At 39.1% G+C, this 118201-nt stretch overlaps 9 protein-coding genes and 1 long non-coding RNA gene across 18 annotated transcripts; 4 read left to right on the top strand and 6 right to left on the bottom strand.

Moving 5' to 3' along the window:
- Positions 1-1257: 1257 nt before the first annotated feature.
- Positions 1258-62301, bottom strand: LOC110997429 (ETS-like protein pointed). Of its 3 annotated transcripts, none has more exons than XM_022265580.2 (11): positions 62121-62301; positions 53396-53528; positions 49763-49883; positions 20460-20576; positions 17709-17912; positions 17508-17636; positions 3115-3360; positions 2862-3008; positions 2597-2709; positions 2361-2518; positions 1258-2252 (listed from the first exon to the last, which is right to left on the bottom strand). In XM_022265580.2, exons 2-11 carry the CDS (start codon positions 53516-53518, stop codon positions 2189-2191), a joined length of 1422 nt encoding a protein of 473 aa, XP_022121272.1. In that variant the 5' UTR covers positions 53519-53528; positions 62121-62301; the 3' UTR covers positions 1258-2188. The 3 variants fall into 3 exon arrangements, with proteins under 3 accessions (XP_022121272.1, XP_022121271.1, XP_022121273.1); XM_022265579.2 differs by having other exon boundaries at positions 2597-2715; positions 62121-62300; XM_022265581.2 differs by lacking the exons at positions 49763-49883; positions 53396-53528; positions 62121-62301 and adding an exon at positions 23639-23937 and having other exon boundaries at positions 2597-2715.
- LOC110997430 (ATP synthase subunit d, mitochondrial-like) lies at positions 55355-57311 on the top strand. Of its 2 annotated transcripts, XM_022265582.2 has the most exons (3): positions 55355-55523; positions 56094-56312; positions 56393-57311. In XM_022265582.2, the coding sequence occupies exons 1-3, from the start codon at positions 55405-55407 to the stop codon at positions 56571-56573; spliced, it is 519 nt and encodes a 172-aa protein (XP_022121274.1). In that variant the 5' UTR covers positions 55355-55404; the 3' UTR covers positions 56574-57311. The 2 variants fall into 2 exon arrangements, with proteins under 2 accessions (XP_022121274.1, XP_045486418.1); XM_045630462.1 differs by lacking the exon at positions 55355-55523 and having other exon boundaries at positions 55992-56312.
- Positions 62302-62612: 311 nt separating the features above from the next.
- Positions 62613-70157, bottom strand: LOC110997449 (exocyst complex component 5). 3 transcript variants are annotated; one of them, XM_045629602.1, is made up of 14 exons: positions 69953-70156; positions 69733-69864; positions 69334-69441; positions 69042-69239; positions 68471-68719; positions 68172-68389; positions 67855-68095; positions 67622-67781; positions 67408-67551; positions 65147-65235; positions 64878-65067; positions 64643-64799; positions 62974-63146; positions 62613-62767 (listed from the first exon to the last, which is right to left on the bottom strand). In XM_045629602.1, exons 1-14 carry the CDS (start codon positions 69983-69985, stop codon positions 62634-62636), a joined length of 2226 nt encoding a protein of 741 aa, XP_045485558.1. In that variant the 5' UTR covers positions 69986-70156; the 3' UTR covers positions 62613-62633. The 3 variants fall into 3 exon arrangements, with proteins under 3 accessions (XP_045485558.1, XP_045485564.1, XP_045485567.1); XM_045629608.1 differs by having other exon boundaries at positions 67855-68082; positions 69953-70155; XM_045629611.1 differs by lacking the exons at positions 64643-64799; positions 64878-65067; positions 65147-65235 and having other exon boundaries at positions 69953-70157.
- A 1976-nt stretch (positions 70158-72133) lies between these two features.
- Positions 72134-73594, top strand: LOC110997470 (testis-specific serine/threonine-protein kinase 2). Its single transcript, XM_022265637.2, has one exon. It carries the CDS (start codon positions 72378-72380, stop codon positions 73407-73409), a length of 1032 nt encoding a protein of 343 aa, XP_022121329.1. The 5' UTR covers positions 72134-72377; the 3' UTR covers positions 73410-73594.
- Positions 73595-76005: 2411 nt separating this feature from the next.
- LOC110997501 lies at positions 76006-76766 on the bottom strand. Its single transcript, XM_022265686.2, has 3 exons — positions 76550-76766; positions 76393-76472; positions 76006-76327 (listed from the first exon to the last, which is right to left on the bottom strand). The coding sequence occupies exons 1-3, from the start codon at positions 76647-76649 to the stop codon at positions 76091-76093; spliced, it is 417 nt and encodes a 138-aa protein (XP_022121378.2). The 5' UTR covers positions 76650-76766; the 3' UTR covers positions 76006-76090.
- A 463-nt stretch (positions 76767-77229) lies between these two features.
- Positions 77230-77870, bottom strand: LOC123689467. The gene is made up of 2 exons (XR_006750440.1): positions 77533-77870; positions 77230-77380 (listed from the first exon to the last, which is right to left on the bottom strand). It is a non-coding gene; the product is annotated as an uncharacterized LOC123689467 (long non-coding RNA).
- Positions 77871-78617: 747 nt separating this feature from the next.
- On the top strand, positions 78618-80618 carry LOC110997446 (protein max). Its single transcript, XM_022265601.2, has 5 exons — positions 78618-78816; positions 78892-78954; positions 79279-79389; positions 79476-79599; positions 79954-80618. The coding sequence occupies exons 1-5, from the start codon at positions 78775-78777 to the stop codon at positions 80115-80117; spliced, it is 504 nt and encodes a 167-aa protein (XP_022121293.1). The 5' UTR covers positions 78618-78774; the 3' UTR covers positions 80118-80618.
- Positions 80619-82744: 2126 nt separating this feature from the next.
- Positions 82745-85322, bottom strand: LOC110997498. 4 transcript variants are annotated; one of them, XR_006750441.1, is made up of 8 exons: positions 85179-85322; positions 84340-84408; positions 84149-84250; positions 83938-84058; positions 83677-83862; positions 83458-83546; positions 83245-83289; positions 82745-83022 (listed from the first exon to the last, which is right to left on the bottom strand). XR_006750441.1 is itself a non-coding variant. In XM_022265681.2 (8 exons), the coding sequence occupies exons 1-7, from the start codon at positions 84904-84906 to the stop codon at positions 83245-83247; spliced, it is 624 nt and encodes a 207-aa protein (XP_022121373.2). In that variant the 5' UTR covers positions 84907-84999; the 3' UTR covers positions 82745-83022. The 4 variants fall into 4 exon arrangements, 2 of the variants coding, with proteins under 2 accessions (XP_022121373.2, XP_022121374.2); XR_006750443.1 differs by lacking the exon at positions 85179-85322 and adding an exon at positions 84564-84705; XM_022265681.2 differs by lacking the exon at positions 85179-85322 and adding an exon at positions 84895-84999.
- Positions 85323-88727: 3405 nt separating this feature from the next.
- LOC110997495 (protein NDRG3) lies at positions 88728-90334 on the top strand. The gene has a single exon (XM_022265674.2). The coding sequence runs from the start codon at positions 89175-89177 to the stop codon at positions 90150-90152; it is 978 nt and encodes a 325-aa protein (XP_022121366.1). The 5' UTR covers positions 88728-89174; the 3' UTR covers positions 90153-90334.
- A 3945-nt stretch (positions 90335-94279) lies between these two features.
- LOC110997504 (Down syndrome cell adhesion molecule-like protein Dscam2) lies at positions 94280-115773 on the bottom strand. The gene is made up of 30 exons (XM_045629638.1): positions 115751-115773; positions 114288-114369; positions 112268-112353; positions 105883-105957; positions 105522-105666; positions 104526-104701; positions 104350-104440; positions 104115-104265; positions 103877-104038; positions 103645-103780; positions 103073-103192; positions 102623-102787; positions 102166-102310; positions 101822-101970; positions 101519-101735; positions 101177-101372; positions 100898-101064; positions 100746-100828; positions 100498-100635; positions 100168-100374; positions 99834-99963; positions 99582-99766; positions 99322-99501; positions 98749-98937; positions 97835-98056; positions 97521-97732; positions 96352-96466; positions 95704-95869; positions 95360-95511; positions 94280-94372 (listed from the first exon to the last, which is right to left on the bottom strand). Exons 3-29 carry the CDS (start codon positions 112341-112343, stop codon positions 95496-95498), a joined length of 4014 nt encoding a protein of 1337 aa, XP_045485594.1. The 5' UTR covers positions 112344-112353; positions 114288-114369; positions 115751-115773; the 3' UTR covers positions 94280-94372; positions 95360-95495.
- Between the last annotated feature and the right edge of the window lie 2428 nt (positions 115774-118201).

Raw genomic sequence — 118201 nt, forward strand, 5'->3', positions numbered from 1 at the left:
TCTGGTCCATGCGTTTTGTGCCTTACTACGTTACTCACGCTGTTTTTGTCACAAATGGCCTCATTTCGTAAGCGATCAATAAGTGAGATGCCAATGCTTCATCGACTGCTGCGCGACCCGCAGGCTTCGGTCGAGCGTTGTGAGATACAAGACGCACTAATCGAAGGTCTTTTTTTGAGTGCTACAAATGCTGCCCATCTGCGAAATACGACTCTCGACTACTTCTTGACCCACATCCCAGTGACATGTTTTGCCCAACATAAATATAGCGGTCTACAAAGTCTTCCGGTAGTGGTTGTTTTCTGGTTCTTTCGTTGTTTGAATTAGATTTGGAACGAGTGTGTCAGCCTTTGGCCGTACATGTTGATAATCGTTATCGAGTCCCACGACGTTTTTAAGAACCGCACTGAAAAGTTTCGGGTCTTTCTGTATTTTGTCATGTAACATAACACATGTTGGTACTGGCATAGAAGTTACAAGTGACCTAGCCGAAGGGCCCGTTCTTGTCTTACCTGATACAAACCTAGCAAGTCCCGCATAATGTTGCTCAATTTATGCTCCACACACGCAGGGCAGCAGTTAATTAACTGCGGTACTTATCCGCCATGTCGTAACTGAGCCACCAGATACTCCACCGTATTACAGGACGTTTCACCTGTGACTCGGCAGGTAGTTTATGCTCGCCCCTACCGTATTCACTGTTATTTATAACTAGGATGACCCGGCGAACTTGTCTAATAATATCGTGTTAAATTCAGTTACCTAAACTTAATTTAGAATTTTACTAAGGTAATAATATTAATACAATTTTTTTTTTGCAAATACAGAAATGTTTTATTGCTTGCCATTACGAAAGAAGAATACACATTAGGCCACTTTTCTCTTTTTTTTCTATTTTTAGATGCGGTAACACATGTCTTCGATCAAGATCAAAGCCTGGTAATGCATATGCTCATTCACCTCACGATAGGAATTTCTTCAACCGATACGAATTATATGTAATATGGTGCGTAGTTTTGTCAGCAGATGACACGGCATTTGCATTCGTGAAATTAATAAATTTATTGTTATTCGATATTTTCGCAGCGGAAAAGTATCCACCAAAAAAGAGATATAATAACATAAGAGATATGTAACGTAAATTTGTTTTATACATTAAGATATAATGCTAATAATGTAACTACATATATGAAATCGCAAAGGGAAAATATCTATTAGATATAACTTGATTTGATCGTTTGAAAAGAAACAACAACCTTTTCGTAAATATATATATTTTTAAATTCAAATCTTCCATCAATACTTACATTAACTGATCGGTAGTTAGAACATCTCATGGGGGTTTTAACGCACAATTTACAATAAAAGGGAAGACATCGCCGGAAAAAACAGCCACCTCACACACTCAGCACCTTTGTATAAAAGTAATAACTTGGAGAATTACGACTAAAAGCAATCACCTCGGTATAATATTGATGGAGGAATAATACTTTACAAAATAATCTTATCGAAATATCTTCGGTTTACGCTAGGAGCTATAAAAATTGAAAATAATAAAACTAATTAATTTCATAACTAGTAAGACATTACAATCCCTTACCACGAGATCAGGACAAGTGACGTCATCCGGCGATCGATCGGACGCCTCTCGGCGGACGAAAGCTTCGCGCGGTCTTTGGACTCTTCGATAAGTAATAAAATTTAGTTATGTCCATCACATATCTTATCAGCTTAACCGCACATTGCAACAATTTGCGAACCAAACGTACAACACTTATCGTCTACTATAATATAATATAATAGCTAATTAATTTTTATAAAGTAACAAATTTAACTTATATTTACAGTATTGTTAATCGATAGCTGAATTTCACTATTTTATCTATTTATGTATAAATTTCACATTCGATAGAGATACCGGAATCGGCTTTCGGCAGAGTTGACGACGATCGCGGGTTAAGGCACGGCGGTGAACGGGTTTCGCGACGCGAATCTCCACGCGACATTCACGAATGAGATCAAATCCGACTTCGTCTGCGAAGAGTAACGTTTCATTAAACGACCGATCGCCTCGATCGAGTCCGAGGAATAAATAAGAAGCGATGCTGGCTATCGATGCGGGTCGGTTGTCGAATGTTGTGTGTCAGCGTGTCAGGTGTCAGGCGTCAGGCGTGCGACGGAGATGGGCTCAGTCGTCGTCCTTCTTCTCCATCTTGGGCTCGTACATCGCGTGCAGCTGCTCCGGCGAAATCCTGCAAAACCAACGCGTCACGTTAGGTCTCTGTACTACTCTCAGTAGTACAGCCGACAGCGGCGTAACGAAAGAGGAACGTCGCCGTCACGATGAACCGAAGACTCACCCGAGCAGACTCTGCAAATCGCACACGAAGCGGTAGACGTATCGCTTTCCCGCCGTCTTGTGGATGATGTTCTTGTCGTAGTAGTAGCGAAGGCCGCGGGACAACTTCTCGTAGTTCATCTTGGGCTTGTTCTTGCGGATGCCCCATCGCCGCGCCACCTGCCACGCGTCGCCACATTACTCTCGGCTTTCGGCTCGGTCAAGGAATAAGAAAATGAAAATGTCGAGCGTACGCACCTCATCGGGATCGGTGAGCTTGAACTCCCAGCCGTCTCCGGTCCACGAGATGAATCCTTGACAGCTTTTGTCCGTGAGCAGCTCGAGCAGGAACTGCCACAACTGGATGGGACCTGACCCTGCACACGTGAACCGAACTTGCTTTACGATGTACCGCATGATTGTATCCGGACGGGCTGAGCGAGCCCCGAACTTTTATTATTAAGAGACCGGCGATGCGATATAAATATTTACGGTTAGGTGGGTATTTATTAGGATTCTTTACCGGTGAAACAAGGTCCGGTCGCGGGATAGGGCAGCTTATCTTGGGGCAGCGGATGCTGCTCGTTCGCCCATTCGCCCCACTCTGCGCACGCGCCGCCGTACTCCGGATACGCCTCGCCGTACACCTCGCCGTAACGCGCGCCCGTCGCTGTAACCCCAATTGTAAGGTTAAAAATGTACACCATCTTAGTGATCGTCGGTTCTCTGCAATAGTCTCGCGGTGGGTCGTGCAGCATTGCCCAACTCTTACTCACTTCTAGGATAGGGCTTGGTGTAGGAGTGTGGCTGGTATTTGTGTTCGTGCGCTATGAGGGGCTGCGTGTGCGCATGAGCGTGGTGATAGTAGTCGTCGAGGTAGGGCTGCGCGGGGGCCGCGGGGGGCGGGTACTCCGGGGGGTAGAACTCCTCGAGGGGTGACGACGCCGTGGGCGCCGGGGGTGGGCCGCCGCTCTCGCCGTAGTAGCCGCCGCCGTCGCGGGGGCCGCCCGTAGTGTAGCCTCCTGAAACCGATTAGGTTTTATCAGATACGTCTGCGGAATGTATTCGCATACGGCCGGTTCAAGGGCACGTGGTGAGCGATGCGGGTGTGGATGTGTCTGTGCGTGATGGTGTGCGTGAGTTAACTGGTGACGGTGTGCGCGGGCAGCGAGCCGTGACGGTCGCGGTTCACGGCGCGCCCTTTGTTCTGCGGACTGCGGCCGCGCGCTCAACAGAGCCTGCGCTGCTGCCACGGGTCGCTTTACCGACACACACTGCGCAATAGCGATGCATAAGGAATATGGTCTACTGAATAATAAAAATATTATTCCCTTTAACAGTTATATAGAAATCAACGATATTACCTTCTTCTCTGCGCTCTCTATTTTTTTTCTTTCATAGAATAACCTTAAGTGGGATGTGTCTTTGGTATGTGTCGTATTAAGGACCGATGTCGTATGCAATGCCAGTTACTTAAAGAACTGAAATCCCAAAGAGCTGGTCGTAAAGACGAAATCCTTTCGTAATTCAATTCGAATCATTGCGGCGTCGCGTGAACTGCCAGTGATTGGATAATTGCATCAGCTCGGTCATATATTATTATACGGGGCCGGCCGGTCACAGCTCACTACTCACACGATTACCGTTCATACATAATCTATTTATCATCTGTCGACTGTCACTTGCAATCTAAAGTACGCGATGAACACGAACGCTACGAAGACACAACGTTAATGATTATTTCATTTTGGGACAATCGCACACCTAGGTGTGATCGCTTCGATGTTCGAGTCATCGCGGTCACTACATTGCCTGCCTTTTGGTTAATATTTTTTAAATCATCGTACCTACCTACCTACTTAATCATTATAATGACTTTGGTGTTATTCCCACGGTCTCTATGCGTGCTTTTGTTGTTGCCCATCGCAAGATTCGGTCTTTGGTACACCACTCAACTGACACGCAAACGCTCTGTAATCTATTGTTACAACAGTTTGCGATACACATAGCTATAGATTATAGAACATAAACGCGAAATAGTTTCATCAAACTACATATTGGCAGATAAATCTTTATGTGCTTAGACCATAAGTTTTGACTACAACTAAGTATATAAAAAACACATTATGATAATGTGTTAATGTTACATTGTGATAAATGTGTTCTTATTACATATTATGATAATTAATATGACATTTGCATGACTATAAAATCAACGGATTAATATTATTAAAAAGCAGGATCCGATAAAAGTTTTACAATAGTATTTTAAAAATTTTCAATAAAGTAAAAAGTTGGAAATGTGATATAAAATAAAGTTAAAAGAAATAGGTACGAGGTAGTCAGCTGTTAAAGCAGTGTGTTGCTCCTATCGTGAAAAACCGTCCAAATATTTCACGCTCCAAGTAACATTCCTAACAAACTTAAAAACACCCAAGTTCTTTCAACGTCACGAAAGTGATTTAACGATGCAAAGAACAAAGACACGTAAACAAATCACTTTGCGGCGTCAAATCGACGAACGCGAGTATTTTAATGAAGCAGCGGCGGCTCATTACAATTCCCTGCAGTCGTCGCAGCGGCGAACATAAATCTGCTCCAAAACATTAAGAATAGGCAAAGCACTCTCGCGGGACTCCTCACTGACCTCTGACCTGTCGTACGTCACCACGAGACAAGAATAATTATATTATGTTAAGGGACGATCCGACGCATGTATATCTATTATATTGAGCGATATCTTACATCGCAATCTTCGTGGACGAGAGGAATTAGGCGGAATAAAATAATTATGACATAAATGAGCGTTTTATCTAATATAACAAAGATCGTGCAGTGGCGGTGGGGCGTGGCGGCGGGTGGCGCGGGGCGGGGCGGCCAATGAGGCGCGGCCACGCCCCGCGCGCCAGGTCGAAAGGTCGCGAGCTCGTCGGCTATTGGCGCGGAACGAGCTGTCCGTCCTTTGCGGCCCTAAAAGCTCTCAATACTCGGACCAGATTAGTCATGACCCTATCTCTAATGAGCTCTTCATCAGCTTCGGCTTGACATTATCTGTTAGATATCACTATCATCATCATCTCAACCATTTTCACGAGACTTAATTTACCTCCTGCGAACGTGTCCTGTTCCATAGGGTAAAACCGGGATAGATGCCCCGCTGGGATAGATGCCTCGTTTCTAAAAAATCAACTTCCAGAGAACGAAACAGCAAATTCGTTGTTTACATACACGCCACATGCACTGACCATCTCGGTGATGCAAGAGTTATTGTGCTAGAGTGACGTTTCTCCCTTGTGTGTCGAATTACATTTGCAGCGGACGCGACGAACGCTTCAAAATTTCAAACGTAAGTATTCACTATTCCATATCTTTATAAACAGTTAAATGATTACATTTTATTTGAATAGTTTTAATACATTGGTTCTTTGAGAACACATTTAAGAGTCAATCACTGATGTTTGCATTTATTTTATTTATAAAATATTGAAAGGCATCTATCCCTAGTGAAAAGTATAGTTGCCCCGAGTTTACAAGGGATAGTTGACTTTAGGGGCATCTATCCCTCTATACTGCAAAAGCCTTATCAAAGTATTTAAAAGTCATAGTCGTGAATATTTTGGTATTTCCTAATAGTAGAATATTAGAAAACACAAAAAAAATGTATCCATCTTTAATTTCATACTTCGAATGTAATGAAATGAGTGTAGATACAGTGTTTTATTTATACTTACTTTGCTTATTGTAGGTGAGCCATGCCAAGGAAATACAAAAGAAAGGAGGCCGTATGAGCTCGAGTAGTTTCTTGGACAACAGAGCAGCTACAGTCAGCTTTTCATGAATTGGATAAAAAAGAATTGGGGATCAATGAAATATCCAGGCAATTTGGGATTCCATCCAGAATATTGCAAAGGCGTTACGCTATTAAAAACCAAACTAAGTTGACTTTGGGAAAACATCCTGTCCTGGGTTTTAAACACGAAAAAAGGTTGGTAGCGCACATTTTGAAGCTTAGCGACGCGGTATTTCCCCCAGATAGACGTTCTATGCGTACGTTAGCATACCAATTTGCCGAAAAGCAGCAGATTCAACACAATTTTGATAATGAAAACCAGATAGCTGGGAATTAATGGTTCGAAAGCTTTATTGAGCGAAATCCAGAATTGTCTATTAGGCAAGCAGAAGGTTTATCTGTCGCTAGGGCGAAAGGTCTTAGCAGAGAAGAAGTGACTCTAGATAACGAAAAAAAAGAAACATCTACATTTTTAGTCGAAGCATCACCAATATCACAAATTCCTCTGACTTTAGCAAGGAGAGCTAAACAATCGGCAGATATTCTCAATTCTAGAGAAAAAATAAAAGAAAAAAGGGATATTGCTGGCAAGAAAAAGAAACAAATAGAATCTAAGATAAACAAGACTGAATGTTAATAATAAGAATATGTTAAGATATAAATAATATGTAATAAGAATATGTTGATTTTTATAATTGTTAAATAATTATTTCTACGTTAAAACGGGAATGTTTCGTTTGAGATGATTCTATATGATAATTTTAATATGTTATCGCTTAAACAGTTTTTTTGCGTTTTTTGTTAAAGACATGCATAAATATAATTATGGTTAAGCATTTTATATTACCTACACATGAAGATAATAAATAAATATTACATTTTGATTATGTATTCTTGTCGATTATTTAAAAAGGCATCTATCCCGCATCACAGGCATCTATCCTCCTAAGTGATTTTATAGTGGGGCATCTATCCATATAGGTAGGCATCTATCCCCAAAAAATGTGTTTCGCAAGAATTACATTTTTACAAAACCAGTAATGGTTAGGTAATTAAATACAGTTTCTAAAGCTTTATGAATGATTAAACTAACTATATTACAGGGTCAATCTAAGCAAATATGTTTGGTATTCAAATAATGAAACAGTTTCGAAAAGTGGGGCATCTATCCCGGTTTTACCCTATAGGAAGGTGAATCGGTGTTAACACAAACATCTTAAAATCATCTGCTTTTTAATTAATGAGGTTTCCGTACTTTGCTCAGAAGGAATGAGTTCACTGCGCCAATTCCTAATCTGAAACGGAAGTCGAATATGATTTTTAATTTAGACCGCCGGCGCAGGTGAGCTCCCGACGATGGCTGGATGTCATCTGTGTGCCGCTATTTTGACAGACGCAGCTCATTAACGATGAAATTTTTAATTAAGCATACATAACTTAATTGGAAATTGTGTAATTCCATCCCAAAATAAGTTTGGAATTTTGAAAACGTGCGTTGCATGTAATAGGCACAATTTGAAAGAGAGACGTGGGAAAACGTCGAAATAAGAGGAAATTGCTGTCGTCGCGAGAGTTTAAATCAAACTTAAAAATTGGAGCATCATTCGACAGGAAATGTTAAATATACAAATGTCCAGCCGGATGCCATTCTTCGCCATTTCTATCAAACATAATTATTGTTTTTTTTACTCGAAATATGTCCGAAGAGTTGGTACGTGCTGAATTTTCATTGAGTTCTAAATAATTTATTAGCACGAACTGTTCGCATAATTTTCAATCAAAAACTCGAGCCGTGACCTCAACTTGTTTTATAAATAAAGAACTTCGTCTGATTTTCCTGGACGAGATCCATCGCAATCATAACGGCAGATCTCCGATATTTATTGCTAATAAAATGTGTCTTACGCTGCTAATCATTAAATGAACGCGTCGCTGTTTCTGTCTAAAAATAACGTGCAAAGAGTAATGATCAATTTCCACTAGGAATGCAAGTTACATTGTTAAGTTAAAGTTTAGCAGCAAAAAACAAACGCACACGGTGATGGTTACTTGGCATGTATTGGGATATTTTATAATAAATTATTTGTATATTTAAATGTTGCATTACTTTTGATATAGGTATTCCAGTTAATGGTCTTAGGTACGAATTGAGACTGACCCCTATGTAAATTCTGCGATAGTGCTATATGCTATGTAGCCTCAAATCGTTAGTTTGGCAGGTGTGTTGACACCTGCGCACGAGTCGGTCGTTACAAAAACAGCGCGGGACCTGCCGTACGGGGTTCGCGGCGCATGACATGGGGAACCCATAAAACTTTGCCCTCCTCGAAACATATGCTGACAACATTTAAAGCTGGCGCTATTATATTCTGTTTACATTAATAATACGTACTTATATAACGTCGCCAGCTTTTTACGGCTATATGTTAAAAGAAGGAACTATAATTCTTGTGTCGAGGCAGGATGTCGTGGCGCTACGACAGCGGAAGTAGCGCGGACGCATCAATGGCCAGACGTGACACGGAATTGTGACGTCAATAGCATTTATCGCCATAAAAAGCCACGCGGCAGATAGGCACAAATGTAATTGTGGTAAATTATGAGTTACCTAACTGATGCCGCAACGCTTCTTAGTCAAGTGCAATGACAAAAAGCCAGCCAGCTTAGCCGTCCGTCGCTACTTATTGCAAGTTTCTATTAAAAGACGTGTGCAATTTCTAGGAAAGAATAGTTACTACAACGAAGTGCACAGGAAGGCGATTCCAGAGTTAATCTAGTCGGCTGGCGGAAGTGTATGCGAATGAGCGGCACGACGTCATTTCCAGAACTGTGACGGTAGATGCTACAACGTATCCTTTTTATGGGGTGCAAGTTATTGTACGTAAATTGAGGCTATCTAAGTAGAGGTCAAAGTCATTCCGCAGCATAGTCGTCCGCACCAGCTGCGTTAGACAGGTGGCTAACTAAATAATTTGCGCTAACTAACATCTTTTCATTATTCCACGGCGTAAAGTATTTTTTTATAGAAGTCGGTTATTTTAATGCGATAACTATTTTCGCGACAAAATATTAATGCATTCAATTCTCACCGATATTACCCTATCATGTTAAGTGAATAGGTAAACTTGTTAAAAGCAAAAGATGATATTAATTACCATATTTCATTGATATTTATTCTGACCGGATTTCGTCGGCAATTAATTGATAGATTCGTGAGAATCGGTGAAACCAGAATTAACTATCAACTACTGAACCGTTATTATCACCGTGGGACACAAACTATATATGTTTGTTTTAATATTAGAAAAGATTTTTACTTAATACGCAATCTCTGATTGCTGAATAATGCAATAATGCATCATCGATCTACCATAAATTATATATGAATGTCTCTTTATTTGCAAAAACCTAACGGATTCGAAAAAGTAATTCGCGATTTCACGCACGTAAACTGATCGATTGAGATTTGCTTCCGTAAAAGGACGGAAGTGATTACGTTCAGGTGGTCGACCTGCACCGTTAAACACCTATGTGCTAACCGATTTAAGCGATTTGGCACTGGCGACGCAGCACTCCTCTGCTTTTACACTCATAGGTGTAATACATCAAATCGGTCGCCTTGAGGAAACGCTAATAATAATTAATTTATCGAAGGACAAGAGAAGGAAACATAACTCTGTTATGATTCAACTCATTGTAATATCGATAATGGTATGTAGATGAAGTGTTCACATTATTTTCACGTATTTTGTGTATGCAAATGTAAGCTATGGCTACGAGACAATACTCTACGAGCTTTTTATGCGTCTCACGCGGCGGAAGTTCGGCGAGGTGCGCCCGCGCCGGATCCAACATGGCCGTCTGAGTGCTTCCGGCCACGGCTCTCAATGAAGCTCGACTCTTACCTCGACGATATCATAACAAGTTGGCTTCTATGCCTTCGCACGAATGGACTCGTCAACTTTAATAATCGAATGGGCAATACCGACTAAAGTAGTGATCATAACCAATGAAAAGAAACATTGGACTCATTTTAGGATTATGAAAACTTCTTTGTGAATATTCTGTATATAACTAACTAGTCTATAAGTATTGTAATTATAAATTATCTACTTAAGCGCTTTGACGAGCGAATAGAAGTGCAGTCTCGCAGAATGAATTCCGCAGTCCGCATAGTCTTAATAACAAATATTAAGCGGAGAAGCAAACCTGTAGGTAATATGTAGGACGGGTCAGTGCAAACGCTCTCGACGGCGGGATCAAAGGAAAGTCTGCCATGCTCGTACTGCAACTTGTTGCAATTATTCCCTTGGAGTTCGTAACCTAATCTGGCCGCGTTTGGCGTTTGGTCGTAGTGCAACCTGCTGTCCGTATCACTGTTTTCGTAAGGTTTCACTTTAGCACTGTAGTCTGAGAAGTGGAGTTTTGCGGCAGCGGACATGGAGAGATGGATCGGTGCCGCGCAGGGAGGCCCGGCGGCTTCTCGCGGCTCTACTAGCAGCATGGCGGATGCGCACCGCCGTAACACTACGATTGCCTCATTTAATCGCACTTGTTGAATTAAAACGGAAATAACAATATATTGAAAATAATTAAAAGGAAACTGAATGGAAACGTTCAACGCACGAGAAAAAGTTGTCACCGTTCTAAATAGTAATTACGTTGAGCAATACACGCGCTCCGTCACCAGTCGAGCGAACCGTACCACTTTGCGCTTAATCGTCGACTGAGCTTTCCGCCTCGGGCGGATCTAGAGAGGGCGGCCGCGTATTGTGCCACCCGAAGACGGCCGAGTTCGCCCGACCGGCTGCAAGTGTGCGTCCCGAGTGGCGACCTGTCACGCCACCTGCTACGGAGACCAACTGTTGCACGACCGTTGATTTTTTGCTAATCGAGACTCGTGAAAATTAGCATACGCTCTAATGTTGATTATAACAATCGTGACTTAATTGTTTACGATACAATTTAATGAATGTTTCGCGAGAGAAGTGTTTTTCCTGTGCGTTATCATTCAAGGAAAATAACTCTTAATTAATAAACGTACCTATTATTGTCACAATTAAAAGAATTCCTAAGGGAAAAAAATAATGTTTAAATACTTATTACTTTGTATTTACACCGGCTCAGTAGAAATTATAGAAAAAAATCGTCAATAACTTAACTTGGTTTCCACAATGTTTTAAAATATGACGTGGCTCCATAGAAGTGAATGGCTGTTCTCCAAAAACTTAGTTAAATATAAACTGGATGGTTAATTTAAAATGTATAAATAAATGTTGTGAATGACAAAGTAAGCTGCAATCACAGTAATGATTATGACTTTGGACGCGAATGACCTTGACTCGCCTATTGTTTTGTTTGAGTGACGACCGACGACCGACGACCGAGGACCGACACTTGGGAACGAGTCGCGGCTGAACATCGTCATAATGTTTGCAGTGCGGAGAATTATGTCATATATATTCCACGAATGTCCTACTTTTTCGAAAATTTCGTTTCTACAAATACTAGCTTATAAATGAAAACCTTAATTCCTATCTCCTAAAAAGAAACACTTTAAATCGACGGCAGGTAAAATTCGAGGAGACAGATGTATGCTCGCAAATATCAATTTCTAATATTGTCATAGAATTAACGAATCGGATGGGACTGGGAGGGTTTGAAGAGGCGGTGCTGAAACCGGGTCAAGTTACCAGGGGTGGGTCTCTAAGGTCACAAAAGCGGGGACAAGGGAGCTCGGGATAATGCCCACCTGAGCACGTGTGCTGCCGACTGCTACCGGATATGGACCGCCATTGTCTAGCGGACGAAGACGGCTACGCGACGGAAGATAGCTTTTTGCACACTTCGTTTCAACACGATTTATAATGGGAACTCAATAAGTATTTAAATATTTTTGGTGAATTGTTTCAAACATTTTTGCGATTTAAAGGTTTTATAATAAAATTAACATAACAGCATTAAGTTGTGAGTGCAAGTTTTACAGAGCGACGATGGAACCAGGCCGAGATTGAATTATTGAGGGAGGCTTTTGCGGGAAATGACGAGGGAAATGAGGTTTCTATACCTCAACAAATGTACGGCGGAAACAAACATATACGGGATATTGTCTTTTGAAGGAAATTGCCTCATTTGAAACACTTTATGTACCTATAGTAAGCTTAGTCAAATGTATGTCGAGTCAAAATTCACTCATTTACCTTCCCAGGTATTTCGATTATCTATTTGTCAGATATTTCCATACGAATGCAAATGTCGGCAACAAAGAAGGGTGAATTACGTATGGCAAATGCGTAATATGGATCGCAAAAGGCGTAGTAATATTAGCGGCGGGCGATCGCACAAAGTCCACTCGTATTCATTCCTTTGGCGTCGAAATTTAAAAATACTATTCAATCACATATCTAGCCCTGCTTCGAATATGAAGCAGCTCCCTCGCTAGGCGACGCATTGCACAGCTTTAACCTTTATAGGTAATTTATAGATTTTTATAGCTATTATCACTGTAAAATCATTTAAAACATTGCCCTTACTTTAAGTTAATTTTTGTTATTAAATAAAAAAGAAAAAAAATGTTACTAATAGTTATAGTGATATTATGTAAATGTCATATTATGCTAATCGTCGAGTGCCTTAATAAATGGCCAAAGTTTTTTCATGACCTTTGTTTTAATTATACGAACGCATCCGGTCTTAAAGAACAGACTTACAAAAGTGATTGAGTCCATTTAAAATGTCCCTTAGCTTGGTTTCGACAACTTTGAGACGAACACTAAACCTTACCCACTAAACAGTACGGCAGTGGCCTGTATTTTAAATTGGATCATGCTCGGGCCCGCGACGTCATTTCCCCTACCAATTATTATTTATTCCTCTTGGCTCTGGACGAGACGCTTCTAATAATTATTTAATATGTATATTCAATGTAGAGAACGACCGAGGACTCATTTTACTAGTGATCATTAAATGTGAACAATTTTTTTAGTAGAAATCCTTTATCAGGGTTTAGCCGTATGACAATGTAGATAAGAGCAGAAACAGTAGTCGCATGTCCCAACAGAGCGATGTTGTGACAGCGATATCTCAGCCCCCATGAAGGACAACGCCCACGCCGTCCGTCCCCGGCCGATAAGATATTGGCATTTATTTAGTTTTACAAAAACTGGGACTTTGGCACGGAGCCGTTCAATACTTTATGAAATGGATTAATATCACATTAATAAAAAAAACAGCAGTCATACGTAAATAGCTTTACGAATAAAGGATTTGTGTTTTAAAAAGGCATGTTCATAACAATGTATCGTTACTGATATCTCGGTAATTAGTTAATTGTTTCTTAGAATTCAAACGTACGTTTAGTATTGTTAAGTCCCCACTTCTCGGGAACATTCTACAATAGAGATTGAACAAAATTCGACTTTACATTAAAACGAAATGTTCCTTATAAGTGTAACGTGCGCAACTCAATATCGGATATGAAGTCTCCGGCAATTATTTGTTTTTGCGAGGGATTCCTTCAATGGGCAGAGCTCTGCAAATAGCGCAATTAATTGAATTCGGCACTTCAATCGGCCCGCCGTGGGCTTTGTGGCTCTGAAGCCGCCCTGTAACCCGACACCGATATGGAACATCGCCTACTCTAAACTCCTTCGCTCGACGTAATTCCCACACTTGCCGTGTGCGAACGTATTTAGGTGCGAGCTGAAACACCTGCGTAATTCGCGAACAATGAACGTTTCTTAAATTTCAACGAAAGCCAGATTTGCGAGGATCAAGGACTTTATTCACATATTAAGCCGGCAACGTAAAGTTTAAGTAGTGATTAGCATTCAGAGCGACGGCCTATTACAACTGAAAACGACTGCGTTAACTGTGGCCGCGATAACGTCTTATCTGACTGACTGTATTTATTTGCAGACTTCCATGAACCATACTGACGTTCTATTGTTGTAGCTATTGTTGTGTATTGTATATATTGCAGTACATAGGCGGGGGCTTCACGCTAAATAATGGTCCACGTAACGATTATTGATAACTCGTAGATAACTTTTCGATTAGTTAACTTTTACGGTTCGACGGTTGTTATTAAAAGGGAATAAAATTTTATTGAACCATCAAATGTTATCGCGACTGAACGTTTAATTTCGACGAAAATAATAATATACGAACGATAGGGATCTTTTTTGAATATTCAAACCCTTTGTGACTCGGCTGACCCCGCGCAGCGCTTTATTTGAATACTTGCATTATCCACAATCACTTTACAAATCGAATCAAGGCCACCTGAAAAAGGAATCTCGCTTCGAGAGGGCTCTCGTTAAGAGCTCATTGAAGGGCTCCTGCCGGTGAGCACTATAAATATACTCGGCACCCTTGCTCTTTTCGTCTGCCAACCCTCGAGTTGCCCTTCTTGCCTTCGTGCCTGCCTTGTTAACACTGTATTATGTTTTTGGACCCTTTTTTAACAATGGATCAACATGTTCCATTTACTTCATTATTAGATCGAGATGTCTCCTTTTATATTAAAGTAGATCCTCAAAGGCTGTCAGGTTAGAGTAGTAGATAAGAAAGCAAGGAGAAATTCATTAACTTTGATTTTCTGTTCTAATTCATGCATTGTGCCGATTTACGTAATTTGAAAAGGTCCGCACGTGCGCAGGAGTGTATCGGGTTGCACCGGAAGCCAGTTGAAGCACAATGGTTCCCGGATGTGGCCGCTTCGAGTGACACGTATCTTTTTATTGATATCGAAGAAAGCTCAATATTTTCCTATCGACGGCTCCCGTTGACGCCCGAGTGACGCGTAACTTATATTAGATCATTGATATCAAGTTACGGGCGCACGCGCTTCGCCATTGTGCCATTCACGAGAAACGGTTTACATAGATCGATAAATACATTTATTTACCGACTGAAATGAGATATATATTTAAATGCAGCCTAATCTTTATGTCTTTTATAAAACAAATATTCGTAGTTCGACAGGTGGATTGAAAATCCTTTCGGTTATAGCCTTATACGCGGTTTTAGTTGCTAGTTTGTGCTAATTGAATTAATGAAGTAAGATTTTTTGTGCGTATAAATGAGAACCTTGCTAGCTTTTTCTTTAATTGTATGAAAAAGTAAAAAAGTCTCTTAAGGTGCATTATAATTGAACGGGACGGTGTCTGGGCGGAGCCGAGTGATAAATCGTCGGCTAAAAGGGCACAAGGCGTTTCGCGGGTTGCCCAACTTCTGTCTTACTCCCGGCGCTGTCGCGTATGCTAATACAATTTATCTCGATTGGTCAACGAGTATCTGACTCACGATCTCTGAATTAAATATGGAGATCGCTCGGCTCGCGAATACTTCAAATGGAGATTCCAATAAATTTGTAAATGTTGCAAATATTTGTAGGTATGGCATTTCCTCGGAATCTTTTATTCAGTTCAGACAGCATTTCGCTCAGCAGCGGTTGGGCAATCGGCGGCGGCGGCGCACGTCCGGCGATTAGCGCTGCTTGTGCGCAAGCCGAGGATGCGCGGCTTGCGACAGCGCGGATGGACGTTGCACGAATCCTCGTACCGTGTTGCCTAATTTGGAGATTTTTTATATTGACCTTCGTGCCGTCGAACCGATTGCATTATTTTTTTACGCTCGAGTCGCCGCACGATATGCACCAAAGCCGTAGCGCACCCCGATAGGCATCTACGAGGTATCGATCGCCCGTTGTCACTCACCCCGCCAAATTAACAGTGGATCCAGATCGTCGGAGTCCCTCTGGCGGGAGCTCGGATGCAAGAACATAATATCTCAGCCGGAATCCAACTTTGCCATATTTAGCACTGATCACTGTCGTAGGCACGCACTGAGTCGATTCCTCGACTTCCGTTCTCTATGAAACTAATTATAAGAAAGTTTGTTTTCAAAGCGTAGGGAGCTACGGCAAATGGTAAGTAACAACGCGTCCGAACAATTGCTGAAGACTGGCCCGTGCCGCTGTGAGCGGGCGGTGAAGGTGCGTGGAAGGGGAGCATCGCCTTGAGCGTCTTTATCATTCACGCAGACTTCAATGCCGCCGCGAAAAGTGGTCAAGCGAACGTGGCCTCACTTTGGAAATAAATAAAGCAATTTGCCAAAGATTATTACATGAAACTAACAAATTTTTAGACAAATTAATCAGAATATAATTAACACGTGATCCGGACCATACATCTGAGAATTTGTCACAAACATGATCCTAATGTTTCAAAATAAATAATAAAGATCAAAGGAACTTCAGATCTCACATCACCGGAGCAATAACGAGACAATTTTTCAAAATATGATGCCATTAACATATTCTTTAATCTTATCTCTTTTAATTAAGACTTTTATATTTCAAAAACTACTTGTTCACTTAATAAGATAGATATTAGTGATTAGTGCAGAGAAGGTAACACAGCACGTCATGATCACCGAGCTTAGCTGATGATGCCTTTTCAGACTTTCAAATTATAATGGAAATCTCGAAATATACTAAAATAATAAAAATCGTATAAGTACAGAATCAGCCATGTACAAGCAAGAATCAGTCACGCACGTGTGCTTAAGCCAGTTATGAAATATGAAGATGACACACACATAAAGAGTACGCCGACTGAAAGAGAGCGGAAAAACCGCGCCAAGGTCGCGTTGCGCTTCTCGGGGGTTGGAGAAGGTGGCGCAACACCAAACCCCATGGAAGCGGTGTGTGAATAGAAATTATAACATGAGTTTTAATTTCCTTGTATGGGTTCGGGTAGGTATATTAACCCCTGTCCATATATTGTGTGGTGAGTCTTGGAAAGGTCACGTCAGACTGATACACGTCTAGATGCAGCGATAGACCACCCGTGGTAGCGACGTCAAGAAATCCCGTCTCTTAGTTAATTTATTATTTCAGTAGCTGTTCGTTCGCGGCCGCAGTCAAAACATCCCGCAGCGATGATTTACAACGTACTAAACTCCGCTTTATATCTCGTGGAAATGATCTTTTATACGTGACACAGCGCAGCCACCGAACGATGTGAATTTTTATTATGTATGTAATTTTTCTAGATGGACGAGACCGGCCGAGTCGTTGAATAAATCTGACGATTACAATGAAGTATGTTGTTCAGAGTTAATTGCTTACAGTTGTATATGGTTTTATCGGGTCGTAACTATTAAATAATTGTCGGGTTATCGTCAATGGAAGTTTAATGAGAGTAACTTTACCACCGTAGATAAGAAGCGCATATCTTTATGAGCAGACAGTACTACCGATTACAATTATGGCATGTTAAAGCAATTTGAGAATGCTAATGAACGAGCAACGATTGCCCTATGCCACACTGATCGATCAATTGGGGCAAAGCAAGTTAGGAGTTAAATACGTACCGGTGTTGTTATTGTTGTTGTAGTGATGGGCAGGAGGCGGCACGTAGTCGGGCAGCTCGGGCAGACACACGTTGCTCTCGTACATGTTGGGCGGCACGTTGGCAAGCAGCGACCGATCCTTCTCCACGTCTGACATATAAAGTATTTTTTAAACGCCCCAGACATTCGATGCGATGTAATATAGTTGTAAAAAAGTATTACCTTTTTGTAGTATTTCTAAGTGTTCCCACAGGATGTCTCCCATGAAGGCCGGCGCCCGGGCCACGAACTCCTCTCTCCCCATGGCGCAGATGTCTTTGCCCTGCGCGCGCGCAAACTGTTGCAACGCGACGCCCTCCAAGGAGAACTCCCGCGCCGCCCAACGCAGCCACGCCGCCACCGCCGCCTCACTCCATTGGCGAGGATCTGGTGGCAGTAGCAGGCAAAATAAGTATAGGAATTTTATCAAAACCGAAAACATTAATTTGCATCGCAGAACAAAGGAACAAAACAATTGAAGGGCAAATGGAAAAATAATGTGTATCCAATATGAGGCAAGAGGAACGATTAGTGAGGCGTTCCGTTACCCAACTCCGGAACTTGCCTCACGGCGCGCAGGAAGTCCGCGACCTTCGCGGCTCCACCGCTTAAGTGTTTTCTATTATTGCTGAAGATGATCAAACTGTTTACCCAATCCTGAGGCTTTCCGAGCACAACCGATTACTTAAAGATCACTCGATTATTTCGCGAGAAAAATCCGAGCTAAGGTGGAAAGCTGGCCGACACAAATGCAGTTAAGTGGCAGTGGTATTTTCAGATTGCGGTGTGGGTCGCAGCTTCACTTTTTCCGAGCGAAAAGCGGGACGAGAGCGGACTAATAACAAATAATTACTTTAATTACGACTCTCAACCGCCGGCAGCCGTTTATTGCTGCTTCTGCACTGCTGATGAGGTGACTAGGCGTTTTCAAACTTTTACTAATCATTCGACAAGTATTTGCTATTTACTAGAAATTGACAAATAACTATATATACCTACTTATATGTAGGGATGGAATAATTTATTTGTGGTTATACGGACATTTTTTATCGTCACCAAATCAGGGTTAGTTCTAAGAGCTTTTAGTTCTAAAATTTTATAATATGAATATAAAGATCTTATACATATCGCTAATGCTTTGTTTGTTTGACACGTGCGTCACAAAGAGTTCCAACTATAAAAGCATACAAAACTGCGACTTGATTCTGCTAAAAAAATATTTATTTTATTGTAACTTGGCTGTTCCCACTTATTGGGAATAATGAAATGCGATGGAAGAGTTGCTCTAAGTCCTTTTTATAGAAGCAATCAGAAGCCTCCTTCTTCGTTAATGACAACTTAGGCTTCGGTCTCTCGGAAACCTTGGCCTGGTGGAGTGCTTATCTAACATGTTACTAGATAAAAAAAATCGCGTTTAAGCTAAGGAAGGTCGATTGCTTATTAAAGTATGCAAATTATTTTCAGTTTAAAAACAAGTGATACGTAACAATACAGCAATGAAATAATTAACTTTTATCATTCCGTTTTAATTGTTTACAAAGCCGTAATAAGTCTAAGCGAGTTTTAAATTCCTTTTATGTTCATAAATTAGTTTTAGAGTTCTTGAGATGGGCGGAAGTGCAAATAAACACGGAGCAGACTAGACATGCATTTCCGCCGATCCCGAACGACAACCCTCTGACCCACCCGATCTGTGCTCTATGATCCACCACGGCTGGTGGTTAACGATAACGTGATTTAGTTGAAATCGACTCAATTGAGGGAGAATTCGAATCTATACTCAATCCGTTAAAATAATAAAGCCCATTAATTATTTCCAACAACCTTAATTAACATTTTTATCTTATAACTATTCATCTAAAACCATGTCATTGGAACCTCATGTAGGGTAAAGGCCTCCTCTAGTTTACTCCGTGCTTTTCTATTTGTTGCTTTTCCGCTCCAGTCTTTACCAGCTACTTGAATTATCTCGTCGATCCATCTGTCCCTTGGGTGACCTCTATTTCTTTTTCCCGCAGGCCCTTCCCATGTTGTAGTTTCTATGTCCATCTGTTGTTCTTGTACCTCTGTAGGTGTTCTGTCCATCGCCATTTTTGTGTACGAGCGTGATAAAGTACGTCTATTAAGTTGGTTTTGGCTCTTATATCTTTACTTCTAATTTTTTGCATTCTTCTTATTTTCAGTATGCTTCTCTCCATCGATTTCTGACAGTTAGCTAGTTTTTTGTTTATTTTTGCTTTGTATGTCCATGTTTGGCAGCAGTAGGTCAAAATCGGTGGATACATGTATCCATTACCATCTTCTTGAGACGCAGGGGGAAGGTGTCTTTTAGGATTTCCTTTAGACTCCAGTATCTTTTCCATCCAACGTTCACTCGCCGTTCTATTTCTTCTTCTTCGTTAGTGATACTGAATGATATTTGTTTTCCGAGGTATACAAAGTTGTTTACGTATTCTAATGGCTTGCGCTATAAATTGATGTTGGTAGTTCTACTGTTTGTCATTATTTTGGTTTTATCTTGGTTCTCAATATGAATCCCACGTTGACGCTTCAGTGTGATTATTATTTCCTCTAGTTTGCCACTGGTCGGCAAAAATGACGATGTCATCAACAAATCTTAGGTGAGTTAGCCTCCTCCCATTTGTTCTGATTCCATTTGCTGGCCAATGTATGTCATCAAAAGTAAGCTGTAGTACCGCTTAAAAAGGTTTAGCGACAGAGGATCGCCTTGTCTTACTCCAAGATAAGTATGTACCATTAAACGGAAGTCCGCTGTAGATATTTTTTTTGGCTTTCTATATGGAGTTATGAGATATTGTATCAAAGCGTTGTCTATGAAAGCTACGTATGAAATCAAAGATGAAATCAATAGAATTGGCACGCTCCCGTATAGTCCTCCCTAAATTATGTTCAAATAGAAGAGTAATAACACACCTTTAGGTACCCCGAGGCGCAGCTGCTCCTTCTCCCAGGAGGCGAAGGTAGCCTTCAGCGCCTCGGCCATCTTCTTGTTGGTGCCCGGCGTCAGGGGTGGCACCTGCGACGGGATGTCTGCAACAGAAACGAGTGTTTAGCAATTACCTTACTTGCAATTTTCTGTATTCGTAGAAAATTGTTTATTATTACATACTTCGCTTAATAAAAAACCTAATACTCGCAGCTATCAAAGAGAAACGAAAACGATTAGTGAAAATAATGAACTCGGTATTTCAAAGTAGACAAACACTTAACACACAAATTTGAGTCGTCGCGGCGTGTGTCGTTTAATCAGACGACAAACTCATCAACAGAGATGATTATCGGACATTTAATTACTTCATCCACGGTATTTCTCTACAACAAATAATTATTTGATTTTTAATATAAATCAATGATAAAGCGGCGTTCTTGTGCCGGTTGGTACTTTGGTTCATTCATAAGAGCGTCTGGTTTGCGCGCGTGTGTGCGTGGGTGTGCGGCCGTGTGCGCTTGCACACCTGCCGACCAGTTCTGAGATGTAGAGATTTGTACTCTTCGAATCCCACGGTCGGTGCCCGCTCTCATCTAGGAGGATCGTTCTGATCAATTTAAATATGTTTCAAAGTATATTTTATAATCATCCCCGTAGTAATGAGGACGGTTCCAGACTACCAACTCACCGACTATCGGTTAAAAGGTTGGACGATTGTAAAACACGAGAAAGAGATTTCAGGTTCCTGGATAAAAGTTCCTCTGGTTAATTTATCAAAGGTTAAAGGCGTCATTATTATTTATGGAGTTGCCAGACTGGTTGTTTCAGTCGCACGTTTGTTTTATAGCATTCAAATGTGTATTATAAAAAAAATGTCAAAACAAGATTCACGATTCTTCCATTTCTTAAAGCGCATTACTTATAACAATTTAAATTTTCATTGAATGATACTATAATCTACAATTAGTCTATAAACGGAACTTAAGGGGAAGAGAAACATTCTAATTCCTATAAAAGATGACGTATTCGCACCGTGCAGCGCACACCTGGCAAATTAATTATGTAATTAATTAGATGTAGAGGAATTATCGCATGTAAACCATATAGTACATATATGCTATTGTTTGGTCACGTGCAAGCAACAATTTAGTTTCACTAACTGTCTGTGTTTTGTTTTTGATTTCAAAAGCTTCTTTCTAAAGAAAATTTGTATGTGAATGTTTGGACGTATAGAGACGCACATATTTTTTAACACAAATTTAAGTTGTAATTTCATCGTGAATATACAGCACTATTAATTTTAAAATGCAATGTTCTCGCATATAAAGCGTGTCAACATTTCCGTTTCCCTAATTATAGTAATGTGAACGGAGAGATTTGGGTTTAATTGTCGTATTTGTGATCGGACTCATTTCTGGTGGCATAAATGTAAAACTTCATGAAATATATGTGTATTTTGTAGAAGTTATTTTGCGAACACGCATCGCAGAAAATGACTTCTAAAGGAATCTTGGTCGTAATTTTTTTTCCCACTTTTCTGTAGCATTCAAATTCGAAGCTTTTTCTCTTTTGTACTGTACAATAACTTAGATTTTAAAGTAAATCAAATCAAGTTTAAAATTTAAATTATAATGGAAGCCAAAATTAGCAATTTTTTGTCAATGCACTATAATTGCTGAACGTTCATTGTTTTAGTATTGAATCGAATGCTAAATTGTGGTGCCACATCTGTGGTGTGGGCCGAATTGTGAATAGCGTAGATAACGGCACAATGGGCAGGAGATGCGGCCCGCTGCCCACCAAAATAATGCCCGCAACATTTAGCCTTCAAATGTGGATTGTACCTTCCAGTAGTTAACCGATTGAAACGTCTTGTTGATTGTAACGTCTCAGGTTACAACCCATGTCAAGCCCTACTGGAGGATCAGTCTGTTGAAGTGCGGCCCCATGCGGCTGCAACAGGTGTTGACGGAGGGTGGAACACTTCTTCAGTTGGTCACTTTGTCACGAGACACCTAAAACTTTAAATTTTCTCTTTTTTTTAATTTTGTCGAATGAATACCGCACGCCGCTTTTATTTTTATACATACAGTTTAATAAAGTAACCTCTTGAATGATTAATTTTAAATTGAGGAAAACATGAGTTTAAACCGAAGAAGAAACAACAGCTCTCGCCATTTTTGCCGAGCATTGTTTTCTGTTTGATCGTTGCATGACGCAAACGGCGCGTGCTCTGTTTTCAATTCTGAACGCGATTTTGTAGTAATTAACTATCGGTAGATATAGCCAAGTTTAGAACGATCATAAATGTAGGCGAGAGACCTCAGCTCAATGACAGAGGCGGCTCAGGCGCATCATCTCATTGAGCGCGCACCGGATGGGCCAATCAGCGGCGTGAATGGCCGCCCCCGCACTCCTCGACTCGCGGCAGCTAAACAATACATGGCGGAGCAAATCACATCTTCTCTAAATCGAAATACGATTCAACGACATTTCACCACAATTTACTACCGCACTCAACTGCACTTTTAAAACCTCATATTAGGGAAGCTTTGTAATAATAATAATCGTTCGTTAATACTGCGTCGGACATAGGTTTAAAATAAATTGCAAAGAATAAGGCGAATGTAATTAAGCATCAGAAAATAGCCCGTTTTACGCTATCCTGCAGTGTAAGTAAACAAACTCATATAATCACGGTCGTTGGCGAGGTGTTCGCTTTCAAGATCATCAGAGCAATACATCATAATTAGAGTAATGAGAGCGGCTTGCATAAACGAGCCCATTTGATAAGGAACTAACTTTACTTGGAGGTACATATATTTAAAAATGCTACTATTTATTAGCCTTTATCGTTAATGCGAGATAAATAAAACAAAACTCATATCATAAAGTGATGCGCGCCGCTGTATACAAAAACAATACGTTTTCTGTTTTCATATATTGCTCGGTCACGGCGGGTTAGCATCTGGGACAAGTGCAGGCGAAACCAAGAGCGTTGCGTCTGCTTGCGTCACCGGGTATAGTAAAGTATCATCACTTTGGATTTTCACAACCGGCACTGGTGTGTAGCTTTGTGCAATACCTATACTTACCTTCGGGCTCTATTATTTTAAGTACTCAATGTGCTCTATATAATGCTAACTCCGCTTGTTTCACTCACCTTTCGGCTTATTGAAAGCTTTCATCATGACTTTGATTCCCATGCCTGCGATGGTCGCCGTCGCCTCGAATGGGTCTGCCGCGGGTTCTTCTGTTTCGTTTGAGCACTATTCACAACGTTCTTTCAGAGTTTTATAACTAAATAAGATCCATAAATATCACACTGTTTCTACTAGAGCGACTCAAAGTCGGGGTAAACACTCCTCACTGTTTTTCATTTTGGCGAACGATCGCTTAGGTCACGGTTGAAAAGTTGTTGCTCCGCCGACTACTGTTCATTTCGCTGAGCGCCCGAATGACAACTAAAAGTACACGTTTCGTGAATTTTGCATTCGACTCCGCTCATGACACAGTTAACGTTCTATCTTTTTCGATTAGGTTCGTGAATGGTTGCTATTAAATAAAACCGGTTCGCGTCTAATAAAATAATTAAAAGATAAGCGATGCGTTAAGTCACAAGGCGACGCTCTGTACGGTATCGAGTGAGTGTATTCAAATTGCGAGCAGAATTCCCACAGGTGCGTGGTGCGATCCAGCACAGGCGCTTCCGGCCCCCATTTCCCCACCGTCATCCCCAACCCTCGCCGACCCCCGCCGCACTCGCGTTCTCACACGGCCCGCCGGCCCGGAACCGATTCTTTTGCTATGTTTTGTGGTTACGCTTAAAGTGTTCATACTTTCACTGACCGTTGCCTACTCGATGCAGAGTTTGGTGTGGATGCATGAGAGGTGGCATAGAAACCCAATAACTTAACTCTAATCAAAATCAATTTGTAGGCGATGCTTATTTTTAATCAAGCCATTGACAGCCACCATTCATCGCTGGATGATGAAAACACTTTGCATATTAAAAGGGCTTAATTCGAATCGGTTAAGTGGCTCTAAACGTATTAAACACCAGTTTAAATACTAATCATGGATGTGTAATGTAACAAATTGATAGTAATGATGCAGAAGACCATAATATAAGGGGTTCAAGGGTTAACGAGTAAACAACTCCATTACATTTTAATAACTGTCGAGGGTTAAATGTGGTGCATTGGAGAGATTTATTGTTTAACGATACTTCAAACCTTGCAGCAGCTTCTCACGACTATATTTATTTATATTTAATTGTTAAGAAATTATTATAGAATAAAATTAATGCGCGTTAAGATTCCAAATCGTCGTATTAATCACAAATTAATGTCGAAAACAACTTGCCTAATTTAAGATAACATGTTTGGTTTTACTATTCTATATGATATATATTAGAATAAATTATACTCAATATATGTTTTTTATTATTTTCACATTATACTTTGATATAATATTTGTTCTGCGGCTGTGCGGGATTTAAATGTCTAGTTCACTTGTCCTATATCGGAAAACAATAGTACAATGTTCGATGCATCACTTCATACTACAGTTGCACATAGAATATTCAATGGAAATGCATGCTAATGTATTTCAATTAAAAACACATACACATCCATACTCATTTCTATAGCAATAAAGACGTATTAAGTCAGCAAACAAAAAACATCGGCTGCCAGTTTCCTACAATATGTAATAGGTCACACGTCGCAGCAGGAGCTGTTTAAATGATTGATACAATTTGTAAGAATGACTTTGATTGAGGCCCTGCGTCGACACAATACCACCGAGATGGTCGTGTCAAGCACTCGGGGTCAGCTAACTCGATTGTCGCGCCCAATTTGTCCCCAGCGACCCCAAATTGGTTCTTCATTGCTTCGTATCGAATTGAGATTTATATAACATCATGAAAATATGATATTTTGGTAAATTCATTTATTCAGCCGGTTCGGAATAGCGACCAGCACATAAGGAGCAAGCCAAGAACCTTGGGCTAGTTTTTTTATCGTTTAAAGTTATTTACAATCCTTTTATTTAGTTATTCAACTAATACAAGAGAAACTTTACAAATTAGTTGACAGACTTTGAATTTGAATATTTAGATACAGTTAAAGTAAGTAGCTGGAGCTAGGTAATCCGATATTGTATAATAAGCTTTCCCAGAGAGCTTCTTTTTAAAATTTTCTTTAATTTGTTATATCACAAGTTTACCACATCACTTGTTAGTTTATTACAGGAGCGCACAGTTTGACCTATGAATGATTTATTATAACTTTATAGAGTCTAGTTGTGGGAACAGCGAGTTTGTTCTTATCTTTTTAGTGTATGATATTTTCATAGATATATTGGCACGGCATCGTTAGCATATTTTTTTGTATATTATCGCATTAAAGGGGCGTTAGATGTTAATTATTGCTTGCGGCCGTTCGTCAAAGCAAATAGCGAGCGCTGGGTGTCAATTGCAGTGCGGGATCAACTGGGGTCACGTCTATCTCATCTCCGACCCTCTTAATAGGAAAGTGGACACCCGCATAGTCACGCACACTAACAATGTTAACTCGGATTTGACGCGCGCTTTTCTCGTCAGAATTCGCTTTTGAAAACAAATCGCGTTCCCGTGGCTTTGTTTTGACGGTGCGTTCGCGAGATTTGCACGGTTTTGCGAGGTTTGCGCGTGCATCAACAAACATTGCGACAATGGATGCTTCGACGAAACGTTTGACGCGGGCGGATCATACAAATGTAGAACAATGCTTGTGTAACATTTTGGTGGCATGTTGACGCTCGAGCACATTGTACTCCATTGTTTGGACGCACCCGCCGCAGCTTTTGCCCAAATTATACATGCTCGTTGCTACATTCCTGGCCCGAGAGCCTCGCTACGTTGGCCGTTGCGAGCGGTCACAGACTAAATAATAATAGTCCTACAAGTGATTTGACCTCAGAGTGCTCAATTAAAACGTTAGAACGGTCGCACGGTGACATATGCCGTACATACAATTATGCAGATACATACATATATTGTTTACTAACGTTATCCTGAAATACGACGTGGTGCTTTGACCAATCTATATTGATTGTTTTTTATCAGAAAACAAAACTATTGTAATAATATTTAAAAGTTTCTTTATGAAATTTTCCAATTTGGTTGTGGCTAGAAACCATTCTTAGAAGCTAAATAAAAATGAGGAGATTCAAATTTGAGTCGAGAATGAACTCTCGGTCGGACATTTTGCTTTCATAAAGTGTAATGGTGTTGGCATTTAGTGATTTACAGTATATTTATTGTATTTGAAGTTGGGTAAACGAGATTAAAAGGCGTGTACAGCGAGGCGGAGTTGCGAGGCTGGCGAACGCCTCCCGCCGCCCACGCGCATGCGCCGCGCTAACCGCGGGAAAATTTACACTAAAGAAAACTTTTCACGACTTTTAATTTTGATAATCGAGGTGGGCGGCGTTTTGGCTCCCACAGCGGTCGTCGGATTCGCAAAATATCCTCGACGAATTTTTGACGAAACGCATTATTTCTTAGTTGGCAGTTAATTTTGTAAATACGCTTTGCCATCGAGGGTCAAACGGAATCTATAGGAACAACGACAATCCCCGACGAGGGCATCGTTGACAAGGTTAATTTGATATTCAAATGGGTATATTTTCAGAACATTTGTATGTTAATCGGAGAAGGAAAGGTGAAGTTCAGTGTCGCAGACGTGGGTCATAAAGGTACGCCGTCCCGTATTTTAAGTCTACAAAACAATACATATGTTAAATGTGTAATTATCGATTTTAGTATGGAGTTCGATTTGCATTTCAGGTGGGTTTTGCCGTCTTTTTGGAAACGCGTATTGCGCCTCAAATGCCAGTAGGTACATATTTCGATCTCGAGTGTCAGATTGCATTGCAAAATAAAAACATCCTTATTAACAAAAATATGACAAACGATAGGTCGTTAAGAGTAGTTTATAGGGCGGAGTCCCTGTGACATCAGCGGCTATTAACTGCGTGTAACGGGCCGCTAAAAATATTTCCTACGCACCTACTGCATCGCAGCAAATTTATTGACGCATTTGTGGAAAGATGGAACATGTGTTTGGCTTAATTATATTTTAATAGAATTACAAACCATTAACATTTAAACCAGCGAAAGCCTTTTGCGTTTGTTTGGATGAAAACAAGGTGAGCTCTAAAACTTAAAACGCCCAGCCACGCGATTTATAGTCTTTGGATACTTTCGTTAGTGTAAGATCTGACACGGCATCTGCACAGACAAGCGGCACCTGTAACTAGCGGCTTGGAGATGAGGATATAATGTATACGGTAGCTCTGCTTCAAGTAAAATTAGGTCACGACAAACAGTAGTAAGTACATACAATAAATATTACGCAATCACATAAAAACAGAAAAAGCGTTGCTAAGTTACGACGGAGTGAAAACATAGCGAAGTCCCCCAAATGGCTCCGACGATACTCTTATCTGTTTGCTATTGTTTAACATGCTTTTTTCATTCCCACGCTCGAACAGCGAGCTCGCCTGATAAGCCATACCTGTCTAGTACCTGACACGTCTTAAGGACCACGCATAATACGAGAGGCATTTCAACTGACGACCCACCGCTTTACATTTGTAATATAGGAATAAGTTTACAAGTTTTTTGTCGGAGGCACAAGTTATTTTTTACGAAACGTCATTTCAACGTTGTATTTATCTCGTGCGCACGCGAGGCGCATTGTTGAATTCAAACGGCATAAAACAAAGACGGTCGGGAGTCAAGTGCAAAATTCACGGGCGCACCGCGCGCACGGGCAGCGATATAATGCAGTGGGTACATGTACCGAATCCATTATCCAATGACGAACTGCAATTACCCATTTAATGTAATTTGGGCCATTACAATGTCCATTGCGGGTTCTCGTACATTCGCCGTGTCACTCACTCGAAAGCACCGATTAGCGAAATCACAACCGGGAGACGGCTCTCTTTTCGCGGCAGGTCGGATTCGGGATAGGTCATTTCACTCGTCCGATGTACGTCCGGATTCACCTTCTCTACGACAGCGATAGGGTGTGGGGGCGCGCGCGCGCGTCTACGGCCGGTGAGCGACTACCGCTCCGGCGCCGGCGGAGGGGCGACGCGAAGCTCACTCCCAGTTCGACTTACGAAAATTACCAATTGCGATTCTTCACTAATTCCACTGTTATTCGTTTTGAGTTAAACACCGGCACACCCCGAACGCGACGCGACCGACTCGCAGAAGGATTTTTGTTCCGGACACCGAGTGACTTTTTTCGAGAGGAGCTTCCGATAATAAGCTCCGGTGCGGTGTCACGCATCCGGCGGCACCTGCTCGCACTCGAGAGGAAACTGCGCGTTAGAAGGAGATGAAGTGATCGACGAGAGCGCAGACCGGATGGCGGACTCGGTTATGAATGAATGCCGCGTCCCTTTCTGGCGCGTAGGCTCGTCCCGCTCTCGCACAGGTTGTCGCCGCGCCCGCGGAGGAAGTGAAAGGGACGAGAGGCGGCGTAGTAAATATTGCGCGTCGTGAGCCCGCCGGGACTATCTCTATGGCTCACTCGTTATCTTCTTTGACGAAAATCATTCATCTCTCATTGATGGGGTCGTCCGCGGATATGTATGGAATTAGCCCAACACTAGTTCCAAAAGGACTCTGACGTTTACCTTATCACTGCCAATAATGAATATACAAAAAACAAAGGATGCTCGTTTAGGTGCGGCATAAGTGCGTGACGTCAGCCGCAGCTCTACGCTGGCGGAGGCGAGGGTCGCATTGTTCACGATAGGCGAGGCGCGCCAGCAGCGAAGCATAGCGTCCTAGAATATGCGCGTGGATCAGCGCTTTGTTGTACTAACACGAGACCTCACTCGGACCCAGAGACTCAATGCGTCCGTTGTGTTTTCCAAAACACTGTTGTGTGGCCCTCAGCTGCGGCAAAGTTGAACCTTGTGCACGTCAAAGTCAGCGCTCGTCACCAATTGAGAACAAACGTAGAAAGTTGTAAGCTCATTACGAGTCCTGTCCGGTCCGATTGGCCAATGAGCTTAGGACTTTGTAACGCAACAATTGACTTTCACTGAGACAAACAGAGGATGTGGCCCGTATTGTCATCAGCGGTCTCGGTACACCATTGGGTCAACGCTGCATTGTCTCACATTTACAAAAATGATTATTCAAAGCATGCATTTATAACAAATAGTTGTACATTGCAGCGACGGAGTTCTCGGGCCCTAACTATTGTAGGCTATTTTTACTGCATAAATTTGGTAAAAGGAATAGCTAAAATCATTAAAATATGTGGAGATTAAAGCATAAAGACAATGAGAGAGAAACAAAGAGCGAATCAGTACAGTGAAAACATATGATCACAAATCAAACGGATCCCGGTGAGGCTTGCTGTGCGCCAGGTGCTCATGTGCGCACGCGGGGAGTCCCTCCTCCCCCTCGCGCCACCCTCACCCAGATGACACAACATATAGAGAACTCCTTGAAATACAAATAATACGATTTGTTGGTAATAGACATCTTGTTAAAACTAGTCGCTCCCCAGTTGCCCACTTAAGGTTGGCTGTCTGTATAATAGTTGCCTGCTGACCAGTACTCAGTATACGATCTAGGTTCTAAGATAGAATATACTAGATATTAATTAATTCAATGAGACTTAACCGACACTTTGGCTCCCCTTTATACATTACACTTTAACTGTAATAAGACGCACAATTCTCGAAAACTGTGCGATCAGAAACCGCAAAGATAGCGGCTGATAAGGATATAGATTGCATATCTGTAGCATACGTCAAAGTATCCAAAGAATGCTTTTAAATGGTGCTCTTTACATCCATAATTGTTCATGTATACAGTCCACAAAGAAAATTATCACCAGGTAGCGAGCCTATACAATGACTCCTTCCGGTTCAATCTACATTTTGTAACGGAGGAAAATAAACTCTGCGCCTTAGAGAATTGGAGCTGATATCGAACAGTGAATAGATGCTCGGGATGTGTAGCATCGATTCTCATATTGTCAAGACATACTGAACTTTATCTACTAGAGATTAAAGTTATAATCTAAAGCGGAAGGTTAGGTTGGGATGCAGGCTTACCTAGCATCCGGTGCACGGCAGTGTAACGCGATGCCGTGGGGAAGTGCAGACAATTTTAGGCCTGACTTACGGCTTGCGAGTGAATTTATGATTTTGTCAAATACCGTATTAAATACACTACGAGTAAGTATATATATATACATATATATCTTGTTAACATTTTAAGACAAGTAATAAAGTGAGATATCATTTTGTATATTTATTTTGCTAATTGTAACTGTGCGGCAAGGCAGTAGGAAAGTGGTCACCACGCGCTTTCTATTTAGGATGAGTATATTTAGAACGAGTAGTGCTTGTAATGTTATGAATAATACTATCTAATAATAGTAATAAACCTTTCATTAGCCGGGACTGTGGTTCGCATTCGGGAGCCGTTGAAATCAATGAAAAGAACTACTCCATTCTGAGCACGGGTACCATTCGCAAAGCATCATTATTCCTGCCGCCGCAGTCTAGACTTGAATTACGGACAGCAAATGTCGAACGGAACTATAAAAAGTTGAGTAAAAGGCGTCGAAAGAAGGCAGCGAATTTAAGCCAAACCAGTTTAATGAGGGTCGTATTTAAATACGAAAATAAAGTTCCCACGGCGCGCGCGGGAACCGAAGGCTCTGCGATGTCGCCGTCGCCGTCGCCCGTGAGACGCCTCCTTGCCGGCCTTTCACCGACGTAACCTGGTCCCCGAGTGTTCACAGATTCCTTGAGAGCTGCGAGAGCTTGAATGCGATGACCGATCCATTTAAATCAGTTTGCGGAGAAGGTGATCAAACAGGTCCGTGAAATAATTCCAATGAATATCATGTTTTGCGATTCGATCGCGGACAAGTTTCGTGGTAGGCCAGTAGCGTGAGAATATTTTTAAGTTTATCGAGCTCGCTTTTATTTCCCAATGCGACACTCGCGTTATCAATATTAATTTGGCAAACAAATTAACGACAAAGAAACAGAACAGGTTTTATACATTCAGGTGATTGCGTGCTTGCTCTTTTTGAAAGTTTGTATTGTGTTTTCATTTTCCTCTACCCTCGTTGGAAAAGTTTTCTTAAGGTTTATGAAATATTTGAGAAGTTTAAGGCGAGCCGGGATCTTTTGTCGCCGCTTTCGATAATGTCAACATGACCTTGCTCAGCGGAACTTGTGACACCTCTATTTGTACACTTTTACGAAGGCATTTTAAGTAAATCACCACGTTCCATATTTGTCTCATCTTTCTAGGATTTTAACGCCTCGTTTTAGCTTTGTTTTTAAATAGTATTTCAAATATTGAATGAGGTTGTAACTGACCTTCAGTGAATACTCCTTATTTAAGATCGTTATCTTTTAATTATTCCGCGACCGGAGATAATACTTATGAAACAGTCACCTGCATCTAATCTAACACATTAATTGAAACCAAACTGATTCACAGACCGTGTAATTTGAATTAATATTATACAAAATCGGTTTCCGGTTACGCAACGGATGGTAAAGAAACGCCATATTTACAAGTGTTTATTTTAACATGTAAGTTGGTTCATTAAGTGCTGGCATCAATGGTGCTGGCCGGCGTGCGGGGGCCGGAGGGGGACTGGTTTGATGAATGAACCTTGTAGGTCTGCTTTCGTCGCTACATCCAAGGAGAAATTACTAGAACTAGTTAAATGTAATTTCATTCATTACCAACTACGATTCTTGTTTAGTCATACGTCATCCTACAACGGAAGACGATTTCCACGTGAAAAATATTTTATGTATATACACACACACACACACACACACACACACACTGTTATAATATTAACACACTTTAACGACATACGTGAAACATTAATAAAGTTTATATAAAAAAAGGCTTTGTGCACTGAGTTATGAGATGAGATGATCACGTGTGCATTGATTCATGTCGGTAAACGAGTAATGCAGCAGCCAAGTATCGCCCAGGTTTACTTACACTGTTTGTTGTGCCAACAAAGAGGCATAAATGGTAAGGTGATTCAGAATCCCATTACGGGCTCGCATCGACTGAGCACTATATTTCATTTAGGTTACAGTTTCCAATGCTGGCTAATGAAATCAAAGTACCAGGTCTCCATGAGCTTTCAGAGGCACTTTTAAATAAAATAAAAGTTAATCGCTTTTTGAACCTGAGGTCAGATCATCGGACCGGTCTCGAAGTGGGCTGTCGTAACAGTCGTAATCTCCGGCGAGTAGTAGCGCCTTCGTGAGAACAAAACAACAATTTTATTAACTCCACAATTTATTCAAGGCATAACGACTCATTAACGCTCTCCTTTCTGCCTTTATTATGTTATCTGTGGGTTTTCATCGCTCTTGACAAATATTGTATAAAAAATGTGTTCGTAATAAATAGCTCTGCGGTTCGGCTCTTGTGAATAAATTAGTAATGGCCTTGTTTATATCAGACGTGAGAACGTTTTTTGTCTAAGAAGGCGATCATTTTATAGAATCGATTTGCATTTTTGGGTAAGTTATTTTTTTTACTTTCTGACATGGATCGAATGAAGATAAGGACAAAGTCGATTTGAACCGAGCTCCATGTGAGCGGTAAAAGGCTGCATTACAATTAATCAGTAACGACATTCGTCAAAAAACAGAAGTTGAAGCCTGCGGCGGCATTGGGAGTTAAATTGTGCAATTTGGCAAAAGTCATACGAGCACTCAAAGCGAATGCGAGGCAAAAAGTCAAGACGTGTGAAAATGCATTGGTTTGGTAATACCCCCGAGCAATGTTGGCCATGCCCATCGATCGGAGCCCCTTTAACGGCTTGCAAAGCTTAATAATACTTTTTTTGTCGCTCGTTCATTAACATAAGTCCGAACCGACAAATACCTTTAAGCAAAAATCAGTTTAATTTGTCGGCTCAATCTTTATGGAATAGTTTCCTTTTTCACCGTGTATCTTTGATCATATATAAAAAGTAGATATGTAACAATATGGGCTTCCGAGTGTATGCGAATGAGAGAAGCCGTAACACAAGATCGAAGCGAGGCCCGTTAAGGCAGGAAATGTCCGGCTAAAAAACCAGATAGTCGACATCTCCATAAGACACAGGAATATCGACTTCCGCTAATTATTTACGATATATTGCGTAACGGTGAAACGACGGGATGGAACTGAGAAAAACACCACACCACGTCTTGTCTCACTCTAGATTTAACTTTACGATGCATTCATAAAGTTGGTTTTAGGCCAGCCGATCCTACATGTTACAGCGAGTTTGAACCATCTCGATATGAACGCTCGATCGATACAATATTTTGATCGGATTTTTCGTTCTATAACTAATCACTTAGAAGCCAAATTACAGTATACGCGACAGGTCCAAGGCAAAAAGGGCCCGTGTACACCGGTGAGTAATTATACCGAAGCAGGAACCAGGAAGAGCGTCGTACTATCTCAACAGTTAGCCGGAAGTCGCTCGATCTGTGAGTTCATTCATAAATGAGTTTGTCAGAGCGACAACGCCACGTATTCCCTTCATCTTTTAAACAAAAATGGACCCTTTTCTCCTACAAATAAAATCCAAATTATTATGATAGCGACGCAGTTATAATTACGCTCGAATTAAACGAAGCATTTAATTGAGTAGAAATGGGAATAAACATCATATCTGCTGTTACCAGCTAGACGACACAAATACATTCAAGTTGATCTGGCCAAGAACAAAACGATCATACACTTTTAATTGTTCAGGTGCGTATAACTTCTGCATGCCGTGTATTTTTTTATGTACTGCATATGTGAAATATGTAGTACATAAAAAAAGGTAAAACTTGAATTGACTAAAATAGGAAATAACGGAAACGACGAGAGCTGGTTGTAATTAGTGCGGTCCTCGCAGACGCCGGGGCGACACGGGTCAAAGAGCGTTTCTGATTGTCCTAATCGAGTTAAGGCGAGGACAACTAAACAAAAAGAGTAGCACAATTAAAGGGTGCGTGGGCGCAGGATGCTCCAACTAGCCCACTAAGCGACCAAATTCAATTATGCACGCTCTCATTTAAGCAAACAGTGTGTGGTAAACGGTTATATTTATCTAGGACCCTTTCCATATGAATGGGGTTTTGTAGGTTTTAGATGTGTTTAATTATTGATTTCATCCAAACATTATTTACGGTGTTTATAACGAACAAATGGTGGAACACTGATCCGCTGAGAATAGAAAACTAATTGTAAATATCATACCGTAAATAGGTAGCCGTTTCACAAACAAGTCTGAAAGGAAACGAATCTATTTCTTTGCCCGTGTTTGTCATTAATTACATATTTTGAATTTATTCGTTCGCATTCACCCGTCAAAATTACATTCATTTATTTCCATGCAGATGAAGAAAAAGTCAGGAGTGAGGCGATTGAACTGGCTTCGACAGCCGATAACATCTCGTCCGCGGAACGGCTCCAGGGACAGGAAGCGGCCGCCGGATGTGCGTATCTAGCCGCAGACTCTATCTCATTCATTTACTGCTTTGTCATATTCCACTCTTTCGTTTAACGGTCCTCCGTCCCTCTTCAACCCGTGCCACGAGATACTGTATCTATCCCGCTCCTCGGTACTATTCCGATAGCGATTGCGTAATGAGGTAGTCGAATTTAATTTAATATTTTCCGACCGTTATAAATTATTACGTCGTCTGAGGTTACCGCTCGCTTATTATAAAAGTTGGCCGTATTTTTTTATTTATTGCTTTCGCGTCGCGCGAGTCGGTGAGTGCGATAAGTTCCTCAATTTCGTACTCGTTCAATTGCCGCGGAAGGGCCCCGCACAGAACGCGAGAACGCGGCTAGAAATCATCTCTGCGGCCGCATCCGGTCACTCTGCTACTAGCGTTTTAATTATTAATGAAACTGCCCGTGCGGGAAAGGCGCACCGCGCCCGGCTTAGCTTCCGCTCACGATGCTGAGCTTCATTCATAAAATCAAACACTCATTCATAAACACGCAACTCCTCACGCCGCCCAAACGAAATTGAGTCTTATCTCATCCCGAGAAGGTGCATTATCAATCATCAGAATGGGCTTTTATTTTTCGTTCCTTTAGTTAGCTCGAGTATGGAGTCGACTCGAAATAGACATTGAAAAAAGATGTAACTAATAGAAGGCCTAGGCGAAAGTGGTCGTTCGGGCCGAAGCGGAAAGCCGCTTTCCGTCTGAGGAAGCTTCACCCGTTGTGTCACATTGCAGCGACTATATTCTCGGTTGATTTACTCGATTCTAGTGAATGGTATGCGTTTTGTGGTTGTTGAGGTGCGAAGAACTCGTAATGAATGAGTGGCCACTATCTCCTCGCTAATCGTCTCAAGCTGGCCACGATCCCACCGGATAAATACTATGCTGTATATACTTACTTTATGCTAAAATAGCAGCACATACAAGAACAATCCGCATCTCAAGTAACTGAATAGGTACACTTTTTAGTGTTATTTCTTTCATCTCAATTGACCACTAAGTTGAACGAAGTTACGAAAGGCCTCACATGGAAAGAAATACGAGCATCGAGCTCTTTGCATTAAAAATTTCGTGAAGATTTTTGGCACAAACAAAAAAGGTTCGGTGCCACACTGTCTGCAGCCACAAAAGGAGCATCTTTTTACAAATCGTACCTTACAAAGCTCCAAAGGTGAACCTGCTCGGGACGAAAACCACCTTTATGATAACGATGTTTCCGTCTAATTTCACCTTTAGTTATTCTGCCATAATGAGCAGTTTTTGTAATTCGTCCGACTTTTGAGTTTTACCGGATATAGTTCGATTGTCCTCGAAGGGTTTTACAAAAAGCACACTTTGCGATTATGCACGAGCGATTTGTTCTGTCATTTGATACCCTGAGCGTACCCTGCCGATTATTGTATCATCTTTCAATTATGAATGTAGTCTATCGACTTTGTATTGTGTTCATTGTTGAGCCTGTTATCATATTCTATTCGGATTACCTTCGTGTAACGTGTAGCTTTCAAATAAACAACGTGTTCGTTCTCTTATGCCCTAAACAACACAGTCATCTCTATATTAGAGCCGTTCTTATGTTGAAAATGAATAAACTATGAAAACCAAATAGAGATTTGACATCTACAACAATTACAACATGTAACTACATATTTAAAAAAGGGCTAAAAAACAATAGTTTGCAACTGTGTATATGTTTTTGGTGAAAGAAGATGAATATGAATGCTATAACGATCCTAATAACAAAGATGACAAGCTTGAGACGTGTCAAATGAAATGATCGCGATATCTCACTCGATGAGACCAACAAATCAACACATCATGTTTTGGAAATATTTTGGCGGGAGAGCGCCCGCTTTCGAGAAATGATCCATCATAAGGCGCGAGGTGATTTTTCACGGGTTTTGTTTTTCCAATACACTAAATAACCGGGTTAATTTTAGCCCGCGATATGACAAAAATAAACGATGTGCTGACAGCCGGCCTCTCTTACCTGTTCTGTTGATTCTATTGCGCCGTGTGCCATTACGAATTCATGTCTGTAATTTGTATCACCTACTTTGCCGTCAAAGGTTAATCTTAGCTTTGATCTTTTTCGACTTTAAAAAGTTTTGTTTTGTCAGAGAAAACAAAACTTTTAGCCATAACTTATATATTCTTTTATCTATAACTTGTACCGCTATTGAAAAATGTGACTTCATTTATTTTGATATTTTTACCTTATACGGATAGGTTATCAAATCGCAATTAATTATTAATACTGTTATCTCAAATTTAGACTGCACTGAACTAAAAACTCAAGTTTTTGTGAGTTGTTTTTTAATTGAAAAGGAAACGTAAATTAAAAAAGCACTTTAATATTAATTTATTAAATGTTGAAATGTATCTGCACTAATAAAACAACTTCACTGAGATTAATCATACACAAAAAATAACCTCTTGGATTTCCGTTTTATTCAAACGTTAAATTCAATAATATTCAATAGCTTTTTATTGTTAAAACGGAATTCGGGCGAATTCAAATTTGAAAAAAAAAATCATTGATTGCAACACTTTCCTTGTTTCGATGTTAATATGTTTAGAAATTATCATAGTAAATTTTGTATGAACTTTGAAATTATTGGGACATAATTATCATATATTTGCGCGACTTCAAATAGTTGAGGCAAAAGTTGAATGTGTGAGGCTTAGATGACTTGTTGGGCGAGTCTGTTATGAATGAATCCGACCGGTTTACCATTACATGAAAAACCAGAACCCTGCTAAAACTAATTTAACCATTGAGCATACCCATTCACAATAAGAAGTCAACAAATCTTGTCCTCGTATTACAAATTAAAGAATATTTTTCATGAGTCTAGAGCAGGAAAAAACAAAAAAGTGTCTCGCAGTGTGCTTAGTTTATTTTACGGCAACTTTAGAAAGTCGAGTGTCTAGTCACGTGCAAGCTGTTAGGTTCAGGTTCTCGTTGATGTCTCAAAGTTGGCACTAAGACCTCATATATGGCGATAAGAATTTTGCTATTCTCAGGCTGCTACGGGAGGATGTAAGTCTGCTGGTACGTAACCGGAAATTACGTACGAACCACAAAACATCCTGCATCAGACATGCATAATTTGGCATTTGACTTCGGATGACGCATTAACTAGACACATTATGAATATCTATATGTCATAATAGATTGTATTAATTCACAAAAATATAATTCAAATACGTACTAGTTTTATTAAATATTTTATTCGTTACATAAAATAAAGGTAACTCAAAAGAAGTAGATTCGTCACCCTTCACCCGTCAATCCGTTATAGATAAGGGGAGAGAGACAAGTAACTGTCTTCTTTTTTTAATTCAGGAAGAGGCGTGGTCATCCGGAGTCTTTCGCTGGTAATTGAAATTTGATACTGATGTCTTTCTATCAAAACTGGTTCTATATACTCACGGAGGACGTGTTCAGACATCAGGGGATGAGTGAAAGGGTGCATAACAGTAAATATCTAACCTCGGCCGAGAGCAATTTACATAATTATCCTCAGATATGTTTTGTTCGTGTTTAAATATTAGCAAAATGTGTGTGTTATTTCACTAGTTAAATTACTAATTATTACGTTTGCAGGCAATAGGCTTTTATTATTTAAGATGCCAAATTACTGCCAAACAGCTGAACGTATTATACATATTATAGTCTAGTCATTCCAGTCTGCTAATTTGTTATCTTTCATCGGCTATTAATTTGGATGCAAGTTTGTAAACACTTCACACGCCTATTTGCCATCGTGACGAGTGTCTGAGCTTCCGACCGTTTGGAAATTAAGCTGTTTCCTAATTAAAAACTATTAAAAATCGAGCGTCACCCGCTTCCGTATTTATTTGTGGTTAACCCTTCAACGGTCGTCAAAGGAGTTTCGCTCGAAGACATTTTTCAAAGCGGAGCCGATCGCCGACGGCTCTAATGAGATGTTGCCACGGGCTATTTTCAGATGTAAATACCCGACACCCCAACGAAAAGATTAATTCCCTTTAAGAGGGGCAAATGACAATTTCACTTGATGAGATCCGACCGAGAGATCAAATTGTAACTGGAAAGGTTGACGCTATGAACGAGTTTTCTTGAGTGATCAGCAAATGGAGCATGCGATATGGACGTTCGCTTAAAACGAGCATTTGACATGCTCCAGTGGTCACAGCATGATCTGTGTAACAGACTGGAACCGTCATATGAACTCAACCTATCCGTGACATATGACACAAACATATTTTTTTAAATTCAATATATAATAAAATAAATTTGTGTAAACTTTTAATAATTGAATAAAATTACATATTTAAGCAAGGTGACAGCGCGTCAAAAATAATTTCCCACGAGTGTCAATCGCTGACAGTCCGAACGAGACCGGTATAATTAATTAAATACAATATTATTAAACTGTCCATTAAGAAACATAACGGAAAGAATGTTTTGAAAGGTTCTCGCGCTTCGAAGATTTATTTTATTTCTTAAGTTTGAATGCTCAGAATTAGCAAAGAAAAAAAATGTTTCGATTCAAGAGTACGCCCAATTACACCACTTTTTGTGCTCCAGCTCATCTCCTATCGCCATCAACGACGAGTCGATAACCGAACACGACTTGAAGTCGAAAACGGAGCATCGAAGTATGGCCACGTATAAATAACGACACTACGAGCAGTTTAGTGACAGCAGGGCTTGCATCGTCGTCGGTATCAAACCCTTTCAAACGCCCGATGCAGTGACGCGGCGTGGCGGTGGTGAGGCGGTGGTGTTGCGGCAGGAAACTGTCACCAAAGCACTAATTTAAGTGGCCGCGAGCCGTGGGCTTATCGCGACCAGTTTCGCACACCGTGGGAATTACACCTACATTTGCAACATTATTTATAGGGTTATGCATCGAGCTCGCGGGCGCCAGTAACGTTTCATACTTTCACCTTTACTGACATAAATCTGTGTTTCCTTTCGGCGGAAGACCTACCTCTTTGTAATCACACAATCGTTTCATAGCTGCCACTTTCGCAATAATTTTTTTTTCATTGTATCATTGCAAATTGAGTCAATTAGAAAAATCGTTAAATGTCGCCGACTATAAAATACTAAATAAATAGTAATAAAGACATTGGCCTACATCCAGGTATAAAACCGAAAAAGATGTTCCTGGTAGCCCTGCGACACGACGGTGGCAGCATCCCATTCATAGTTGAATGAGGTATGTTAAATTAATCGGTCATATGTGTTTGTGGCACACACACGAGCGCATTATAAAAACTACTGACAGTCCGACATCGAAACTACTTACGAATAAATTGCTGGTACCGATTCGAATTACTGATTAAATAATAACTCCTTTGTCTCGACGCTGTAATCGAAAAAGATCTTTAAAATGCCTCTAGTGTTTTGTCTAAGTGTTTCATTCAGGGTTTAAATAAAATAAAAAGCTTCCTTAGCTGCGTCGATTGCCGAATATCAAAAATAGAGTCCTTTATGGTTGTAATAGATCTATTTTTGTATAAATTAATGGAGGAGAGACACAGTCGTAAAACTCTTTCATAAAGAAAAACAGTTTGAAGAATGTGTGTTTTCGAAAGCGACACTGTGTCTTGGTTAAACGCAAATAAATTTTGAGTGCATTACGCACGGCGAGTGATGAATTACGTCCTCCCTCAACCCTTTTAGCCGCTGCTTGCATCGCTTGTGTTTAGATCGAAGGCACGGCGACGTTTATTTGATTGCATTATTTATTTATTTAGCAACTTAATTGTTTCACCGATATTAGGCCAAATGAAATGTGGCGATTATTAGAATACAACTACGAATACCTAACACAGTGGCGTACACTTTAGTCGCGGCACTTAACGAATCGGTTGCTTCGATTTAATTACACTATTAATTGCGGGATCCAAACTTTATTGAAGACGGTAGCCGAGCCAATTACAAGTTTAAAGAAATCTGGCTGTATCGAATCATCAACTAATTGGTCGCAAGTGGTGATACGATAAATAAATTATATTAATAGAAATTGCGTAACAGGAAAAAGGACCAGATAGATACCGTTCTCCAATAGGTGATGATAAGTAGAGTAATGAAAAGTGAAAAGAAAAGGCGACCCTTGGACTTTAGGCTGATAAGCCAAGCGAAGAAGTTCAACGCGCTTTGTCCCTCGGGGTGACCGGTGAGGTTGCACCTTGCGCATCGCCCGCAGTGATCTTGTAAATCTCGACCAGTGCAATGCTCTTTAAATCGTGAGACGGCGCCGGCGCAATGGGAGGAGGCTGCTTCGAAACACCTGCCGCCCAAGTACTGTGAACCAGTATCTAGTATAGACAAAACTACACTTACATACTGCTTTCTTATAGGAATACAAACGCTCTGCCTTTACAACAGAGTCCCTTATAGATATTTGGCGTCAGGGCAAGATAATCTCAAACCTACTTGAACTCTCTGCACCTAAGGTAGGTTCAATATACTTACTGCTACTACACTAATGAGTTGATTAACTAATCTAAATAAATACCTATACAAAATGATAATTACAATTGCTATATATATTCTCTCACATAAAAAAAGAAAGTTAGCCAGCCCAATTAGAAATAATAGCGCTGAAATTTGTTTATCGTTAGATTACGAGGTAACCACAGGTGTAAAGTAATAAAGTTACGTGCTCAACCCAAATACACAGAGAAAGTTCAAGCTCACATCAAATAAGAAAACAAAAAGACTGGTAGCCATCACTCGGGGCAAATAAAAAAACAAAACGAACAAATGATAGGTACGGCTCAATCAGAGGCCAACTAGCCGCGTCGTGTCGATCTCGGCTGCGATCTTAGCGATCTCAGAGATACCACGAAGATTCTGTACGGATTTCGAAGTCTGTCTTACGAGGCGGTAAGCTTACAATAAGACATTTAATATGTAGCCTTATCAGAAAATAATGGCATAGATCTTCTAATAGTGAATGAGTTAGTAAACATAGAATTCGTAGAAAAGCTAAAAGTTATAGAAATGGGCGTTATCAGTTTTGTTCCGATTCTTTTCTCAGAAAAAAGAACACTTCGATTAGGTTGGCGTATCGAACCTCAGACCTCGTGTTCTACGAAGGCAATGAGTCGCGTGCGACGTGTTTGATGTGCGCCGACAAAGAGGCCGCGGCTATCTTTCCAGGGCCGAGGCCGTTTTTGTACCAACGATGTGACAATAATGCTTTTGCACTCGTAAACTCTGCGTCTAATATCCACAAACCTTTAAGAAAACACGAAGAGTAAACTTGTTCAATCAGATAAGCGTTCAAGCAATTAATGCGAGTACTTTTGAAAAAAAATTGGCATTGGTAAGTTATTTATGTTATTGAAACATTATTAGTTCGCACGAAAAATGCGTGTTTACAAGCATAATGGGTGCTCATACATAAATCGGCGTGCAAGGTCACGCTGTGGCAATTCTCCTCGAGTACCTTTCCGCTCCAAAAACTTCGGCGGCGGTTATGCAAGCCTTCGGAGTTCGCTCATCACACGATCCCAGGTTTTCACGTTCGTTTTCATTTATATCAAATGTACCCTTTTCTCGCCGCAGACCCATGACTTGGAGAAATAAGTAGGTACGTAAAAATCATAAAGCATAAAATATGACAAGTTTCCGGAAACGCTGACAGCGCGAGGTAGCCGGACGTGCGGCCGCGCAAGTGGGTCAGTTTATTTCTGTTTTGGCGGGAACCTGGCCGGAAACGGCGCCATTGTGGATGTGCCGGGAACCCCGGAAAAACACTCTGCGGATTTCTAGCTAATGAAATACAAGACTGCAGCGCCGACGGTAGCGAAGCGTGTGACGCCGAAAACCGCTTTTTCTCGGTAAGTAAAACTAGTCAGCTCCAAGCTAAATCCGGGCGTTCCCGAAACTGACTTCGTAATCGCTTTCCTTAATGTGGGCAGGATATCGCAGTAATCGATTAGAGTCTTAACGGAGCTTCGATTTTCGTGTGAAATTAAAAGCGTTGTTTACAACATGTGGGTCGGGTTTGGGGTCCCGTGGTCTCGGTCCGATGCGGGCGTTTGCAATAAAGCGTCTCGCAAACGGCTCGAAAGGACTCTCAATTAGAATTAATTAAAGACAATTCAGCAATCCTACAAAATAAATGGTCACTTGACGATAAACGAGATTTATTAATCGCTTAAGTGATTTAATTTTTATTCATTTTAATCATTTCAACTTTGACGCAACTCGAACTCTGAAAGCTGCAGGTGCTTTTTGTTCCCACATTATCGCCTTCGCGAACCGGTGATAACACGAGTTTGATAGTTTTATGTTAACGACACACATACGTGACTTTGCCAGACGAGCTTAACCGTGAACATTTACATAATTAGGTATACGTCATAAGCAGATATTGCCTCTTTGCTGATTGACTTTGCTTGTATTCATTTATTTGGTACGTTCACGATTAATAATAAATATTTCTACATTGTCAAAATGGATGCAGAACACAGTCAAGGATTGCGCTCGTTCATTTCGCTACTTAGGATTACTAGTTAAGTTTGTCAAATCCGAAAGAAATATACTATTTCCGTACTTAATTGTTAGCAACACCTAACACAGGGCCGGGATTGAGTTTACACCTGCACGGGCCTCTCCGTAAAGATGTTTAAAAGTTTCAAAATATTAAGAAATACGCTTATACCTATCCATAGCCATGACCATCTGGATCTTTAAATGATAACGCTATCTGTGAGCTATTATTCTGATTGTGCAAGCAAGCAAATAGTTGTGAATCAATAGCAATCTCATGCGATTAGCAGATTCAACACTAATCAATTATCACTTTTCAGTGAGATGTTTGCTTCTCTACTTTGTTCGAACATTTATAAGTCGAGGGTGGCAGGACAATTTTTTTTTGGTTTTTAATATGTTGAATTTGTCTCCGAGCCGAATAGCAAAATCACAAAAAAAAACATGAATGCAAAATATTCATGGGTCTCATAACTGTCAAACATTCAATGTTCATCTCGTCGAAAGTGTAACAACTCTTGCCTCAAATTAAAAAAGGTTTCGAAATACAAGATTTATTCGCAATATGCGGATAATAGTGTATTTTAGATTAAGTAATGTAGAATAATGCCAGTGAACACCAGTCAGTTAAAGATTTTGAATTGGTTCACTCCAGTAATAAACAAAATGCTTTTTATTGAAGTCATGGTTCTGAAAATTTTACGAATTGTTCTAATTCAAATTCAAACCCAAATTGCGCACTACATATTTGAATAGTCTAATTACTGTCACCTAGTCCTGTCCTATCAGTCACTTAGTTTACAATATAGATTTAGGAAAAACAATAAATGGTATTTGTTATTTCAATGAGAATTTTTGTAAATTCTGAAACAAAAACTAGTGAAACGAATGTTGAATAATCGATAGTCAATTATAAGACAGTTACTTCCGATCATTGTTAAGTGCGAAACACCTATTTCTGTACATCCAAAAGCCTAGTTTGAGACGAGAGCAAAATGTGCATTCTAGACGAACCATCTCATACTGTTAATAACGGTAATAATGGCGTATATTTTGGCGCAAAAAAACTATCGAAATGAGTACACATGAGTATATCTATGTATATATGTAGACAAGCTATAAGACTCCTATCATTAAGTGTTAATTAATTTGAGTTGCAGTTAACGCCGGGCCGTACCGCCGGAGGCTGTTTACTGCATTTCATTACTTTGAAACTGCTAGATGGGCTATAGATTTCCTTTGACGGGGCTGGAACTTTCTCATGCTAAATGCAGGCGTTCATAATGCGAACATTAAGTATTATTTTCTATGGCTACTCAATCCCTTACCCCTATATATGTATATTTTTTACTAATCAGAGACAACAGTACGTCCTATTAACCACATAATAGTGATTGTCGGAAGGCAAGTAAAGTTTGGGTCTTTTTAATAACACCGCTAATTACATTTCGGGAGGCTTTAAAAGTTAAAAGGCTGTGCGTTGGTCGAGGCGAACTTTATTAATGGACATCAAAGAGAGGTCGGTAGGCAGGACGGAGGAATCTAATTTTTCTATCGACTTTTGTTGAGCCAGTCCTGGCCACTCATAATCAGGTTACTCGTTAAATTGGCGCGTTCGTTTACACACAAGACTTTTGCAAAAGTTAAACTAGTTAGGTTTTAGACTTATTAACTACCCAATAGTAGAAAGTTGAAGGGTTTGTTTATTTGTTTTTATAGAACTTTGGGTTAAGTTGGTAACATATGTTTTCAATTCTATAAATGTAATGAGTAAAGTCCAATTCCAGTTCATGCATAATACATGCGCAGGAAAAGTACAAAGAAACAGTTGGCAACGACGCCGCCGGCTCTGCAGATCATGTGATACTAAAATCGCTATTACAATAATTATAATAAATGAAAGCTGGCTCTTTGGTTATTTTACTTTAAAGATAAAATCATGGCAATAGGGGAAAAGCGGAACTTTCTCAATAACGGATAGTTTCCTTGTGATGTGCGTGTGTGTGCGTTCAGGATCAGTGGCCGGCGCGCGCGCACCTGCCGCACGTTTCCCACGCCTCCCCCTCCCGCGACCACCTACCCCCTGTGACGTCACATCCACACAACCAACGGTCTTCAACAACTTGCTTTTATTACCCCTACGAAATTATAGAGAGGGTGAGGAATCTCTAGGTGAAAAACTAATTGACAAAAAAAATAATGATGCTACGAAGCAACCAGTTAATTGTATTGTAGGATTTGTTTCAAACAAAAGTAATATTTGAATATTCGCTTTATTTAATTGTTAATTTACCTAAATAACTTACAACTATTCGGCATAAGACGACACCTCAAGACTATGTGTTGTTCTTTTTAATCAAAATGTATTAAAAACAAATGTAACTATTGAGTTACATTTGTTTTTAATAATATACATTGATTATTATATTATAAAAAATGTTGCAGTTAACGCCATCTATGTTCAGGAAGTAAAACTTAATCTCAGCGCCACCTAGTGGGCTATAAACGAACGTACTGATTTCCACTTACCTAAAGTCTGTACCGATTATTTACAAACATAACTAGATGGCGCTGGTTAACCGAAAACGGTGTTGCGCAGGACATTGTTTAAAAAACTTATTTTGTTTCTGGTTAATGTTATGTAAAGAAAATCTTAACTACGAAACACATTGTACAAGTATATTTTAGGCATGTAAATTAAATCAACATTTACAGACAGACACACTCACTGCATTTGTTTTGATAAGATTAAATAGTGCTCAGCATAATTAATATATCTATACATAAGAGTTTATATGTTTCCATTAAATCCTTTGTCAAAGAATATTGAATTTTTAACAGGCATTGGAATTGTTCAGTTATAATATTCTCTGTGAGCCCATGATTTTTACTCGCTTAGTATGCATACAATACAGTGGCCAGAAGCGAGAGGTGACGACGAACCCATTTGGATGCGTATACGATTGTGATGGACGCGCTGAGCATTTAAAACACTTGAGCGTACGACAGAATTATAGTCAAATTAATAAAACTGTTCATAAAAAGTTTTCTACCTGCCTATGACTGAGCTATGACCGGAATATGCAATATATCTGGGCCCTAGAATGTAGCTTTAGTCGCGGCTTCAATTCATGCCAACTATACTATATAGTTTTTATAATTATCGTGTTAAATGTTTAAGTGAGAAGACATTATCTGATCTATCAGATTATATGATTCAATTTTGAGAAACAGCTAAGTCATCATTTATTGATAAGTAACACGATGTACTCCTATGAAGGTCATAAAAATAAATAAACATTTAATGCTTCTAATTTTACATTTACTGCAAGTTATCAAATCAAGGGCGTAGAATGACAGAGAAGAACTGGCAATAAACTCTCCGCCACTCTTTTTAATCGCCATTTTTTTTGCGAAAACTCCTAAATTTGATTTAATGTTTGATTTTTGTGCAAGATTATTTTCTACAAAGATAAGACTAAATAACATAGTATATATTATAATTTAGTGAAAAAAAGCAAAAGAGGATTTGTAAATAGTTTCGAGAAGGGATTAATGCCTGCGCCTACGCGGGTTCGTTTATCTACTTAGTAGGTAGGTATGTGCGGTGTGTGGTAGGAGCAATTATTGTTGCGGTCAAGTTGTGGACGTAATGAACGTTTAGATTTAACTTTGAAGTGGTATTAGTGTATCATTCATTCTCCTTACGATTAGATACAATTTTATGATATGCGATAGCAGAGGTGACAATGTTCAACAGAATTCTGTTAAAGTATGTATACTACTCAATTAAGGAAGTTAAGTACGTACACAATAATTGAATTCTTATCGAAACGAGTAAATGAACGAAGAGCGTTGGCGAGTGAGTGGTCAGTGTCGGCTGTCGACAAAATCGGGCGTCGATGCAACATGTCCGTCAACCAGTCCGCCCGCGGTACCAGGCGACCATAACTCGCCGAGAGCTTTCGTGGTTCATTCACGAGCTTCTCGGTCGGGTGAATGAAGTGTGGCTGTGTGCGTTGAACACGTGTGCAATGGTAGGCCGTTCGTGAGAATTCTCTTGTGTCAACATCTGAACTTGTTCAGGAATAACTCGCTTTGTTTTTGCAAAATGTACGCAGCTTCGACTCTTGACTCGAATGTAACGGCGCTGACATCTTTAAAACATTCGAATTACTTTTTTATCTAAACTTGATTTCAATTATGGCAAAGCAATCTTAAATTACACTTTTGTCTCCACGTTTGTATTAAGGAAGAACCAATGTACAAAGCTTATTTCCGGCTATATTTGTCCCCATAAAAAGATTACTGTTCTGTTAAATATTCCATTATGATAGCCTCCAATTACAACGTATAGCGTACTCAAAGAAAGTATAAAAAATGGATGGCAGATAAATGTGTCTGCCGTGGCTTCATAATGTTCCAACCAAACCAGATGATACTCGAAACTTTCCGCTTGATGAAGCATAAAAAAACGAAACACGCCACCGTCATAGGGTTACTTGCCACGATGGGAACGTTCTTTTTAAAACTGATTATTAAGTAAAAGGCTCGCTAAAGTCACCTAGTTTCATTAATTAAACACGAGACCGGAATGTTTATTTGGGTAAAGAAAACAATCAACAATACAAATACAGCGAATTCTGTAACTTAGTAATGGCGAGTGTAAAGTCGGCACGTAGTTTTGGCAACATCCTGTGTATACTTCAACAGCGAGGGGAAGTGGACACCGCAACATCCTTTACGGTGTCGGGTGAAGCCTCATACCCGTAAAAACCTGGTCATTTTATCTTGAGTTTTTCATATTTTTAATTTCTTTTGGACTTGTAACCTTTTCGCGCACTACAAAGAAATATGTATATCTAATATGCTGATGAAAACACGAGAACTTATTAAAATATCTGCGACTTCTCTTTCCAGATGTGTTATGGATATAAATAACATTAACTATGGAGTTTCGCGAGAGCGTCACGCGGAAAGGGACGTTATCTCAAGGTGGTAAACGACAAGATTGTGTGCGTAATAGATATATTGATATAGTTAATTAATCAACATGAGTCACAGCCGAGTGTCTGAGATATTAGAGAGAACTCATTACTGCATTGTTCTCCTTAGTGCGGAGCCTTGATATCTAATTACGAATAGTTTTATAGAAGATTTAAGGTAGATTTGCGAAAGCGAGTAGGTTAGTGAAGATCGCGTGCGTAAAAAAACGGCTGTGATGTTTCAAGTCAATTTCTTATGCTAAGACTTGGTGTTAAAGTAGCAAACACACATCAGTTCCCAGTTCCCACGTACACATATGTAAAACAAAGACAACATCAACAATAGGCCCGTATTCTTGGGCCACCCCGAACGCACTCTGAGTTCAATCACCCGCGATATTCAGCCCTGTAGAGCACGCTTTCAGATCAGTTTCAGTCTGTGTAAAACATTTCACTAAACTATTATTGATTTATTCATCTTATGATTTCAACGATGATGCTGTGGAAGGTAGCTAGTATTGCAATGTCAAGTGTATGACATGTAAACTGGGTTATGAAAACTGCGCACTGAAACTGCATCGCTCCTAACAAGGATGCGGCATATTATTCTATTCGGGGTTCATCTATTCGCTAATCGCACACACGTTGAGACTTACATATATACCCACTGTTAATATATGTAATACATATTTACTATTGATGCCTTTATAATTAAATCCGAACCGAATTAGCCAACCAAAATGCACTAAGTAACAATAGTTTCCATTTGTATTGTTTGGTCTTTAGTAAGAATTTATAAATGATTGTATATTTAACATTCCGTAAACTATTTCTCTGATTACAAAACCCTTTCTATGACCTGTTCGCTGGAACTTGTAATCTTTTGATGAAGACTCATCGAAGTTGAAAGTTTTCGTTCTCTAATGTAGCAAACTAAAGTAACGAAGATCAGAGAGAAGAATCCTTCAGGATTTGAGTAATCGGTGAGCAGGATAGGGCAGATTGGATCTGTGTCGCCGTTTATTGCGTCTTGTGGGCGATTGGGCCTGACAGTTGCCACTTACCTTGCCACGCAAATTAGAATTATACCTGAATACCACGGCACACAGTATATATTTCGTTTTAATCGCGTTATTGTATAATTATTATCTCAAGGTTAAGTATGATGTTAAATTTAAGATTTTCCACCAGAAAATAATCTTCATAAATAACTTACCCAATGATGTCTCAGGGTCGGTGAGGTCCGACAGAGAGGGCACTTTCCGCATCGTGCGAGGCTCCTCCGTTTCTGGCGGTTCCGTCTTGATGGCATCGCCGTTGCCGCCGCCCTCGTCACACTGAAACATTTAAACGACTCATGTGACTCTTTAAAATTGGTGCACAGCAAATTCGTAGATACCTCTCCGGCCTTTGTCGCAATTTGAAAGAGCTAATTCGATATAGGTACCTACATAGTTTCTAATTCGACAGTATTCATAGTAGGTAATACGTAAGTGGATGAGGCCAAAGAGGTTCTATTGATTATTCCATTCAGGGAGTGCTTCTTCCGCTCGCAAGATTTAAAATCGCAAAGACAATGGAAAGCCTCAGTCCTTCAAATTGACTTTGATGTCAATAAAATGTATGTAAATAGATGCTTAGCATGTGTTAGGGAGGTGAATCGGCCACTATTTCAAATCAAAACGTTTATTATAAAGTTACAAATGAGTGAATGCGATTAGTTCGACGAGTGTTCGTATTCCTAAACACGCCCCGTTTCAAATTTAATGTGGCTGTATGATTTTGAAGGCGTTCTTAGGAAGCATCAACGATGGCCGAGCGACGATTAACCCACAAACACCGGCTTTATTTACGGTTGAGGGAGAGGGGTCGCTCGCCCTCCGCACGTGATTTTCAACTCACCTTCGTGATTGATAAATCATTTATATTTATCGTTCCCAGCACTGTGTCTGATTTATTGATGGATGCTCAATACTAATTACCATTTGTCGAGAAAAAATAGAGGAACGCTTTACGAAAACGCCTTAAAAAAATAAAGATAAGCCTTTTATTGTGATTCGTGTCTTATTATATTTACGCAATGCTTTATCACTGCAAGTTAAAACAAGCATATTAAATCAATTTACGAAAAATATACAAAGCTTTAGTGAAAAAGACATATTATAATAAACTAATTGTTTATCGATCACACCATTCTGATTAAGAGATAATTTTAAAACATTTGTCATAGCACGTGTTGATACGAAATTTTCCCAGGAAATAACAATATTATTAAAATTGAAGATGTGTTAGTTAAATACCAATTTTCATATTGTTTTAGTACTGAAGACAGCATTTACAAGAATCCCTTCGCGTAGCAGTAGTCGAATATGTATTATAAATAGAAGGACACCTGGTAGATAATGATCATCGCTATCGTTAACTTATCAGCAGCCCTCTTTTCAGAGAACTTTGAGTAATAGAATTGAACAAATCACCCGCGCTTGTAGTTTTGCCTAATTTTTCCCTAACGACCATGTTATTTACAAAACAACGCTATTATTCAACGCATTTTCCACGTTTGTTTTGCTCAATTCCAAATGAAACTTACCTTCGCGGTGGTACGTGTGTTGTAACAAGTCTACCTTTTTTTTATAGAATATTATATTATATCTAATAATAATCAATATTTCAATTAATAAAAAAAAATAGTCAACTCAGTAATATTTTTATATCTGAGTGTAATTAATGCGCGTCCACCGAAGCTCGCTCAGCGTATAACTAGACAAATCCCTTTAATTAGACACCGGATATCGTATGCCTCGCCCTAATGAGCTATGCTTCAATAAATATTACTCTTACCTCCGCGCGTATGAACGGCCAAATTTATTTATCAATAATTATTGCTATAGATATATTATACATGTTCTGACTTATAATCATTCGTAATTATCTAAAACGTTTAGGTCGCAGTGAGCTAATGTCGAAACTCATTAGTGCAGCTTAGCGTCAGTGTCACGGACAAGTTTTAAAATAAAACAAATAAAAAGCGGGCACTTTGAAATAGAAACTCTTTTTTCGATATACTAATTCTGGTTGATGGATGGTAGGGAGTGAACCGCGTGAGATACAAATAATGGGGATTAATCGTCGTACAATACAATCTTTATTTACGACGAGCCTCACACATTGATTAATATATGTATCGTAAAACAAAGTAGACGGTTTTATTTAGTTTTGGCTTGTAGGCTTAAAGGATGATTCGGCTAAAATAAAAAGTGGTGTGAAGACGTTGAACACGCAGTTCGGCAGTTTCCGGTGGTAGTGGCACCAACACGCCCGATACGTGACCGGAGACACTAAATCGGTTTCCCAAAACAGAAATATCATTCAAGCAGTAATGACACTTCATTTAAAACCACGGCATAATATTAATTCTTAGATACATTCTTAGTAACGCATTTAAAATCTTAAAGCTCTTTATCGGGCCGTATATAATTTTCCTATGCCAAAAACTGACATTCCTCTCATCGACAAGAAGACGGGATATAAAACCGAAGGAAAAACCCTCGTAAAAAAACTCTCGGCACTCTTTTAAAATAGCAAATCATTAAACAACATACATTTTAAAACAAATATCGCTAATTAATTAGAAGTAGCCTGTCTAACACTAGTCTCAGGCCCTTTATCAACTAGATAATCGTTAACTTTATAGCAAGTTTTTTACACAGTTTTTCTTTATTTTTTTATATAAATAGGCAGTCATCGCAACCCATAGACACCCATTTTTCTTGGGTACGTTGCCGGCCTCTGAGGTAGGACTACACTTTTAGTATTATCTATTTAAAAGAGCCTCTGGGATTTTATTAAAGAAACATATCGTTTTCCCAAAAAATAATGACTAACTTTAGAAAGTCTAGTACGGGGAAATTGCAGCCTGCGTTTGTTCTGAGTATTAAGTTATTCTTGTAAACTTATCACTATTTTCGTATACATACTTAATATTTTCATAAATATATTGCGAGGAAAAGGTTTCCTTGGATTTATCTCTCAGAGATTACCTACATTTGAAATTAAAGATCGCACTTGAATAACTCTCTTCTGCAGGTTGAAAATAGTTTTTGACATCAGCAGCCATAAGTCACTAAGATATACATATATATTATGCTCATCTAATCAACCTAACCTGCTGGCAATCAGCACTGTGTAATCCTTGGCTTCGCCAGCAATATTAACAACACAATCTTACAGTTGCTAAATTGCTGGAACAAGTAAAATGCAACTAACCTATGATTTGCTCTATTTAAAGAATAGATAATTGCAATCGGCTTCAAACAAGTAGCAATTGGTATTCCTTACTCGACAAGCAGAACTCATTCTACTTAAGTGGTATGTTAGCAATTACATGTCTTGCGAGTTATTCTAGTATCAACGAACCAGTCCCATTTAGACGGGTTTTTGTCAGGTTCTCTCTTACTTTCTTGAATTGCCATATTAGCGAGTACATATTCAGAAGATTGCAAATTAAAACGATAATTAGTAAATTTGTCTTTTTAAATAATTTGAACCGAACCGCAGTTATAAGTTGTCCATTGATAGACCATCCGATAGAACCGAATACTAAAATTACATGTATCACTGGATTAATGAGATTTCTAAACGTGTTATACAAGTCGGTTTGCGAGGATGTTGCTTTTCCTCGCTATCGGATATCCCGTCGTCAGTCAGTCAAGATCAAGGTTTTATTTCAACGATCAGGAACCGGTTAGTTAACTCATACCGGTTATTTTTAACAGGCTTGTCTACAACCTAGCGATATCTGTGAATGTAGAAAATAGTTCACTCTTTTAGTTGGTATTAGTAAGCGTACCAGGTCAAGCCGCAGACTGAACGAGACGTGCTTGCGAGGCGGCGGCGCGGCCATCGCTGGTCCCTCGTAGAAGGCAGCCTCCTCAAGACCATAGTCCTCGCCTTCCGTCCATTCCAGCTTCATCGTGCTGGGACTGCAAACAGAAACGACATTAAATATTACGAAGAAATTACGGTTGAATTTAAACAGTTTAAACAATTTAATTTGTTTTAATAGAAAAATAGTTATTACAGCGACTATTGTCATCTTTAAATAGATGCTGATTTCATTCGATTTCTACTGAAATGGTTAGCAAGCCGAAAAGTAACCTATAGCACTTGTGTAAAAAGATTTGTAAATAAGACTGAACAGACAGACAAAAAATTTTAATTACTTCCCTGTGTTGATTTATTCTCCACGATAGTTTTTGGATCACGCAATTTCAACGGATTTAAAAAAAACTGTACATGTGTGAAAGTACACTTACACAAAGACACAACGTAAGTACCCGTGTTGTGAAGTTCCCTACATAGCAATGCACGTCGGTTTAATTTTATGGTCAGCGAACACGGCAGCAATACTAATAGGGCTTCGCTGACCACAGCACTCGTCACACGCGTCTTTTCCCCTTTCTTCGATACGATATAGGCTACAAGCGGGTCAAGCCTGTTTTAGTTGGAACGCATTAACAAACAAATAGAACAATTTAAACAAATTAGAGAAGGTAGAGTCACTCGTCGCACCCATTAATACTCCATCAAAGCGATTCAGATTAGTTAACGCCGATGCAACGGGTCGTTCCGCCGGAAATGGTTCCCAAAAGCACGTGCATCTCATTCTCTCTACAAAATACAGCGACGAATCCTTTGAAAATTTGAGTGGCCGTTTCGGGCAATAACCGGGTGATACGGTAAATATGTCGTCGGCTGAATTCGGCGCTGCTGGTCGCTCTGGGCCATTTCCGCCGGAAACGATGCTTACATTGACAACGTGGTCATAATGTCTGTAATTGAAGCAGTGTGTAGTTTGTTCGCTCACTCGGAAGGGTGATCGGGGTGTAGTCGACAGTGATAATTAGGTGCGAGCAATTCATTATTGTCACGCAGATTCATTGCAATAAAGTAGTAACGGAGTCCATAAAGACAAACAAAGTCAATTTTTTCTCATTTGCTTCTAAATAAATAGTTGTTGTTATATCTGTAGAGAATATTACAGACACAATAAAATATAAATTGCTTGTGACAATATTCACCTGAAGATATGATAACAGCATATCTAATCGCTTTAAGACGCTTAAAAGTTTGGATTTTATATTAAATATTTGCAACATTACACAATATTATATTCTTATTTCGGTTGAATGGAAACTTTGTAGCTTCGTTTTATCTTCGCATTAGGAAGGAATCAATAAATGTAAGAAGTTCGAAACTGCAAAAGATAAGCCAAAATATCTGAATCTCCCAACTGACTGAATGCCTGTAGGCAACGGGTTCGAAGCCCGGGGCATTAACTTTGCAGATGCCAAGTCGTTGACATACGTTCTCCGACCTACAAATTGGTGTTTAAGGCTTCAAGTAATTTGCACGCACGCAACTTTGCGTGCCGATTGGCCCTTCTGCATCGTGTGGTGGACAATCGATTTCTTCATGCCTGAATTCATTAGTCAAATATTTTCGGCCAATATGGCACGAGATTTTATGGAGCTTTAACGGTCGACTTCAAGATCGTCCTGCATTTCGTAAGTATTGGGCAAGTTTGGAAGCTTCTTATAGTGAGTCAGGTCGTTTGGATTCCTTCCAAAAAGGGCTTCTTGTAATCTTTTTCGTTTAATATAAGAATGCCATGGCCCTCCAGTCATGTTTAGAGTTATTAATTATTTATAACTAGAAATTTATATAAAAACTATACTTTTTGCTAAAAAAGAAACTTGTTATCAAAACATGTCACCAATTGTGACACTTATTGTCTAGGTAAATTGAAAATAATAACTTGGAAAATACTACTTAAACTGAAAAACTGCTTCAGACGAGATGTCCAAAAGGTTCACTAAGCAAATTATAAATTGGGCCCAACTTCAAAAGCTAGTACCGCCAGATGAAAAGGGAAAATTTCTAGCATTTAAGGCAAAGGCAGATGCATATCTCCGAAGGTATCGATATTCCTATTCATCGCAGAAAATGTCATAAAATAATTGTATCGTTCCTTCGTTTCTGGCCTATTCACGACCGCTGGACATAGACCCTTACATTTTCACAATGTGCTCTGCCATTGTCTGTTTAGGATCAACATCTTTTTTCTATGTCGGTGAATTTAGTTCTTTAACGGATTTCCTCATTTCTAATTCGATCGCGTAGAGAAACACCGAGCATAACCCTCCATAGGTCCATAGCCATTGATCAACGCTGAGCTTATGAACCAGGCTTGAAATAAGAAGCCAAGTCTCAGAACTGGCACGCTCTGTCCGAAGACTTTTGACTTTAAGTATTGCGGGAGCGAAATTAGGTGCGAGCAATTCATGCTTCATAAACACTTTAATTTATTGAAAGGTAGCAGATTGTTCCACTGAACTCTTTTTCGACGTTGGATCTGCCTAATTGTACCTATTGAATGGCTTAGGTATATGAATTCAGGAGAATTGAATTTCCTAATGTTACTGGAGTAGGCGCGACATGAACGTTCGACAGTAATATTATTTAAATAAGCTTTACTTAATTTGTAGGGTGAATGCGAATCCACCTGAGCTTCCTAAAATAGACTGGAAAATGTATAAGTCCCTGGTACCAGTAGCTGGAATGGTAGAAAAGTTTCAGAAAGAGTACGAGGCTTTTAAGGTGCCTTATCCTGAAGATAAACTTTCGGCTTCCATTGACGAGCAATGGAAATCACTGGAACCGAAGATCAAGGCATATTGTGACGAAAGAGAATCCGATATAAAAGAGTTAGTAACAATAATTATTAAGAGGCTAAGTTAAATTGGTTGTAAATACGGCTTACAGTTATATAATTAGTGTGTTTTAGAGCATCTAAGGAATTGGATGCTATGAAGAAGCTGCCAAAGTTTGAAGAAATGACAATGGAAATGGTGTACGACTTATATCCAGAGCAAGCACTAGATCCAGTAAAGAAGCCAACATTTTGGCCTCACGACGAAGAAAGCCAGCTCGGATATGTAATCAAGCAAAAAGTGACGAAGAAGTAGCAATAAATTGTTATAATATTCATTTCTAAATATTTTCTAACGCCGTATAACGTATGTTTGTATATTAAATGTAGTACATAATGTAATTGCCACGCAAATGCCGGGTGACATACGAGTATGTTTTTATTTCTTTAGCAGACAGTTAAAGGTCTGTTCCGAAGTCTATAGGATAAGCTCTCTCGAAATCTCAGTTTTGTATACAAGTAGATAATAATTCTTGGAATAACAGTAAATGCTTCGACATGACAAGAATCGGGAGCAATCGAGTCCGAGCGAGTGAATTATCGTCTATGGGTGCATAAAAGGGCTGCACTCGTCTATATTTAGTGTTCAGGGTCGCTGCCGAGACATTAGCCAAGAAGTCGCGCGTGGCAAATTGTGACTGATGATAGGATTGAGTTTCTGGATTTAAAGTTCCATCATTCACTACTTGGAGTTGTTTCATTGACTGATTGCCGCTAAAAGTTTAGACCTTTTTACAAAACAAACTCAAATCTGCTTTAAAACTCTGAGACTTGTGACAAGTTTTGTCAATATAGAATAAAGAAACGTCTAGACTGTTCGTTACGAACTCTGATGAATTACGTCTTCCATGTAACTGCTACTTTAATTCATGGTTTGTTGTTATTTAATGATAAATTCAAGCTAATTCTATTTCTTACATCTGAGAATGAAGGAAGTTAGAACTGGAACGTACGAAACATTCAAGTCGCGAACGTTTTATTGAATCCAAATGGTGTTTCGAGAGCGATAAATACTGTTTAAGTGAATACTCCTTTTGATCTCTCTGTGTATGAAAATGAATAAAATGCATAAAATGATTTTAATTATATTTGATATTATACCCTTACCATCACTATCACATAGAAAACGACATTGAATATTTGATAACAAAGACGGCGTAGGCTGTAATAATCCTCTAATGTTTTAATTGTCCCTAGGTAAGTGTTGTTAGTTTGGTCGAAATCGTGGGTGGAAGGGTTGTACCACCTGTTGCTGAGCTAAATATAGTCACCGCCCCCGCCCCCGCCCCCTCGCACTCTCCCATTCATAACTATGAGTAACGTGTGGGTTAAAAAATTCGCTGACCCCACCGATGCTTGCTTGCTTCATCCAGTTCGTGTTCTATTTTCTACAGTAACGTGATAAATACTTTTGATAATTTTATTCAGATGAAATAATAATGAAACTGCTGATATACCAAAAGCCTATATATTTATTTGCGAAATGAAAAAGTAGATCGCGATCAACATCTTAAAATTACCAACTCGTTCAACCAGTAGGAGCAACAATACTCTCGTGAGGCGAATGTCGACGAGCAATAAATGCTAATATTTATTTACGTGTGTGTCTTTTGAAGCCCTCCCTGCCTGCTCAGTATTCATTATGGTGTCAATCGACAGATTAAAAACCGTTGACCTTCGCCAAGGAGCTCCATCTGCATAACTATTTTCAGCTCGCTATTGTGTTGAGTGTTAACAGTGTTTGAGTAGTTTTACAACTTGCCGGTACCTACTTCATATCCTTGGTACACTCACCGTGTCAAAGTGAGTTGAGTTCTAGAGTGGCTGAGTGAATTACACAGACGCCTTGTGCTCTGACCTATGTATCGTAAGTAGATACATAATACAAGTATTCTGTATACACAATAATATAGTTACGGTAGTGATATCGTGTCGCTTTATTATCAAAATGTCGACGAACTCGTCTCAGGGCCGGCATAATATTATGCAAAATGCACATGTTTATTCATTTGTATTTTAGATATTACACCTATTGACATATGTGTACACATTACGATAAGCGAGTTCAAGGTAATAATTCTGATGAAAGTTACGGTAGAATTAAATTAGTAAATGATTTCAAGAATTAATTTATAGTTTTATAAACCTTATCCTGAAACAGTCTTGCTCAAATTTTAATAAAACCTACGTTAAACGTTTCGGATATTGACGACGCGAGTTTAGATCTGTTAGTTGTTACTAATTAATTCATAATTAAAAATTCTGTTGCGCCCGCGCAGTCGTCGACGTATCTACCAATTACCGAGACGCATTATTCAAATCGAAATGAACACTATTTTTTAAGGCGTTAAGTTTAAAATAACTTTATAAATGTGCCTTGAATGAAGGGCAAGAGACACTTGTTTTATTGTGTACTATATTTAGGACTTGGACTGAATTGTTACTGTGCCAGCGACGTTCGTGTCCGCCCCGGCCGCGGCGCGGAGCAAGAAGCGGCATTGGTGTTATTCCTTTCGCTGTAAAAGGCAATTTCTTCATAGGCAAAATGTTTATGGTTATGTCTATGTCTAATATAGAAATTGTTATATAAAATTCGAAATTGAGTGCGTGACGCATTATTTCGCCATTGTTTCCTCGAAATAATTGCTGATCCTAATTTTTTAAAATCCAGTTTCGCAGTCTTGAACGAATTCATGTCAGCAGGCGATTTTTCTACCTGCTTGGGTCCCGTTGCATGCAAGGTGTAGCCCTACACGCACACCACGGCACAATCTATTAAAACATACTCACACGACCGCAGGCTGCGTGTGCGCATCTGTTACCCTAGCCCCTCTCATCCCCCGTGCCACCCCCCCCCCCCCCCACCCCCGCAGCGATACAGCACAAACCTCAGCTGTGACTTAAACTCTAAAGTGAAACCGCTTTCGGCGAAACAATTATTCTCGAGAATATTTTAGTTTTGCATGCTTTGAATTATTCAAATGTTCATTTTAACAATTTAATTTGAATAAAATCTTTGGTCAATTTGATGTTTCCTATTGTTCACATATTAATGAATATGTTTTAAAATTTAAACGAATGTCGAAATTTGTAGTTTCCTTCAGAAAACTCGAATTAATAATAAAATGAACAAGTTTTAATAATGTAAAAGTTTTTTCGTTTGTATAGTTATCAATAATGTAATATAACTATTGACGAATCCTAGTGCCTGAATATGATCTGTCTCGCTCACTCGCTTTCTTGGCTTCTTTTTCTCAGACAAGGCACGCTCTCGAACACATCATTTTTTTTATGTGTCGATTACGAAGGATAGTTATTAATTAATGTAACATTGCATAAATAATTCAGTTTGAGTGAATTATAATCAGCGATATTTTATATTCTTTTTATAATCCTACGTGTAATTTCCAAATAATAATTATAGATTACATTGTTTATTGGCAAAGTGGGTCTCTGCGAAGCGTTTTCCTAGAAATCTATGTCGGCTATTTTATTGGACGAAAGTATCATATTTATGCTAAATACAGAAATTGAATTTGAATACATAATTTACATAAGCGTGGCCTTCAGTTATACACAGATAACGATGTGGATTTGTGATATCGTGATAAGTAACTGCGCAACATTCGTCGCCTCCGCTCTCTGCTTTTGCTTAACACTTTCCAACGGGCGACGATAGACGTTTAATAATGGCGAATGTCTCGTATTTCACATATTTTTGGAATATAACTCTTAGCACAGTCAATAAGAGACGCAAAGAGGGTTTGATACCGAGAATCATAAGCAGCCATTGCGGGAACAAGCTTACGTTGTGCATCCGATATCCATACTTGTTACAAATGTTACTTTAAGCACGTTATCTTTTTAAATAAATGCAGATTGAGACGATTCTTTTGATTAATATGTCTGTTCATGTAATAGTCATACATTCAAGTCGAGTACGATCAGATTTGACCGATTTGGACCATCCTGAAACCATCAGAACTATTTTCACCAGCATATTTCCACCTACTGCTCCGGAATCGCTATAACATTCTACCAAAGTATTGTGTCTCCTATTATATTTATAAGAATTACCGACTCGGGATTCCTGATTTGACCAGAAGTAGGTACACTACGTAATTAGGTTTGTCTCAATGACTTCCGAATAGTGGGTGCGATCTTTGTGATGACTTTTGCCACAAATTTGATTTTGAAGATTATGCGTGAGCTTTATGCATTCTTTAGTTCTTGGGTATTCTTTTGAACATTTAAAACGTATCTATCTTCTACCTATGAAAGCAATATGAGATTTTAATTTACGACTAATAAACACTTGACTTGTTGTAACCGTTTATTATCTGAGTTCATGTGGATACTGTTTCAGAGTAGATACTGTTTCGGATCTCCATATACAAAAAAGATTGTTACTTTATCAATCAATATCAACAGTTTATCACAGATAAGTCGGGGAAATAGATAATAAGTCATACCATTTATTAACCCTTTGTATATATCATTAAGTACTATAATGTTAGGTGAGGTTAGGTTACACAAAACAAGACCCGAGAAATTCGTCGTGCATCACCTGGACAAGGGAGCGTCGCGACTGTCTGGTATCGGTCTTTTGGGCGGACTGACTAACTTTACTGCTACTTCTGTGAGCATCATCATGCTGCTGAGCGATTTAGGGAGAGGTCTGGGGTTGACCATAAAAATGGCCGGTGGTTAAAGATTGTCTCGGCCTCGAGCGGCCCGGATCTGAAAGTCTTAACGAGCTCTACGTCGGAGAGCCCCCGGGCTAGATAGAACCATATCTTGATACCCGAATGAATAGCAGAGGGCAGCATTAAAAAAAATACAGGTCACACAAAACACCTGGCTGCATTAGCTTTTCCAAGGGTTCGTTTGATAATTAATGAACCTCTGGAAACTGTTTAGTCATTTGTACAACGAGATCTATCGAAGATATTTTTAACCTGAGTAGAAGTTATAGGCCTAGGCGGCCTAATCTAATATCGGTCGCAGGCTCTGGTGGCATCGGCAGGGCATCTGGTGACATGAGTATGCTCTATTTAGGTGATACGTACTCTATGGAAATAAAAGGTTATCGTTGCAATCGAACGTTTTCTTCAAACGTAACATTTAAGATCGCGCTAAAGCTGAACGTACAATTTGTGTTATAATAACAAGAATTCTTATCTCGGTGATACTTTTGACTGACGTCATTGTATATTCTACCTTTACACTCATGTGATGAATTCCAAAGCGAGTAGTAACTCCTGCGTCGGTGCGAATGTCGCAAGCTCTCGAATGCAGCCTTTGTTTAGTAGGACTTTGTAAGCTTTAACAGGACAACCCGGTATCGCCACCCATCGAGTCCCACCGTCAGAGGCATCGTTCGACGCATAATAATTAATAACCCGATTCGGTATCTCATATCGGTGAAAAACTATCGTGTCGATCGAGTTATTAGCAAGAATCAATTTGCGGCAAGACGAGTGTCGAGTCAGGTAGTCCGGGATAAAAACACTTGAAACGGAGCGGACGCGGCCGGTCTCACCTAGATAACGCGCTCGACCGATTAAACCATACAACCCGACGCCGAGATTACGCACCCGGTTCGTGTCGTTCCTCCGTCCCACCATAATAATAATAACTCTGCCCATCGTTCGTTCCTATCGCGTGCACTCCGATAATAGTATAAATGTGCCCTAGCGTCGGACCAATCGACACATAACATGTAAATTCGTCGCTGGAATCGCAACAGGCGGCGCGTAGGCGTCGAGTTCGAATGAAAATAAACACACCCGACGACCCTTACCTCTCGATTTTGATTAGAGTATCCAGATTAGCAGACGATCACAACACCGAATCAAAGTTTCGAAGGCCGGTCACCGTGGACCTGCCCGCGTATCACTGTAAAGTCCGCGGAAGCTACGAGCGCGAGACACCGGTGGAACGCAGGCCGGTGCGGTCGATACTGACTACCGAGTGCCGAATAGCGAGGCAGTAGGTGCGCCCGCGTCGCACGCACACACTCGCGCCCATTCAGAGATGCGGCGAGGAGGGGGCTTTATGAATGGACGTAGTGAGCTATGCCGTACAGATATCGCTGATAAGCGGTTTTGCATTGTAACAATATCATATAGAGTAGCGCGATCCTCGGAAACTCGGCGAAATGTGATCGCCCGAGTTCCGAGATCGCATTAAAATTGTTACGGGTTTAATTATTATTTTAACGGTATTAATATCGATGTTCGTCGACATTTTTTTTAATAATGGAAAGGAAATTTAGGTATTAAAAAGAACGATGTAAACTTGAGTACATTTTTTATTAATGCGTTAATGACTGGAGATGGCAGTGCGTTTTTCTCAAGAGAGTCCCTTGAGGAACGTCGCCAATTTGTGGCTCTTGTAGTCGGCTCGGAGTTGAATGAAGTTGAGCAACACCGAACGATCCAGCTCCGCCTGTGAACGAACAGAAGCCGGCTCGATCATCACTCTTCGAGGCAGACGGACGAAGGAGTGATCATCAGCGGACATACAGAGCGACGTATGAGCCGGTTAGGGTTAAATTGGTCCTGTAGCTAGAAGCCAGCAGTACTTATTGCATAAAATTATTGAAAGGAAATTAATAATAAAATTCAAAGATAATTTTCTCAAGAGCGTCTCACCAGGGTCTCTCCCTCGCACACCTGGTGCAGGTTCTCGGGCTTGACGAGCAGAAGGTTGCAGAGCGCGTGCAAGGCGTCGAAGAGAGCAGGCGCGGGGGCGGGGGCCGCGGTCCCCCCGCGCCCGCACACCGCCGACCTGTACTCTTTCACGTCGCAGATCGCGATCATCGCACCTGTGAGCAGTGAGAGCAAGGGGTGCTTACAACTACCATCCGCTCGTACGCGATATTTGGCGTGCGACATTTTTATTATACCTCGCTGTTTCGAAGCTCGCATAGCATCGTCGCAAGGCAATAAAAAAAAAATAAAAAAAATTCAGCCAGGTAAAAATTGTGTCAATATCCTCATAGAAATACGGGAGCAACATTAAACTACGTAACATACCAATTAAAAGCTCCAGACACTATGTTGCGACGGAGGTATTCGGACAGATTCTGACATTCATATTATTTTGTTTTGTACTGAATCTCCAACACATTGATGATAGGTATGCTATTTACTTGGAATTTTTTAACTCAATGCTCAAAGTTTCTGATCAGTTTTGTCTATGACGTCGAGATTCCAACTCCTACCATCTTTGCAAGCCGTCAGACATATGTTTTATGAAAATTATCCAATTTCTAACTAAAATTTTGAGTATAAATTTGCTTGTGTAAGATAAATTGGTAAAGATTTTTCCACATCAAGTTCTTCATCACTGGTCACTTTGCACTTGGGTCTACCAGACATTGAATCTACTTGAGACCTGCCTGCCCTGATCTGTATTTGCGTGCGCTGCAAAGCGTTGACACACTTTGACATTGTGGCGATAAAACAGATTTCGATTTTAGTTTGAAAATTATTAAATAGTTGCGTTGTAATAAATAACGGTTCCAACTTAGTCGGAAAATATTTCTGAGTCTCGGTAACAAAGAACGAGGCTTCGTAGTCTCTGAATGGTGATGGAAGTTGGCATTGACGACATAGTCTAATGCCCCACGCGTTCACGGATTTGAGGTTAAATCGATAGATGGAGACCCAGTTGTAATTTCTCGGGGAGCCTATTTACCTACCTACCTATTTTGAGTGTATTTAAGCGATCTTCCAGCAGTTTAGTCAGTGCCGAGCGCACATCGCAAAGTGGTCGGTTGGGCGGCAGTTTGCAATTCGGACGCGGAGAGACAGCCCAAAAAGTCACTCTACTTCTTCGCGGGACGAGCCAGTCATCTTCCCGGTGAGGGGGTGAAACGTGGGTGCTGTAGGGTTCTTTTTCTTCACTTTTAGAACCGTCGCCGATCATGGAAACGTGCGAGTCTAACCTCCTCCTATCCTCGAACATTCCGATTTTTGATAATATTAATGTGGTCTTGTGTTATTGCGGCGCGAAAAAGTTCACAATAATGACAAATGTTTACCGTAGTACGCGGTTCACGATAGCTACAAAAGAGGGCACACCGAGCGCAGAGGAAGTGGCCTCAGTATGGTGATCGCACGTTGGTAACGGAACGATCATTTATATTATCAAACCAGCGTAGAGACGGTAACTTTAGAATACGATAAAGCGAAGGAATTGTCTGCGTACGTCCAATTGGAGGGTATTTATTGTATATGTGTATTTGAAAACTATATATATAAATTATTGCTTTTACTAAGATATATTCCAAATATAATTGATGAAAGAAGATATAACCTGCGGAGTTGAATTGGTAGTTGTGCAGGTGATCGTAGATGACGCGGTGGAGGCGGACGGCCAGCTCGCCGGCCACCGCGGCCCGATTGGCCCCGTCCAGGGTCCGCGCCACCCGCTCCGTGAGCCCGCCCACGAACGCCACCACGCCCAGGCACGCCTGCAAGCCGAGCGAGCGAATGAGTCGCAGGAGAGATCTCGGGAGCGATCGCTCACCGAGGCCTTTGCGAAATCTCACCGGTGAGGCCAGCGTGTCCACGTCTCCTTCGGGCTTGAAGTCGCTCTTCCTCTGCTCGGTCTGCAGGTACATCCTGACCCACCCCACGGCGGCCGAGATTGCCCTCTCGAGACCCGCGTCGAGCTTCATCTCCAGCTGCTCGACGACGGCCTTTTTGCGCTGGACGCAGTCGGCCCGTTTGCCTGCCGAACTGAAACCGACCCACGTCACGACAGACCGCCGACCGAACGCTCCTCTACTCCTCCTACCACTCCGCAGCGCCCACTCACCTCACGCAAGGGAGCACGCACTCTTGGAAGCTCTCCCCGAACATCTTCACTATTTGGTTTGTCTCGTGGACGATGTCGAAAAAATATATCTGAAAGATTTGGTTCCTTCATGATGCTGATCGCAGAAACATTCTGTGATGTAACCTTTGTGAAGGATTTTAAATACGACCAATCGTATCGTTTAAGCTACCAGTATTTATTTTCTAAACTCGTGCTCCTATTTCACCATGCCTCCTGCTGATAGAGGATAAATCTTTGTTTTTAATTAATTTTATTATTCTTTATTACTCAAGATATCGTATGGAACATGGTGTAATGGTTGCAGCTCCTTACAAACATTGTGTAAAAAAAACTTGGCGATTAAAAAGAGTGTCGGAGAGTTTATTGCCAGAGTTCTTCTCTTCCGTTCTACGCCCTTGATTTGAGAACTAGCGGTAAATGTAAAATTATAAGCATTCCATGTATATTTCTTTTTTGACGTTTATAAGTGTACATTGTGTTACCTACATGAATAAATGATTTTTGAATTTGAATTAAAACACCGACCTTTATAACTGGTAGGTACTACCCACACACTGATACACAAAACAACAATCTAAGTGTATTAATAAGGAGTTCAACACCATCTTTACCCCAAATAAAGGCTCTCATTCGCAGTGTAAATCGTGTAGTGATTGGGCGACAGCGGGAATTTATAAAAGTAGACAACAGTTGTATGACCTTTACGCTGAAAAGTCATACAATCATGCAATACAGTCATGCAATCGCTATGCTTTTGATAAGTACTTTTCTGACATTGCAATTGCGACTATTAAGCCTCTTCGATCACCTCCCGCCGTGGCCGAAGCACTGCTCAAAAATAATGTATACGAGTGCAAGCTCATATGTATTTGCATTCCGACCCATTGGTGCCGACGATATAGGTAGGATATTTAGAACACTAACGATCTTTGGGGTACTTCTGAAAATATCTCAGCTATTATTTTCAACAATTGTATTGAAAGTGGCGAACTTCCCGATCTAATGATTTTTTTACAGTGAGGAAAAGTTTTCACTGTTGGCCTAAATGGTATTATATATAATCTATCTTACCTTTCCAGGTGGAGAAAAAACATCAGATAGTTTTGTTTGCTAATGATACGTCGTTGATTATTAAAATAAAACGACAAATAATAAATTTTGACGATGTGAGCAATGTTCTCTCTTCGATTATCCATTGGTTTCAATGAATAATCTTTTTAATGCAAAAAAATATGCATTAAATTTTGTGCAAAAAATGCGAGGGTTATAGATACTAGACCAATTATAAAGGATAAGGAATTGAATTTGAATTTTACAACTGTATTACTTGGAATCACTATGGATTCGAAACTTCATGAATATGAGGGGACATATTAACGGATCGGTGAAGAGACTAAGTTTTGCAGCTTACGAGATGTCGATACAACTAGACTTGTTTATTTTAGATACTTTCGCAGCTTATTATTATGGGGTCATGCTGCTGATCTCGAAACTATTTTCGTCCTGCAGAATTTTTGAATTGTTTTATTTATTATTTCATTGAATTATTTAAAATGTAGGGAATCTCTGAGAGATTACTTAAAGAAAATTGATATACTTACCTTTTCCGTGCATTATATTTATGTAAATATTATGTATGTATTTTTGTATACAAAAGTAGTGATATGTTTACTAGAATAACTAAATATTCGGAACAAACGCAGGCTGCAATTTCCCCGTACTAGGCTATCTAAAGTTAGTCATTATTTTTTGGGTAAAGGGATACTTTTCTGAAATAATATCCCAGAGGCTGATTATCTCTGCCTATTGATAAATCTTAGAAATTTATTAAAGAAAAGCTGTGCGAAAAGGCTTACTATAAAGTTAACACTTATCTAGTTGATCATCGAAAGGGCCTGGGACTAGTGCTAGACAGGCTACTCCCAATTAATTTGCAATATTTGTTTTAAAATAAGTGTTGTTCGCCATCGTCATTTTGTATGATGATTTGCTATTTTTTTTTAATACCGAGTTTTTTACGCCACCGTTTCTCTCGGCCACACCCTCTGCCTTCTTTGCCTTTGCCGTAAATGAGGAGGGATGTCTACCATTCAAATTTAATGATGAAGAATAATTGATACCTGCATCTTATATTCCATTATAAACAGATTTTACTTTTTTATTTTATTTTTATCTTAAATCGCAGCCGTAAAGTGGCTTGTTGGTTATTCGGACGAATTAGAATATCAGAAGGTACCGACTTGGGGTGGGGTCTTTCCCTCTGCGATGGGAATGGAGTGCACTCCCAGGTCCAAGGCGTAGTCCACGTGCTCCACCAGCAGATGCTGGATCAGCACTTCCAGGAGAGACAGCGCGCAGGTGTCCAGCTCCGCACCGGAACACAGCTAGCACAGAGCAGAAAGTTACAACTTCGGTCTGGGACGACGTCGATCTGGCGGTTCTTCGGTCACTCACAGTCCGACACCTGAGGAAGGAGGTCCGGGCGGAGGCCAGCATGCTCCCGGCTAGCTTCCGGCAAAGGAAGGTTTCGCCCCCGTAGTCTTCGATGTGGGCGATGGTGATGGGCGCGCGCCCTCCGAGCGCCGCCTGCAGGTCGCGACGCAGCTCCTGGAATCTAGGCCAGCGGCTCGTGTGAGAGGGCAGGGTGAGGGGGAGGGGGGGTCGGGGGTCGGGGCGTCCTCGCTCACCCTCCGCCTTGCGGCTGCCTCTTGACGTGCCGCTTGTCGGCGTAGTAGTCGTGAAGCGCGGCGGCCAGCGCGGCCTTGAGCCGGCGGAGCTCGAGGGCGCCGTAGCCGTCTGCGCCGGCGGCCATGGCCCCGTTCACCAGCGCCTCCCGCCGCAGCTCGCCCGTCGCCTCGTGGCCCTCGGCCGACACCAGCCTGGCCGCCACCAGCTCGTCGCAGACTCGCTGCGTGCTGACATTTATAGCTTTTCGTTGAACGGTTCATTTGGTGACGTCTCGTGAATCTACTCTTTGAGCAAATGGAAGGTAAGAAAGAAGTACCTGGTGTAGACGTCGTACAGGTTTCGTAAGTACTTTTCGAGGTCATTCTTATCGGCGAGTTTCGTCTGAATGTACTTCTGCAGCTTCAGATGGAAGATGTTCAACACGAACTTGCTCATAACTTGCTCGGGATTTGGGAAAACGTTGTTTATTATAGAGTTATTCTTTTTGCAAAGGGGCAACACTGAAGAAAATATATCTTTACCCGTAAGCGTATTCTGAAATATGACAAAATCATATACCAAATATGTGACAAGTATATTTTACATGACTTAGAAACCTACGCATCTAGGACATACCATTTGGCTGGTCTCTATGAAGGCATCCACGCACTGAGAATAGCCCTTAAAGTTGGTCATGATGTTGGCTATTTCCTTCATTTTAGCCAAGTTACCCTGGTGTTGAGCTTTGACAAAGTCCTCAATTAGATTCCTTTCAATCTCATCGTATTTTGTTTCAATTTTCTTTCTGGCAACTTCAAATTTATCCGGTGGCAGTTCTTGGGCTATTGTATATAACTTTTGGATGACATCAGCAGCTTCATTTAACTAAAAAATTAAAGCAATGAAATTCATTTTTTTCTTGAAGCTTACTTGTAAGCCTTTCCAATGTAAGTAGTTAGCAATAATAATATGTTAGAAAGAGCAACAACTATATGTATCAAAAAGACTTCCATGTTTTCTCAATAATATTATGCTCCAATAAGAGATAATAAATGCAATTCTTTTCAAACCATTTTTATTTGGTATTTTTAATATAATGAAAGGAAAGAATTTACACTTTTTCAGTTTTAATAATTTTACATAATAATTAATGTATACAAATAAATAATATAAAATTGTTTGACAAGGATGAATGATCTTATTTTACCTTGTTAGAATCACTAAAAAGATCGCTGAGTACTGGTCCCGGGCTAAGAAAGTTGGCCAAATGTGACAACAAATCTCTTGCTGCAGCTGCTCGAGCCCTTGGTGCCCTGGCAGCACCCAATTTCTCACCAACATCTAAGGCTCTACCTCCACACCTGGACATTCTTTCATCAAGGGCACTGAATACTGAGACACAATGCTGAAAATTTTTAATTTATTGAAATATCAATTTTGAATTCCATTAAAATTATTCTGAACTTGTCATAGTAATCAATAAAAAATTAAAATCATACTGTATGTTGATCCATGATCTCAGCTAGTTTGGCCAAATAGGTTTTTTCTTCCTCTTGTACACCCTGCTCTAATCTTGCACATTTCCTTTCTTGCCTTTCTTGGAGGACCTGAAAATTTACACCTTTACATAATTATAAAAACATAAACATTTTACATTTTGAAAAATTGTTCCACCACATAGGCTTGGAATGCGAGGCTGTGGCTAAGCAATGTGGAGAAATCCACAGAACAGTGTTTCATGAAGTAGTTAGGCTGGCTTAGTTAGCTAGGACTTTACAAACAATGGACCTATTGAGCCTAAGTGCGGAAATGACACAAAAACAATAACTCAATATGTTTAATACATATTGCAGGTCAATAATTTTCTTGTGTGACGATGTGAAATATAAAGTACTAACCTTTAGATCTTGTATAGCTTGTGTGAAAATATCATGAATCATGACTGGATCAAATTGATCATCTTTAAGACGGCACTCTTGCATACTACGTCTAACCATTCGCTCAACAAATTCATCTGGATCAAATGGGTCCTAGAGAACAAATATCAACATTATTTTCTAGGAACGAATAATAGTAAACTACTACTAACTAAATTATATTAAGTTTTTTAATGCTTACTGCTTCAAGTTCTTTCAAATATTGGTTCATCATCTTGAAACGTGAAACTTTTACTTATTTTTAACAAAAACAAAATAAATACTCTTAAGGGCAACATATATATAAGTTGTTGTTGTTACACTGAACGATGAACTTTCAACTTTCCCATATTTTAAACTTTTTTAAACGTAGCAAGATAAAAGTGGGTGAAACTAATATGAAAATGACTGATGACAATTGACTTAGATATGATACAGCATATCGTAGTCTTTTTTATGACATAAAACAGGCCATCCAAAATACAGGGGATTGAGACAAAATCAGTTTTTGGCAGGCCTAATTTAACACCGGTAAACGAATGTATGGGAATGACAATAGCACACTTTGTGACGCGACTATTTTTATAGAAATTAGTTTTCGCAGATTTTTCTAGCTTTATAAATAAAACAGATATATAAATATAAAAAGATAGAATAGGGTTTAATAAAAAAACAGTTTTTACATAAAAATATATTTATGTATTTAAGTATTTTCTTACAGCCAATCCAGGCCCAAAAATTATTAAAAAAACCTACAGCCTGGCTCATGGCCAAACTCAGACTAAAAACATACTAAAATATATAATATAAAATACATAAAACACAATAAAATACAATTAATATTAACAAAATTGCCAGTAATTGCTATCCCTCTAATCTCCTCCAAATATACCTTCAAATCAGAGTATACTACCCCTATACGCTTACCAAATAGGTCACTCACCGGTTAAGCAGCGACAGTAACCGAGGACTGGGAGCTTGTTGACGCTAGACGGTGCGAGCCGAACGCACAGCAAAGAGGTTATGTTTCCGGCAGCGGTAATAATTGTCCGGAACATACAATCTCATGATTTCTCCCAGCAAGTATGCGCTTTCCGTTTCGTTTTTAATTACGCTTATACTAAACTTGACCACAGCCAAATGTCTACGAAGCTTTAATGAATTGTACTCATGTCCCCATAATACCTTTCATAAGGGACCATATTATGACGCAGCTGGTTTATATATGCATGCATGGTATATATAGCCCTATTGGCAGTGTCCAATAGACCAACTGAATTTCGCAGGACAAACTCCTTAATGCAGCATCGGTGATCGTTTGAATATGCTCCGGAAATGAAAGATCAGGAACAAACAAAAATCCAAATCGCTTTAGATCCTATGCTATAGCTGCAGAGTATTTTATTCGGAGAGGCACTAAAGGTCACTTCATATTTGTCATAGTTAAAGTGGAGTTTATTTAATTCACTCCAATGCAGCAGTTGGTCAAAACCTTAACGTCATCGGAAAATAATAGATTAAGTAGTTAAACTTTGGATTATTTAATAACGCTTTCAAGGTCGTTAATCTTTATCAAAAATAGCAACGGTCCCAGGTTTGAACCCTGGCTGATACCAGAACTTGTTGGATAATGCTGCGAGATAATATATCGTCTATATTTGACATATTGGTAACGATTTGTTAGGTCACTAAAAAAAAACTTAAGCAGAACAGGTCCACACCCAATTGCGGCCAACTTTTGGAGAAGAATGTCATTGTTTACTCTATCGAACGCTTTGCGAAATCCGAATATACTACATCCACCTGACCCCGCTTATCAAATTCACGCGATACCGCGTCGGCCAACAATAATAGATTGTAGTAATAACTGATCTGCGTGGGAGAAAGGCGTGCTGGGAAAGAGTGATGTGGGGAATGCATTTAGGCAACATTAACGAGTGTAAGGACATTTCAAATACATTCGCCAGCGTACACAGAATCGCGATAGGCCTGTCACTTGTCAGTAGTTTTCAACTCTGCTTTTACAATCAGCTTTAGGAACCGGGGTCATGCGGGATGTCTTCCATAACGTTGGAACCCTGAATATAAAATAATATTGAAAATATGCGATAATGGCAATATTAAATAGTCTACCGTCCTTTAATTATATAAGCCGGAATCATATTTGGACCTACGTATTACGTAAATATAAATGTAATAAATTTTACTGCCCTAAATTGAATATTTAATTAATGAATTATACGTTTTAATAATTAATGTTTAGAATGAATATTTTAAAGCTAACAGACCTATTTAGCGAAGCCTTACTGAAAAATAATTTAATTTTAGAAAATAAAGAAAAAATGTACGTCAATATAGCAAATACGTCTTTATATAAGACTTCTTAAATAGTGAAAGCGTTTTTTTTTGTATCCAAATTCTTTGTGATGTCGTAAAACAATTTTATAAATTTTGTTGTGATATAAACGTTTACAATTTTTATATTCTCTCTTAGATGAGCAGTGAGCAAAAAATATATAACAATTATCATTGGAACAGTTTGACAGGAGTGCTGAACATTGTGCCTTTTGTATACGTGAGATGTCCAATGCATCCTAAAAGGGTTAGGATAAAGTCGTTAGAGCTCCATGGCTGAGCGTCTCAGCCCGCGAAGCTCCGAGGTCAACGCCTTGGAACAACGAGGCTACCTAATCGGCAAGAAGATAGGACAAGGATCGTATGCTACTGTTCACTTAGCTGAGTACTGTGATGCTTCGAGCCCGAAACGTATGCACTTGGCGTGCAAGATATTCGACAAGGAAAAAGCGCCCAGAGATTTCTTGGAAAAGTTTTTCCCCCGAGAACTGGATATATTAACTAAAATTGAAAATCCCCATATAATTCAAGTGCATAGTATCTTGCAAAGAGGGCCGAGGGTCTTCATATTCATGAGATATGCGGACAATGGCGATTTACTAGATTTTATCAAACGCAATGGCGTCGTCCCAGAAAATCAAGCTAAACTCTGGTTCAGACAGATGGCGAGTGGCCTTCAATACCTTCACAGTAAGAACATTGCACATCGGGACCTGAAGTGTGAGAATATTTTATTGTCCAGGCGTTTTAATGTTAAGCTAGCCGATTTCGGCTTCGCAAGATTCTGCACGGACGGTGACAACAGGCGTGTCCTCAGCCAGACGTACTGCGGCTCCGCAGCGTATGCGGCTCCCGAAGTGGTCAGCGGTACACCGTACAATCCTAAGTTGGCCGATGTTTGGTCTCTCGGAATAATTTTATTTATCATGTTAAACGCTTCCATGCCGTTCGACGATTCCAACCTGCGTAAGTTGCTGAAAGACCAGATGTCGCGTAACTGGGTGTTTCGCTCCAGAATCAGAGACTCTGTATCCGCTGCAGCGAAGTCGATCGTGCGCCATATCTTGGAACCGGATATCACTCTACGTCTGACTTTGGACCGCGTCCTATCGCACGAGTGGACTCGACCGCGCAAAGACAAGAGCGCTAGCCTAATGGGGCGCCTCGTGCAGTCGGCCCCTTCGGCCCCACATTCGGGCAAGCACGAGGAGGCGGGCACCTCAGCCGGCCTCCGCGTCTCGGGCGACCATCGCGACACCGAGCGCGAGAGGCACGACGACATCAACTCTCGCACCCACGCCTGACCACGTCAGATGACGTGGCATTAAAATTAAATATTGATACAATCTTACAGATTAGAGACAGTTTAGGCCGTACATGAATTTCAAATTTGCTTTTTTACATTACTTTTACTTTTTTAAATATTTTTACACTTGACGTCACAACGTTTTAGTCGTCAATAGTGAAAATAAAATTTCTAATAAAACGATGAGTGGTTTATTTATCTAAATCATAAATGTGATGGTTTTGAACGGTATTTATACATAAATTCAAAATATATACCATTTCTCATGACATCTTATCATAAGCACTAGTTGTCACCATTTTCTACCAGAAATTGCTGTATCACATCTTTATAAACGTCATACTGATTCTTCCACTGGTCCAACGACGAGTGCCTCTCGTCGTACAAAGATGAGAACCCGACGACTCCGAACGGAATAGGTACAAACGGAAACTGTACATGGAAGACCAAAACAGACTCGTGCTGGTCAAACTCGATTGATAGTTTTGATATCTGGCTTATATACTCTACGATGAGATGAGTTATTGTTTTCGAAAGCGGACTCTGAGACTGTAAATAAAAATGTAATAAAATCGACTGACTACAGAAACGTAGGTTAATCCAAGCAAGTTGACAACTTACGATTAATTTAACCCGATATAAAGGCACAAACGATGGAATAACATCCATGTGGATAACTGACAACACGTTAGACATCGAAGACGTACCTAAAAAATGAAACCTAATCATTTTTTTCCAGTATAGACGTTTTTACGCCAGAGGAATACGTATATGTGGAACAGTAACCGTATTCATAATGAGCGATTTCGAAAATAGATTTCTCACGTGTTTCACACACGACTATTAGTAGAAAAATAAATATTTCCTTCCATTTTCACATAGCAATAACTGTAAATGCTTAGTAACAGAAATTTATTAAATCAATAATACATTCTACAGAAAGTAGGCACTTGAATCATAAAAAAGTCATAACTCTCTCACTCGTAAATGCTCTCGATGTTATCGATATTTCTAAACGTATTAAAGCAGTACAGTCGTACAGAAGTTGTTAATGTGACCTACTGATTGACATGATTTCATCACTACCAAATGAACCGACTCTGTCCTCTTCGAGAATTTCTGGCATGACTGATTAACGACAACACAATAAAATTACAAGCTCTTTAAATATATAAATCCCTACTTATTGTCGAAACTTTATTGATATAATCAGTATTTAAGAGCATTACTTCTAAACAGAATAATTATGCTAATGACCTACTGCAGTAGGATGCAGAGATCGTTTTAGTAGACATATAATTTTATATGTTTCTGAATTATATGAATTACTTTGAATGTTAAACAAATTTAGTTGCGTACATAACTTGTAGTTGTGACAGGGGAATGCAGTACAAATTTTCTATTGAGTTCGGACAGCTTTGCCGACAATAGTATAAGCAGATAAAGTGATCTGAGTAAGGCTGAAGCGGATGGTCACTTTGTTGAGGGAGCTGTCAAAATCAACTTTAGGCGGTGAAAGTGAGTTAACTAGAACTCTGACGTAAGACAGGCTCAACTTGGGTGGTATCTATAATATAACAATTACATTATTGTCTAATCATAGCTATGAACGTACTGTATTTATAAAAGAGATCCGAAAAAATACCGGTATATATTTGTTGGTCTGGTAGATAAATGGTAGAATTATTCCGTCCGAGGAGTGTATTACTTCACCTTGGTTAGTACCTTAAAACATAGGTATGTATGAAAACACAAAAATATATCTTCACAGGCTTTCTCCAAGGAAAGTCATTATTCCAGACAACCATTCTGGTTCCGAACTAAAACCCCTCTACCCCGTTTAAATCATATAATGGGTTGCCACCATGGCAATCCTATCAGATACTTCGGAGCCAAAGACGCAGTAACTGGAAATGGAACTGATCCGACCATATTGCAAGTTATATAGACCGAACATGGACCGCCGGATGGCATGGCATAGTCCTTCAGGAAGACCTGGAAATTTAAAGTTTAGGGAGAGACCTTTACCCAAAAGGAGTCTATACTACAAGAAACGAAATAAAAACTAACCTAGACTAAGCTTGTAATAACAAAACTAATACCTACCAATATGGATTTGTTATTATTATTATTATACACATCACACATACATATTATAAATAGTATGTATATGAATATCGAAATAGTAGGTTCTAGGTAGGTAAACGGATACGTTACCAAATTCAAACTCATATGTTCCCGCATATGTACTACAAATTATAAACATCATGTGAATCAAAACAATAATCCTGTAGTTCATTTTGTTTTTTTATGAGATATGCGCGTTTTCCGAATAAATAGATATTGATGATTTCAGGCAGTGATCTTCTCTGCCGGACTGATGAACTCCTAACTAACGGGTGGACTACGACTCGATAGCCAATTTGTACTGATTAAGAAAATTAAAAAACTGCTTAACTTGAATGTTAGGTAACGGTCTGTAATTTAACATAACTGAATAACGAGCAAACAACAAAAGGAAATAGGATTAATTAAATTCAGCAAAGTCATTTATCAAGTTATCAATTTAGTAGCTAACAACGTAAAAACAGCCAGTCTCAACAATATTTTAATCACGTTAAATTTCATTAACTTCAATATAAGATAAAAAAGAGGAATATCTTATAATAATGATACATTTTATTCAAAACCATCAGTTTCAGTGACAACTATGTCAGACTGACGGTAAAGGTGTGTGGTATGGTTGCAGATCTGGTATGTTTTAATGACGGCGTTGCCAGGATATTGGCCAGCGGGGTCCTGTCGTACCACATGCATGTACTCGTCTCCCATCGTGAACTGCACCTGCGGAGGAGCAGCCCAGTCGCACACCAAGGCCACGCCCTTGTTTACCGCCGCAGGGTCAATGCAGAACAGCTGCAAATAAAATACGTCATTTCGAATATGAATATACTGAAGGATTAAGATTTTTGAATACTGACCTTCTGGAAGGCTTCCTTTTGCCCTGGATGGATGTACGCCACGGGATAATCCATTTTATAACGGGATATATAATCCGAATCTGAAAATTAGAACCTGAATTATTTAGAAACACTGTGTAAATAACGTGTTTGCAGATAATCTTTTTAATTTACTTACCCTTGGTGACTTGAGTACAGTGCGGTGGTGAATTTAACTTTGCATCCAGCCCTAAGATACAAAACAACATTACGAACACCAAAATATATTTAAAAATCATTGTAAAAACGCGCAACCCTTATTACATACGATACATTGAAACTCATATGACACAAAAACAGTTTTATCCTTAACTCCAGACGAGGAAAATCAACATGTGTTGATGTCATATTACTATCACGAGGCACTTTGACCTCTAGCCATAAATATTGTTGTAAGTAATTATTTTGCGATTTAACCTAAAATTCTTCTTATCCGCTACACTCTTGACAGAGTGGTCGTGATCGCAATGTAGTAGTGATAATAGAAGGGTCAGATGTGATGCGCTTTACGACGTTCCGCCATCGTTAACCTAAAATATATGGTAATTATTCATAATAAGGTTGACAGATCAACGAAGACCCAAATAATAAATTTGAGTCCTTGACATCATAATATATGTCTGCCTGTCTTAAATTACCGTGAGTGCAGCCGAGGGAAACAGCTAGTAAATATACTTACTAATTGTAAAGAATGCTTAAGTTCTTAGATGTTAATTTGATACGGATAAATAAGCAAATGAAAAAGGTAATTTAAATTAATCATCAACGAAAATCGTTTGCCCCACGCTAAGGAAAACATGAAAATAATATAAAATAAAGGGTTTGTCTATAACATTTAATAATTATTATTATTATCTCTATTGGTGAAAGTTTTCTGATTTAACAATATTATCTTTTGCTTCTTCAAGTTGGTGCCAAAGCTGAGCATGGTACATGGCAGCTGTTTCCACCTCCATTTCACTTCCGATCACTGAAAATTTTTATAGCTCTTTTTAATGTATAAAATAGATAATAAATTGAGAATTTACTGAAAAAAAGAAAAAGAGATTTCTAATAAATTTACTTATTTTTAAGTTTACCCCTTAAATAAAGAAAAAATATGCTTATGCGTTAGGTACCTACTTCGTCTCTTTGTAATAATTGTAATATATTTTTTTAGTCTTGTCAAGTCATTTGCAATTTCATCTAGTAATGTATCCTGAAAATCACTGCTTTTAGCATCTATATGGTTTTTTGAATTTGCAGACTGCATAACACTGAAATATCACGAGAATAACGCAAGTTAATAAAAATGTAATCAAAATGCAGATATTATTGTGAAACTTTAAAGACAAATAAATGTAACGTAAAGTTCAATAATGGCGCCAATTTCATATATTTTTTTAATAATGCCATATATAACAAACATACCATAGCGGAAGCGGACATGTCTTTTAGTCGAAATGTAAAATGTTAATTAGTAGAGAGGAACGGGGTCTTTATTGTCTAGAACAAGCTACAAACCCAAACCGGAGGAATATTTTGATTCCTTTTTTAAGACCTACTGCCTAGTCGTATCACTGTAATTTTTTCCGTACTAAAGTTATGTTAGCTTTTCATTTAATAATATTATTTATCAAAAATAATCCAAAATAATAAAATTAAGATTTTAAATAAAAAAATAATTTGTTGCCATTCAGCAATAGCTTGACCATAACTGACTTCAACTACAAATATTTACAGAGCATTTTTACCACCCAATACAAAAGTTATTTACACTGCCTTTATGTATGTATTTATTAAATATTAGCAAAGTTGAGCGAATAATATGGTGTCAATATATTGTGACCATTTAAAGTTGCCACGTATAACAAAATATGTAAATATGTTTACATATGTAAGTTTATGACCACCAAACAATAAAGCATCATATTGCATGACACTTAATTAACGAGTGTCACGCATAGAAAAGCCATTTACATGATTTCTAAGAGTAAGCTCTTGAGAACAAGAGCTATGTATAGCTAGCTTAGCTAATAGCGAGCTTGAGACTGTCAGTTTCTAACAGGTGATTGTACGATTTGTTAGGAAATGAGCTAACTTTGGACAAAATTACCTTTTGCTTGGTCATGTCACCATTTCAATTTGTCTCTAGCCCGCGTCACAGTACACAATAAAAGTAAATATATTTCATAATCTGTGGGTTACAGCAAGGACTGTCATGCGTGACTTGTCATCTATGGTCTTGTGTGTGATCAGGAGTTGTTAATGGGCAAATTATTTCAAATCAAAAAAATAAACTATTATTTGCCAACAATTCCTTACTAATGTTGTTATAAACTATTCCTTTGTTTTGTTGTAAATAATATTTTAAATTTTTTAAAAATGATGAGCGATGACGATCGCGACATCGATATCGAAAGTGATGTATGTGTTGTTTTCATTCAAAGTGCAATATTTATTAATTTCATGTGTTTTTATAACAATTTGATACATTTTCAGGCTGAAAACGACTCTGATTCTCGTCAAAATCCACGGAATGGATTAAGTGGTTATTATTCTCAGGTAGGACAGTCATGTTTTGTTTTTCTTTATTGATATTGTTTTCATGTCACATGTGGATTTTCTTATGTTTAAAAACCATGACCTTAGCATAAAATGTTTTACCTCTTGATTAGATGGCTAATCTCATATTTTCTGGAAATGTTTTAGTATTCCATTCAGAAATTCACTTCTATTCTATTATTAAGTTAAAATCAATAATACAACTCTTGACACTTGAAGTTCTTTTAAACTTAAATATGTTGATGCAAGAAATTTAATTTGATTAGATGCACTTATAAAAGAGTTACATCTACTTAAGTAATTATAATTTATTATTAACTTCAGGCAGAAAAGAGGGCTCATCATAATGCATTGGAGCGTAAAAGAAGAGATCATATAAAAGACAGTTTTACATCCTTAAGAGATTCTGTACCTGCATTGCAAGGAGAGAAAGTAGTATGTACTTAAATATACAATTTCATAAAAACTTATATGTGTTGAATTTGATGGTGTCATTAATAGATAAATTAATGATATTACAGGCAAGTAGAGCACAAATATTAAAGAAGGCAGCAGAATATATTCAGTTCATGAGAAGAAAAAACAATTCACATCAACAAGATATTGATGACCTCAAAAGACAAAATAACATATTAGAAACACAGAGTAAGTAAAGTCGGGAATAAATATTTTATTAACATGTTTATGTTTTCTGGAAATATCATCTCGTATCGTGTTCAGTATCTGCTCTTACTTGTGAGTTAACCATGGAATTGGCAAGTGTGTCTCACCATTTCCATTATATAAGCAAGCTGGTGTGCACCCTTTATTTCTTGCTTCTGTATTTTAAATTGTGACAAGTAGGCAAATATTTTGTTGCACAGTTTTGGTGATAATATTTTTGTTACAATTCAATAATTTTGCAGGTTTTAAACATAATTTATTCATTGAATTAGCTTTTGCGACTTTGAAAAACATAATTTTATCACGTTTATATAATTTGTTTGAATTTAATTTCAGTCAGAGCGTTGGAAAAGGCTCGAGCGACCGGAAACTACATGGACGCACACGAGCTCGGTCTAGGCATCAAGTCCGAGGACAGCTCCCACGACACCGACAGCTCAGACGGAGAGGGCACCACGCGGCGCGTCAAGAAGCTCAAGATCAACGGGGTCAACGTCTGAACCGATCCGAGCGATATTCCGGCGTCGGCAACCGCCACCGTCCTGCTCCGCGGTTCGTCCATCTTCAAAAGTCAACACAACAGAACGGACGAGTTAAAGTGCCGATGTCAAATATCACGATTTAGATAAGTTTTGTTAGGAAACGAACATTCTGTGAAATGTGGAGCTATTTTTGCTAAACCGGAATTGTCCCATCGGCGTTTGTACGGACTAAAGTTAGCTTTTGTTTTTGCGACGGTTATATTTTTATATTTTTTGTTAAAATCATGTTTAAGAAAACGTTATCTTTCAGTGTGACGCTGATGCGGTCCCAGAACGGAAATTATGTGTAAATACAGTTCATTCTAAGGCATCATTGAGAATAAATACTTTTACCGCTTTCGTCTCATCGAACGCGTGATGTACAATATACATATATACAATATATATATATATATATATATCGTTCGAGAGATGTAGAAGCGGAAACTGTCCTTATTCGTGATTAAATTAAGACAACATTTTGTGCGTTTCATTCCCGAAAGTCCCTATTCTTTTAACATGTCCATCAATATATCGCCCGCTTTGATTAGACTTTAACGTGTCCTATTCCCGGTAGAATGCGATAGCGAACCCGGAGCCTCTGTAACGCGGCTTTGTAGGTATTTGTCGAGGTGTTTTTAGTGGGTATTGTTCACCCAGTCTCTGAATAGCAGAGATTTTGGTATGGGTCGAGTCCCACATACCCCTGCAACTTTCTAGGGCAGGGGATGCGCAAATGCATTTCCACCTCGAATAAAAAAAAAAAAAAAAAAGGGTAGAAGGTCACGGGTTCGAATCCCGAACGAGGCTTTAAGTATAAAATCACTCAACGTTAATCGATACGCAGTTAGCTGTGCTGAGGACGTAAAGCTATGTTGCTTGACAATCTTTTTTTTTTTAAAGAAACAAATTTGCGCTAATTTGGACTTCCTTTCCAAATGTGGTGGAACTGAACGACATTTGATAAGGGTGTTATGTGGAATGAAATTTACTCGATCCCAATCTTACACTCCTCCTAACAGAGTTTCGACTTCATACACAAGTTTGTCCCGGTACTCCTGGACTATCCGAGAAATAGCTGCCTGCCAGAAAGAATATATCCGTACACATCCAGTGTGCGCAAATTTGCAAAAGAATGGATTTCGGATTGAGGGCGATGCCGGCTCGAGGAAACCTTTCTGAAACTTTTTTTTTCTATTTTTAGTGTAGTTTTTTCTACAAACGTAGAATGAAAATTTTTGGAAAGATTTTTATCTTGTGTGTTAAAGAAGTATAACTTCTAACGCGTGTACATAAGGTCACACCTTTTTTATTTTTTACAAAGATACATATCAATTTTATAAGTCTATCTGAAAAAATGTTATCTAAATATGTATGTTTATCTTATCTTATATGTTTAAACGAGCAATTCTTGTATATATATATGTATATAATTGGAATTTCGGCATCGGCTCCAACGATTTTCATGAAATTTAGTATACAGAGGGTTTCGGGAGCGATAAATCGATCTAGCTAGTAATAAATGATAGAAAATAACAAAAAGGTGGTGTTTGAGAAGTCCCAATTCAAACTGAAAAATGTATCTTCCTGACATCTATCGGCGAATAATAATACTATTTTTTTTAAATTGCTTTAACGACACAACAACACTAAAGCTATTCCAGCATATATAATCTATATTGTTCATATTTCATCATTTTATTAGTATGTAATTCGTACTTATATATAATTTCCAAAAACACAATTTATAAAAAAATAAAAATACCGAGCAAAGCTCCGGACATCCAGGTACTATAACTTTATTTGAAGTCCTGCAAATGGCCGTTCGACGAACTGAAAACTGGGTGAGCTCGATGTTTCAGGTTTTATTTTTCAATGTTGTTTGCTGTGCGAGCGGCCAGAGTGTCGTATTCATATAGTGGGTAAAGATACGATGGTTTATGATTTCAGACTGATGCACGTCATTAGTATTGAGAAATTAGGCTGACTTTACATGTTTCATCATTTTGCAATCGGATTTGAGTCTTCCCAAATGATGGGGTCTGCAAGGTAAAAAGAACTTTTCAACGTTAAATTGATTTGATTAGATGAATACGACTCGATGTGACTGACGGGCATTATTAAGTGCATTATAGCTAATATTTTAAGTGAACTATATAAGAAGTGTAAATAGCTTGCTATTATATACAATATATTAGAAAGACTGTGGTAGCGGTGCGGATCTATTTTGATTGAATGCACTTCGTTTGCTCGTGTATTTGCTCGCCGAATAACATTTTTAGTTTGACGAAACGGTGTATTTACATGAATCAAATCTATAGAAATTTCAACAGATATTAATAACATTTTTGACGAATTTCCTTTTCATGACAATGGTACGAATACGAATAAACTAATACATAATAGTCGTTGCTCAACTTAAACAAGTATTTAATTTACGACCACTTAATAAATAGTTTGAAATATTTTGTAATTTGCTTTTGAACCTGCTATTTCTCATAAATGGACAAAAAATAGTTTTAATATTTAGTTGCATTTCTTATCAGTCTTAGATGCGGGCATTATGGTACATTTGTAAATGAAACAAAATTTTATGTCAAACCGTTTATTGCTCAATAATTAAGAAATACAAAACGAGTAGTGAAACGGTTTATTGAAACTGAAGTGAAACGACATGCAATAGAAAAAAAAATGTCTAAAGTGCAAACTTTTACGAAGTAACTTTTAAAGTTCGTCGACATTAGGAATGTTGCACAAAATTATTGCACTATCAGGTGTTATGATAATGATAAAAAACAAAAAAAACTAATGCACGGGGATGCAAAAGCCTTCACCCCTCTTTCTATAGTTCAGTTCAAATAGACAACTCGAATTCCAAATTAATCTGAAAGAAAAAATATTTCTAATAAAATAAATGACAAAAAAGAAAAAATATAATAAGGTCTAATTGGTCATAAATTATTAATAATCTCGATTCAGTACAAATATATTTGAATATTTAAAAAGAGAAAGACAATATAAATTAATAAATAAATTAATGAATTTGAATAAGCATTATAAACATTAGAATATATAACATTTAAAAAGATATATAAACAATATTTACCTAAAGCAAGTAATCAGCTATACAGTTATCAATACCCCAATCCATCTGATGAAAATAAAATTAATATATATATATGAAAATATTTTTAAACTGATTTGAGAAGTTATAAATGAACAAATATACATTTACGATAACTACTGAATAGGTAATGAAATAAGCATTAAACATAGCAATTAAGTAGTAACTGATAATGAAAAGATATAGTATACTTACTGGGCAGTCCGTAATGGCAGCAAATGCAAGTGAATCCACTCGATCCTCTGCTGCATCCTCGGTTTTCGGCACCTGCTCGTCCTCATCGCCTGCGGAAGATCGAAAATAATTAACTAAGAATCATGTATTTACATATTAAACCTTTGTCAAACAATATTGCATTCATTGCAAAAGCTATTAATAAAAAAGAAGATGAAAAGAGAGGATGTGTTAACTTACTGAAGTGATTGCCAACAATAGCAAAGCCGATTTGTGCAGACCTATTCGCCAGACGCAGAACACTTTTCGTGTTCTTCTTGTCCTTACTGGATTTGTATTGTTTCTTGATGCCGCCGGTTTTTATTTGCCTTTTTGGTTGAGCTTCGGCACTTTTATCAGACTGGAGCCGCTCCTCTACCTCATCGACTGAAAAATTAAAAATGCTTGTTAATTCGCTTACGATCTCAGTTGGAGAAACGTCGTTGGCTGTAATGTACTGACTTTGTGCCATTAACTTCGCGTTGCGTTGTTTCATAAGTGCCACATCATCGGACGGGTCTTCATTTTCTTGCATTTTGCGTAGTTTCTGGATGGCTGTGGCTATGATTTCCGCGTTCGATGCCTGAAAAATGTTTTGTAGATACATATAAGAGATGAAGACGTTCGCAACTTTTACTAAACACGGTAAAGTAACTTTCAAGGAGGTACTTACATTGGGTAGACATCCTAAAGCGGCTGCTAAGCTTGCTATAGCTTCGGCTGTTTCGATGCGCCGTTCTCTTTCATATTGGGCGTTTCGCGCGCGCCTCTCCTCCTGCATTTTTAATATATGTTTAAATGTAACTTAATATTTAAGTGACTTTTAAGAAGTACACGTATAAGTATCGCCATAAAGGTACTTACGGCTGAAAGTGGAACTCTGCCTCTTCCCAATGGCCTTCCACGTTTTCTGTCAAAGGCACTTTGCTCGTCCTACAAAAAACAATTGTGTAATTACTAATCAAAAATACGATTATTTTCATCTTGTTGTTAACTGCACAAAGAAGAAAATCTTAAAATTGCAATTTCCTCTTGCAATTGCCTCTCAGAAGACAACAGTCTTGGACACTAGTATCTTACTCTCTTACCCTCACATACGACTGCCAAACATAAAAATGACAACCAAATTAGTAGTATTCCACAAAGCAAGAGCCGAACTAAAAATAAGAAAAATTACATAAAATAAAAAGCGAAAATATAAGACGAAAAATAAAAGTTTGATAATGAAAATAAATCCTAGACTGTATATTATTATTTTATTGGTTTTTTAATTTATTTTTTACTTTTCAAACAAATAGATGTATTAATTTAAAAATCCTCAAACCAAAAAAAGGTAAAACATTTATTCTATAAATAAATTAAACGTCACCTAAACTTGATAGTTAAATTTTCTAATTAACAATAAATATAAAAACTCACACTAAGTTCCATATTATTATTTACTGTAGTAACACTAAATGCACAATGTTCACGTCACGAGATCAAATATTAAATGAGAGAAATTAACCAAAATTACAATAATGCTAAATACCTGCTCTTGGGCATTTTATTTCTCGAATCGTTTACAACCCCCATTCATTAAGGCTTATCATCGGCTAAACTATAGATGAACTTTATGACCACCATTTCGCTTATTTTAAACAATGGCCGAGAACAGGATTACCTTTAAACAATGTTAAGCGGCTTATTTTAATGATTTTTACCTTTTGTTATTCGCCTCTTTTTACTTGGAAATTGAATTTGGCAGCCAGCTACAAAATTTCATATTGGGATTACTTAATTTGGTTCATACTTTAAATCCGTTGTTTTAATTTCAAATTCAATTATAGTTATTACAATATAGGACGGTACGCATACAGCGTTGTGTTTACTTCTACTTGGCATCACGATCCCTTCGCCTTCTGCACTAACTCTTTTCTTTAGAAAAGCAAAATAAATTGTTACTCTAGCAAAATACAGGATATACATATATCTGTGTGGAGTAAGTGGTAGATGTCGCAGCACTTTGCAAACACTATACAACAAAATACTTAATGATTAAAACGGAGACAGTTTGCCGTTAACGTAAATAAACCTAAATAAATAAATTATATTTGATTCACGCATAAATAAGATTTTTTCTCACTTACATTAAATAACAAATATATTGCGGTATAAATAATTATATAAATGACAACACGCTATAGGCGGAACGCGGGTACCTACAGTATCAAATTTAGTCTAATTTTAAGAGTGTCCGCACTTTATTTTATTTAATAATATTTTATAATAACAAACGAACTCATAGGCAACAACTGCCACTTTATAGAGAAATTTTAAATTAAATGGATTTCCTGAAAAGAGAAATTGCAAAAGGGTTTCTTTTGTGTTTTCTTGAAGCAGTGAGGCGCCCTCGTCGCTTATAATCGCACGTAAGATGTTTTCCTTAACTTTTTTATGACTAAAAAAGAATTAAATCTTATATAAATTTTTTGTTTGTTTTCTCTTCAGTAATGTGATAAACTTAATAAACATAAATATATTCATAACGGCCATAAAGGCGTTGCAATAGCGAAATACAAGATGCATCGCCAGCGGCTGGCATGGATTCAAACACGGTACTTGAAATGATAAAAGCTTCGAGTTCGGCCACCGTTTCGTGGATAAACACATTTTTGGTCGGACGTGTGCGATCGCTCTTCAACGAATTATGTACATAATCATCGATCCGTTTCGTTTCACATATTTTTGATATATAGGTAATTGGAATAACTAGAATATTAAAAAAAAGAGTGTCTGTTTCAAAGCAGACGAATTCGTGACAGTAAAAAATAGTTAATACGATTACCGCTTTATTACAATATTAAACAACACAACATTTAATTTTGGCTAAGAAAAAATACTATTTTACAATTGCAGTATTAAATTGTAAATTTCGCAAAACAAAGGTTTATTGCTATGCGGGCTTTAATCCTTAAAACAATGGTTCTTAGAGAAATTATTCTTTTCTGGTAAGTGATAAAGAATGACGTACCTGGCTTTGCTCATAAAACTTGTTTTGACGTCTAACGATGCCCCAGCTGATCGGGGCACGGCGTTACCTACGACCGAGAATAGTTATCCTGTATTTTATATTTTTGAAGAACAAATATATAATAATTAATTAGAAACACGGAAAGGTGGCATTGCGTGATAATAAAACTCCTTTGCACCCGCAAGGTCTATTGATTTTCTTGGAAATCCCGACGATTTCTTTGTAACTAAATTTAGTAGCCAAAACTGCACGACAATAAGTATTAGGACGACCAAGAATTAAGAAAAATATTATAGTGATAGAATAATCGTCCTTTTCCTTCAAAGGAAGACACCTAGGAAGGTGTATAATCCGTGTAGTTTTTTCACCTAAACAATTCAAAATGTAGTGTTTAGCCAATTTAGTACTACGGGAAAAGTTATATTATGTAGAGAGGTTGATTATTGCAATCGTGAAGATGAATGCGGATGTCCTCAACAAACAGCCTATAATAGCGGGAATACACCTTCATACAAATAAACTAATTAAAATATTATTTGCATTTCATTTCATTTTCTTACAATGTCTCTTACAATCAGTTCATATATATAATATAGTTTTAAAATAGTTTTTAGCGCATTTTGAGGAATTCATCGCGTGTCACCGGACAGTACCGTGTCGTCAATATGGCCGATGGCGCATTTCAATTAATTATTTTTCCACGTCTCTATGGAATCTCGGTACGGTTATTTTAAAATTAATTAGCAGTTCAGAGGAAAATTAATTAAGTCGGATCGTATTTAATAGACCAATTTACTGGGAGGGAGCGCTTAGCAGGTACCTACTGAAAGTTGAATTAAGCTTTGTTGAATTTGTAGATATTGTTTATACGAACACCTCACGGTACCACTATATCTGGCTCGATGTTGCCCATGACGGCATTCGAAGTATATCAAATTCCATTGTTTTTTTTACCAATTCTTAAAAGGCCGGCAACGCACTCGCGAGCCCTCTGGCATTGAGAGTGTCCATGGGCGGCGGCACTTAACATCAGGTGAGCCTCCTGCCCATTTGCCCCCTGTTCTATAAAAAAAAAAAAATTTAAAATGAATTAATTCTGAATTTTTTATGCTTTGTTATTAAGTTTGCTGTGGTGTTTCATAAATAAAATCTAAATATTATATAATCGTTTTAATTACACCACTTATAACTCAAGATCGGCTTGACCGATGTTAGTTATCTCTTATTTGGTGGATTTTTCTTCGCTCCGACCGTAAATCACGTGTCACGTTGTTTGTACCCCATGAACTCCTTAACTACCGAACCGATATCAATAAAATTTATACACTGTGTGCAGTGCGATCTAACTTAAAAGATAGGATAGCTTACATCTCAATTTATACCCGCAATATTATTTTATTGCAAATATTTGTTTATTATTTGATACAATTCAAACAGATGGCGCTGTGTTAAAAGTACCAACGCTTCACATAAGTTCTCCTACCGTTTCTCTTGTATAGTTTACTACAATGTAAAATAATAAAAACCTTAGCCACAGCAAGGCCGAGTCTGCTAGTAAAATATATATTATCGTTACCTCATCAAAAAATATTGTATATCAGAAAGTGCTTTAACATGCAGTATCGCAATATAAGCGCTAAAGAGAAGAGGCCTAATTTGTAAAACTGCCGTTGTACTTTTCTATTGCTTTATTTATTTACACTTCATTACCATAATATAAGTACATAATTACACATATAAAAAAAAGCCAAAAATAAATCGGTTACATAAGTTATTAGGCAACGCGCGGCCTAATCGCTAACATAATATCGGAACAATAAAAAATAAACACCTACAGAGGGTAAAGTTCAAGAAGTGCATAATTAATTTACAAAAAGAAACGCAAAATAACAGTTGTTCAGTCATGGACCGATAACCAGCTTATAATGAATGATGCTTTATTAATTCCACATTTACATACTCCTTATTTGGTGCAACGGGACTTGTAGATTTTCAATGTTTGTAGAATGCTTTCAACTGTAGCACGTCAGTGCATGTTACAAACATATACATGATACTATGGAATTAAGCAAAATGTGGATTTTTTTAAACCAATATTATATTATTATAGTATATAAGTGAACCAATTGAATAATAATGATCGGTGCATCCTGTTTGACATGCGCGGGCTTAAATACGAACCGGAGTGAAGTTGACGTCGAATGACCTTGCTCGTTCTGTGCGACATGGCCGTTAGCCGACAAGTTACGAGTTGTACCGAGCAGTGCCGAGTCAATCGCGTACAGGGGTACACGCTCGCCTAGACGGCATTTTATTGACCGTTTCCATTGCGATATTCCCAGTGTTTAAGGCCGCCGTTTAAAATATTAAGCTTTACTGAAGCAAAACACAACAATTCGTGTAGTTGGCGTAGTGAAACATATATTGCCCAGTGATAATATAATTAAAGAGTGTGACGCTGCCTACGCTATTTTACCTAGCGACGTAAATATTAAATTGTAACAACGAGAGATGCGCTTTGGACGATTCTATTTGTCAGCTGTACCTGATGTTTTGCGCTAATTAGTAATAATTGTGTTCGTGACATAGTCATCGTAACGTCGCTGTTACACAACCACTCCATTGTTTACTAAGGAAGTCGGCAGTCCGTCAGTCGCGCTCTCTTTGAAGATTTTTATCCGAGAAGATGCCCACGACGGTGCACGAAAATATTGCCCTTCTTAACATGATGTCCTCGGACAATCTGGATGACGATTTAAAGACTGTTCAGCTCCATTTTCCATCGGAGCGCCGATTGCAAAGCGACGGCGCATGCGTAGAAGAGAGGGTCAGAACCTCGCGTGGCGACATCCTAGTGGCGGTCCGCGGGGACCGCAAGAAGCGCGCCATCATCACATACCATGACCTCGGCCTCAATTATGCGGCGAATTTTCAGGCATTTTTTAATTTTGTTGACATGAGGTCTATTTTGGACCAGTTTTGCATCTACCACGTGAACGCTCCGGGCCAAGAAGAAAGCGCCCCGACTTTGCCCGAAGATTTCGTTTATCCGACTATGGACGAGTTATCTTCTCAAATTGACTTTGTCCTCGGCCATTTCGGTATTAGGTCATTCATTGGATTCGGAGTCGGGGCCGGAGCGAATGTGCTATCCCGTTATGCAATTAACAACCCTCACAGGGTCGACGCTTTGGTTTTGATCAACTGCACGTCCACACAGGCGGGCTGGACCGAATGGCTGTACCAAAAGATTAACACCAGACAGCTACGATCGAACGGAATGACCCAAGGGGCCCTGGACTACCTGATGTGGCACCACTTCGGAAGAAGCACGGACAATCGCAACCACGACTTGGTTCACGTCTACAAAGAGTGTTTCTCTCACATGAACCCTGTCAACTTATCAATGTTAATCGACTCTTACCTGCGTCGCTCCGACCTAGCGATCGCGAGGGACAGTAACACTATTAAAGTCCCAGTGCTGAATGTAACAGGTGGGCTGTCACCCCACGTCGAAGACACCGTCACATTCAATGGCCGCTTAGAGCCAGCGAAGACCTCTTGGCTGTGTATCTCGGATTGTGGAATGGTGCTCGAGGAGCAGCCGAATAAGATATCTGAGGCTTTCCGATTATTCCTTCAAGGCGAGGGCTACTGCAGATAGTTATGTTTCTCAGGGAGCATGGTTCACGGGAAACCGACGCCGCAACATGTTACATAGAAGTGCACAGGATGCTTTTCCCACGTGAGCTTCCGTCGAGCTCTACATGCATTGGAATCGTAGGTCAAAATTGTTATGCCTTGTTTTAGATGTAATTACGAAATATATTTATTTTACGGCTTTAATAGACTTTTATTTGAATGAAACAATGATACGATGGTATTTAAAAATAAGATGCTTTGACTATCATTTTGGTTTTGATGACTTAGCAAATTATAAGTATGTCTATTTATTTTATTTGCCGATTGAGTTATTTTATTAACATTTTTTGTAATATTTATGGTCCATTTTATTCGCCTCTATGTGACTCCAAAACTTATTATAGGTAACTTGTAATTGAGGAAGTCATTGTGTAGCTACAGAATATGATAATAATACAATAAATTATACGAGATAACTTAGTGGTACAGAGTTTGTTTTACTAACTTTATTCGTATAAATAAGCAAATAAATACTCAAACAAACAGCATTCGCAACAAATTAAAAGTTACACGTTTTAATTAAAATGCATAGTTTCGCTTTGAATAGTTGACTTGCGATTTATCTGCCCCTTTTTCCTGTGCAACAAGCGTGGCCGCCACCTCCCTATCGGGTGGCAGAAAATGGACTACCTGCTTGGGCCTCCACAACCCCACACCCCATACTGAGCGGGTTATTGGAGATTTTTCCGTGCAATACACTGTACGTTAGCCGATGATTAGTTTTTGCTCAACTACACGGGTAGTTCATTGTTGGGGTAAATAAAGCATTACGTACCGTATACGATAAAAAAGCTAGCCAACTGTTAAACAAATATCCCTCTCTATAATTATTTAGCCAAATATAATTAGTATATTTAAATAGTTACGATTACATTTTACTCCTGCTGAGGTAGAATTACAAGTCCTACACGTATTAGAATTTAGAGTACCTTTTTCTGTATATTATCTACTTATTACATTGCTCGACATAATGTTCTGCTGTATGTTTGAAGTACCGTCTTCCCTAAATAGAGCACTAGGACAAATACAGATATCTTCGAATATGAATACTTACAGTCGGTCACGTAATCCACTCGCTGACATCTTAGATGTGGTAGCTAACACATACAAGGCGTATAAAGCCAGCTCAGTTTAACATTGTAGTGATGCTTTGTAGGCAAGTCGTAGAGTGGTTGAGTGGTGGGTGGCGGGCGGATCTAGGACGCTCAAAGAACTCTACTTCGGCCCCGACTGACGACAGATCGCGCCAGTTACGGTTTTTTCAAAGTAAACACTAATCAATCGGTGGCGAGACTAGTAACTCTGGTCCAACTTTTGTAAACTTGCCATTTTGCCATTGACTATGGTTGACGCACGCAGACTGTACCCATTAGGTAACAATTTTCGAATTTCATTCAAATTTACACTTATACTTTAACATTTATTTGGCTTTAATTATTGGACATCAAGCAAACTATTGCCTGGTATATTAACCTGGGTTTTAATTGAGGAGGATTTTTCTAAGGCTTTAATTTTAAAGACTTATCGTCAGTTTGGCACGAAACTAACCTCCTTGGGCCCAAATGTTCGACACGAATACAATACTATGTTAAAATGTATGTAGTACGGCAATTATTTTAAAATGAATAAGCTCCTCTCTAGATTAAAATACCACTGATGTATCTTCCTCTCACAAACTGTAACTATAACAATAGGTCGCAAACTTGAGATAGTATTGTCTGTACAGCATTCTGTCGAAGCCTGGCGCTCCTCGAATATTTGATATTGAATTCTCCCAGTGTGCCCTAGGGAATGCTTCATTTTTATCTTTCGGAATTTGTAATAAAGCATCATATTGGGCGGGACATTTCAGGTTGCTTTTTGGAAAACAATTGTTAGTCTGTGTTTTACAAGGATGGGGGGTTTGCATAAAAACAATTTCTTTCGTTCGTTTTCATGTATATTACAATAAACAAATCACATAGTAAATATTTACAGAATACAATAATATTGTCAAAAACATTTAATAAAAATTGACTAGTTGTAGTACATAATAATAATATATTTACAAGTGTAAGCTCCATAGTAGTAGGGAACTGTTAGACCGACTGGTATTTATTATTACATGTCCCAGTAATGGACCTACGTGACTACTACGCAAACATGAGATCACATAAATGAAAACCTTTGTCCGATATGGATTTAGCGGAAATCATCTCGAACACTATATAAAGATTCATAAATGCATTTTTATTGCACCTACTTGTAATCACTCGATTTCAGAACCTAGCAACATTACTTCATGTAGTGTTTATCAAGTAGGCAATAGACATAACATATATATATGTAATTAATATGAAATATAATGTAAATTTTTCTTTGCCTCGATAAATACGATGCACGCAACGTACCTAATCGTAAAACATTTACAGAAATCCCTAATCTATTGTTGCGTATTTGGCAGTAAGGAAGCGTAGTTTTTAAGTGTGGCCTCAGATTTCTTTGTAATATTGGATATTCTTTAGACTGCGCGGGTGTTTTTTTAATACTTATTATGTTGACTGTAATCATTACTCTCACTTAGACAAGAGGAAAGAAGGAGTAAAGTTGACTGCTTGTACTAATAACAATTCTTCACGATGTGTATTATGCAGAATATCTGAATGCATCATGGCTTTATCAATTACAATTAATTAGTTAATATAAAAGGTGTAAAAGAAAACAATTCTTGTTTCGGAGCAAGTTTAAACGGTATGTAAAATCAATGCTTCTTCTATTTTAAGTAGCTAGGTATTTTAATAACAGTGTTCATGAGTATAATACTTAAATAAAACCTGCATCAAACCTTCACTTACCGTCCCACCGGTCTCAATATTTCAAATCAAATAAAATCTAAAAGAATACACTGCAGGTAAAATAAATAACTACGTCAAGACTTAAATAATTTTATGTAAAACATACAAAAAAACGTTCGACAACGACAAAAAGTTCTCCATAGTATCTGCAATTTATTCGTGGCGAGATTTTCAATGCTCGCTAAATGAACCCGATGCAGACGCAAATGGTAAAATAAAATTTGTAGCCTTTCGAGTTTTCACATTGATTTGATCCCATTCATTCAATAAAAGTTATTTTATATTTTTAAGTATTTCCTATTTCGATCTTGAGCATCTCTGCTATTTTTATTTTTATTACATATATGTGACGTTTATACTTATTAATTGCTAATTGCTATTGCAAACCGAATCAAAGGTGGCGTCGACCGAGTGTGCGGCCTAATTCGCGGCGGACGCCTCACTCCAATTAATATTAAAGTACCTACTTTGAGAGTTACACTGAGCATTCGTTTCTCACAGAAACTTCACTCTCCGCAATCGGAAACCCCGACGAGAGCTGAATACCAAATTGGGTATCACTAAGTAATAATTCTCGGCATATTTTACAAATTATTAATAAAATGTCTAAATCAAATATGTTTTGAGAAAAAGTATATGTGTGAGTATTTCTGTGAAAAAATTAGGATATTAACAAAGGATTTATGAGGGATAATGACAGTGGCAGTCGATACCTAGTAATATTGCTACCGCTGCGAATAATGTCGAAGAGCTTATTGAGATTCTGATTAAGCCTCACTTGCGACGCCTAAAATGATTTAGTCATCGATGTGCTTCTCTGTGCCCGTTAGCTATGGTCGTGTTGGGTCCGTGGCGAGAGGGAGCCAGGGCCGGACTCGACACTCGAGTCTCCCGCGTAAACCTCCGACAACCCTCCTCCACTTCCACCCCCGCCGCCGCTTCCGCCACCACCTGCGACACGGGATTAGAAATACAGGTGCGTCAAAGTTACCACCGGCCGCGGTGTGTGGAAATACTCACCGTGATGTCCGAGAGGCACGCAGTAGGACGTGGCGGCGCAAGCCCGCGGCCTCACTTTCTCGTATCGACTCAGCTGCTGCAGCTCGCATTCCGAATGATGCTTATCTGTCGTCACATTAGAAACTGTATAGTCTGTGTTTAAATTTGTGCCCAAATGGTAGTCGCCGTTGCTTACCGTCGGAGCGTTGCCGATGTGCATGCTGGTGGCGACAGACGCGGTGCGGAGGCGCATCGTTGTCGCGAAGACCAAACGTGCGGAACTGTAAAGTGTGTTCGGCCGCCTCACCGCCAACGGCGAAGGTCGCGTAGGGGCTGATCTCGTACACGTCTACACACATCCCGTGCGGCATGTAGTTGTGACTAATTAGCCAATTACGTATTTTTATACGGCTTCTAAAAGCGAAACATTTTTCCTACAGATATAACTTAATTGTTTCAGATATCTGCTATATTCTTTTATAATTAATTAACCTAGTCAACAAACATCTCTCGTTATTGTCAAACCCAGCTGCGTCCACATTTATTCTCTTCCTTATTTCACTCTCTTTTCTTTCATGTTCACGTATTATTATGTATTTGACATCTTATTACTCAATATTATTTTTATACAGATTCTTTAAATATTTATTTGAATTTAAACTTCAAAAGAAAATGTAAGATCTGTTAAGGAGGTGGTGGAGGTGGTCGTATTCCTAAATTCCGGTCAGTCCTATCTGTCTATATGTCGTCCTATATACAGCGATCAGAAAAATTTCGTTGGCGCAACAGCGTGTAGCATTCAGATTTCATAAAAAATAAGCAATTTAAAACAATGAAAATATTTCGTACAACATATATTAAAGAGCTACAGCATAAAGTAAAGACAAAGCATGTAAAGTAAAATATGTTAAGCTATAGTTAGATTTCATGTAGAAACCATGACGGAATTATAAACGGTGACGTAACAACTCAGAATCTAAGCTTCGACACTATCTTTATAGGATCTATGCTCCTTGCTATTATATTATACAAAGTGACATTAATTGTCACAGATGTGTTTAATTAATATTAAGCTATTTTAAAAAAGGGAGATTTATTTTCCTTATACAATCCGATCTAGTACTAATTGCCAATTTTTCTCCTTTATACTTTTAATAACACTTATGTATCATATACTATCAAATTGCCTTTTTGGTTTTATTGATTACATATCGAATGACATAACGAGGTATATTGTTAAAACGAGGTTATAAGTTTAAACTAAGTTTATCTTACAGTTTAAATGTAAGGCATCTAACGTAGTGAACAAAGACTTTTAGATAACTTTGTTACATACCTGAAGCCGGAGACAACTTGTCGTGTTTGTAATCGTGCTGACAGTTGCGTAGATTCTGTTGCTCCACGCAAACAGACTTATCGGTACTTGCGCCCGAGTGACTGCAGCGCCGACCTTCTCGCCGCCCGCCCACGCGTCACGACCACAGCGAGCTACAACATATTCTGAGCAATAGTTTTATCGTTCACATGTGCCTTTATCGTATTCAAAATCGCCTACTATCATGTAGTTTTATATTTAGCGTACTTCGCTCCACATTTGGTTTTTATATGGTTTTTCTCGTTTGCGTTTTCTTGTATTAATATATTCTTATTCTCATATTGATTACGAGGATACTGATTTACCTTCGGCGGGCGAGCAGCACGAGCAGTAATGTGGTGACAGCGAGCGCGGCGAGGGCGGCGAACGCCAGAGACACGGCGCCCAGCACGCGCTCCGTCTGCTCGGTGCCCGGCGGCGGCCGACCCGCAGCACCTTCGCTGTAGAAAGACGTCGGGCGCCGAAGACGTTCTGCAGACACATTCCGTGATCTGAACCCCACGCTACGCGCTCGTGATAGCTTTATAATTTAGTTATCCATAATAAGTTACACTTTTACACTCCAACATGAAAATATGAAAACAAACGCTCGGAATCGATGCAAATTTTATTTTTCCAATAACGTTTTCTGTTATGCCATTCCGTAGAGTTGTTACTCGTCACGGAAAAATGAAATTTCTTCCACCTATTCTTTTTAGTATTATATAATATAAGTACGAAGAGTGCTGCAGCATTTATAAACTCAGCTAGTAACTTGGTAATATCCTTGTTCAAGTCCAATATGTGACGTTGTGATCTTGAACATATAAAATAACTAGCAGACTCGGCCAAGCGCTGCTGTGGCTAAGGTTTTTTTATATTACATAGTAGTAAACTATACAAGGGGAACGGTAGGAGAACTTATGTAGGACAAACAACGTGACACGTAATTTATATATATTAAAGATGTATACCGCCAGAGTGCGTAGTGGTAGCGGCGTAGAGTACAGCCTGGTGACGAGCAGTATCGGTGGTGGTCCAAAGTCGCAGCGTGTACCACGTGCTCGCTGACAACTCGCCTATCACCACCTGTGGCGTCCAGGGTGGTCATCATCACATAAAATAAACAATCTGAAACTACAGTTTATGCCCAATAAAGTCTTCATAAATTATTTGGGATCAGCGGTTTGTTACGTATTAATTAAATTAGGTAAATTTATGTAGGTACATATATTATTTTCACCGCTAATTCTAGGAAATTTGCGCGGAACAAACAATAAAGAAACGGCGGTTATACTTTATTTGATATCAATTATTATATTTATTTAACTCAATCTATGGGTAGATACCTACACCAAAGTATTATTTAGTTTTGAAATTAAAAAGTAGATTGCAACAAAACTTGTACATAAATAAATACACGGCACACATTTGTTATAGTTGAAATTTATTTATTTTGAATATTCAAACGCAACCTCTAAATGTAAACAATGCTAACCTAATATTCTAAATTTGTTATGATTTAAACACGAGTGAACCTAACGATAATAATATTATTTTAAGGACCAATTCCAAAGAAGTACATTGTTTCTTTCCATTTGTCGTCAACGTTTCTTGAAGTAGAGCGAATGGAAAATATGTTGTAGAGCTGAGTAGTTTATGTATCCATTTTAAAAGATTGAGATACGATTTAAATAACTTCGCTCGATAGAAAAAAATCCAAACATAGTCAATTTTTGACACTTTTAATTCACTTAATGACGAAAATGTATAAGGAACATGATTTTGAAATTTACACGATATATTTGATCGCAAGCCAAGTAATCCTTTTTAGAAAATTGATACAATTACATTAATTTAATGTTTTACATAACTAATTGTTATTACGGGCCGGTGCGCCTCAGTGCTCCAGCTCTCCATTGCGTGCCGCGAGACTTAAGGTGGGAGTCATTTGGAATGGTGTAAAATTTTATCTCAATTTATTGTGTGGGAAAAAAGGCTTTTCCTAATGTGTATTCCTTACTTTTATGAAAATATCTACATTACACCTATAATGCACAAGTGTACAAAACAAAACAAAAAGTGTTATTGAGGGTCATGAGAGTCAGGGACTAGAATTAAAGAGCATAAAAGTAAAGCCTACCTCTCGACGGTGATGCAACGCCGTGAGGTCGGCGTCAGCCCAGGGTGCGGGTGAGGCGGCGCTGGCGACGCGCCACTGTATGCGCACGAGGCGAGCACCACAACGCACGGCCCGACGAGCATCCACGGCAATAGCGCTGCTGTTACTCCACACTGCCGCTTCCGCCCCCTCGCGGCTCTCCTCCGGGCTTCCTCCGCCCTCCCACACCAACACTGTCACATGCACATGACTTAACACCAGAAGAACGCCGCTGCAGTCCGTTTGTGACGGTTAAACGAGGGCTCGCCTGCGTCTTCATTCGTGATGGTACCCACCAGGCGGTTTTGTCCTGACTAAGAGAGGCGCGGAGGGCGACGAACTGCCGGCTCGCGAATGCGCCACGGCACGTACGGAGTATGTGGCCCCGCAGGACAGCGTTCGCAGTGTCACGCCACTCGCCTCTCCTCCCATCTCTATCGTTCTCTCTTCTATATCGGAACGAGACTGCTCCGACTCTATGCTATCTTCTCTCAAACGTATCCACGAAATCGTAAAACCTGTTCAGAGTAAAAGATATAGGAAGTAATTAGGCTCTATTTAATTAATTATCATATCATAAAAATAATGAATAATTTATATCTATTTTTTTCTCTTATTTACTTCACTTCACTTTATTTTTAATGACGACTTATACTTATTTAGTAGTTTAGTTTATTAGTCCTTGAGATTGACGAACACAATATGATATTATTTTGCACGACGTCGAAATCAAATGACGCTTTTTGCTTGTTAGACTGTTTCGTATGATTTCGGAGTATTGAAAAGCTGAAAAGATGATAACCTATATTTTTTTTGTATTAGTAGTTCGGTCAAGTTTTTGTTGGCTGATGATTTTCGAGGTCAGGATATTGCTTTGGGGCAAAAATGCTGGTCTCGTCTCGGCAGAATTGAACCCGAACAATTAATAGTAATAGTAAATAAATAAGGGAATGAAAAGTGATTTAAATGTAATTGTGTTATCGTTTTTCTTGCTACTTATTAAAATTCTGTTATTAGAATCGCATTTATTTGTTAGAAAATTATTAATCCCTACTAAAAAAAATGTTTAAAATACATAATTATACGTATGTGTAGCGTTGTATGTTCGAACAAACAACGGGTAAGCGATTTGTACGATGCTAAAACTTAAAAAACACGAATCAATCGACTAAGTATTTTATAGCCACAAAAGAGTAGGAGTATAACTGACCGTGAGGCGGCGCCGCGGCATGGTGTGCAGTGCGCCAAGCGAGTTGCGCCTCGGTGTGGTCGGCGTGTAGAAGAGTAAGGGCGGGGGGCACGGGGGGCGGAAGGCACTCCACGCGGTAGGTCACCTCCTCCGAGCCAAAGGTGTTGCGGGCCGAGCACGTGTAATTGCCGCTCGTTGACGCGTCCAAGTCTGTATAAGATAAAGGCCACAACTAAACTGATTGCTGAGAATATCCAAACACATTAGTTATGGTTATAATATTCATTTTAAAAATATTACATACCACTTGGATTTGCTGCTCAAATCAACGGATTTTTTCTCAGTTCTCCTTGTTATTTTATTATTGTTATGGTAAAAAAATAAAAATACGTATTCAAAGTTTTGGTCAATAATGAGTGAATGTACACGAAAACGCTGACCTTGAAAAATCACATCAATTTCAAACTTTCCTTCAAGGGGTCGGGTAATGACTGCATTAACCTTATGTATTGCAGATAACACTCGTAGCGACACAACGCATCGGTGAAATGATACCGATCGCTAAAGTATCTGAATTAGTCCGGACTCACTGACCGTGCAGAGCGAGATGTCCGAGTGGCGTGAGTCGGGCACGCGGGTCGTGCGTAAGGGGGCGGTCAGCGCGCAGCCAGCGGGCCCTAGGAGGGGGGTCTCCGCGCCACGTGCAGGCCAGTTGCAGCGCTCGACCGCATCCAACTCGAGTCCACAAGCCGAACGATAGCACCCGCACACCCGCTGCACGTGTGTCGAAGCTTAGACTTAGACGTATGAATAAATTATGCAATTATTGAATATTGACTTAGAAATGGCTAAACCTCTGGCGGTGGTAGTGGCGGGTTGCGGAGCGGAAGGCTCGCCCTCGCCGGCGGCGGAATGCGCCGTGACCCAGGCTTCGTAAGTGGCGCCCTCGGTAAGAGGTCGCAACTCGGCCATTCCGCCCAAGCCGACCAACTTTTCGCCATCCTCGACGGGCACTCTCGTCGACTGCGGCGGTCGCTCTCTGCGACAAATCGAAATCGTGAATGTGAAGCCTAATGTTGCGATGGATGCTTACGTTCGACAGTTACCTGCCCAGCTCTCTATAGAAGACGGTGTAATAGAGTACCGGTCCAGTGGCCCTCACGGGTGGCAGCCAGCTGACTGCCAAAGCTGAAGCGGACGTGGCCACTACTTTTATGGCGGCCGGTGGTCCTGGAACTGTACTCGCGTTTAAACTATATACTTACCTTAATAAAGAATATTAAGGGATCGGCGTTCAGTCGTGTATAGACATAACACTATTAAATTATTATAGGTAAACGTCTTAGCTGAATTGCAAATATTAAATACCAACAGAATCAAGTTATGTCTTATCAGGTTTGACCAATTGTTCGCTTGTAGTGGCAGAGAGGATAAGCTGACCGTCCTGGTGTGTGGCACAGCGCAAAGGTGGGGCAGGAGCACCGTCTCCGGCGGCAGTGTAGGCCAACGCCTGCACGGTGTAGTTGACGTGCGGCTGCAGCGCCAGTACGAGCGTTTCCACGCCCGACACCCGCTTCACCTCTGCGCCCCAACTTCCAGTGCTCCCCCCGCTCGCACCCCGCACGTCCCACTCCATCCATTCCGCCGCTGATAACAAACAACTGACATTGTTCAGCTACAATTGCCTTTTGTAATTCTTAGACTAATCTTTATTATTTGATAAGGTTATGCACTATGAAACACTATTAATGATCGCCAAATCGTACTCACTGAGTTCAGGCCGATACAGAAGTTTATAACCCAACAGCGCTCCGTGGTGTGCGTGCGCAGGCGGCGGAGACCACTCCACTTTGAGGCTCTGCGGTGATACCGCTCTACAGCGAACTGCACGCGGGCCCTCCGATGGCACTTTATTAGATTTTTTAACTTGTATTTCTGTATTTATTTATTGAATTGATACAAAGTAAACAGGTTTCATGTAATTTCGATTAATATCTAGATATCATAAAGAGGCTTACCACTCTCTTTAGTTAACGTGTTCACTGGGGGCGTGGCCGGTCCGGCACCAGCGCTATTGAAAGCTCTGACGCTCACTGAATATCTGTTAAAAATTATAATTAAGTGTTCTGCGTCTCGTCCTATACAGTCGTCATTATTGAAATGAACTTACCTTGTATAATGTTCCAGTCCTTCAATGATGTACTTCGTGACCTTTCCTCGGACAGTGGCGAACTCCATACCGACGTTGGCACCGCCCGACACCGCACCGTCAGCCGACACCCACCACCACACCGTGTACCCGAGGAGCTCCCCGTTCCAAGACGACTGCGACGGCGCCTGCGTCATACGCGACCGACTTTACGAGCGGGCTACATATGGATCTCAGATCTCACACACAATAATCACCGTTCATAGAGCTGCTTGGTATACTCCAAGGGACGAGTGTTACCTGCCAGGCTAGTTCGACGGTGGCAGGCCGTGGAGCAGATGCCCGCAGACCGAGGGGTGGGCGGGAAGGCGGCTCGTGCTGCGTGAGGGCCAGGACGGCGCGGGTATGTGTAGACGCAAATTGTGCTGTCAGCGTGCGAGCCCGCACCAAATAAGCTGTGGCTGGTTCCAGCGAATCTATAGTGGCGCTCTCCACGCTAAAGGAATTTCAATCTTAGGTAATGGGATGGGATCCATTAAAGTTTTCAATTTGTTTACACATTATGTACGCTTGGGTTTAAGAAAGAAAAACATTTATTTAGCGTGATCTTGTAACATTGCGTTTCATAAAGCCGTTACTCACTCAGAATAAGCGTCGTGGGAGGGCGGGGAGACCGACACATTATGCGCTCGCGCGTCTGACCAGCCGTCGGAAGCAGGAGGAAGGTGCGTATGCGGCCGATACTGCAGCTCATAAGAAACCACGGGTGAGTTGCCGTCGTATGGTCGCCGCCACGACACTCGCACCGATCTAGATGTCGTCTCCACCACACGAAAGTCGCTCGGTGGCTCTGGCGGCTCTGAGTGTTTGTATTCAATTTATATTTCAGGGTTTCTGAAGTCATTTCAGTTTCAGATTCGCCTAACCAATTCGTGATTTCGTCACCTTGTACAGCAAGATGCAAGAAGTGGTCTGAGCGGCCGTAGGGGTTCGAGCCCTGGCAGCGGTACACACCGGAGTCCCGTCTTCCGGCGCGCTCTACAACCAGCTCGCTGCGCAGACCCTCTGCACTACGCGTCTCCGAAATACTCATCCTACGCATAAACAAGTTCTTTTGAAACGGCGTTCTAGTAAATATAAAATTATCGTTTTATTAAAGCTTAGAACCTAAAACTTCCGTTTCATTTTGGGAGTAACACACAGCCCACCTTATTAAGACCGAAGGCGAGACAGACAGAAATTACTCGATTGATTTGACTTATAAAGATTATTCATCAAAGTCTCCACACCTGTAGTCAGAGTTAGGGAGCGGTCGGCCGGCGTGCGTCCAGGCGATGGCGAGTGGGGTGTCGCCGCGCACCGCGCACACCAGCCGGACAGACTCGCCCTGCGCCGCTGACACGTTTGCCGACTGAGACTCGAACCGCGCCGGTTCTTAATTTTTTGTATATTATATATCCATTAATAATAAGATGCCACTACGAAAACATTATACAATTTTGACAAATTAAAATATAGTTTCTTGCTTTTCGTATGCATACTAACTACAAGAATGTTTCTGAAGTCAGTGGTATTCAATTGCTTAGCAATAGCCAGATCTCAATATTACAGCTTGTAACTCACTCTACACTCGACACTCGGAATTGACATACAAAATACCGCATCTGTCGTGTTATAAACGAGCCAAACAACAACAAAACAAGCACTATAATAATAATAATAAGGCAAATTGTGATTTTCAATTACCATTGACGTGTATTTTGAGAGTCTTGGCGAGTGGCGGCGGCACTCCGTTATCGGCACGGCAGCGGTATCGGCCGGAGTGGTCGGCACGCGCCGCCGCCAACCACAACGACCCATTGCTCAGCACCGCCGGCTCTGATACGGCACCCAATGCTGTCTCTGTGTTTCCTGCCCATGCATCAAACTCAAAATATCTTTATCCATATAGGTAAACAAGTACACTTATGAACGTCAAAAAAATAATTAAAATAATTAAATGTACATTTACTACCAGTTCGCAAGTCAAGGGCGTAGAGCGGGCAAGAAGAACTGGCAAGGAACTTTCCCCATTCTATAATCGCTAAGTTTTTCATACTGATTGTCTGAACTGGAGAGATAGATACATGTACGGCGATAATGCGCACTATTCATCTTAAGTCACATATTAATAAAAGATTCGCATTTACATCTCACCGGTTAGTTTGGTCCAATAGACGGAGGGAAGCGGGTGGCCTCGTGCGTCGCACGAGATGGTGAGGGACCCGTTGAGCAAAACTGCGCCGTCAGCCGGCTCCGTTTGCCAATACGGTGGTACTGTATGCATACGATTGACATTGTCGATAGTATGTCAGAAATGAACCGTCTAAGCTCATGTCTCTCGCTCACTCATAAAGGAAATGAAACTATGTGCATTAAAGGGTTCTACTGCTCGAGATCGGCAACATTATGTAGGTATTCTATATTACTATGGTTTACAAAGAACAAAGTACTTCCTACTTATGAAGCATCAAAAGCAATAATAGCTTAATAATAAAGTGAAATTATTTCACTTTTTAGATAATAAGATAGCTGTAAGCTAATACAGTTTTTGTTTACTCTCTTCATAAATCTCAAACTGAAAGTCATTTTTCTAAGAGGTTTAAAACCTAACTTTTGCAGCCAGAAAGTTTCGAGTGATGCGGAAATTTTAAGTCGTTAGATGGACGTCGCAGGATAAAACTTCATTTATTTCTTATGACATGTTATCGAGAGTCAAGTTTCGCTACCTTTGACGGCGACCTCGGCGGAGGCGTTGGCTCGTCCGGCGGCGTTCGTGGCGACGCATGTGTATACGCCGCTGTGCGCCGCCGAGACCCTTTTGAACACCAGCATGCTGTAGAATTCCGCACCGCGCTCTTCCACCTGCGGTATTATCAGCGCCATTATTGAATGACAAAACGAGTTCTATAAGCGAATGAGTAGTGCAAGAAACTTTGGAGATATAATGGGAAGGTGGACCTGTAGCGCGGTAGAGACTGGCAGACGATCTTTGAGCCAAGAGAAGTAGACGGGCATGTCGCCCGATGTCACGGTGCAGGTGAGTTGGGCGCGGTCGGCGGCGCGTAGCGCAGGCGGCGGCGAAAGCGATACTACCGGCGGTGACACCACCGACACTTGCACCTGACGTTGACACCACAATCGTAATAACTCTCGTTTAAATTCGATTTACAATCACACGTTTAAATTGAATAATCACCTCTCGTCTAGCTAATTCTCCTCCCGGTGTCATAACTGAACAGGTCCAGCCGCCTTGATCTCTGCTCTTGTCCACGTTGATAATAGTCAAACGGCCGTCTTGCTGTTGATATCTCGCATCGGAACCCATTCCTCCTTCCCATTTCACCGAGCTGGATTGAAAGATTAACGTCAAAGTTTGACCTTGCTCTTCTTTATAGACCGACTAAAAAATTTAATAGACACGTAAAACGTACTCGATTGGAAAGCCGTAGTACGGACACCAGACTGAAATTTCCGTCCCAGCCACGGCCTTCACTGGATTCATTGCTCGTATGTATGGTGGACCTACAGAGAGTATGTATTATTTTAAAGAAATTGTTGCGTTTTCGGATTCGGGATGTAATTCGTAGATTAAAAGTCCACGATGTACCGTAAACGTTAAGACGGGCTAAGTGCGCGACAGAGCCGTGCGAGTTTACGGCGCGGCACTCGTAGCGGCCTCCGTGCTCCACTCTTGCACCCCCCAGTGACAAAGTCGAGACCACGTAGTTATGGCTGCCACCCACGCCTGAGGGACCGCTCTCACGGCCTTCTGATATGGAGGCCCTATTCAGAAGAAAACGGATTATTTTCTCTTATACCATTATTTTCATTACAGTGATTATTAGCCCCAAGGCATTTGTATTAAGTCGGGTAAATTAGGAAAGTAGCCAATACGTAATAAAAAATTTGCGTTAGAAGCAGTGAATAGCTAGTTATAGCTACAGTTATTGGTAGCTGGAAATATCACTAGGATCTGAACATATAAGCGATCACGATCAGCGATATTTAATTGAATTAATTTTAGTTGCCCACTCGATGACTGAAAATATTATTAAGATAAAACATATAACATTTATGATATGAACTGCAGTGGCTTGCTGGTTTCCTCACGATGATCGATTGACTTCTTTCTGATTTTATACCTTCATGACAAGAAAGACATACAAGTTTAAAAAGAAGTTAGAATTGTTTTAAGTGAAACCAAATTGAGTAAGAATTTCTGTTTTGTATATTATTCTAATTTACATTTAAAACTACATGGTTAACTTGTATTGTTTAATGTTTACCAGTTGGATTCAATTAGATCAAGAGCTTCTTTGAAAATATTCCCGAGATATAAGAAAAATGTTGTAATGAAATGGGAAAAATTGAATATTCACTGACTCGACGGTATTATGCAGATTCGTGAAAGACCTCGAATACCAAACAAGGAGTTCGACGTTATTCCAAGATAGCTATTAAAAGCTTACATGTTTTCTTTAAGGCGTCTCTCCATGACGAGTGTATTGTGATAAAATATTATGAATTTTCTGTTTTCTTATCTATTACTTAAGTACTACGCCGAATCGCCGAATATTAAGTAGTATCTGGCAAACCAATTTACCCATGATGTGAGGGAACGGGTTGTCCGTCCAGGGTCCAGCGAAAGCGCGGAGGTGGGTCCCCGAGGGCAGAGCACTTGAGGGCGACTGCGGCACCGGGCTGCACCGCCTGCTCAATGAACGTGTACACTAACTCCGGAGCTGACTCTAGGAACCACGTAACACATGCATTACAGATCAGTTAATTATTATTTTGTGTTTCTTTAAATTATTTATCTGGCTATATTAAGCGTGAACCTGCCCATTGTCTCCTTTATTTATTCTTAATAAAATCAATTATTAGAAATTCATGAGATGTCGAACATTTTTTCAGAAGAGGAATAATGAAATTTATTATGAGTACATGACTAAACGTTTGTTTACCTGAAGAACGCCTCGCTCGTTTCCGTTTGTGAGCTCGAATACAACCCGTCTCTGCCGCTAATGAGCACCGCACACCTGACAATGAGGCAACGATATTTGTGTACTTGCTACAATAAACCAGCTCACTACACTTTTCTCCCAACTCTGTATATTTATAAAGCTACATTACGGAGCGGTCTTATATATAAAGACCGCTTAGAAAATACATGTATAAAAAATAAAATCAATTTACAACATCAAAAAGACTCTCTTCTCTCAACTATACAAGATATTGAAAGGTTTGAATGCGACGTATGAAATACAACATTTCATCGAAATATGTACTTGCAAATTAAATATAATATATACGAACTTTACAAATGTCGAAAGCTGTACCACAATTCAATCAAGTTAAAGTTTATTTTTCTTTTAATTGTTTTTATTTATGTTTACAAGAGATCCTCTGGCCTCTATCAGGGAAATTTTAAAACCTAAAATATTGAAGAGCGCTTGTGATACACAGAAAACAGGCCGCACCACTTTTCTGACTATATTCTTTAATTATTTACAGGCAGGTGGCAGCACGATCTCCGACGGCCGTCGCTTCTCTTTAAGGCTTGAACAGTGCTCAAATCGGTCAACTAGCCCTAGTTTAAATTAAATTGTTGGAAGAACTGTCGCTCATATGCATTTGAAAAAAATATATATTGTGGGTTGAAGCCTACTGTATCGATTGATAAAATCAAAAAAGATAAAAGCAATACCAATTTCCCAAAAAAAAATTTACCATCGAACCGTAGATTAGACATAAATTACAAATTCGCTCCAAAACGGTTTATGCGATTTATTTTAATCTTACACATATTATTAGATATAGCATATATTATTATTTTGATAAAAAAAAAATTGTATTAATTCGTTTCCTGGGCATGGAAAGTAATAAAAGGTAAATAAACTCAAGCGCAATGGGCTTCCCTCCGCAATTTCACACCCGCGAGCCCTGCATGCGGCCTGTCTTCAGTCCACCTCAACGCTTTGCGACGGGAGGACTACGCTTGTGTGTCGAAGCCAATAATAATTAAATATTTGCGTATTTTAGTTTTTACCCGCGGATTTTTTTAGAAATGCCAAAATATAAAAAGAAATATCAAGTGAGGCGACGACATGAACTTCGAAAATTATTGTATGTTATAAGTATATGTATATAAGTACCTACCCAAACAAAACTCAAATTTAGAGTTGTCAAGTTTCAAGTGCAACTTGTACAACCAAGTAAAATAAGTTGCTGAACCTGATACCTGATGGAATCTGAAAGTGGGTACTGGATCTCGAGGATGGTAAGCAGTAGACATACCGTCATTGAGCTCGTTGTAATCAGCTCAGCGAGACGATACTAGAAATGTGACTATATGGACCTGATGATGGACTCCGAAGGTGGATACTGAGTCTCGAGGATGGTAAACAGTAGACATACCGTCATTGAGCTCGTTGTAATCAGCTCAGCGAGACGATACAAGAAATTTTACTATATGAACCTGATAATGGTCTCCGAAGGTGGGGACCGGATCTCGAGGATGGTAAACAGTAGACATACCGTCATTGAGCTCGTTGTAATCAGCTCAGCGAGACGATACAAGAAATTTGACTATATGAACCTGATAATGGTCTCTGAAGGTGGGGACCGGATCTCGAGGATGGTAAGCAGTAGACATGCCGTCATTGAGCTCGTTGTAATCAGCTCAGCGAGACGATACTAGAAATGTGTTATATGAACCTGATGGTGGACTCCGAAGGTGGGTACTGGGTCTGATTGACTTTGATTTCATTTTCGGGCTTAGATATAACATGCTGCACTCGTAGGTTTCAGAACCAAGAAAAATATTTAAAATTTCAACTGGAAGACGAATCGTTGAAATTGATTATTTTTTCAATAAACTCAAAGAAATATAGTGGTATTATAGTAAATATTACCTAATATTTATTTAATATTAAATATTAATAAGTTCATATAGTCACATTTCTAGTATCGTCTTGCTGAGCTGATTACAATGAGCTCAATGATGGTATGTCTACTGCTTACCATCCTCGAGATCCAGTACCCACCTTCGGAGTCCATTATCAGGTTCATATAACACATTTCTAGTATCGTCTCGCTAAGCTGATTACAACGAGCTCAATGATGGTATGTCTACTGCTTACCATCCTCGAGATCCAGTACCCACCTTCGGAGTCCATTATCAGGTTCATATAACACATTTCTTGGATCCCAGATCTCCAACGACGGTAGCTCTGTCCCCGAAATAAAAAGGCGAATCGGCATGGCTAAGGATGCCATGACACGTTTAGGCAACATCTGGAAGAAAAGAGGAATTGGCATCAAAACTAAAATAAGACTGATACGGGCTCTGGTTTTCCCTATCTTCCTGTATGGAGTAGAAACGTGGACCATCCTGGCTCGAGAACGACAAAGAATCGATGCCTTTGAGATGTGGTGCTGGCGGCGAATGCTCAGAATACCGTGGACTGCAAAGCGCACCAACACATCAATCCTGACCCAACTTCGCATACGAACTCGCTTGTCTACCGTATGCCTACAGCGAATCGTATCGTATTTCGGCCACACAATGCGCAAAGGCGATGAGAACTTGGAGAAGCTGATCGTGGTTGGTAACACAGAAGGCAAAAGATCACGTGGCCGTTCACCAACCAGATGGACCGATCAAGTGAAAGACTCATCGTCTTCAAAGCTATACAATGTTATAAGAGAAGCGCTGGACAGAAACCGGTGGAAGCAGATAGTCCGCGCTAAATGTTTCGTTGCTGACCACGACGCTCAGAAATGAGCTGCCGACTAAAGAGAGAGATAACACATTTCTAGTATCGTCTCGCTAAGCTGATTACAACGAGCTCAATGATGGTATGTCTACTGCTTACCATCCTCGAGATCCAGTACCCACCTTCGGAGTCCATTATCAGGTTCATATAACACATTTCTAGTATCGTCTCGCTAAGCTGATTACAACGAGCTCAATGATGGTATGTCTACTGCTTACCATCCTCGAGATCCAGTACCCACCTTCGGAGTCCATTATCAGGTTCATATAACACATTTCTAGTATCGTCTCGCTAAGCTGATTACAACGAGCTCAATGATGGTATGTCTACTGCTTACCATCCTCGAGATCCAGTACCCACCTTCGGAGTCCATTATCAGGTTCATATAACACATTTCTAGTATCGTCTCGCTAAGCTGATTACAACGAGCTCAATGACGGTATGTCTGCTGCTTACCATCCTCGAGACCCAGTACCCACCTTCGGAGTCTATCATCAGCTTCATATAGTCACATTTCTAGTATCGTCTCGCTGAGCTGATTACAACGAGCTCAATGACGGTATGTCTGCTGCTTACCATCCTCGAGATCCACTACTCACCTTTGGAGTCCATCATCAGGTTCATATAGTCACATTTCTAGTATCGTTTCGCTGAGCTGATTACAACGAGCTCAATGACGGTATGTCTACTGCTTACCATCCTCGAGACCTAGTACCCACCTTCGGAGTCCATCATCAGGTTCATATAGTCACATTTCTTGTATCGTCTCGCTGAGCTGATTACAACGAGCTCAATGACGGTATGTCTGCTGCTTACCATCCTCGAGATCCACTACTCACCTTCGGAGTCCATCAGCAGGTTCATATAGTCACATTTCTTGTATCGTCTCGCTGAGCTGATTACAACGAGCTCAATGACGGTATGTCTACTGCTTACCATCCTCGAGATCCAGTACCAACCATCAGAGTCCATCGTCAGCTGATGATGATGACTCGGTTTCGGTATTTTAGCAATACTGACATTAAAAAGTTTTAACCTCAGAACGAATTAAACATGTAAAAAAATCATGTATGTACTAGTTAAATAATTGGCAGCCACCATTTTTTCTAGACCAATATTTATTTATAAATTTTTATATTTAGCTAATAATTGGTTTCGTATTCACGTAGTTTTGTTAGACTATTCACTATTTTGTTAGACTAGATGGCGTTAGTAAATTATTGTTTGTAGTAGAGGTCAAATCCTCAAAGTCATCGGCGTATGTTAGAGTCTTAAAAGTAATATGTTTCAAGAGCTTAACAATATTTTTCGCAGAAAACATTCAGATGGGACCTGGAGGTCTACCTACCTGTGCTACCTGCTCCAGAGTTAATTTGTTGCACATTCCGTTTTTATGAAATTTGTCAATCTTGCACTTATTATTTTTGAGATCGGGATGAGACGGTTCTTAGGATTTTAGGATATTTTTGTAAATTGTTATACACATGATATGTTGACATACATTATTTATGTACTAATATACAATAAGAGAGCAAAGTTTTCCTCGCAATGTTTCATAACGGAGATCTCAAACGGAATGTGACCCGTTGAAAAATTCATTCTTTTTACGTTTTACGGCCCGCATTCGTTCAGAATTTACAATGCCGTAAATCGAGAGAGCAAGCTAAAAATTTATAAGCCAATGAGATACTTTCTCTGGATACAAAATGGAATTGTTCCTTCAGAACGTACATTGCTATTTCAATAACTAATAAATTAAAAGATTAAACAAAATTATATAAGCCGAATTATCGCTATATTAACAATATCAATAACAGAAACTGCTTAAAAAAATTCAACATGAATTTATAAAAAATAGCACGATTCGCTACAAAAGAAGAATATGCGATAACCTCGTTATTCGTCGGTACAATAGATGCTTCACAAAACGAGCTTTTGACATATGAAAATAAAAAATCGTTTGCCACCCCTCCCCCTACTCCCGGCTTCTGCCCTTCTCCCAGATGGATGTCAGGCGGGAAATATCCGGTGAACTATTCCAATTTCAAGTTTCCTTTGGCTAAAGTAACCGCTGAAGCAGTCCCAGAATATATACTGCAAAGGTTGATCTCGCCTTCTTTGCTGTTTAATTACAATAACCACTGTCGTATTGATTATACTAAGGCCTTACACATTTTAACCAACATTTGGTGTTTTTTGCGCATATCGGAAATATAAACTCCTATTTGTCGGCCCTAATACACTTGAACTAATATTATGCGGAATGGAATTTCGAAGGGCATCCACATTGCCTGCGAATTCGGTGAGATAACTACAAAAATACATAATTATATAATTGACTGCTATACATGGCGTTCAGTGTTTCGTGCATCCCTCCGTCCGCAGGTGATAAGAGAGCACTGATAGGGTTTTCTCACAACAATTTGCTCTAAGCCGAGGCTTTATTTTTCTCTCTGAGTGGGGAGGAAATTTATGAGCGACCCAAAGCAATAAAATACCTTGCGAGAAAATGAAGGAGCAAATCGCAATATATTTGTTGCTCGGTGGCTAGAAGAAACCCATTTCGCCTTCATACGGAAAAATATGATTTGTTACAATGCGAGAAGGAAGTGTTATATTATATGTTAAATTCGATACTTGGGACGCTACGCTCAGTTCATAATGATCATCGTGATAGTCAATTAGTGTCTTAACACCTTTTTAGCTTCATTATCTGTACCATATATAATATAATATTAAAATAGTGATGTACTAATTGTGATACAGTATAAACATGTTGTGCCAGTAAAACTGAATAAATATTAAATTGTTTAAGTGAAGTGGCTATCAACCTTTTCGGAAACTGCACTAAGTTTCATGACTAAAACCTTAATTATCTAATTTGCCCCGAAACTTTTATAACGTGGCTAACGTAACGTAACGCAAACACTGATAGCAAACATAATAATTAATTATTTAATATCGCCGACAGCTCTAGCCCAAGGCAATGGCGCATTTCTTACATAGCACGTTACTGTAATTTATTTGACAATTACAATTATAACACAAATGAAATGAATGGATGAAAATGCGATAGGTATCGTTTAGTTTTCAAGTATATTTATTATATCCTGTAGTAGTTCTCGATCGTACGTATTCGTTCAAATTCACACTCAACCCAATGTCGGACCCTTTTCGTTTTGATTGCCGGGTTAGTTGTGAATTTGCACTTTTACACAAACTTGGAAAGTTGAATAATATGTAATACATATTATTATATATATTATATGGTATAAATATTTATACCTTAATATTATAAACTAGTGAAGCGCATAATAAAGCGCGCTCCCGACACAGTAATTCTTAACCGCACCACTCCAGAGGCTGAGCTAAGCATAATATTTATGGCCTGTCTTATTATGAGTCACAAGCTGTATTTTCAGCCTGTGGAAGAGAAGCTTTTAGCAGTAAAACCTATTGTTGCATAGCCTTCGTGAGACAAAGTGAGTACTGTCGCGATCCTAAGAAAATATTGTATAGATTGCATAGTTTCAATGAAAATGAAAAATACAAAATATCCGTATGAACTCACCAAATCTACCAGATTTAAGAAGCGATTTCTGATGACTCCTTAGTGCATCACACCCGGATTCTGACTCCAATTCCATGCATATTGAGCTGCAGCATTATAAACAATAATCATGTATTACTTATCAACTAAATGTTAAATAAAACTAAACGTGTCGCATAGTCACCGATTTTTAAAGCTTTTTAATAGTAAAATAGAAGTCTTATGATCTACACAAATTTTTTACTAGCAAAAAATTTGCGTAGATCATACTACGTATTTGTGTGTTGTTCTCACGAGTATGTAAGTGCGTGCTCCTATTTCACCATGCCTCCTGCTGATAGAGGACAAATCTTTGTTTTTAATTTATTTTTTAATTCTTTATTACTCAAGATATCATAATGGAACATGGTGTAATGGTTGCAGCTCCTTACAAACATTGTGTAAAAAAAACTTGGCGATTAAAAAGAGTGGCGAGTTCATTGCCAGTTCTTCTCTTCCGTTCTACTCCCTTGATTTGAGAACAGGCAGTAAATGTAAAATTAGAATCATTTAATGTATATTTCTTTTTTTTGACGTTCAGAAGTGTACATTATGTTACCTTTATAAATAAAATATGATTTTTGATTTGATTTGATTTGAGTAGAGAAATCGTTCTCGGAAAACTTTCATAGGCTTTTATTACTCGTTTTTGCATTGTGACAACATTTGAAATATGTGTACGTGTACTAGTGTACACACGTAAGAAGTGAAACTTCTTTATGACCTTATTTTTAGAATAATAATCTACTACATGCAACTTTACACAATTTTTTTAAATGAAGATAAATTAGAGAATTTCTAAATAAAAAAAAATACTTAATATAAATTCCGAAATATTTAATATATTTTTTATTAATTAATTAACCAATTTTTACAGAATTAGAATAAGAATTTGATTAATTGTAATATACATAGTTATGGTAGTGACAAGAAAAAGATGGCGCGTAACGGAAAAATGTGACGGTAAATTTATTTTCAACGTTGATAAAGAAGTTTTACTTCAGTAAACCTATCTTGCTAGTTGCTACAGTTTTTGTTCAGGTTTATTTAATTTTTTTTTAATTTAAATTAAACTTACCGAAACTTTACAAATCAACGGTAACGGTAGGTAAATATGACGAGGCAAATAAACTTCTAGCAGAAGGCGACGTGAAAGTATAAACATTAGCATGCCGCGGACTTGAAAGGAGGCGAGGGGCGAGGGGCGAGGGGCGGGGCGAGGAGTCGGCTCGCGTGTGCGTAATCACGCCGCATTCAAAATTCAGCCGTTATGTTTGGACGTTAAACACTTGCTAATTAATTTTATAGCAACGTTTTGTTTTACTAGTCAATTGTTTTAAATATTCAGCAGCCGGAATAAGTTCTGAAAATTATAATTTAATATGGAATGAAGATGGAAACAATAATAATAATTAAATCACTGAAAGTATCTAAACCTGTTAAAAACGATTTGGACCTGCAACGAGCGATCATTCGCTGATGCAGAATATAAAAGAGACCCCCGAAAGAACTTATGTACTTACTAAACGACTCCACAATCGCGATGAAAACGTTTATGGGGGCAATGTCTGGAGGGGTGAAGGGGAGAGTGAGACGAGAAATTAGTCGGAAGTGGGTCAAAGTCGCGCTGGGTCGTCGGCCCTCGTCGGAGCGTCTGAGGTAATTACGTAGAGATGTCACCCTCAGTGTGACAGTGGCTCTTAATAACATTATTATAAAGCCTAAAATGCTATGCTAGTGTTGAGATCAAAATGAGATTTCTCGACATTGCATCTGCTATTATGAACCATTTACTGCTTTTTTGTGAAGTGAAGTGAAATGTAAGAATACGAATTGAATTGAATAGAGCTTTCTTTAATAAAAATCTCATTATAGTATCTTCTTGTTTTTTGTATTCATTTAAAACAATAGTTGTTTTCGTAAAAATCTTAGGCATGTTAAAATGATAATAGAACTTCTGGGATTTACGTTGTGGCTTCATTATAAGTAATGAAATACTTACTTTCTCCCTGACTGAATAGGCTCAATGTGCGGCAAAGTTCTGATATCGAAAATATTTTTCTTTATCTTCCAACTACTGAAACCTGAAACGACGGGTCAACTTTAGCTTAACAAAAAATAATATCAGAAATCATTATATAGGATTCAATCCGTATTCATTGTGCCTTTATGCATTGGAGAGCAGGAATGACAACGAAGCACAGCGTAACACAGTGCAACTCGACTACGGCGAGTAGTATGAAATCGGGCGCAATCAACGGCCAGGGCCACTTCATAGCCCAGTGCCCATTTATATTTTGGGGCGTGCGCAATAAAATCAATACTGTGAACTTTCCGCGAGTGCACTGACCTACTCTCATCCGAGCCTCTACTCTCATCCACCACAGGCAGCACAGGCGAGATTTTTTTACTCGACTAAAATATGTACAGCACTTCCAAGCGAAATCACTATTAAATTCTCGTAGCTCACTCACACATTACGTAGCAATTCTATTATGTATTGCGTAGGCCGTTTCATACACATGAAAGAACATACATTTAAAAGGTTTTTTTCTAATTTTCTATGTTGTACGGTATTCTGTAAACGGCAAAAGAAATATTTTAATGATACTGGCAGACGGTGTAGATGGTTTATAAAATATCGTGAAATGTTTCGCTCGTAGCAAAAATCTCGCAAATAGAGCGTGGCACTTGAAAAAGATAAAAATCCATTTGGAATGCGCATATTTCCCCGCGAGGACTCCCGCACTCGCACCGGAGACAAAGGCCGGTGAAATTACAGTCTTCCTTTTAAATGCGAGAATGAATCGCAATGTCTCATCTCAAAGCTTTGGAACTTGTGGAACACGACACCGCGCGTCCGAATATGGAGTGTTCTATTTGTGCGAAACTCGGGATTTCGGTTTGCTTAGTTTTTTCCCTCATTCTTAATTATAAACGTTGATAAGGCTCAGTTTGGACGTTGAAAGCATTTTGTCAAAGGCTCATTTGTGCTTAATTAAAAATAAATGGGCTGAACTTCGCCATCTAAAGAAACATCCTCGAAGCAATTTGTAAAATAGCAAGCGAATTTTTGTACATACATAATATAGCAACATATCTATTTGCTTTGCAAAGAGAGCATTTAGAAAGAATATAAGGCTCGCATTGAGCTTTTGTTGGTGGCGTGTTTCTGTTTCGCAAACCGTTTGCCGCGAGACAAAAGCCGCGGGAATTACTTCGTGACTCAAACGGCTAAGGTTTTACCTTTCCTTTGAACCCTAGAGCAGATGAAATGGAAATGTTTATCTCTGGCATGTTTGTTTTTTTGTGTCTAAGATCTCAGTACAGGATAAATGCGATGCATTAGCACAAGACTAGCGTATCACTCACAGCGTCATACTCATGACTCCAATAAGTATTATCACATAGAACCGCACTTTTAAGACTTTATTCTGATGCTAAACTAACAAAAATAATACTTACTGATGTTGTGTAAATCAGTGGTACGTTTTCTGTAAAATAAGAAAATGCAAAACGTGAATAAAAAGGGGAAAGTAGTTCATAATAAGTTGAAACGAACAGTATTAAAAGAATACATTACTTGAATTGTTTGTTGTGTGCCGATGCAGTCCTTTGATAACACACACACAGCTTATATTTCTTTTTAGACTTCGCAATGAGGAGACTACCATTGTCCGAAACTGTGGATGTATAAAGTATGTAAATCCGTTATTAATCATTTTTAAATTTAGCTTTTTTGCCTGCATATAATTTTTACTGACTCGATTGTCATAGAAAATATAAATTCTGCAATATGATTGTGTAATTAATTCGGTCCAAAGTTAAACCTAAAGTGATTTGAGCTTTGACTCACGTTACTATTTGGTTCAGCCTTAGTATTCTGATAATAGATAATATATATAATGATATATACCGTTATTTAAACTCACAACTCACGTCCTCAATAAAACTCTCTTTGTCATTCACCTCAGTTTTGGAATCTTATGGCATTCTGTCAAGAAATTTCATTGTACGTTTTCATAAGAGGAGGGAATTTGTAAGTGAAATGCCGTGTGAACCGTTTTCTATGAATATAGTTATTTATTATTTTATTTTATGTATAAAGTGATTATTGAAGGAAAAGCACTAAATCACACATAGTATGGGCATAGTGAGCTTAATTTCAAAATAGATAAAAATCGTGTTAAATAAAACAACTGCTTATTCGTTGATTATATAGTATGTATATTTTACGTTACGTGTCTTATTTATAACTTTAATTAACATTTCATATTTATCATAACCCAGCATTGACAAGCCGTAGTGAAAATTTTCAGTCATTAACTTGCCTCCCACGGGACCTATTATTATTTTTAAAGCAGGGTACCACTGTACCACTACTCATTTACAAGAAAGAATCTCCGAATCCTCTCTCCTATGAAGTCCATAAAGAAGTTGACTTTTCTGAACTTAGTCTTCGGGCCTAAGACGGCATAATTCTGTTCCCAATATTTATAACAATGTGTTGGATTAAATATTAAGTAACGGTTCTCTACCAGAGCTGACATAGCATTCGATTAAGCGCGATAATATACTTTATCTCTGTTTAAGTAAAGAGGTAACTGTCTCACTTCTGCGCAAAAGTTCCGAAATTCCGAGTTCCGTTCATGGAAGCATCATCTAAATCATAAATGGAGATACTATCGATGCATTATTGTAAATGTCTGCGATATTCTTAAAATTATATTAAACTATGTCCAAAAAAGTCTTTTCTCCCTTAGAAGACGCCGCGATCTTTAAGATTGTTAAAATCATGCATAACTAACAGACGGTAAGCTAAAGAATTAAGCGGGTATAAAAGCATGTTCATTAATATCACATCACGGCTCAATACATGGCCCATTATTATTTAAGCATCTCCTGAGAAAAAAACCCACAGATAATTGTTATCAAATTCAACAAGATCTCAATACATTATAAATAAATAAACTTTTAATAAATATAAACAAACCTGCTTACATATAAATATAACCTGCTTACGTTTGTTTATATTCGCGTAAAAGCAAAAAAAAAACAATACATTGACAAAGTTTGCGAATTTCCTTAGTTTTAAATAGTATCAAATATCAATTCTATCCGATTCTTGCAAATATTTTCATTTAGATTCTTTAGAATATTTATATTCTTAATGGTTGAATAGATTATATCACCTATTTGCTGTCATTAATTTAATTAAGAATCCCTGCACCGTATGCCGCGTATGAACACGCACACAACCTGCATTATTCGCCGAAGTTTCGGGTCTTTATCTACGCCATATTTTTCACCTAACCAAAGAGGACGTGAGGAAATACTTGAAAAGGCGAGAAGATTTTGAATTTGTTTAGCAGAAACGATCATGTTTTTCTTGGAAATTTTAAAAAATTTCAGTTTTCTTTTATTACTTTATATTTTTTGGTCTTTTAACGTACTTACTTATCGATGTAATCTGTTATGGCTTTGTATATCGTCTAATTTTAATAATAATTTATAATATGAATGTTGCTGTAAGATTACTAATAAATAAAAAAAGTCACTTAGTAACTATTGTTTTTTTAATAATTGTTATTAAGTACTCAACATTCCTAAGGAATACCATGTACGCATTTACTAAGCAATGTGACCTTATAACTTAGTTTTAAATTTCAACTTTTAATTTAGCTTTTTATATAGTTGAGGTTCCTTCAAACATAGGAATACAAAATAATGCCATCAAGTTTTTATTACAACTAGACTTGAGATTATCCTAATCAAACTAATAAAATATTTCAGAATTTACATTCTTTAAAGATTTATGAGGGGTTTTTATTAATTTCCTAAACTTTTCTATAGTTAAATATGCTATAAAAAATAATATTGTGCCAATACAGATGTGACCTAACACAGCTCACTATT

This window comes from Pieris rapae, chromosome 1, assembly GCF_905147795.1.
Source record: "Pieris rapae chromosome 1, ilPieRapa1.1, whole genome shotgun sequence".
Lineage (NCBI taxonomy): Eukaryota > Metazoa > Arthropoda > Insecta > Lepidoptera > Pieridae > Pieris > Pieris rapae.

What these genes read in the sequence shown, in the direction of transcription:
- LOC110997501 (XM_022265686.2), bottom strand. Translation starts at nt 76,649, where the DNA reads ATGATTTTTAAATATATTTTGGTGTTCGTAATGTTGTTTTGTATCTTA. An exon ending in CTGTACTCAAGTCACCAAGG is followed by an intron (nt 76,473 to 76,549) that starts GTAAGTAAATTA and finishes TCTAATTTTCAG; the next exon opens with ATTCGGATTATATATCCCGT. An exon ending in AAAAGGAAGCCTTCCAGAAG is followed by an intron (nt 76,328 to 76,392) that starts GTCAGTATTCAA and finishes TTTTATTTGCAG; the next exon opens with CTGTTCTGCATTGACCCTGC.
- LOC110997446 (XM_022265601.2), top strand. Translation starts at nt 78,775, where the DNA reads ATGATGAGCGATGACGATCGCGACATCGATATCGAAAGTGAT. An exon ending in TAAGTGGTTATTATTCTCAG is followed by an intron (nt 78,955 to 79,278) that starts GTAGGACAGTCA and finishes TATTAACTTCAG; the next exon opens with GCAGAAAAGAGGGCTCATCA. An exon ending in CATTGCAAGGAGAGAAAGTA is followed by an intron (nt 79,390 to 79,475) that starts GTATGTACTTAA and finishes ATGATATTACAG; the next exon opens with GCAAGTAGAGCACAAATATT.
- LOC110997430 (XM_022265582.2), top strand. Translation starts at nt 55,405, where the DNA reads ATGTCCAAAAGGTTCACTAAGCAAATTATAAATTGGGCCCAACTTCAA. An exon ending in GCAGATGCATATCTCCGAAG is followed by an intron (nt 55,524 to 56,093) that starts GTATCGATATTC and finishes CTTAATTTGTAG; the next exon opens with GGTGAATGCGAATCCACCTG. An exon ending in AGAGAATCCGATATAAAAGA is followed by an intron (nt 56,313 to 56,392) that starts GTTAGTAACAAT and finishes AGTGTGTTTTAG; the next exon opens with AGCATCTAAGGAATTGGATG.
- LOC110997449 (XM_045629602.1), bottom strand. Translation starts at nt 69,985, where the DNA reads ATGATGAACCAATATTTGAAAGAACTTGAAGCA. An exon ending in TTTTTAGTGATTCTAACAAG is followed by an intron (nt 68,720 to 69,041) that starts GTAAAATAAGAT and finishes TTAATTTTTTAG; the next exon opens with TTAAATGAAGCTGCTGATGT. An exon ending in CCTTCCTCAGGTGTCGGACT is followed by an intron (nt 67,552 to 67,621) that starts GTGAGTGACCGA and finishes GCTCTGTGCTAG; the next exon opens with CTGTGTTCCGGTGCGGAGCT.
- LOC110997498 (XM_022265681.2), bottom strand. An exon ending in CTTTAGGATGTCTACCCAAT is followed by an intron (nt 84,059 to 84,148) that starts GTAAGTACCTCC and finishes AACATTTTTCAG; the next exon opens with GCATCGAACGCGGAAATCAT. An exon ending in CGCGAAGTTAATGGCACAAA is followed by an intron (nt 83,863 to 83,937) that starts GTCAGTACATTA and finishes TTAATTTTTCAG; the next exon opens with TCGATGAGGTAGAGGAGCGG.
- LOC110997429 (XM_022265579.2), bottom strand. Translation starts at nt 53,518, where the DNA reads ATGAAGCTGGAATGGACGGAAGGCGAGGACTATGGTCTTGAGGAGGCT. An exon ending in GACCGGACCTTGTTTCACCG is followed by an intron (nt 2,716 to 2,861) that starts GTAAAGAATCCT and finishes TCACGTGTGCAG; the next exon opens with GGTCAGGTCCCATCCAGTTG. An exon ending in AGCTCACCGATCCCGATGAG is followed by an intron (nt 2,519 to 2,596) that starts GTGCGTACGCTC and finishes GACGCGTGGCAG; the next exon opens with GTGGCGCGGCGATGGGGCAT.
- LOC110997504 (XM_045629638.1), bottom strand. Translation starts at nt 112,343, where the DNA reads ATGGAATTGGAGTCAGAATCCGGGTGTGATGCACTAAGGAGTCATCAG. An exon ending in CAGTCTCTACCGCGCTACAG is followed by an intron (nt 103,781 to 103,876) that starts GTCCACCTTCCC and finishes ATAATACCGCAG; the next exon opens with GTGGAAGAGCGCGGTGCGGA. An exon ending in AGTCAGGACAAAACCGCCTG is followed by an intron (nt 97,733 to 97,834) that starts GTGGGTACCATC and finishes TGCATGTGACAG; the next exon opens with TGTTGGTGTGGGAGGGCGGA.
- LOC110997470 (XM_022265637.2), top strand. Translation starts at nt 72,378, where the DNA reads ATGGCTGAGCGTCTCAGCCCGCGAAGCTCCGAGGTCAACGCCTTGGAA.
- LOC110997495 (XM_022265674.2), top strand. Translation starts at nt 89,175, where the DNA reads ATGCCCACGACGGTGCACGAAAATATTGCCCTTCTTAACATGATGTCC.